General features: G+C 41.2%; 2 protein-coding genes, 1 long non-coding RNA gene and 5 pseudogenes across 3 annotated transcripts; 1 reads left to right on the forward strand and 7 right to left on the reverse strand.

Moving 5' to 3' along the window:
• Positions 1–2051: 2051 nt before the first annotated feature.
• Positions 2052–18107, reverse strand: LOC105057679 (S-formylglutathione hydrolase). The gene is made up of 7 exons (XM_010940364.3): positions 17891–18107; positions 16263–16380; positions 14861–14908; positions 13482–13678; positions 13275–13373; positions 13118–13183; positions 2052–2500 (listed from the first exon to the last, which is right to left on the reverse strand). The coding sequence occupies exons 1-7, from the start codon at positions 18029–18031 to the stop codon at positions 2324–2326; spliced, it is 846 nt and encodes a 281-aa protein (XP_010938666.1). The 5' UTR covers positions 18032–18107; the 3' UTR covers positions 2052–2323.
• Positions 6055–7456, forward strand: LOC140853701 (uncharacterized; annotated as a pseudogene).
• Positions 18108–20830: 2723 nt separating the features above from the next.
• LOC105057745 (uncharacterized) lies at positions 20831–69340 on the reverse strand (annotated as a pseudogene).
• On the reverse strand, positions 50134–51100 carry LOC109506594 (thaumatin-like protein 1b; annotated as a pseudogene).
• Positions 65788–67822, reverse strand: LOC109506593 (thaumatin-like protein 1). Its single transcript, XM_073248699.1, has 3 exons — positions 67715–67822; positions 67499–67651; positions 65788–67263 (listed from the first exon to the last, which is right to left on the reverse strand). The coding sequence occupies exons 1-3, from the start codon at positions 67820–67822 to the stop codon at positions 66823–66825; spliced, it is 702 nt and encodes a 233-aa protein (XP_073104800.1). The 3' UTR covers positions 65788–66822.
• A 24330-nt stretch (positions 69341–93670) lies between the features above and the next one.
• LOC105057680 (uncharacterized) lies at positions 93671–123151 on the reverse strand (annotated as a pseudogene).
• LOC109504789 (uncharacterized) lies at positions 99269–100221 on the reverse strand. Its single transcript, XR_012136656.1, has 3 exons — positions 100080–100221; positions 99850–99924; positions 99269–99704 (listed from the first exon to the last, which is right to left on the reverse strand). It is a non-coding gene; the product is annotated as an uncharacterized lncRNA (long non-coding RNA).
• Positions 123152–126460: 3309 nt separating the features above from the next.
• On the reverse strand, positions 126461–136032 carry LOC109506592 (DNA replication ATP-dependent helicase/nuclease JHS1-like; annotated as a pseudogene).
• Between the last annotated feature and the right edge of the window lie 8147 nt (positions 136033–144179).

Consider the following 144179-nt stretch of genomic DNA (forward strand, 5'->3'; position numbering starts at 1 on the left):
TGGTGGGAAAAAAATCAAAAAAGAGCAAAGAGTGGAAGAAGTGAAAGAAAGAAGAAAACATAACCTGAAAGCTAAGAGATGCCCTAGAAACCATAATGACACAAGGAAGAAGGGGATTCCTAAACCCCTGAAGCTCTTAACACTCGCAGAGCAACTCTCGGTTGCAGGAGAATAATGGACAAAATGGTAGAAGATTCAAAAAAAGAAAAACAACCTCATATATATAGGACCCTTCAACAGTCGAGATAAACTCAGCCAAATTGAAGTTGTCCTAGATTTTGACACATAGCAACATTCAGATCGACTATTGTTCGGACTTTTTGATGCACCTACCGCCTGATCGAGACACGTCAATGCTATCCGCGTATGCGGTCAGAAGCTAATAACGATTGGACACGTGGCAGTAACCGACTAGTCAAAATCAAATCGATCGAATTTTCAGCCACTAAATCGAGTGCAGCATTAATAACCATCCCTTCAACTAGACGTGCTGATGATGATTGCATGACCATCGAAATAACTAGAGACTCCATAGTTTTCGAGAGTATCATTAATACTTGCAGTCGAATTGATCGCAGAACCTGGGCTTAAAATAACACATGATAACTCCCATTGTCTAACGTATCAGGCCACGTATCAAATCACATGACGGGCCAATGTATGGGTCGGTGACAGATGATGGACCGTTAAAACCAAGCCGCCAAAGGAAGTTCGATTCGACTATAGCTTCAACGGATCTCAACACCCGACTTTCTACCAGTGCCAAGAAACAAATATTCGACTATTAACCAACAAGCCGACTGACTGTCGATAACATTCGATTGACTTTCCTGACAGATACGACATAATGACTTGATCAACCGCATAACCGCTGACCAGTCGATATATCGAAGTTTCCGACCGATGGCCAGTCGGAATATCAATAGCACTGACATACGGTCAGTGCACCATATTTACCGATATAAAGTCGACGTATCAAAAACTACCAGCGCATAAAGCATGTAACGACTACATACCATGACTATCAATGGACATTAACTGTCCATCCCACGATCACATAGTACCGAAATAAGCGAGACCCACATGTCCAACCGTTACAAACGATTATCCACAATTCATCTATAAAAAAAAGATAAATGAACAATATTGATAAAACAATTATGGACTGAAATTCTCTCACTTCTTATTTTCTACTTACTGTTTGATCACTCTCCACTTACTTGAGCATTTTCTACTTACTGTTTGACCACTCCCCACTTAAACATCAGAGGATCCCTACCAGACATAACTTCGGCCAGTGAAGACTTTATTTTACAGATACTCTTCTCCGACAATGAACGCAATAGAGAATTGACCGGATAAAATCCCCTGACATAGAATAAAAACAAAAATTAAATACTAGCGATGCTGCTGGAACAGAAGTAAATTCGCAGCAGGAAAGGATCTGAATTCTTCCCCCTTTTGGTTCAACCGTTGGCTCTGCCACACCCATCTCTGATGATTGTGAAGTCCTAGTGATGAGCTGGGCTACCTGGTGAGATCGATTATACACCAATAGCCTTCCGCCATGTTATCTTCATCACTGCTGGCTGAACGAATCTATCCATAGCCTCTGCTATCTTTCTCTGTACCACTTCTCTTCTTCTAACTCCTCTCTGAACTCTTTCTACCCGCAACTCTTTAATTTTTTTCCATAAATAATGGGTGGTCTTTTGACCTCCTTTAACTTCCAAAAAACAAAAAAAAAAAAAACAAAACAGTACAAAGATACTGCATAGGTTAGCAGTGATAACATCTCAACTCGTTATAACAAGAGATAACTGTGAGTAACGGCAACACTGGACTGTCTCCCGTGCCATAGAATAAAACAAAAGCTTTTAAAACTGATAAGCATATCTGCGTTCCAAAATTATTATTAGTCGAACTAACTCGAATCATACGACCATTATAACATGACAGCATGAACCCTTGTATTCAAGGTGACCGCAGATCTGGTCCTGTTGACGGCCATTATTTTTTAACATTTCCATATTGTCTCAGCAGAATAAGAATTTAAGGAACAAATTAGCCTGCTTTAACACAAGCAGATACAGAGCTCGGTTGAAAAACTTCCTCAATTTGCACTCTGATACATGTCCTAAACACACAGAAAGAAGAGAATACAGCAAACTAATACAAGATAGAACTTCAGGTTCATGGTAACTAGATAATTAGAAAAAGGGTAGTCATCAAACAAATAAGACAGATCACCACGACTACATCCTCCACATTCCCACAAGGGATTGTAAGGTATAGGGAGAACTTTGTGATTATGGACTGATGGTCATTTAAGAGCTTGGGCATGGTGGTGAATGTGATCGTCAATGAAGGTTGCGATGAAGTAGTACGAATGGTCATAGCCAGGTTGCAGTCGGAGAATCAGTGGAGCATTTACGCTCTTGCAGGCCTCCTCAAAGTTGCGGGGCAGAAGCTGATCATGTAGGAATTTGTCATCCTCCCCCTTTCCACCATGAAAAAACATTGTCATCAATTGGAGAGGCATAAGGCAATTATAATGCAGAACAAGACGTTTATAGTTCATACAGTCAATTTTTACAGAATCAGCGAGAGGAAAAGAATGTGGTCAAGTAATCACAAGTTCAATTGTAGTATCTCTTATCATTTTCATCATAGGTGATGAGCTAAAGCATCAGCACAAAAGACATGAGATTTGCTCTATAATGAAGAAATCTCACCTGATTTCAGCTGGGTTTCCTATCCTAGTCATCAAAAAGAAGAAGCACAGTTGAAACCATTGCGATGAATTATACTTAAAAAGATCAATTGCAAGAAAAAGAGAAGAATTTGACGGTGGATACTGTGGATCTCTTTGGCTGTTTAAAATATTATATGCTGCATTTCCATGTTTGTACTTGCAAAGGACACCAGTTAAATAGCCAAGTTCACTTCTACCCAGTGAGTGGCTTCTTTTCTCCTTTTCCTTACAAGCAACTTGGCAGCTTTTGATGCACGTTCCTTATTCCTTGAACCTCTTGGTAATCATGCTCACCTTTGATTTGGTCTATGACAAGGTTTGACTTACCACTGTAGGAATGTATTAGTACAGTAGATACCATGGTACGTCCCTATGTCAACTTAAAATTTGTCATACTGGGAGCTACGACACAGTATGCACCATGCTATAGGCCTCATATAGGGTGGTATGTTTGATGGTAGTTTGCCAAGTAACCCACAACGCCCTGTACTGACCATAATGTACCACACCAGACCTACTGGTAAGGTAGCGAGGTTCAGATTTGTATATGATTCGAACTAATCTATACCAGTCCAGACCAAGTGGAACCATTTGGTATCACTCAGCACCAATTTGTACTGCCTGGTTCTGGGCAGCACCATGGCTAGGAGTAAGAATGAAGTGTTGGAAGCCTGTCTCAATATGAGATGCATACCCTAGCAAACCCAACAGGTAATGTCCCGGTACGGTTCCTGATACCAGCTTTGCGCTATGAATTCACTAATTTATCTAGTCTTGTGGTTCCTTATTCTTTCTACCTTTTGCTTGATCCCCTTTCACTTATGCACCATTTTGTATTTCCTCCCTTCGCCTTATTTTCTGATCAACCATCCATTATTCAAGACATTTTAAGTTTAAAATTTTCATCCCTACATATTAATGCTCCTTTCCAAGTTGTTCCAGTGTTGTTGGTTTATACTCTTCGCAACTTTAATTGTTTCTTTGAGTTTCACATGCATTAGAAGCTTTCTTCTTACAATAAAGCAGCCAAAGGCCATCAGATTGGACACTAAACATGTTTGACAAGCTTCAGACTTTAGCAAACAAACTAGGGATCTCATGCTCCCCTTTAAGTATTTTCCAATCAGCTATGAGTTAGGCTGCATACCTGCACCTAGACATCCAGCATTGAAATGTAAACTATGAAGGAAATAGCTGGCTACACCTTCAAGTAATTTAGCGGTAGTGGTATCATTTAGTGTGGCACCTGGACCCGGACCCACTAACCAGGGCCCAAGTCCCTCGTGCGTTACTGCTTATGGCGGTGTGGGGGAAATAAGAATCAGGAGAAGGAAGGCATGTCTTATTAACCGTGCATTCTCTATCTCCTCATGTGCGGCCATGGTAAACGAAAAAAAATTGGAGAGGGTGCAGGATGGGGGAACGCGCATATCTTTGTCGCGTGACATGGAGAAGGGGCAGGCAGAACACATAGCTTTTGCCACACATGATGCTGAGAGAGAGGGGTGCATTTTTTTCGCACACCCAAGACTCCATACTCCCATTTCTCCATAGCTCTCTCTCTGTCCCCCTCTCATGCTCTCTAGCAAATCTCTCTCGCTCCCTCGTCCCATTTCTCTCCCACATATCTCTCACATCTCCCTTCTTCCTCTCTAAGCTTGCCCCTAAGGGGCTTCACTGTGCCATCTCGTGCTCCCATCTTGTGACAAGACATAAGATAAGGTTAGTAATCTATTCCCCTATAGAAAATTAGAAATTGATCAAAACTTTAATAGTTTTAAAAATTTTAGAAATTATTTTGAATATTAGCATGCCGCTGAATAGACCCATGTGCATGTGTGATTTTGGATTTTAGGTTTCAAAGCGGCTGTGTGACTGGATTAAACTTATCTTGATTCTTGATAACTACCAGATAAGTGATTTAACACTTCTTGGTGTATTTTTAAAATAATTTAATAATCTTTGCATCAGTCAAATTGAATGGTCAAGCATGCCCGCAAATAAATTAGTTTGATATATGATTTATTCTAATACTGATTTTTGAAAATATGGCTAGACAACTCACATAAATATTCTTTAAATATTTAGCATGGCTATGATCTCTTCTGACGCCGCCAATGGAGATTGTACGTTGGTCCTGTTGACTTATAATATAAAAAACTAGTTTTGATACTGTACCACTGATGAATAGAATAGTGGTTATCTGAGAGCCCATTATCTGTTATCTGTTACTAAGACTAGTTATTTATTACCGACCCATGACACTGGGTTACATGGCCATAGCCAATTCTAAATCTAGTATTAGTTTGTAAAAAATATGCTCTTGAAAAGAAAAGGATTTATTATAAGAATTGAATGCCGCTCGATCAATTATATGAATTTAGTTTTATTATGAATCAACATGCTTTGACCCTCCTTGAAGTATTTTAGCACTGGGCTAGTGTAGCTCATTATTTTTCTATCTTTTCCACTATTGTAGATGCTGAAATGTGAATGCTTATGAAACTCTGGGAGAATGTGCTCGCTAGATGTAAAGACTAGATACTATAGTTATCTTTGCTAACTAGTTTTGTGCATAACTCTAGATCTGAAAATTATCATCTGACTTTTGTTAATATTATCTGCATGTGTTTTGGCTTTTGTTATCCCAGGATTATATGATAATGGATAAAAGGATGATGGTATGTAATTATATCAACTCTCAAGGATTGAAAATAATCTAGTTAAAATTTTTATGGAATAAATTACATTTGTTATTCAGGAAGCCTTGCATGTCTATGGGTCTACCTTGCAGGCTTGCGGTATCTATTACGCTCTGATTCGAGGCGTGACAGATTAAGTGGTATCAGAGCCTAGATTTAAGATTACTAGAGATAGTGATGGACCATGATTGAAATACTGATATGAAAGTTTAGGATCTAGGATCTTTAGGACTCATTGGCAAGATTCAGAGTTGGATAGAACTTAAGTTATGAGGCGTCTCTCTCTATGTTTGCTTTCTTATTAATAATCTTGTGTTATCATATCTAAATTTTATTGTAATGTTTGCTTTACTTTTCATTGAAATTAAGAATGCCATCCCGTCATGCCCGTAGCCGAACAGTAAGTTGTTAGGAGGTTCTCAGGGTGAAGCTCCTCGTGAATCAATAGCTGAGAACATGCAGGATCAAGAGCATTTAAATCAAAATGTGAATCTTGGTGTTCAACGAGAAGCGACAATTGATCAGCCAGTTACAAATCAACCAATCCTGGACCAGCCAATAGTTTCACCAAGAAACATAGCTGAGAATTCGGAATGAATGCTTGAACTAATTCAGGAGGTTGTGGGGTTGGTGCATCAACAAAGAGAGTTACCTCAGTAGCCTTTGCACTCACTGCTACAGAATCCTAGCCTCCGATCATAGAAAGAGTATAATAAAGTTTAGAAAAATTGCCCCTACAGCCTTTAAGGGTACTACTAATCCCCAGGAGGCTGAGACTTGGATAGATGAGATGGAGAAAGCCTTTAGGGCAATGGAGTGTACTGATGAGGAGAAAGTCAGATTTGCTACTTATATACTTCAAGATGGAACTCATCATCGGTGGAAATCAATAGAACATACACTAACCTTTGGTTATGGACCTGTTAGCTGGCAGAGATTCTATAGTGCTTTCTATTCTAAGTATTTCCTTTCGAGTTGATTAAGAGAGTTGGAACAGGAATTTCTTAACTTGTCTTATAGGGGAATGATCGTGGATGAATTTGAGATTGAATTTGATAGACTATCTCGATTTGCTCCTACCTTAGTCATAGATAATAAGTTTAAAATGAGGAGGTTTGAAGAAGAATTGAGACCATACATTCGAAGGAGCCTGATTACAGTACATTCGGCAACTTACAATAAACTAGTGGATAGAGGCAAGGACTTTGGAAATTATTTGGAAAGAAACTCAAAATATAAAAGGAGGAAAATAAAAGAAGTAGAGATTTTGAAACTCGCAGTGGTCAGTATGGACAGAATTTTAAAGGACCTATAATATTTCAAGCAGCTAAGAGTTCGGTACACTCATCTAGTACTTATGCTAAGTTTCCTCGACAAGGAAAAGAGGGATCTTATGGTAGGACCTATCAGCAAGATAAGCCTAAATATGCAGTATGTAGAGGTATACATAAGGCTGAAAATTGCAGAAGGATATCTGGAGCATGTTTTAAATGGGGACAATGGGGTCATAAAATAGTTGAGTGCCCTCAAAACATTCTAGAGTCCGTCAATACAGAGACCCTAGGCTACATGAACTCAACCAGTTCAGGATTCTACCGCTCAAACTCCTGTTGCTTGGGCTCCAATAGCTTCGACACCCTTCCAAAGGCAACAAAGGGGGGAAAGACCGTGCACCCAAGGCCATGTCTATAAACTGACCCAGTAAGATACACAGGCATCCAACACTGTGGTATCAGATATATTATTAGTTACATCTACTTATGTGTTATTTAATTCTGATGCCACTCATTCTTTTGCATCTTCTATGTTTGTGCGAAAATATAATCTGCCTTGCATGCCACTAGAGTAAGATTTATGTGTTAGCACTCCTATTGGGAATGAAGTGATCTCTAATCAGATCTATAAGTCTTGTTTAGTTTAGATAGAGGATAGAAAGATGATGGCTGATTTGATAGTTATAGACATCCTTGATTTTGATATAATCTTGGGTATGGACCGATTGTCATCACATTATGCCCCTATGGATTGTCACAAGACGTGGATAATTTTCCGAATCCCTAGAGATACGGAGTTCAACTTCATTTGTAGTGGTGCCTATACTTCTCCTCGGATTGTTTCCACCATGCAAATTAGGCGGTTACTCAAGAAGGGGTGCACGGCATATCTGGCTACAATGGTTGACACCAAACAGTAGGATCAGAAATTAGAAGATATTCCTATAGTAAATAAATATTCTAATATTTTTTCAGAAGATCTTCCTAGGTTGCCTCCAAATAGGGAGATCGAGTTTGCAATTGACTTGATTCCCAATTCGGCACCAATTTCTAAAGCTCCTTATAGAATGGCCTCGGCTGAAATGAAAGAATTAAAAGAGTAGTTGCAAGACCTTCTTGATAAAGGTTTTATTAGATCTAGTATCTTCCCTTAGGGAGCTCCACTATTTTTTTTTTAGAAAAAGGATGGCAATATAAGGCTATGCATTAATTATCGGGAATTAAATAAAGTAACTATGAAAAACAAATATCCTCTGCCTAGAATTGATGATCTATTTGATCAGTTGAAGAGGGCTTAGGTGTTTTCCAAAATAGACCTCCATTTCAGATACCATCAATTGAAAATCAAGGCAGAAGATGTATCCAAAACTGCTTTCCATACAAGGTAAGGGCACTATGAATTTTTGGCCGTGCCTTTTGGGTTATCTAATGCTCCAGTAGCTTTTATGGACTTAATGAAAAGGGTGTTCGAGCCCTTTTTAGATAAATTTGTGGTGGTCTTTATTGATGATATTCTAGTTTACTCTAAAAGTTAGGCTGAGCATGAGCAACATTTGAGGATTGTACTAGAAACCCTGAGATAGAAATAGTTATTTGGCAAATTGATGAAGTGTGAGTTTTGGATGGATAGTGTCATCTTCTTAGGACATAATATCCAAGAATGGAATTTTTGTAGACCCGAAGAAGATAGAGGCAGTAGCGAACTGGAGCAGGCCAAATAATGTTTCTGAAGTTTGCAATTTCTTGAGATTAGCTAGATAGTACAAATGATTTGTCGAAAATTTCTCTTGTATTGCTGCACCTTTGACTCGATTAACTCATAAAGGAATTAAATTTGAATGGTCAGAAGAATGTGAGCGGAACTTTCGAGAGCTAAAATAGCGTCTGGTATCGGCTCCTATTCTTAACCTTTGTTCTGGTGGTGGAGGTTTCACTATTTATAGTAATGCTTCAAAACGAGGTTTAGGGTGTGTATTGATGCAAAATCACAAGATAATTGCATATGCCTCTCAACAATTGAAATCTTATGAAAAAATTTATCCTACCCGTAATCTTAAGCTTGCAGCAGTGGTGTTTGCATTAAAAATTTGGAGACATTTTTGTATGGTGAGTCTTGTGAAGTATATACTAATCATAAAAGTTTGAAATACATTTTGCTCAGAAAGAACTTAATATGAGATAGAGAAGGTGGTTAGAGTTGCTCAAGGATTATGATTTGTCCATGCATTAATATCCAGGAAAAGGGAATGTGGTCACTGATGCACTGAGTAGAAAATCTTCAAGTAATATATCTGCTTTAATGATGTCTCAAGGGCATATTCTAGAAGACTTCAAAAAAATGAAGATTGAAATATGTTTACCTAGTTTCAAGGTACAATTTGCTCATCTACAGGTCCAACCTACTATACTTGAGAGGATTAAATTTGCTCAAATAAATGATCCTTAGCTATAGAAGACCAAGAGTGATATTGAGTCGGGCTCCCGAATGGAGTTTAAAATTTATGAAGATGGATCATTGTGATTTAATAACAGAATTTATGTTCCTAATAACCCTCAATTAAAAAGAGAAATTATGGAGGAAGCCCAGCTCCATTGCACGGGATATACAGTATATCCTAGAAGCACTAAAATGTATAAAGATTTGAAGAGTACATTTTGGTGGAAAGAGAAATTGCTTAGTTTGTAGCACAGTGTTTTACTCGTCAGCAAGTTAAAATTGAACATCAAGAACTAAGAGGATTATTGCAACCCCTTCCAATTCCTGAATGGAAATGGAAACATATTACAATGAATTTTGTTTCTGGATTGCCACGGATTCCCAAAGGTTATGATGGCATATGGGTAATAGTAGATAAATTAACAAAATCCGCTCACTTTTTGGCAATTAAATCCGGAATGACATTAGAGAAATTTGCAAAGCTTTACATCGAACAAATTGTAAGGTTACATGGGGTTCCTATATCAATTGTATCAAATAGGGATACATGATTGATGGCACACTTTTGGATAGCCTGCATAAAGCTCTAGGGACCACCCTTAGTTTCAGTATAGCTTTTCACCCTCAGACGAATGGTCAATCAGAAAGAACTATTCAGACTCTAGAAGATATGTTGAGAGCTTGTGCCATTGAATGGTTATTGGGACCGTCACTTGCTCTTGATTAAATTTGCTTATAATAATAGTTACCAAGTAAGCATACAAATGGCCCCTTATGAAGCTCTTTATAGAAGAAAACAAGTTAAAATTGAACATCAAGGACTAGGAGGATTATTGCAACCCCTTCCAATTCTTGAATGGAAATGGAAACATATTACAATGAATTTTGTTCCTGGATTGCCACGGATTCCCACAGGTAATAGTAGATAAATTAACAAAATCCGCTCACTTTTTGGCAATTAAATATGGAATGACATTAGAAAAATTTGCAGAACTTTACATTGAACAAATTGTAAGGTTACATGGGGTTCCTATATCAATTGTATCAAATAGGGACACACGATAAATGGCACACTTTTAGGTAGCCTGCATAAAGCTCTACGGACCACCCTTAGTTTCAATATAGCTTTTCACCTTTAGATAGATGGTCAATCAGAAAGAACTATTCAGACTCTAGGAGATATATTGAGAGCTTGTGCCATTGATAATGAAAGGTTATTGGGACTGTCACTTGCCCTTAATTAAATTTGCTTATAATAATAGTTACCAAGCATATAGATGGCCCCTTACGAAGCTTTTTGTAGAAGAAAATGTAGATCTCCAATATGTTGGGATGATGTGGTGAGAAAAAACTCATGGATCTTGAAATTGTACAGCACACAATAGAAAAAATTCAATTGATCAGAGAATGCCTTCGGGCATCTCAAAGCAGGTAGAAGAGTTGCGCAGACAACACAAGAAGAGAGCTAGAATTTCAAGTAGCAAATCCTGTTTTCTTAAGGGTGTCTCCTATAAAAGGGATGATGTGATTTAGAATCTGTGGGAAACTAAGTCCACGATATGTGGGCCCTTTCGGATTCTGAAAAGGATTGAAGCTGCAGTATATCGACTTGCACTTCCATCTTCACTCTTTGGAATCCATGATGTATTTCATGTTTCCATGCTGCGAAAATATATTTCAGCTGAAAGTCGTGGTAGAATTGATGCCCCTACAGTTTCAACAAGATTTGTCTTATGATGAACAACCGGTGTGTATAGTTGACAAGAAAGAATAAATTTTGAGAAGACGTACCATACCATATATAAAGGTTCAATGGAATAATCATATCGAACGTGAAGCTACTTGGGAACTGGAGAGTGAAATGAGGGACAAATACCCGCATCTTTTTCTAAATGAAGGTATGTTAAATTTTGAGAACAAAATTTCATTAAGGGGAGGATGTAACACCTGGACCCGAACCCACTAACCAGGGCCCAAGTCCCTCGCATGTTACCGCTTAAGGCGGTGTGGGGGAAATAAGAATTGAGAGAAGGGAGGTGCATGTCTTATTAATGCACACACACTCTCTCTCCTCGTGTGCGGCCATGGCAAATGAAAAAATGGAGAGGGAGCAGAATGGGGGAACATGCGACATTTTGTCGTGTGACGTGGAGAAGGGACAGGCAAAGCCCGTAGCTTTTGCCACACATGATGCTGAGAGAGACAGATGCATTTTTCCGCACACCCAAGACTCCATACTCCCGTTTCTCCATTGCTCTCTCTCTCTCTCCATCTCATGCTCTCCAGCGAATCTCTCTTGCTCCCTTGCCCCATTTCTCTCCCACCTCTCTCACATCTCTCTTCTTCCTCTCTAAGCTTGCCCTTGACGGGCTTCACTGTGCCATCTCGTGCTCCCATCTTATGACAAGACATAAGGTAAAGTTAGTAATCTTTTCCCCTATAGAAAATTAGAAATTGATTAGATCTTTGATAGTTTTAGAAATTCTAGAATTATTTTGAATATTAGCATGCCGCTGAATAGACCCATGTGCATGTGTGATTTTGGATTTTAGGTTTCAAAGCAGCTGTGTGACTAGATTAAACTTATCTTGATTCTTGATAACTGCAAGGTAAGTGACTTAATGCTTCTTGGTGTATTTTTAAAATAATTTAATAATCTTTGCATCAGTCAAATTGAATGGTCAAGCATGCTGCAAATAAATTAGTTTGATATATGATTTATTATGACACTGACTTTAGAAAATATGGCTGGGCAACTCGCATAAATATTCTTTAAATATTTAGCATGGCTATGATCTGTTCTGATCCCGCCAACGGGGATTGTACGTTGATCCTGTCGACTTGGAATCCGAGAAACTAGTTTCGACACCGTATTATCAGTGAATAGAATAGTGGTTATTTGAGGGCCCTTATCTATTATCTGTTACCAGTACTAGTTATTTATTACTGACCCATGACACTGGGTTACATGGCCATAGCCCATTTTAGATCTAGTATTAGTTTGTGAAAAGTATGCTCTTAAAAAGAAAAGGATTTATTATAAGAATTGAATGCCGCCTGATCAATTATATGAATTTAGTTTTGTTATGAATCAATATGCTTTGACCCACCTTGAAGTATTCTGGCACTTACTGGGCTAGTGTAGCTCATTATTTTTTTATCTTTTCTTCTATTGCAGATGCTGAAATGTGAATGCTTATGGAACTATGGGGGAGCGAGCTAGCTAGATGTAAAAACTAGATAGCATAGTTATCTTTATTAACTGGTTTTCCATGTAACTCTAGATCTGAAAATTATCATCTGACTTTTGTTTAATATTATCTGGACATGTTTTGGTATGTAATTATATGATAATGGATAAAAGGATGATGGTATGTAATTATATCAGCTCTCGAGGATTGAGAATAATCTAGTTAAAATTATTATGGAATAAATTGGATTTGTTATTCAGGAAGCCTTGCATGTCTGTGGGGTCCACCTTGCAGGCATGCGGCGCCGATTACACTCTATTTTGGGGCATGACATTTAGTCAAACGATCAGCAACCTTTTTAAGCTTACAAGAATCCAATCTAGTCTAGTAACAATATTCCTTTCTAATTAATGAATAACAGATGAATTAAAGATTTGATTTCTAAATCTGGTTTTTTAAATAATTTTACACTTTATCTATATCTCTAAAAAATTGTAAGACTATTAGTAAGGTTAAGTGGAAAAATAAGTATATCTCCAAACTTCGAAGATTCATACGTATTATCAAAATATGAATCAACAAGATCAGCCTTTGACTCCAATAACCCCAAATTTACAAGCAACAAGTACTGAGGTATCTAAATGTTACAAACAAGAGTTTTGAATAGGCAAACTTAATTATCATCTATTCATGTTGAGTCAAATGTCCAAACTATTCCATTAAAAATCAGTGAAAAAAAAAAAAAAATCATGTCCTACCTGATCAATTAGGATTGGAACTGAAATTTTGTTGCACTTTCTAATCAGGCAGGTGGCATCATATTGCTGCAAATGATAAATTTAAAACTTTTTTTAGAAAGATTATATCAGCAAATCTACAGATAATCATATGAGAATCATATCATGGAAAGCTTACCTCCCAGTCTGATTTATTGCTGCCCAAATAGTTTGAGAAAGCCTTCTGACCCCAAGGGCAGTTCATGGGATTGGTAATTGGTGAAAAAGCAGATACTGACTGAAAATCATGAAGTATATAAGAACAATTCTTATTCAAAGATTCAGAAAGAACAATTTGTAACATACAGTAGCATTTTTTTAACAAGAAAATCAACTCAACAAGTACCTTGTACTTGCCAGGGTTTTTCAAGTAGATCGTCAACGCTCCATGGCCACCCATTGAATGCCCAGAAATGGATACCCGTGACATGTCGAGCTGCTCAAAATTTTCGCTTAAAACTTTTGGTAACTCCTTGACAACATAGTCATACATACGCCAATTTTTCCATTTCTGCTCAGTGGCATTTAGATAGAATCCAGCTCCTGGTCATGAAAAAAGGAAGTTACAATGACATAAACGGTCAAAAGACTTCGTTATCAAAAGGTTAAAATATGGCCCTCAAGGAAATATGAAAAAATATGTTAATCTAATTCTTCCCAGACTAAAGCAATAACAATTAAGCTTTGCCTGAAATGATCGCAAAAACCACAAAAGAACAAAGCTCATAGTTTTTATTTGAAACAACAAACAGTTGGACAACCAAAGAACCAGATATCTAAAGCTAGAATATAAGAGCACTATCAAATCTTCTATCCAATATCCACCTATTAAGATGGTTTCAAATATCACACACAATAAATACTTACCGAAAATAATATGACATTTTAACAGCATAAGTTCAGAATATTTGATGTTATAATTAATTAACCCAAAAACATTATGAAGCATCCCATAACTGCCCGTCAAAACACTGAAAGTTCGCTAACCTTTCCTTTATTTTTCTTTTCTTCTTTTTTTTTAACTGAAATTCCTATAGAAGCTGACAAATTGGAAATTTGACAGGCCTGACCAAAGCCAGTTTTCAAACCTTGCACATGATTAAACAACAGGATTCACATAAAGCTTCTTTTAGGACAACCAATGTATTAAATCTTTTTACCATATGTGACCACATCTTTTTTGGTCCTTCACTTCATAGTAAAACAGATATTACTACGATCTGTATTTACTTAAAACTGACTGTATTTGCTCTTAACATGTGCCATATCATAATTTAAGATGTTCAAATCACTATATTAATAAATTAAACAGAATCAACAGGTTTGAATCATAATTTACAATACTAAATGATAAAAATGTTCCATGCATGTGCACTTTTGGGATTTTCAAAACAGTGAAAGATTAAATGAAAGAGACCCTAAATATGATAAATAGTCTGCAGCTCAAGGAAAGCATCATATGCTGTAAGGGAACAATTAATTTCAAACATGTTTATTTTGCACAGAAAATGCAACTTAGATAAACTTTATGAAACTAAAAAAAAAAAATACAACCATATTAGAAGACTTCTAATGGAACTTATTTCACAATATTTTGGTTTGCACACATCATTATCACATGAACGTCAGCCTACAAAAGAATGAACGTCCATTGGCAAATTGAGTGATATGAAAGATCATACTAAAAATTAAAGATCTAAGATGTGCTATTGCTTCCACTCATACCTACACCAAAGTCCCAGCTGTCTGCCTCTCCTTCAATATTTAGCCCTCCTGCATGGAACAAAAGCATAAGATATAATCAGCAAGACACTGATTCAAAAAAACATTGCTAAATAGAACATTATGCAAAAAATACATGTTGACAACCAATAACTATGGAGTCAGGGAGGGAGGGGGGTGTACAGGGTAGGGAGGGAAGGGGGGATAAAGATTAAAAGAAAGAATCACAACTAATTATGATAAAAAGAATAAGATGTTAGCCAAAATTATGCATCAACTAAAAATTGCACGTGCTTCTAGCATGTAAGATGGTATTAGGCTTTCATTTGATACCTTCTGGCTTGTTAAGGAATTTATATGAAAAGAATGTCATAGACTATGAACATATAGTGTCAAGGATGTTTTATGCATTTTGCTTGAAAAGCAATTCATTTCCACTGAAATACAACTTTTCTGAATATAGGATCCTGATTTGTGAACAGAACAAATTTAGCTAAACTATTTTAGGGGAAATCTAAGATCTATACAAATCCATCATTCTTTCTATCAAGGATCAATGCATGTAAAAGCAAAATCAGATCAAATCTGCCCTTACTAAAACCAACATCTTTCAAAACATCTCGTTTCTTATTTTGAACTTTTTATCAAATTTGATACATACATGTTATGTAAAAATCATTTCATATATTAAATTTTCTAGACAGTAAAAGAAAAAATTCTTGTAAATTAAGCATGCACTAGGACTTACACATAGTAATATCTATTTAACATGATTCAAAAATCTATTTTTGATCTTCAATTTTCAGATTTCCCAGCACGATAAATTGAAGGTGAAAAAATAGGGGTGCTTGCAAAAGAAACACTAGACCTCACTAATTTCGGTTTGCACTAACAAATTTAATATAGTTCACACATGCTTGGGTAGTTGAAGAAATTGATATCCTTTCACCCCCTTTCCCCCTCCAAACATGAAGGTTGTAATTTGCAATTTTTGCTTAAACGAATACAGCGATGAACCAATATGTAATTAATGTTTTCTCTCATTTTTTGTTTAGTGTAAGACTGTTGTGTAATATGAGGTTTAAAATTCTAATTTCACAACATACATGAATATGGCATAAACTTTCCTTTAATCAGTTTTCCATGGAAATTGTAATACACCACAAATCAGTCTCAAACGATCTTATTGAAATTTTTACAAATCAAATACTGATTCAATGGCACAAAGATGCAGCATGCCTTGTCACTTATATTTATTGGCCCAATGCCATCTAACAATCAGTACTGGTCAGCTACACAATAAAGGAATAATAAATATTGATTGCAGAAAATAAGCAAGAAATAGAAAATGCCATTACTTAATCTGGAGATGCCATGTGGTGTTTCCACCTTGCTATCGACTTACTTGGAGATGTATCTGGAGCAACTAAAGCAATACCATCACTGGAAGCTGCACGCTGGGCTCCAGATTTAGTGATAAAATTCTCATCTGTACATGTAAGGCCAGAGAGCCAAAAGATAACCTGCAAAGATATTTATGACATTAGTCAAATCCATCTTTAATGATTCTTTGGTTGAATAGCAGCTCAACTGGAAACAGTATTATAAGCAGCAAACTATGTTATGATATACGTACAATACAAGCTATACTTCGCGAAGTGATTCGGTGTTTTCTTTTAAAAAAAAATCAACAAGAAGAATGTTAAAAATGCTTTTGAAACGTATGCACCCACATATGTATGGTTAACATATGTGGTCATACAGCACTTGGACCAAAAAGGCAAACTACTTAGCATCATATGGCTGCATATATGGACTGCTTCTTATCATACCATTGGATATGTCAAGTGTGAACTTGCTTAGCATTTTGCAGCCACATATACAGCCTACTCTTATTTGGGCCCATGCAAGTAAAGTGGGTTTAAGCTGATGGTTATGCTTGATGTACATTTCGGGTGGGCTTGAAAAGGGGATTGATAATATAAAAATATTGATTATATTATAATTATTGCTATTAGATAGTGGATACTAAGAAATAAGCACTAATTGTTAGTTATTGTTGTTACTAAATTGTTATCATCCATCCAAAAAACTTATATTATTGTTGTTGTTACTATTATATTTGCCATCCACTACACTTTATCTTTAAATAGTTAGAGAATAGTAACCGCATATGCAACCCCTATACCGCATGTGCACTATGCAGACCCTTGACCACCACATACCACAGCCGCCTTTTAAATCACTGGTTAAAAACCTTTCTAGGGTAGAAGTCAGTTGAGTCTCTTCAGGTCCTCATGCAAATCACTCTTGGTATTCTTATTATCTAAATTCTCATAATTTATTTCAAGATGTGAAGCAAATGAAGCGGCAAGACTCTGAGAACCAGCTCTTGAAATGGTGAGATAAGAATGGTTCAATTTGTCGAAATCATATCAGGATCCAGCAAATCCTAATATTACATGCCAGACAACAAAAAGTCTACCAAAATCATTCTTCCATGCTGTTTGCTGAGCTCTAGACGACACATCACTTAGATTTAACAAGCCCTATTACATTACTCTAGGTTCAGCTCCCTCCTCATTTTCTTGCCACCCAATGCTTCATCAAAACACTACCATATAATACAAAGAATCCAAAATTCTTTCCTTTTCCTGTTAAAGAAGTTGAAATCCAGGTCACGAGTGAAGCGCAACAGAAGATACTACAATCTATCCACCAATTATTAGGTGCTAAGCACAAAATTTTCTCATATATATATATATATATATATATATATATATATATATATATATATATATATATATATATATATGAAAACAAGCAGGCGATCAAAAAATTGCCGTATTCGAAATAGATTTAAAACATCGGATTAGTATCAGCAATACATATCGCGTTCCCGAGATTCGATTCAGTGACCGATCTACCTTTACTCTCTGAAATCCAGATCCCAAATGTTCGAAACAAAGAAGGATGGAATAAAATTATAACAAAAGCTGGAAAAAATATTGGGGTAATCGACGAGATACTTACCGGAATTTTTTGGGAGGGGGGAGAAAGGGGGAAGTAGATGGAGAAGATCATGGAGCAGCCCAGTGTCGGGCTGAAGTGCTTATAACGCTTGTTGTATCCGCCGAACATCTTCGAACTGCTGATCTCCGTCGGCTTCTCCATCTCTCTATTCCGATCAAGAATAATGGAAACAGAAGTGGAGTGAAGAGGAGTGAAGGATGGGGATAAAAAGGCTCGGGGAGTGATATCGGTCACCACCCGGTGAGAATAGGCCTTTGCAACAGGTTGGGAGAGATCCTCGCCCTATACCCATCACCAATAATAACGCATATTTAAATGATGATTGTTATTTGATTTTTTTTTTTTTCCAATACTTTTTTCAGAATGCTAACAAGAATGGCAGTGCTTATTTGACATTTGCATCGTCCAAAATAGAAAATTCGGATTTTGATACCAATTTTTTTCTCCAGAAATATTTATGCAATCGGAAGAATTAATTTTTATTGGGTGACCTATGATTTTAATAAATGAATTTTGCATAAAAACTTGTTAACTATTTGTAAAAAAAAAATATAATTTATTTTTTCATACATTCTAAAGTATGAACATTAACCTAACATCTCATTTAGATTTAGAGAAAAGAATACCCCTGGATCCCTGAATATATATTGAGATGCCGGACAACTATTCATCTATTGTAAAAATAAATAATTAAAGATATTTAATTTTAATAATAATATTTTTATTCTTCTCTTATTATCCATTATTTTTATATAATACAATTATAGCAATCATCATTGAAATATTAAATAATTTTATATTATACAAAATTTCTCGCAATGCCACATGTCAATCAAATGCAGCAATTTGGTTTAGGAGGTCAAGAAAAAAACTCTCAATTTTTTAGATTTCATCATGAATTAATCGATGAGGATAATATTTTAATATAAAATATTATCATTATTATCAATTAAATTCTCGTAACATGAGGTTTGAGTGCTAATAATATTTAGGTACAGGTCAATAACAATTTCAACAGACCATTCTAATGAAAATAGCAATTCTACGATGACTAAATACAGCGTCACTTGGGTAGTCGTCCATGAAAACATTGTGTAGTATGAGGACATGAATGCATGCACTGTTCTTTGAAGGCATTAGCTCGTGGCCTTTTCCTGCTACTGCTGTAATTTCTATGTTACCCTTTTAGGGAGTTTTTGTTCGCAACTAAAATTAGAATAAAAATTAAAATTAAAATTAAAATTAAAATGATTTGAAATCGAAATTAAAATGATCAAATCCCTCGAAGCGTTTGGTTTATAATCAGAATCGGAATCGAAATCAGAATAAAAAATTGAATCCATAGAGGAGAGTAAGGATTGAGTTCTATATAAATTGAACCATTCCCATTCCACTCCGAAATCGGAATTGGAATGAGACTCCTCCGAACTAAAGGATTGGAATGGAAGTCACGCATTCCGATTCTAATTCCAGACCCCCACTCTCTCCAACCAAACACCCCCTTAGTATCGAAAACATGCTGGAGTGCAATTAGCAACTCCCATCCTCAAATATTTGTTCCAAAAATGGCCTCCTGCTACTAGTCCTTGATCCGTTTATCTTAACATTATGAATTATGAATATTGGATACCAAAAATTTGATATCATTTTGTTGATGCTAAACAACTATTTGGATGGTCAGACTCAAAATCTTATAGGATTCATGGATTGGATCAATACAATCATCAAAAAATATTGCATTAGAGATTGGATTAAGTCTATGTTTACAACCATTCAAGACTATCTTTTATATTAGTAAGCCTGAATTTCATAGGGAACAAGTCTTTTTTTTTTTTTTTTTTCTCTATGGGATTCGGACCATCCTCCTGCAAAGACCTTTAAGTATCGAGAATATAAATCTATTCCAGACTTCTTTTTTCTAATTGTACTAGTTTAAATCATGAATCCTATAAAATTTTGGATCTAGATATCCAAACAAACACTAAAAAGAATAGAAAGCTAAAATAATATTTGCCAAAGTTCAAAATTCAGAAGTGAATTCCATGAACCATCGGTAATCATTATGTAATGGCGATATCCACTTCGAACAAGCAAGGCAATCTGCAATGAGATTTCACTCATGGAAATTGTGGAATTAGACCATATTGCTTGAAACACATACGTCATGTATCTGGTTTATTATCTGCCATGTTCCAGAGAGCTGTTCTACTAATTTCAGACCTCACCATTTGATAGGGGACCTCGCCCTCTCAAATCTAGTAGAGAGAGAGAGAGAGAGACTTACTCTCTAACAAATAGTGACAAATGAAAAAGCTGAACAAATTTAACCAGCCTACAAATTCTCAACTCTGACTACCATTTGAAGTCGGAAAAATCTGAACACTTCGATCAAAATAGTACCGAATGACCATTGTTATTTTTTCCTTGCAAGTGCATCGTCTTAGAACTGAAAAGAACTATATAAAAGGTCAAAAGAACTGAAATGGCATTCATTTGGACCTGTATGTTGGAGGATAGGTGTATGGGCCTCACGAAAGCAATGCTGCCCCGCCCTATGTCCACCGTCATACAAGGAAGGAGGGCCAGTCCACTATTTTCTGTGTACCATTCATGTCTGTTAAATTTTGAGGATTTTTCTTTTCTTGATAGATTGGAAGGGATTCAATTCAAGAAGGGGAATTTCAACATACAGCACAGATTGAATCAAACTAGCAGAACTAGAGGTGTTACCAATCCGGGATTGAAATGAAAGCCTCCTGCAGAATGGAATCCCCTACTCTTGCCTAAAATGACAAAAAGTGGGACCATAAGAAACAATTTTCAGTGATAACTTTAAGAAAACATCAAATTTCTGTTATTAACTAGGCTATTTTTCTCAATCAAAAAAAAAAAGGAAAAAAAATCAGCTGTTGATGAGTTTCTTAATTTAGAAACAAGATAATTGCCGTCTCCTTTTCCATTTTTTTTTTGTGGTAAAGAGAAGTACTGTTGATTCATTGAAGGAAAGATACAACTACAAGTACACATAGTATCTGTACCACATGAGAATAGCAAGCAGCCCAAAACGATAAACAAATTACAAGCCCAACATAAAGAGGAAACAAACTTAAGCCCTAGAAGCAAGGATGGGGATTGGCAAAACACCTCAATCACCCCATCCATCAGTTGTGAAAAGTCATCAGGTTCCACTACACTGCATAAGAAATAAACCTGATGGTGCAAAAAGAAAAGTTGAGCTCAGCATAAAATAATCCCCAACATCCCTGAAGCATATATGATCCTGCTTAGAACATCAAGGATAGTATCAGTGAACCCATCCAGTATATGTTTATTCTGCATACCATTCTGTATAGTATCACCCATCACCAGAGAATCCTGAATGAAGTGCCATTGTCTGCTGTACAGTCTAGACCACCAGAATAATTGCCAGAGTAATAAACCAGTAGATGCTAGTAACACCATCCAATGAAACTGAGAACCATTACTGACAATTTAGAGTTGCTTCCCAATTACCAACACAAACCCAGCTGAGTCTGTCTCCCCGAACACCATATCATAATACAGTGAAAAGGAAAAGGCACTCAAGGCAATAATGCAAACAACAACTTGCAGAGATGTCAGGTAGATCAGGTGCCCATCTCTTATCTTGGCATCCCCCTTCGTCACTCAACCTTTAGATTGGCAGACTGGAATTTTCTTGTTGAAAAAGTTGATAAGAAACTTGGTGGCTGGAAATGGAATACTCCCACACTGGCAGGCAGGTTGACCCTCATTAATTCCGTGCTTAGATTAATCCCTGTCTACCGGATGTCTATTCTCCAAGTCACCACGATCATCATTCAGAGAATTGATCGAATCTGCCGAAGTTTCCTTTGGTCGGACCAGGAGAAGGTGAGCAAATGTAAATACCTTGCCAGCTGGGATATGATTTGGTAGATTTGCCGGCCAAAAAATCTTTGAGGCCTTGGTGTCCCCAACCTATTTATTTTAAACCAATTGCTGCTGATGAAATGGTGGTGGAAATAATTCAATGATCACGGCAAACCTTGGAGCAACTTAATTTGGCAAATATACTGCCGTAGGCAGTCACCAATCTTGTCGTCACCTCATCTCAAATGCACCGCCACACCATTTTGGAAAGGGATACTTAATTTGCAGGATCTGTTCCAAAAAAGTTGTATCGCAAAAATTGGCAATGGACAACAGACTTCCTTCTGGCATGATGTGTGGACAGGAAATGAGCCCTTGAGAACCTTTCTTCCAAATTTGTTTATCATGTCTCACAAGCCCTCTCAGACATTAGCGAAGTTTGTTCAACACCCAAACAAGATAGATCCATTCAGAAGGCCCATGACCACCGCAGCATTGCTAGAATGTCATACTTCAAACCTTCAGCCTGTCCGAAAGTAACGACACCAGAGTCTGGAAATCGAATGCCTCTGCAACCTTGAAGTTGTAATAATCTTTTTGTCACATGGCGGCATCATCTCTCCACTCGGTAAAGCCTTCTGGAAACTCCCTGTTCCTGAGAAAACAAAGATCTTTGGATGGCTCTGCTTCAACAATAAAATACTGACTGCTGATAATCTAAAAAAAAAAGGCATCACTGGCCCAAATGCATGTCCTCTCTGCTCGTCCTTTGGGGAGTCAGTGGACCATTCAATCCTGGAATGTGCCTACTCCAAAGCAATCTGGGCTCTCATTTTACAGAACTTCCCAGTTCCTCCCACTCCCAGCACATATCTTGACTTATGGACTAAATGGGTGCCTTCTCTTGCATTAAAGGGCTTAAGCAGGGCAATAGGTGCAATAGTATTAGTCACCTGCTGGTGCATTCGGAAGGAACGGAACAAGCGGGTGTTTTGCTTTGAAGCAAAATCACCGAAACTGTTAGCAAAACAGGCTGCTTCCTTGTTCTTTGAATGGTCCTCTTCACGTAGCGAAGGAAGCTTTATCATCTTCTCTATGCGAAGCACGGCCATTTAAGCATTCAGGTGTAAGGAGTTGAAGATGGTGCCATTGCTGAGTAAATTCCGTGGGAGTCATACTCTAAAGACCCTAGTTCTTGTTACGTAACTGCTTTGAAGTAGCCACCCATGCAGCCTCTCCTAAAAGCAAGGGCGGAAAACCCACTCACACAATCTAATACCCGTATGTCAGCCTTTTACAAACAGTCCATATCTTTCTCCTCATTGTAAATAGCACCCTTGTTCAATCTATAACTGAATTTCAATAATAACAATGTGGGAGGCCCACCTCCTTCATTATGTTTCAAAAAAAAAAAAAAAAAACCAACTTGCAGAGATGACCAAATGCTCCCACCACAACAAGCATTATTCCTTCTGAAACACAATATGGACTCATAATATAGCATCCATGTGCAGCATTGGCTCACCAAGAACATCATAGCCGATATGCAGCAACCCAACAGAGAACTTACATATTTGTTGGACTCCGACTAGAAATCCTTGAGCTCCCAAAGTCGAACCATATAAATGACAACAATTCTGCTGACTTAATAGACAGCCTTGATTATCCTGTGAAAGGGTTAGGAACAAAGGCAGCCACTGTATATGAGAGTAGTCTGTAAGGAAAGCATACTTGATCAAAATTATTTGTGATAGAACTTGATATCTGGCTGATGAAACAGCAGGATATAAGAGTGTTATCAACAAAAAGATGATGCAATTTAAACATAGCCAACAATAAACATAGAATAAGCTGATGACAGATATGAACTGAGATCCATATGCCTTGAGAAAAATTAGCAGAGGAAAGAAAGCCTAAAAGTCCAGAGTTTCAGCCTGAGCAAGAAGATAATCTGTGACAAGGCCCTTGTAGTGTTCCGATTACAGAGTGCCGAGCCATAAACACAAATAATAATAGGATAAGCACCAGCATAATGAACATTGATCAGCATGGAAACATGAGAGAGATCAATGCTTTCTTAAAAAAATACCACCTGAAGACAATCAGCCTGTAACAGGGCATTTTAGAGCAAAAGGTTACATATCACTCATGTCATAGGTACAGTCAGCAATCAAAGCCTGACGGGCCATAAAGTCTGCTACCTGGTTACATTCCCGGCAAATATGAGAAACCCTAACCGATGGCCTTGATGATAGCCAGTACCTTATGTCATTAAGTAGAGGAGAATGGGTGCGATCAGAAGAGAAAGAAAAGTTAACCAGTGAATCGCTGTTAAAGAATCTCCTTCCAACCAAATATTATGTAGGTGAAGTTCATTAACAGCCATTTTAATTCCCAACCAAGCAGCTGTTAGCTCCACTAGAGGCACAGAAGAAGATTTGATTGCTTTGCCTTGTGCCTTAACTAAAGTTCCAGTATGGTCTCGAATAACAAAACCCACAGTTGACTTGTTTCCTTGAACAGCTGCATGAAAATTTATTTTTAGAACTCCAAGGGCAAGAGGTTGCCAATAGACCAGTTGCGAAGTGTTTAAGGAGGAAGAACCACCCCAGCTCCCTGACAGAGATATCAAAGGGTTCGACTTAAAGGAACCTGGCACAAAAGCCAGAGCATCTTGAATCAACTGTGCCGGCAGCATTACAACATATGCTGAAATAATCTCTCATTATGAGCTACCCAGATCTGCCACACAATGCAAGCCAGAAAAGCTCTCCATCCTGATTCTGCCTAGAGAAAGATGTGCACAAGCTCCGGCAAAGATCAAGGAATAGCAGAGAGACTGCCAAAATTTTTTAGCAAACTCCAGCAGCTTAGGTCAAACGAACAAGAGTGCAAAACATGATTAGCATCTTCGACTATAGAATGACATAAATCACAATGAATTTGATCATGTGGTAATATAGCTCTATTAACTAAAAGGCTCTTACAAGGCAACCGATCCCACGACAGCCTCTAAATAATAGCACCACCACTGCACCCTACCTTATAATCAGAATATTTAACTGCATGATTTCAATTATCAACCACCACACCTGCTGGTTGGTATGTTACACAACTCTTTAGTGATCCAAATGGGAAGACATGGTGCTTTTCTGCATGCTTGTGTATCCCACACAAGGTCATATGTATAAAGAAAATAAAAGCATCCGGACATTGCAGCATCATACATTTAGATGGTAAAATCAAGGTTGAGTGGTCAAAGGGAGAAATTCTCTCAACGCACAATTTTTTTATATTTAAAAAGAGGAATTTACTAGTGGAGAAATTCAAGAAGAAAGGAATATATTTCACGAGGTCTTTTTTTTTTCCTTTCTATAGGATTCGGGCTGTGGCCCACTTCAACACCAGTCCGAGATACTTATGAATATAGATCTAACTCAATCTATTTTACAGGCAGAGCTGAAAAATGCATGCACAGGAGTCAAGCTGCAAATGCAAGGATGCAAAGTCAAGTATCCCTCAACCAAAGGCAACTCATTCAATAAGCGGAGAATGAGAAGGCAACGTCCTATTAGCAGTGGATTGTCCCAAAATGAATGAGTACAAGACTATTTATAGACTATGCAGAAGTTATTTTCCCTCTTCTATCACCTTCTATATTAATTATTTACCCACCAATACTACACTTCATATCTTTTTCATCTATCCTCTAGTCTCTTCATCTACCCATGGCATTTTCTGTGCCACATCATTAGACACATCGTATGTCAAGCCATCAATTTTTTTCAGCTAGTACAAACTCTTGTATCAGATCATCTCTTGCTCTCTCCTACTTTCATGAAAATTCTCAGTTTGGTGTACAAGCCCAACTGTACAGGCATCCTTATGCTTAAAGGCCTTAACAGATGGTGTACCACTATGCATTTCACGATTTTTTTTTTTTTTGAGGTAAGATGTGAGTTTTCAGTGCACCAAATTTCAAAAATAACCAATTTCTACCTGACCAGAATTTCATCCTTTGAAATATCAGCTCTATGATTGTATGTAAATAATCTTTCTAGTGTCATAGGCACAAGCAAAAGCTTTGTGAGGTTGCAGAATTTTGTATGGGTAGATTAAGATCCTTACATGGTAGATGAAGATTCTGAAGTAGTTCCACCGGCCTTCCTTCATCATTTAATATATTGTAAGTAGAAGCAGCATTTCTCTGTTAAACAAATTGGAAATTAAGGTAAATAAAATAATCACTTGAAAGCTGCATCGAATAATAATGAAGAAACAAAATAATAAAATAATCATCATAATTCACAACAAGAATCCATATTTCTGGTGATTTTGACTGCAACAACAGCAAAAACAGGGGCTGCTAGAAAAATTTAAAACATTTGAATACTAATCAATACCAAATCGTTGCTTCCAATTTCATTCCTGTAGACCGTATGAAGCGACGGAGCTCAGGGCTCACTGGCTCAATGTGCCTTCCACAGCCAAGAATCAGAATCTCTGAAATAAACGCTAAACAAATGTAATGAAAAAGATCAAAAGAAAAGAAAAAAAACATAAGCCAAGAAAATTGAAATAATAAAGAATCAATAGATGAAAAGATGTGCATGGCACAGATTATACAAAATGCAGACATTAAAATGAGAAGAAAAATTGCAAACCAGTTCCATCAAGAAACAAAATTTCATTAATATTTTTAAAAAGCTACATTATAAGATTTCAGTTACTGAGTCTAGAAATCAATTTGTCATCTTACTATAAAAGAAAAGGCATATAATACATTTCTGATTAATTAACAAGGTCATCAAGCACAGAATGTATTTCTACTGAAGAACATATCAGCAACAACTAGAGGAAGGAAGATATAGAATCACTTCTCTTCTCTAGAGAAACTCCTTTCAATAGCTTTCATCAGAATATTAGTTTAACGTCGTGCTCACCCGTTTACCCTTTCTAGAAAAGCTAGATCCCGGTACATAAGGCCAATTGCAGATGCAAGTAGATGCAGCTCCTATAGAACATATTTGAAGAACAATTACTTAAATAGCTGGCCCATTATGATATCCTAATTCATGCACGGATTCTACATAAAAATTCTGAAAATACATAAAACATAAAAAGAACCTAAAATATGAAAGTCCATAAACATGGTTGTTTTTCATAATTGTTTATTCAATATTACAGATAAGCCACCCAGTACTTAAATAGTAGATTGCATCTTAGAAAGCATCTGGTGTTATCGTGTTGTCTAGTTCATTTCCCTAATATAGTGACAGTGTTATTATATGAATACTAAAATGACAAAGTTGACCTTCTCATTCTACTTAGGATTCTAGTACTAGTTGGTTAATAATTTTATGGTTGCTAACTAGAGGATTTTTGCTTTATCTTTTCAATGTTTCGTTTATTGTCCCTAAAATGTTGGTTCGAACTTTTACTTGAGTATAGTTCACACACATCCCTGTAAATAGATCAGCACATTCACATTTCTCACCTGCATGATATAGCAAATGACATATTCACGCACATATAGATGGTACCGTAGATCTTATTTTTCTTTTTTAGAGAGAATAATCCCCCCCCCTCAAAAAAAAAAAAAGAAAAGAAAAAAAAGAAAAAAAGAAACCATGAAGAACCCAATCAGCTTCTGGTTGAAACAATAACATGACCATCTAGAAATCAGTCAATTGCAGGACAACATAATAAAGGGAAAATGCTTGCAGAACAAATACCTGGAACTGGCCACAGAATTTGAAATATGGATAGACTGCACTTGTTCCCATTAAAAAAAAAAAAACAAGTATTAATAACTTGTTAAAATGACTTAATTTTTTTTAAGTCAGACATATTGAACAACCAAATTCCAGTCTCTGTCTAAAAATAGTAGAATAAATGGCAGCAGAAGAAACATATATATGAAATTAGCTAGAAGGTCAAGAACTAGGACACGAGAATGCAGATAACTACATGATTAATAAAATCAAGTAAGAAATTATAATATCTTTCTGCTCGAAGAATAAATGATATTAAGTTCCATCATGACCAGACCAACTTCCAACTTAGCAAGAACAAGTAAGTTCCTGTCTTGTGAACCATGTAGTCACATGACAGATGGATAATGTAACAAACCACATGGCCAGAAATCGCCTCTTAAACAATATAATATATAAACATCTTTCTTTTTTGATGATAATAGATAAGCAACTTTCCAACCTACCTTTCAGCAGTAATCTCTGAAAAAAATTTTAGGGCTCATGCTTGTTCTTTACAATAAGCAAGCTCCCCTCATACTCTACATCATTAACTGTAAATCCTGTGTCAGAATACCTAGAAAAAGGAACAGATTCAGAAAAGAATATTTAATCTGGCAAAGAGATACTGAAGTAGCAGATAGAGTGATCAAATTCTTCAAAATCAAATATTTACTGTCTCTACATATATTGTTCCCATGGAAGGCTTGATTTGAAACAACATTGGCAAGTCTTGATCAAACATCATCATTGCTAATAGAAAGCTCAATTGACTCGCAACAACTTAGAAACATCAAGTAATTATAATTAAAATTGCATGATCTCACCTTTCACCTAAAAAATCTTAACTTTCTCATTACGCTAAATTTACCAAATACAATAAAAAATCACTTACTATAAAATGTCACTGAAATTTACAGAAAACTAACTAGATCATCAGACGGTAAGGTTAAATTCACTCACAAGAAGAAATAGAATGGTCAAGAAGGTATGATTAAGCTTTCCTCTTTTCTCCGTTGACCTAAAAATCATCACTTTCTCTTAAACCCTCATGTTACAGTTCCATAAATGGATCATAATCTCTCACTGAAATTAATATCAAAAATATTTGAAGAGAAAAAAGAAAAGCAAGGATCATCAGAATGTAATGATATGGGACAAAATACGGTTGGAAGCGAAGTTGCCCTCAGGCACGCTGTGGATGAGATCTATCTGATCATAAAGAGAAAACGTGCGCCTGCCTGATCATGATCAAACGAAAGTTTAGAACAAGAACAACGTTCCTTTAACAATTAAATCTAAAACAGAAACAATTAATCCCAAAAATAACTCAAACAACTGAAAAAAAACAAAAAGAAGAAGAAGATAACGGACGATGAGACGGTAAAGTCGAAACCTGAGCGAAGGGAGGGTTTGATTGGAGGGTTTAAGGTTTCTTTCCGAAGCGTCTTCACGAGATAATTATTTTATTATGATAATTATTATTACGTTATTGCTGGATGTGGGTGTAATTGTGTAAATAGGGAGGTCATTGGTGTGGGTACGGTGCTTCTTGTTGAAGCGCTGATCTATTTAGTCCCACATCGCCGGTTTACAAAATGTTATAATGCTCTAAGAGATAGAAGTCTCGCTACCTCCATCGCCGAGCTCAGTAACGAGAGCCTGTAACCCAAGTGGGGGCAATGGGTGGTTCGGACGCTGGGTTACGCCTTTGGGTCTGGGTGTAATGGGGGCGTATGGCTGGCTCGCCCGTTCCAAGTTGGGTGGTGAGATGTGCGGCTCGGGCTAAGGCCTGAGTCGTGCCTTTCCTAAAGTGGAGGGGACCGCGTGAGGCTGGCTTCACAGAGCAGCGAACACCTCCCGCTCTCAACGGTGGGAGGATAACGGGCCGCCGCACCATGCACCCTTTACGGCCCACGGGCATACCATTAGCGAACAACCACCTTTTTTTTTCCTCTCTTTCTTTCTTCTTCTTCTTTGTTGGATGGCTCAGCCTCCCATTCTCTCTTTAAAAAATAAATTTAAAAAAAAATTCCCAGCTTCATCCCCGGCTCTGAACATTTTGGATTGGGTCAATGTCATGCTGAATCCTGACCCGATCGGATGAGCCAAATCCAGTCCACCAACGGGTTAAACTGGGCTCAAAATCATGACCCAAGGGGTAATTAGGCTGGGTCTGTCCCGGTCTCAATCCTATTCTGTTTGTGTGATGTTTGTTGCAGCCAATCCCTCCATCGTCGGTGTCGCGCATCTATAAGAAAAGTCCTCACAGACCGAAGATACCTCCGGCGGGGACCCTCCGACGGTCAAGTCAGAGAGAAAACTAGGCAACAATGAAAAATCAGGGGCTCAACAGGAGAGAGAGAGAGAACTAGAGAGAGAGCTCAAGAGCTAAGAGGCGCTTCAGAGAGCTTGAGGAAGCTTGCTCAGAATTTAGAACTTATCAATACTGTTGCCTTGCCCCATTTTATAGTAGAACGCGATATGGTCCCGCCATTAATGGTGCAGACAACTGAGGAGTTGTCAAATCGTCGGAGGCTGTCACATCACCGTGGGTTGTCAAGTCACTGGGATTGATCCATGTCTTTGACAGGACAATGCCCTAGGGCGGCCATACCGGATGTCCTTGATAGGACAACTGCCATAGCGGTTGTACGGCGTTTGGGTGGGCTGGCTGACTATAGGTCGGTATTCGGCTGTCGAGACATCGGGTGATGACTCGGAGACACCATCGGCTGGTCCGGTGCCTTGCGGAAGTCGGACGTCGGCTGCCACCCCCGATAGTGGGTCAGTGATTTGGGCTCGACCGCTTGGTCGGTCGGGAAACAATATGAGTCTGTTCGGCCGACATACCTTCGGTCGGATATCGTCGAAAGCCATTGCCAGCAGTCATCGTCGGAATCGTCGGTCGGTAGAGTCGGGCGATGGTCTGACCGGTCCGAGGGTAAGTCGGCGTACAAAGGTTGGTCGATATATCCCAACAGTTGCCCCCCCCACTCCTGAATCGGATGACATATTGGCCAACGCTTCCACGTGAAGCGAAAATTTAGTGCAGGGGCAAAATGGTAATTTTAAAACTTTTTCAAAATTACTATTTTACAGCGAAATTATTAATTAATCTCATTAATTAATACTAATTAAACCTACACTAGGATCTAAATATGATACAACAGCATGCATTTAAATTTGAAATTCAAATTTGAATCAGTAAACCTTTTACAGTACTGTGTTCAGAACACATCACCTTTTGCGGGTAGTCGATCACCACAATCTGATCACCGTCGGGGGGCTCTGATCATCACGTCGCAACCACACAAATGTCTGGCCTCTGCGGATCGTCCACACGAAGCTCCCGTCTGATCAGCTCCTCACGAATGCTAGTTTGTGATTTCATCCTTTTGATGGCAGATGTTGATCGAACTCCTTCGATCGATGTGTGCCGACTTCTCGGATGCTTCGGATCGTCTACACAGTTGCTTGAGAGGCTGATGGATCTCTCCCTAAAATTTGGTGGACTCACGACACTCGTGGCATACCAATCTCACTTCCCGAACCCTAGGTAGAAACCCTAGGGTACACACCAAAAACCCTGTGCCCAATTTTCTCTCTTTTCTTTCTTTTTCTCTCGGAAGGTTTTGGACCTTCACCTTGCGCAGAAGCCTTCCTTACGCCCCAAAGTTTCTCTCTTAAAATTTCTACGCACGTCCCACCTTTCTCCTCTTTTTAAAACAACGTCAAACGTGTCTTATCCGCGTGAGAGGATAAAGACAAGAGGTTACATATTTGAATTCAAATCAAATTTGAATTCAAACGAAAACCAACTTATCCCTATCCTTTTGGGCGTGAGAAGAGAAGGGGCGTGGCTCTTTGTGCGTGGAAAATGTTTCACGAGAAACCTTTTCTCGTGTAAGTAATGTGGCGCACAAAATGGATAAGGATGAAAGGGCAAGTGATAAGTTATCCATTCAAATTCAAACCATGTTTGAATTTGAATGGCTAACTAATTATTTTATCCATCCATATGGCACACAAATGAGGGCGTGGGGAAAGGTTTTGCGTGAGAAAAATTTCATGAGAAGTTTCTTCTCGTGAATTCAAATGGGTGCAAGGAAGTTGGGTGTCGCAGGGAATTTAAAACAAGGTGGTTTGATTTAAATTGAGCCAACCTAGTTTAAAATAGGTTAAGTACAATTAGACCAGATTAAACCCAACATAATTAGGCTTAATTAGGCTCAATAAAATCTTAATCAAATCAGGAATTAACTAAACCTAACCCCTGATCAAATCAGGGACTAAACCACTTTAGCGATTAGGTCAACATTTAACCTAATCGGGTCAATCCAAACTGAATCCAATTCAATTGGACTTGATCCAAAAATAATTACTCAATCAAATTAAATTAATTAATAATTAAATCACTAATTAAACCTCTCATAAATATTGAGTTCAAATCCAATGGACAATCAGGCATCAGAGACCATCGATATGAAACCCTGATCAAAGAGTTCAAATTTCAAATTCAAAATTTGAAATTCAAAATTTTGACTCCGGTACCCAAAATGTGTGGAACTCATGATTAGAGAATCCTAATTCTCAATCATAGAGTCTCAGATAGATAAGACTCATAAACAGCCATCAGATCAGAAAGGAACCTCTAATGTGTGTGACCCCGCAGGTTCGAACCTAAACCGGTAGCACAGGAACCAATTCCTGTACTAATCGAAGTGACCATCTAGCAATGGTACCCGATGACCGGATAGATCGAATAATCACAATCACAACATTCAGAACCTACGTGAATATGGTTACCGTATAATTCATCCCTTTTGACCCTTGTGTTTAGGACGACTCAGGGTTAAACTGTCAACCCTGATGATATCATCCGAATCGTGCTCAACTCAATTAGTCCTGTGACTCCTCACTAGGACTACCCTGGTCAAAGTTTTGCTAAATTGAAATACGACTGTACACAGCTCCTAAACTGGAGTGGTCAATCCCATCTTGACACACGCACCGACAAGTCAAGTACTTGACTACACCCAGCAACCTTCCGTCACTGAATTAGAAATTCAGGTAGTCCAGTACCTAAGTGCAGTGAGTTGCTTGCAAGTCACCGTAGCAGTCTCAGGTTGGAGGGACATTTATACCCATATCCCATCGGAGCAAATCTTGACAGCAGAAATAGCTCCGGAGTTGGTCACATTCAGTGCAGATGTACCATTACATCTCACCTGTATGCCATACCAGTGTCTCCACACTCTTTGGTTATGAGGACAACCAACCCATATGGCACACAATGACCTATGCTCGATAAACGTTGTCGTCCTTGATAACAACGTATCATTTGGTCGCGAACATGTTTAAGGACTAAGCGACAAATCCTCCTTTGTCGAGTCTAAATAGTCCTAAGGACTTCACCACAACACAGGAGTTCATTAGAAGATGAAATATTTATGATGAAAAAATATCAAAATAATTTTTATTTATTTATAATTCATGTACTAATACAAAAGGAGCACAACCGTCAACAGGCTGACGATTGGCTTTGGGACACTATTCCCAACACCATGTGGGCGACGGCTTCGGGCGAAAGGAGTGGTTTCCCATCACGTCATGCTCCAACTCCGATGATCATACCAATGAGCGATCCGATGTCAGATGACTCCTTGGGAACGCAAACCGCCGTCTCCTTGGGAACACGAACTGCCATCAGTTAACGAATTCCGCGATGCGATTTTTTCGCCACGTGTCAGGAGGCTATTGGGCTGGAACCGTTCACGTGGATGGAGGCGATGTGGCTTGATCTGGTGGCAGGTGCGTCGAACCGTCGGACCGAGGAAGGGCCCAGGCGCTGCCACATGTCGGCATTCGGGAAGCCCTCGTCCGACGTGCTTTCATCTCGACCATTGAAGGGCCTTATATATATGCGGCCACTTACATCCAAAACTTCACTTTTACTGCAAATCTACTCCTGGCGCTGAGGCTCTGTCGAGTTGTCCCCCAGTCCCAGATAGTTGTCTCCGTCCTCTGCCTTTGAAAGCTCCTTTCGAAGTTTTCTTTTCTGTGCCTGTTTCCTTGCCTCCTTTCTTCTTTGCTATTTTTCTCTTTGTTCTTCTTCCTGGGGCTAGCGTTATGGCTAGGACCTCTCCTCGAGGAAGTCAGTCAAAAAACCCGACCGACGATTCTCGATCGACCCCGGAGGTGGAGGCTTCTTCACTTTCGGGGCAGAACATCCAACGGCTCAGGTAGCAATACAGTATCCCGAAGCAGTTCGAACTCTTCGCCCCTGGGACCGAGGGTCGGGTTAACAACCCGCCTCTGAGCCAGATGGCCTTCTATGTCGAGGACCTTCGGGCAGGTCTTCGCTTCCCGATTTCGGAGTTTGTCCGGAACATTTTAGATTATTACGAGCTTTGTCCGGCGTAACTGATGCCGAACTCAGTCTAGTTAACAATCAGTTTTGCTCTATTGTATCAGCTTTTGCCGACCTTTCTCCGTATTTCTTTCTTTCAGACATTCTTCATCCTTTGACCCCACCCGAAAGCTCGAAGGTGGTGGTTCTTCAATTTTCGAAAGGGTCTTTCGTTTATCATCGATCTTCCATCATCGATCTACGGGTGGAAGAACCAACTTTTCTTTGCTTCTTCTTCGCTTCCTTGGGGATTCCTTTCTCGCTGGGGCGTCCCTCGGACTCGATCGAATGAAAATAGTCGGGTGGAGGATAGAGACCGAGAGGACTTTCTCCGACTGAAGGATGTGTCGGTGCCGAAGCAGAGGGAGCTCGTTATCGAGCAAGCTCTGTACGACATCGGTCTGAGTTCGGTTTCTCATTTAGGTACATCTCCGTCTGTCGGTCATTTTTTATCTTTTTTATCCATCTTTGGACTTGTGCTGACCCTTTGTTGAAATTGCAAGGATACCGCCGAGAGTGAGGCTGACAGACGCCGACATTCGGCAACATGCGGCGAGGAAGAGACCGGCGCCCGGGGCCAGACCATCGCGGCCTCCTAAGAGGCCTCAGATATCATCGCCGACCGACATTGCGACGGCGGCAGCGTAGCCCGACACCGAACGTGCGTTAGGTTATGAGCCGGTCATCGCTCTGTCGGCACCGACGGTGCCACCTGAGGTGCCATCTGAGGAAGGGGCGGCTGAGGGGGCAGCCGAAGGAGCGTTGGCCCCCTACCCACTGAAGAGGTTCGGGCCGAAGCACGTGAGCCCGAACGACCTGCGGCGGCTCCCGTCGCACCCTTAGGAGGAACTCAGTCAAGTTCGAGCTTCCCATCCCTCTCCGATCTTCGAGCCTGGGCGACAGGTCGGGGGAAGGCTCCGATGGCACCGGCGGACGACTCGAGGTCGGCGGGCCATGTCGCACCGTCTGACGTTCGGGTCCCCGAGGGAGCGTCGGCCCTGGCCAACAACAACTTGGCCAAGAGGTTGTGTCAGGCAACTGTTCTCCCGATCGATCGGGAGCTCTTGAGGGGTCGACCGGTGTCCGACATGCTTTCTTCCTTTTACCCGACCATGATCCAAGTGAACTCTTCTTTCTTTTCTCTCCTCTTCATTGTTATTTTTATCGTTTCATTTTTCTGACGATCGACCTTCTATTTGCAGCTGATCTATAATATGTCTGAGCTGGAGGTCGGGTACCGAAGGTTCGATGATGTCCGGACAGCCTGGAAGAATAGGGCCGAGATCATCGAAGCTGAGAAGGCGATGCTGGTGGACCAACTGAAGTTGTCGGTTGACCGTGAGGCTAGGCTCGAGGAGGAGATCTCCCGACTCACCAACGGCCTAGCTGCCTCGGAGGTCGAACTTCAGTCGGCTCGCGAGCAAATCCAGTGCAAGACCCGCTGCGTTCACCGACTGTGGTGGGAGCGGGATGGCTGCGTCAGGGAGCTCGAGGCCAAGCATGAACGCTTCACGTTAGCCTGGAGAACCTGGCCAAGGCCGAGGAGAACCTGTCTCCGCCAAAGCTGACGCCGACATAGTGAAGGCGGAGGCAGAGCCGGCCAAGGAGGTACTGAGTCTGGCGGTGGAGGACTTCGATGGCTCAGATGAGTACCAGGAGGAGCTCCTCGAGAGCGGCTTCGCCTCCTATCGGGTGGGGTACGAGGATGCCCGGGATGTGATTCAGAGTCTGCACCCAGAGCTTGACTTGAGCGGCATCGTCCCTCTAGGGTCGGAGGACCAAGCCACAGAGGAAGAGGCCGACCCACTACCGATGGAACGAGTTGCCGAGGATGAGGTGGCTCCAACCCCCGGTCCCTTCCTGACCCGAGCGGGCACGTCGGTTGCTCTCGAACTCCACCCGGTGCAAGAAGTCGACTCCAACGAATAGTCGGAGTATCTGCCCGTTATCTTTGTATTTCCATTTTCTGTTTAGTCTTTGATATTTGTAATCCGACTTCATCCCAATTTTGTAATCGGGCTTCGATCCAATTTTGTAAGTCATTTTAATTTAACAAAATCAAAGACTTTTCACACTTTTTCCCACATGCGGTTGAATATGTTTGATCGTCCGAGCCATCTCCGAGTGCATAGGTTGTAGCTCCGACATTTCTCACTAGGACGTTCGGTAGGCTCTAGCGTAGTCGATCAAGGTAGTCAGTAGCGTGCGCCATGCCAAAGACAGTGCAAGCCCCGATCGCAGGCCGGCATCCTGACCATCATACAGATAGCGTAGGATTCGATGGTCGAGAGCCGTACCAATTGTAGGTCGAATGTCCGCCGCTCGGACCTTGGTCGGGCGTGTACATCAGGTTGAGTGTCGACCGATCACCGAACGTAGCTCGTTGGACAGGATAACGATGATAAGTCGAATATCCATTGTTCGATCCTTGGTCGGGCATGCACGTCAGGACGTATAATAAACGGTGGCAAGCCGAATATCCTCTGATCAGTCGTGACCAAGTCGGTTCGTCGCAAGTCGAATATCCATTGCCCAGACCTTGGTCGGGTGGGTACGTCGCGGCGAATGATAAACGATGGCAAACCGAATATCCTTCGACTGGTCGTAACCGAATCGACATGTCGTAAGTCGAATACCCGTTGCCCGAACCTTGGTCGGATAGGTACGTCGTGGTTGTCTTGACGTTTTGCTCTTCTTAGTCGGAGCTAAGTCGACAAGTTAGCCAGCTGCGTTGCTCGAGAGTCAACTGTGGAAGGAGTGCGGCTTTAACTTAGAGAGGTTTCATCGTCAGCGCTGGCCTTCCGTTAATGTAGACTGAACCGTAAGAGTCATGTGTCGGCGATCGAGTCGTAGATTCGGCGATCAAGTCGTCGATCGAGTCGTAAACTCGACGTAGAGTCGGCAATCAAATCGTAGATTCCCAACGAGATGTGGGGCTCAAGTCGGGACGTCGAGGCTCGTACTTTTGGCGAGGGCCGACCCTCGACAGAGAGCCAAACTTTTGTAGACTCTGGAGTTTTGAAATTGTATTGTATTCCGAGCAAGAGGGGCATATAGAATTCATTGATAATACAATTTCAGGTTGTCAGCATTCCAAGTCCGGAGAATGGCCATCCCTTCCAAGGTTTCAAGTCGGTAGGCGCCCGGCCTGCAGGTGTCTGCAATCTTGTAGGGTCCTTCCCAGTTCGGGGACAGTTTTTCTTGATCCTGAGGCTTCGAGACTTCCGCCTTCCTTAGAACTAGGTCTCCGGATCTGAAGGACTTTGGCTTAACTTTAGTATTGTAGTACCGGGCCACTATTTATCGATAGGAAGCCATGAGGAGTTGATCCTCGCATCGGAGCTCGGGTAGGAGGTCCAAGTCAGCTCTCCGACACTCGAAATTATCCGATTCACGATATTGCTAAACTCTAATCGATGGTAGCCTGATCTCTAGTGAGATCATTGCCTCCGTCCCGTAGGCCAGGTTGAAAGGAGATTCTTCGGTCGGGGCCCGGAGTGTCGTTCGGTATGCCCATAGGATCAAGTGCAACTCTTCGACCCAGAGGCCTCTGACTTCATTCAGTCGAGTCTTCAACCCATGCAGAATGATCCGATTGGTTACTTTGACTTTCCCGTTGGACTGTGGATGGCCGACCGAGGTCAGCTTATGCGTGATATGAAATCTCGCACAAAATTTTCTGAAATCATTGTTGTCGAACTGTCACCCATTGTCGGTGATGATGGTGTGCGGTAGTCCGAACCTAAAGATGATGGACTTCTAGACAAAGTCTTCCATCTTACGCTCGGTAATTTATGCTAGAGGTTCAGCCTCCACCCACTTGGTGAAGTAGTCGATCGCGATAACTATAAACTTACTTTGGCCAGACGCCGGAGGGAAAGGGTTGAGTATATCGACCCCCCATTGGGCGAAGGGCCATGGGGCGACAATGAAAGTCAGTTGGTTGGCGGACTAATGTTGTAAGTTGGCATACTTCTGACACGGCTCACACCTCTAAACCAAGTCAGCCGCATCTTTCTTCATGGTGGGCCAGTAGTAACCTTGCTGCAGGACTTTGTAGGCCAAAGATTTGCCTCCCAGGTGACTTCCGCAAATCTCCTCATGCACCTCTCTGAGTGCGTAGTCCGCATCCGTCGGTCCCAGGCACCGTAGCAAGGGAAGGGAGAACGACCTTTTGTAGAGTCGCCCGTCCATCATTACATACTGGGAGGCTGCCCATCGGAGTCGCTTGGCTTCCACGGGATCTTCGGGGCTGGTTCCATCAATCAGGTACTGAATGATCGGATCCATCCAGCTTGGCTCAATCGTCAGTTGGAGTACCTCCTCAGCCTTGTCGACGCTCGATTGCTCGAGACTCTCCACGAGTGTCTGGCCCAAAGTGCCATAGGTAGATGTCGCAAGCTTGGAGAGTGCATCGGCCCGAGCATTCTCCGACCTGAAAATGTGGAAGATCTCGAAATACTTGAGGTGTGCCATGAGATCTCTCACATTTCGAAGATATTTCATCATGGTCGGGTCCAGTGCTTCGAATTTACATTTGACTTGCCCCACAATCAGCTGGGAGTCGGAGAAGACTCTGAGGCTGTCGATCCTGAGCTCCTTCACCACTCTCAAGCTGACGAGAAGCGCTTCATACTCGGCTTGATTATTGAAAGTTTTGAAGTTGAATCAGAGGGCGTACTCGGTAACCACTCCCTCTGAGTTGGTGAGCAGGAACCTAGCCCCGCTCCCTTGGGCATTGGAAGCTCCATCTATATGTAACACCCAGGTTGATCCAGGGTTAAATTCAGAAGTCGCAGCTTCTTTGGAGCTCCCACCTTCTGACATTTGGTCGGCTATCGGGCATTCCGCAATAAAGTCAGCCAAGACTTGGGCTTTCAAAGCAGATCGTGGTCGGTACTGAATGTCAAACTCGCTCAGCCTCACCGTCCATTTTGCCAGTCGTCCTGATGTGTCGGGGTGGTGGAGGATTGCCTTCAGGGGCTGGTCGGTGAGGACCACGATGACGTGTGCCTGAAAATATGGATGGAGTCGTTGCGCGGATATGACCAAGGCAAATATCATCTTTTCCGCCCTTGAGTACCGAGTTTCAGCCCTGCAGAGCACTTTGCTGGTATAATATACGGGCTGGTGAGTTCAGCTCTCGTTCTCCCAGACGAGCACCAAACTAACAGCCTCTGAGGCGGTGGCCAAATAAAGGTATAATGTTTCTCCGACCTCTGGCTTTGCAAGCAGGGGCGAAGAGGTTAGGTACTTCTTCAAATCTTCAAAGGCTTGCCGGCACTCATTCGGCCAAGAAAAGTCCTTCGTCTTCCTCAGGGTTTTGAAGAACGGAAGGCATCTCTCAGCCGATCGAGAGATAAATCGACTGAGCACGATGATCTTTCCATTGAGTTGCTGCACCTCTTTTTTAGTGTTCAGGTGCCGCATGTCGATGATCGCCTTTATCTTCTCGGGGTTGGCCTCGATTCTGCGTTGAAAAATGAAGAACCCAAGGAACTTTCCCGAAGGCACCCCGAAGGCACACTTAATCGGAATTTGCTTCATTCGATGTCGTCGAAGAGTGCGAAAGGTTTCTTCCAAGTCTTGGACATGATTTGAAGCCTGTGCGCTCTTCACCAGCATGTCGTCTACATACACCTCCATGTTTCGTCCGATTTGATCTTTGAAGACCTTATTGACGAGGCGTTGGTAGGTGGCTCTGACATTCTTCAGACCGAAGGGCATCACTCTGTAGCAGTAAAGGCCCTTGGCAGTCACAAAGGCCGTATGCTCTTCGTCCTCGGGTGCCATCCGGATTTGGTTATATCCAACAAAGGCATCCATGAAGCTGAGTAGTCGGTGATCGGATGTTGCATCCACCAGTTGGTCGATCTTCGACAGTGAAAAGATGTCCTTCGGACAGGTCCGATTCAAGTCGGTGTAGTCGATATAGATTTTTCACTTCCCGTTGGCTTTCTTCACCATGATGACATTAGCGAGCCAGTCGGGATATGTGATTTTTCTGATGAAGCCCACCTCAAGTAACTTGTCCACTTCCTCGTCGATGGCCTTCTGTCTTTCGGAGGCGAAAGTCCATTTCTTCTATCTCACCGGCTTCGCGCTAGGGGCGATGTTGAGTCGGTGAGTCATCATTTTCGAAGGTATGCCAGACATGTCCATTGCCGACCAAGCGAATATGTCGGCATTAGCCTTTAGCAGCTCTATCAGCTGCCGTCGCTCCGGGTCGGACAACTGCGACCCGACCCAGACTATCTGTTCAGAATTCTTTGTCATCGGGATGGAAATCAGCTGTTCAGCCGGTTCACCCCGCTCCTCCTCTTCCCGTTGGTCCTGCTTATCGGCCGTCAGGGAGTCCTTCGATTCTTCGCATTGGGTAGAGATTTGAAAGCACCGCCGAGCGAGTTGTTGATCCTCGCATATTTCTCCGATCCCATTTTTAGTCAGAAACCGACCAGCAAGTGGTATGTCGAGACTATCGCCCTGAGGGTGTTTAGTCCGGATCTTTCAAGTATGGTGTTGTAGGCCGAGGGTACTTGGACGACCGTGAATGTCATGTGGATGGTGCTTTATCGTGGTTCGGTCCCAGCTGTCACAGAAAGAATAATTTCTCCTTCCACCACGACGGCTTCCCCGACGAAACCCACTAGGGGCGTAGAGACTCTCCTGAGTCGGTCGGTCGACAGTTACATTCAGAAGAAGATCGAGTAAAATAAAATATTAGTGGAGCTTCCATTATCAACAAGAATCTTTTTTACATCATAGTTCGCTATCGTCGTCGAGACAATAACAGTGTCATCATGGGGAGTTTGGATTCCCCGAACATCCTCATCTATGAAGATGATTACATTATCCTGGCGCGGCCTCTTCGTCGACTCCTCTTCAGCAGTCGTCCCCCGATCCAGTCGTTTGAAGATCATGTTGATGACCCCAGCCGTAGGCTGATTATTCGCTGCCTCTTCAGTCGGTTGGGGTTGTCGGTCGGGAAGGGGCCAAGCCGGCAGGTCCCTTTGGTACTTTTCGAGATACCCTCATCGTATGAGGACCTCTATTTCATCCCTGTGTTGGATGCATTGCTCGGTGGTGTGACCGTGGCCCCGATGGAACCGGCAGTATCTTCTCCGATCAAGGCCCTTTGCCTTCAGAGGCGGGGGCCGTCGCAGGTATTCTGCTCCTTCAATCTCCATCAGGATCTGCGCACGGAGAGCAGAGAGAGGAGTGTAGGAGTCATACCTGTGATGCGTCGGTCTCGAACTCCGGCGTCGGGACGATCTCGGACTCCATCATCGGGGCAAGTCCCGTTTATCAATCGGGGGCCTGCTGGGTTCAGCAGAATGCTTGATTCTTCTTCCACTTCTCCTTCTGGCCCACGTCTTCGGTTAGGCACCGGTCGGAAGCTCTTTCGTCTGCACGTATGTATTTGTACGTGTGCTCCAGCAATTCGGCATACGTCTGGAGGAGGGTCTTGTCCAAGGAATATGTGAACCGGGACCCCCTTAGCCCCCTCTTCATGGCCGAAATTGCCATGTCTTCATTGAGGTCCCGGATCTCAAGTGTGGCCGCGTTGAATCGGGCCACAAAGTGTCGGAGCGTCTCGTTTTCTCCCTGTTTGAGGGAGAAAAGACTGTCTGAGGTTCGTGGTGGTTTCTGGCTGGTGCTGAAATGGGTCACGAAAGAATGCTCGAGCTGTCCGAAGGAGTGGATACTCCGTGAGCGGATGTCAGAATACCAGGCCCTAGCAGCTTTACGAAGCGTGGCGGGGAAGCCGATGCAAAGGAGGGCATCGGTTGCTCCCTGAATTATCATGAGAGCCTTGTAGCTCTCCAGATGGTCAACTGGGTCGATGGAGCCATCGTAAGGCTCCACGTGAGGCATCTTGAACCGACTAGGGATCGGTTCGTCTAGGACAAATCGGGAGAGAGGTTGGGTGATCCGAAAGTCGACGTCGTTCGAAGACTTATGACCATCCGTCTGGAGTTGGGCAAGCCGACGGTCGATTTCTTCGAATTTACGTTCGTAGTCGTCCAACTGTCGGTGTTGTGAAACCCCAGGAGTCGAACCTCCCGACGAACTTGAGAGTAAGGCGGACGGTGTCCGCGGTCGCTTCTCCTTCCTCGCCAGCTCCAGCTGGGAAGGAGAAGGATGCTGAGATCGGTGGGTGTCGTGCCGTGGCCGCCTCGCCCCTTCTCGATGGGAGTGCTGAGACGGCTGCTCTTGAGGAGGAGACGGAAGTTGATGCAGACGTTGGTAGCTGCTTTTGGACGGCATAGGGTGCACCGTCGGTTGTTCCGCCGGTGGTTGCGGCAACTGAGTCTGTTGCTATTGGAGGTTTTTGACCGCATCTGTCAGGACGGTCATTTGCCTCACGATCGTCGTGATCTGCGCCTCCGTGGTTACCACCGGATGTGGAGAGCTGAGCTCCGCCATGGACGGTGAAGGAGGGGCCTCTTCTCGGTGGAAAGAGCACCTCGCCGATCCGGTAGCTCTCGATCGCTGAGCCCTGATTTTCGTCATCTCGAGAGGTTTTTTTTTTTAAGCTCTGTGGAGCTCGCTGGCTCACCTCTATCGAATCGTCCTTCCTAGCACACCAAAATCTATTGCGGCCAATCCCCCCGTCGCCCGATCACCGGTGTCGCGCACCTGCAAGAAAAGTCCTCACAGACCGGAGATACCTCCGGTAGGGACCCTCCGATGGTCAAGTCAGAGAGGAGACTAGGCAACAGTGAAAAAGGACTCAACGGGAGAGAGAGAGAGAGAGCTAGAGAGAGAGCTCAAGAGCTAAGAGACGCTTCAGAGAGCTTGAGAAAGCTTGCTCAGAACTTATAACTTACCAATACTGTTGCCTTGCCTCGTTTTATAGTAGAACGCGGTATGGTCTTGCCATTAATGGTGCAGACAACTGGAGAGTTGTCAAATCATCGGGGTCTGTCAAATCGTCATGGGTTGTCAAGTCACTGGGATTGATCCATGTCCTTGGCAGGACAATGCTCCAGGATGACCATACCGGATGTCCTTGACAGGACAACCGCCCATAGCGGTTGTACGACGTTTGGATGGGCTGGCCGACTATAGGTCGATATTCGACTGTCGAGACGTCGGGTGATGACCCGGGGACACCATCGGCTGGTCCGGTGCCTTGCGAAAGTCGGACGTCGGCTGCCACCCCCGACAGTGGGTCAGTGATTTGGGCTCGACCGCTTGGTTGGTCGAAAAACAGTATGAGTCTGTTCGGCCGACATATCTTCGATCGGATATTGTCGAAAGCCATTGCCGGTAGTCATCGTCAGAATCGTCCGTCGGTTCGATCGGTAGAGTCGGGCGACAGTCGAATCGGTCCAAGGGTAAGTCGGCGTACAGGGGTCGGTCGGTATATCCCAACAATGTTCAATTCCAAAGCCAACAAGGACATAGTTGGAAATTATCATCCCATATATCAGCACAGTCGCAGCAAATTCAATAATATTCTATGATCCGTTTGGTTGAGATATGTCAAATTACATGATAATCTAATAATTTCTGAGATTATTTATCTGAGAAAATAATTATAAAAAAATAATTTTTATTATATTTGGTTGGTAGAAAAATTACTCCTGAAAATAATATTAAAAAAAGATTATTATGTTTGGATGGATGCAAATCTACATAGGAATATAACCAACTTTACAAATATATCTTTGAATATAAAATAATTTTTTAATATTAGAATAGTATTGTCATCTCGAATTAGTTTTTATATAAAGACTATAATCACATAGTCCTTTAAATAATATCATCTCCACCTTAATTTTTTTACAAAAGTTCTTTATAAAATGAGTTTAGAAAGACATCAGAACAAATTCAATAATTATATATGCAGCTTTATTGTACGTATTTTTATCAAGTATGGATTACTGTCACTTAGAAATTTATCAAATACTAACCTCCCATAGTATTTATTTTATCTTCTCTTTCCGAAAAATAAGTATGAGATCCATCAATTCTTTTACTATCTCCTTCTTTTCTTTTTCATATCAAATATGGTAATCTAACATGGAAATCATTTTTCATACCAAATTATCCTCAACTAAACGACCCTAGGAGTGAAATCCGTTGTTTTACTGGAAGATGGCAGCCCATTTTGCTATCTTCTAGTTCTCCTTTAAAAACCAATGCATCATGTCAAACTCTCTTGCACATCTTAAGTAGTGCAGTTACATGATTGATTATGACTCATTCGACCCTTAGTCGATGTGTGCCTGATCCGACCTCTGGTCGGTCAGTCTTTGATTCGACCCTTGGTCGGCTTTTTACTTAAATCTTGAAAGAAAAAGGTTTGGCTCGACCTTTAATCAGAGAGTTTGCTGATCGATCTTCAGTCGCATCCGATCCCTACACGACTTCATATCGAAATAATCTCTGGTCAGCATAATAACTGTGAGTCGATTAGTCTTTCGAATTAATCCATCTAATCAAGTTTTGGTCAGAAAACTATCAGTCCCAACTCTTAGTCGGCACGCCACACTCTCTGATCTCTCTTCGGAAGTAGATTGATCAGGCTCAGATTCAAAAGACAAACGTCAACTGGCCATAGCTGTCAATACTATCTGGGTGTGACCGCCTGCTCCTGAGAATCTTTCAGCATAACCATCTGATCCTGAGAATCACAATCAAATAACCACACCAAATTCGGCCAGTCTGTCTTCTAAGAATGGTTATACAGCTGTCTTCTTTATAAATACTCAAATCCTGAAGATTCAGGTAAGTAATCCATCTTAAAGAGCTAAAATTCTATTTCTCTATTTGCATATTTTGACATGAGCATCGGAGGATCCTCATCGTAGCACAATCCTTCAGTCCGAACTTTTTTGCAGGTTGCTCCAGTGCTTTGTTTCTTTGTCTTCAGACATCAATAAAAAATAAGCAGCAACAATATTAATAAATCTAATATTTGCATCCCCATATATCATGCATTCAAATTTTAGCCAATTACTAATATTATCATTAACTTCATCAAAATGAAAAAAGCCATACAGATAAAGGCTTTTTTTTTTGCCATCGTATCATTAGAAAGCTATAGTTTTGACGACATAAAGCTAAAGCAGAATTTATCACATCAACCAACATAAAATTAAAACTTCCCATTCAACAAACCCAGTGTCAAAGATAGTTGGGTCACAAAAAATATAATAAGCATTCGGGAGTTTATCGAGAATACTTTCGAACAAAGTAACAACTGCATATAAGACTTTATGGGGCAATAGAACTTATACGAAGACGAAGTCATTGATGCTGCTCGAATATCTTTTCCGTCAGTCTATAATTACAATTTACAATCACTTGTGACCTGCAACCAGGAAAGGACAAAGTCAGATGTGCTCTTATTGTCTTCGAAGAGCACCTTGATTTTTCAATCCCAACTCCAAGAATTTTTGATGGGGAGGACCTCACAAGCTCTCAGGTGAGTTGGAGATCAAGTCCGTAGGGAGTATCTTTTTATAACGTACCTCACCCATCAAAGGTAGTATCTGAATCAGTCGTAAAAACTGAAAGATGGACATTATCCATGATGGTTGTGTAGAGGTTAATTTTATCATAATAACCATCAAGTATATCCTCAATTTAATGGAGGCTTATCTTTAATCAGAGTCTAGATGGATAAAATCAACCAAAATAAATTCTGATGCATGTTATTGTGGGCCACATCCAGATGGGACTTAATCAGATAAATTCCAACATTCTCCTACTTGGCTTAACCTAACATAAGCATCTTCATTTTAATTATTTTAAATATTTCAAAAATTTTTAATAAAATTTTTTTGGGATCTAAAATTAAAAAACTGACGTGGATCTATTTTTAAAAATTTAATTACTCTATTGGATATATACTACATACTTGATTACAAAATAATCATCAGTATGAATTATGATGGTAAATGCATTATCAATCAATACACGACCTTCCATGCATCACAACATTAATGACATCTCATAATCAAGTTCTTTATGTAGAATTTTACTTTATGAATAGACAAAAATTTATGCATATTTCTTGATCATTTTTATATTATATGGTAAATAGCTGATCAGCATAAAATAAAATAAGTTAAATTTATTATAAAATCTAATATGATGACTTTATACATAATATTTAATATATATTATAAAATAAGTTATATCCATATGATCCACATGATCCTTCAAAATTCTGAGAATGAGTCCTTTAGTCAACAGATTTATAAATATTATTAGCTCTATATAATATATTCCATAAACATTGTGTCCTTTATTCTCTCACAAAGAGCCAAGTATTTAATACCAATATACCTGTTGGTACTTATACTCTTCGTACTATAAAAGAATCTTACTTTAAAATTATTATCATAATATATCTTTATCGGTATAGATGGCAATTTTCCATACGACCCATTGACACGGACACGACATGACACGTACTTGGCGGATTCGGATTTGGAATAAATAGGTTCAGGTCATAAACATATTGATACTTTTATGACACAATAAATTCGTATTTTAAACGGATTGATCCGTATAACCCATTTTGATCTATTTTGATCCATTTAACTAAATGGGTTAAAATAGGTTAACAGATTACAAGACACGTTTAAACATATTTAACACATTTATTTTAAGATTACTTGAGAGCAAATGAGAAAAATTAAAAAATTATAACTCTAACCTAAAACAAATAATGATGGAATTCAGAGCTATGAATTAGCATAGCAAGTAACTAAATTATTTTTATATTATTTTAATTTTTTGACTAAATTTTTATTATTTTAGTTAAATTTTGTAAATAAGTCAAATAGTTAAATGGGTCATTAGACGGGTAGTATACCCATTTAATCCGCCAACACGATTATTAATCATGTCAGATGGGTCGTGTCGTGTCAATCTGTATATATTCATATTGTATTCATGTTCCACATGTTGATCCGTTTAATTAAACGGATCGTGATCGGATTGAACTAATCTGTGCTATACCCCTAGGTCGACACGACCCGTGAATATGAATTGCTAATCCTATTTATCGGTCTATTAATAGAGTCAACAACTCTAAATCCTATGATAAAGTTTAACAACCATATAGTTTGTGAGGAAGTCTCATATAAGCTGTGTACTCTACTTTCATAGTGGATACAGTGAACAAGACCTTATTTTACATATATTCATAATATAATACTTTCTGTAAGTAGGAAGATATTTCGATGATAGATTTTTTACTGTTGGTGCATCTAATAAAGTTCGAATTTTAATAATCTATTACTTTATGATGATTAGACTGACTGTATGTAAATCTAGAAAATATTTCTTTCCCACTTAAAACTAACTATCCTGGCATATCAGATATTTGATTGGAATTGCACAGGTAATAATATTCTTTTATAAGAGATTTATGTGCATATGTTTGTGTGTGTAGGCGCGTGTGAGAGAGAGATTCTCTATATATGTAGGCAGTTTACTCGAGAATGCAAAGCCAATAGGAGTCCATTGAGCTCATCAAACGTGTCCTTCCCTATCTTATGGTAGATCTCGCCTCCTCATCAGACATCTTTCAGTTTAGGATTTTTTTTTTTATGAAAAAGGGAAGCAATGAATCGGCACGTGACTTTTATTCAGATGGATATGTACAATGAAAAAGATATACAAAAATAGAGTACAGAGTAAAATATTAAAGAGGACATGCTCCTCCAAGCAAAAGCATTGAAGTTATAGCAACAGTCAAAATAATAGGGATATGCTCGTCTACATGTGACAAGAAAGTGTGATAAACTGGAGTTGCACTTGAACAATCTTCCTTACTTCTCTTTTATCCATGATTTTTAGCTCTATGAAAGAATAGGACTGCAGGAAAATCATGGGCTGGTAGTTCCACTAGATCCTGAGGATCTTAGGAGTAATCTCTGCAATTTAGTCCATAGAGCCTCATGCCCAACATACCTCTTTGAAGTGTAAAGATTCTCTTATATCTTGAATCTATGGAGTATTCTTTGGAGGACTGAATACATGATATGCTTTTTTCTTATAAAGATCCTATTATTTCTTTCCAACCACACTTCTCAATGTAAAGCAACAATGAGTTAATCCACCGCTCTTCTGGTTGTAGCATTGAAAATCTTCCTTCTCCAACTAAAGCAATAATATTTCAATTCAAGATCAGTACTGCTTTTTTAAACTTTCAAACATCTCGAAGTGAGAGTTCCATTCCAAGACACAGAATTGTAGTGATCGAGGTCTCATTTGTTCTTTCATTTGAGGCTGGTCTCTTTGCCCAAGTTGCTCGGTTCTCCGTGACAAAGACATATGTACGAAGTCACAACATTTTGAAGACTGCAATGTTGGGTCTGGCATCTCATGTCTAAGCATAATCAAAGCATAACATAAGTTCTCCACATTACAAAGCCACAATCTTCAAGACCATTAAGCAAAATATTTTAACCAGCTAGATAAGTTGTTGGGGCAATCTCTAAGCATAACCAAAACTGATACCAACCGCTTAACAAGGTATCCAAGAATGGTCATTAAGTTTTCCCAAAAACTAAAAAAAGAAAAAGAAAAAACAAACGAGAAAGCCTATAAAGCAAACAGTGATATAATTGCTGAGCTACAGGGCTACCGAGAAGTACTACCCAACTAATTGCTCAGCCTGCGAGCTGCTAGAAACTACATCTAAGCTAGCAACCGTGAGGCATCCTACCTGAAAACTTGAATGATGTAATAGCCAACTGATTCTTTGAGATATTCCAAATATTACAATTATGTATGGACTAATCAAATATTTATCATTCTTTGTAATTCATGAATAACTCATTCATGACACTCTTGAAAGTTCTTGATTTAAGATAGATATATCTTAACTTTTATTCACCCAGCCAAGTATAACAACTCAAAAAACCTCATTCGAAAAAGCTGACTTATATCTATATTCTAGTGTAAGCCAAAACCTCATCCAAAAAGGTTAGCAAATACTTACAGATCTTTTTGTTCCTTGACCTTCTAAAGATATCCAAGAACAAATTCAATCAAATTTAGTCACAATTACAGTGATTGGTGCATGGGCAACCTCAAAAGATCAAGTGTTGCAACATGTTATACACGAACAATGGAGCCAGCCTCTTCTGATATCTTTTGTAATGATCATCTCATCCAAAAGACTAGTCAGAAGATATATCTTGGATTTCTTGGTCCTGTACAAACATTCAAGATCTTTTCAACGCACAACCAAAGTGAGACTACATGGCTGGATGTGCACTTGAAAAGCCTTTACTGGGAAACAACCAAACTTCCAACAAGCCTGCATCCCAGAAATTAAAGTCACTTTGCAAAGGTCAAATTACCATTTCTACCTGATGGGCATAACAAATATTTCCAAGTAGGTTAGAAATCAAAAATGAATAGAAAGAAAAATAATACAGTTACAGATTGACCACATTGATTAATACAATTGCAGGATTATTGCCTCTTAACAAAATGGGATTTTTGGCTAAGGAAAAAAATGTAAACAATTTTTTTTTTTTTTTTTTGCAGATACATGGATTATGATACAGTCATCTGGGAGCACTTCTTCAGCACCTTCAACTGATGGACATCTTTACCTGATATTTGAATAATACCATCTTGCTCGTCCACCTTCTCTATCAGTAGCCTCAGCAACAAAATGAGAGGGTTTTGCAGGACCCGCCCATGATCAGCTTTTTCTATTCCACAAAAAGAATCACAGCAACCTCCGAGCATGTCAAATAAGAACAGAAATGGACATCATAACAGAATATGTGCATGACACTTGCATTTAAGTGAGAAATCAAGATGTAAACAGATTTTAGCAGCATCAGCTTTTATAATATGATCAAAATTTACATGTGACAACAAAAAGATAATCTTGCTAGTTTTCTTTTACAAGTACCCTCATTTAGCATTGTCAATGTAGTATCAAAATTTGCTAGTTTTCACTAGATCGTACAAAAGATAATAAAATGCAATCCTTGTCCCTTCCCTGCATGAACAATACCACATGTGATGTAAGAAATTGGATGAGCCAGGCTGGTGGCACTCAGAAACAAAAAGATTTGGATTTGGGTCATAACATCAAGTTGAAAGCTAAAATCACGATGTTAAATGAAAACAGTCTTATCTTGCATTCTCAACCAGTAGGAATGGGAAAAAGAATGATCCAACCTACAATAGACAACTTCAACACAAGCACATTCCATTCAAGTGCAAAAGGCATGCCTCAAACTTGACGACAAAACAGTCGATGACCATCCAATCTCATCATGACACAAATATTGAACACAGTCGATGGGCATTTTATGCTCTAAATTCACTGTTAACACATAACAATCAATTAACTGAAGTAACCAGTTGGTAGTTGTCGGAAAACTTTGGAAAATATAACAATCAACAAGACCCAATGCATCAAAAATTATCTTACAAGTTCCAAACTGTAACCTGGTAGTGCTGGGGCAGAAGGTGATGAGGTAATTGGCATTGTGGCAGGTGAAGGTAGAGGAGGCATTGCTGTAGGCATAGTTGTACGTGCGGGGCAGGCATTCTTGAAGAACTGAGAATATGATGAGGGCTTGCATGTGTTGGGGTTCTCGTAGCCGCCGTTGTAGCAGTACTGCAGTGACCCGAATGCATCGCATGCGCTTTTGCACGAGAAATTATTTGACTCATTCTATCGTAGGCAAAATATTTTGTGGGTTTTAATTGGCTCCTTTTCACCTCACAGCCGATTATGATCAATCATAATTAGCAATTAATGAAGAATTAACTGGTTTGTGAACTTTTTATTGGCTTTGCCTATAGTAGAATGAGTCTACTTAATAATTTCTTCTTTTGCATGCTACACTCTCACTCTCCCGTCGGCACTCACAAACACCACCTTCAGGTCCGACGGACAAACGCCGTTCAAGTCCATCAGACACCCCGTCATGGTGCAATTCCTGCCAGGGGAGGTGGCCCCTTATGGCGCCACCAGTATCGGCACATTGTAGCCATCAACAAGATTGATGTCATAGAAGTCCATTCCCCCGCTTCCATCAAGCGTGAACTCGGCCAGAGTCGCCGGGGGACAGCACTGGCGCTGGAGCACTCTATAGTTTCGGAGCCATAGTTGCCGGTGCCGCAAGTGAACTTGTCGGTCGTAGAGTTGGTGGAGCATAAGGTGCGGCCCCAAAAATGGCCGGATCACTTGGCCGGCACATTCAGGCTCTGTAGAGCGAACGCCATCGTCTCCAGCTCCCCCATGCCCACTCCTGACAGCAACCCCGGCCATCGATGTACTCACAGTTATTCGTCCGCATGAACATTGCCACTAAACCCCCTGAAACATGAAGAACAACTCATCTTTAACTATAAATCCCAAAAACAAAGGAACAAAGAGGAAAAAATCCAAGTATTAGTAACTTGTTAAAATGACTTTTTTTTTAAAAGCCAGACATATTGAACTACCAAATTCCAGCCACTGTCTAAAAATAGTAGAATAAATGGCAGCTGAGGAAACATACATATGGAATTAGCTAGAAGGTCAAGAACCAAGACACAAGAACCAACATAACTACATGATTAATAAAATCAGATAAGAAATTATAATATCTTGCTACTCAAAGAATAAATGATATTAAATTCCATCATGAGCAGATCAACTTCCAACTTAGCAAGAACAAGCAAATTCCTGTCTTGTGAACTATGTAGTCACATGACAGATGGATAATGTAACAAACCACATGGCCAGAAATCACCTCTTAAACAATATAATAGATAAACATCTTTCTTTTTTTGATGATAATAGATAAGCAATTCTCCAACCTACCTTTCAGCAGTAATCTCTGAAAAAAATTTTGGGGCTCATGACATAACCTTGTTCTCTACAATAAGCAAGCTCCCCTCATACTCTGCACCATTAACTGTAAATCCTGTGTCAGAATACCTAGAAAAAGGAACAGATTAGAAAAGAATATTTAATCTGGCAAAGAAATACTGAAGTAGCAGATAGAGTGATCAAATTCTTCAAAATCAAATATTTACTGTCTCTACATATATTGTTCCCATGGAAGGCTTGATTTGAAACAACACTGGCAAGTCTTGCTCTAACATCATCATTGCTATTAGAAAGCTCAATTGACTCGCAACAACTTAGAAACATCAAGTAATTATAATTAAAATTTCATGATCTCACCTTTCACCTAAAAATCTTAACTTTCTCATTACCCTAAATTTACCAAATACAATAAAAAATCACTAACTATAAAATGTCACTGAAATTTACAGAAAATTAACTAGATCATCAGACGGTCAGGCTAAATTCACTCACAAGAAGAAATAGAATGGTCAAGAAGCTATGATTAAGATTTCCTCTTTTCTCCGTTAACCTAAAAATCATCACTTTCTCTTAAACCCTAATGTTACCATTCCATAAATGTATCATAATCTCTCACTGAAATTAATATCAAAAATATTTGAAGAGAAAAAAGAAAAGCAAGGATCATCAGAATATAATGATATGGGACAAAATACCGTTGGAAGCGAAGTTGACGTTTATTATTACGTTATTGCTGGATGTGGGTGTAATTGTGTAAATAGGGAGGTCATTGGTGTGGGTACGGTGCCTCTTGTTGAAGCGCTGATCTATTTAGTCCCACATCGCCGGTTTACAAAATGTTATAATGCTCTAAGAGATAGAAGTCTCACAGTCTCGATCGCCGAGCTCAGTAACGAGAGCCTATAACCCGAGTGGGGGCAGTTGGTGGTTCGGACGCTAGGTTACGCCTTTGTGTCTGGGTGTATTTGGGGCGTATGGCTGGCTCGCCCGTTCCAAGTTGGGTGGTGAGATGTGCGGCTCGGGCGAAGGCCTGAGTCGTGCCTTCCCTAAAGTGGAGGGGACCGCGTGAGGCTGGCTTCACAGAGCAGCGAACACCTCCCGCTCTCAACGGTGGGAGGATAACGGGCCGCCGCACCATGCACCCTTTACGGCCCACGGGCATACCATTAGCGAACAACCACCCTTTTTTTTTTTTTTTTCCTCTCTTTTTTTTCTTTCTTTCTTTCTTTTCTTCATCTTCTTCTTCTTCTTTTTTGGGTGATGGGGGGAGGGGGACGGGGACTTTTGGATGGCACGGCCTTCACTCTGATGTATATACCTATTCAATAAATTGGGTGGCTCAGCCTCCCCTTCCCTCCTTAAAAAATAAATTAGAAAAAAAAGTTTGCAAGCTTCATCCCCAGCTCTGGACATTTTGGATTGGGTCAATGTCACGCTGAATCCTGACCCGGTCGGATGAGGCAAATCCAGTCTGCCAACGAGTTAAGCTGGGCCCAAAATCATGACCCAGAGGGTAATTAGGCTGGGACTGTCTCCGTCTCAATCCTATTTGTTAGTGTGATGTTCAATTCCAAAGCCAACAATGGACATAGTTACAAATTATCATCCCACACGTTAGCACAGCCACAGCAAATTCAATATTTTAAGAGTGAAATCCCTTCTTTTATTGGAAGATAGCACCTGTTGGTGCAGAATTCCGCCGAAGCCGGAGTTGCTGGAGTCGAGAAGACCGCGGCCGCCGTCGGGACCTGCAAGGAAAGTCTAAATCGGAGTTGGAGGTGCTCCGGCAAGATCCTCCGACACTCAAGTCAGTATTCTACTTCAACAGAAATAGAGTGCTCAAGCGGAAATTTTGGCAGAGTTTTGAGATAGAGTTTAAAGCTTAGAGAAGAACGTATCTGGGGATCCTTATTTATAGACGGAGAGCGTAACTGACTGACAGCGACGTCTGTAACCATCTGGTAGTGGGCCGTTCAGAGCCGTGCGGAGTTTGTTACGGAGAGTAGTGGCGTCAGGGATCGTTCAGGATCATGCGGAGTTTGTTAAGGAGAGTGGAGTGGTGTCCGCTGTCGTGACTTGCCAGAGAGTGGAGCAGGGTAGCAGCCCTCGTCGTGGCTTGTCAGAGAGTGGTGGAGCCGTGTGGAATCCATTGCAGAGAGTGAAGTAAGGTAGTGGCCCTTGTCGTGGCTTGCCAGAGAATTCGGATCCGTCGGCTGAAGCTCGGCTGGGACGCCTGATGGAGCAGAATGACTCTTCACCTCGTCGTTCTAGGAGAAGCTCGGATGTTTCGAGGTCGCTGACGAGTCTACTGTTGTCGGACACTTCGGGCGCTGAAGCTTTAGGCGGGAGTCACCTGCTGTAGGATCTCAGATGGAGATTTTCTGTTGGCGAAGTCCGGAGAAGTATGATTGCTAGAGAAGTCCGTTTGGGATTTATATGATGTGGAAGCTCATCCGAAGATCGTCCGTCGGGGAAGTCCGATTTTATGGGGAGCCTGGTAGGAGATCAGCCGGCGATGGACTTCGGATAGTGCTGGGGAGGCTCGGCAGACATCGAAGGCGATCGGCTATCACAGGGACCCAGCTGCTGGAGCTCATCCGTTGTAGAAGCTCGTCCGGAATCTATCCGCTGGAGAAGTCCGGACGGGATCCGGTCCCTGCAGAAGTTCGTCCGGAATTCATCCGCTGTGGGAGTTCGGACGGGATCCGATTCTCGCGAGAGGTCGAAAGGGGGCAGCTTATTGTAGGAGCTCGGGCGAGGACCAGTTGTCGTGGAAGCTCGGAGTAGTGTCCCGGCTGGTGGAGCTTGTCCCATTGTAGAAGTTCGTCCAGAGCCCACTCGCTACGGAGTAGCTCGGCTGAAGTCTACCTGTAACAGAAGTTCGAAAAAAATTTGTTCATAGTAGAGGCTCGAATGGAATTTGCTTACAGTAGATGTTTGGGATAGACAGCCCGCTGTAGGAGTTCGGAGTAGACCGTTCGTAGTAGAAGTTCGGCTCTCGCGGGAGCTCGATTAGGATCCGAGAGGCGGTTGACCATCGTAGAAACTTGGATGGAGTCTGGTTACTGTAGAAATCTCGTTGTCGGGGAAGCTCGGATGCTAATGAAGTCCGGAAGAAGTTCGGAGTAGGGTTGTCTACGGCCGCAAGAAGTCCGAAAGAAATTCGGGGAATGGTTGGCTGCTGTAGAAGGTCGGCTGATAGTGAGGCCCAGAGGGCCTTTGGGGCGGCCCGGTGGGTGAATGCGGAAGTTTATTGTCGGAGAAGTCCGAACGATCGAGGGGGTTTGGAGAGACGCCACACACAAGGTCGGGAGCTGGAAGAGCCCTGGAAGGATCGGTCTTTTACAAACTTCGGCCGGGGGGGTATTTTATACCCAACACCAGTCCCCCTACTTTCGAGTTCGATTTTCGAAATAAAATAAGTACATAAAAATTCTTACGGCCGAAGTTGCTCCCCTCGACTTCCGCACTCGGCGATTGTCAAATATTTTGACGTTCGGCATGCTAGTACTGGAGCCTTTTCGGAAAAGATTTCTTCTTTTTGGAATTTCCATCGGGGCGTGGCTCTAGGTACGGCGTAATAATGACTTTGTCAGCTGCCTGCCATTTCCAACAGTCTGTTAAGGTGAGTGGGACACGCATCGAATGCAGACCGGTCAGAAGAGATCCACAATCATTATTGCGCCGGATCCCGGGGTCTTTTTAAACACGTTCTCCTCCTTCAGGGGTTTCACTTTGCTTGAGAGAATCCCTCGGTTCTCCTCCTCTTTTTCGAGAGCTCCAGCTTCCTCTAGAATCCTTCTCGGCCTTAGGCGTCTTCCGGGTCGACCTCCATTGCCCTTGCCATCTCCCTGCACTCTTGGGGCCAATCTAGGTTAGTTCCAAAATTTTCTGTCATTTTTTTATCCTTTCTTCTTCGTATTCTATTTGTTTAGCTTTCTCGAGGGCCTGTTTACTATTTTTCTCAATTTTTTGAGATTTTTGTGGCTTCCATTTGATCCAAAATGTCTTCCGATATCTCCTCTTCTAGCAATTCTAGGAGTTCGTCAGCCCCAGTTCTCCAAAGTACTGGTACCGTAGACGAACTCGTAGCTAAAACCGAACCTTGTCTGGCCTTTGCGTCGGACACCATCTCCGGCTCCTTGACTCCGGATGAACTCTCGCTGATAAGAATTTAGTATGGAGTTCCTCCGGAGTACGAGCTGGAGCTTCTCGGGCCAACTGTCCGGGCTAGCACCCCTCCTCCCGGCCGCTTCTGCTTGTACCAGGAGGCCTTCCATGCTGGACTCTGGCTTCCACTACCGTCCTTTGTGGTCGCCCTCTTTCATTTTCTGAACATTTTTCTAGTTTCCGTTGTGCCGAACTCCTTTAGGTTTTTGATAGGGTTTCTTTCTCTTTGCAGTTTAGCTGAAGTTTGGCCGACTCTTTCTTTGTTTAGGAATTTCTACAACTTCAAGCGCCATCCCTCGGCAAAGGATTGGTGGTACTTCTCCCCCCAGTTTGGTAGAAAGGGGTTGCTGAAAGGTGCCCCCTCTTCTGTCCATAACTGAAAGGAGAGGTTCTTCTATGTTCGATGTCCGACCTTGGAGCTAGGATTACCCCCTTGGGGCTCTCTGAGGGATTCCGTCCGCCGGGCTTCTAGCCTGAAAAGGGACGATCTCGAAGCCTCCAAAAAGCTCGAGGCCTATCGAGCCCCCCTCCTCCTCGAACTTCTGAAGGAACAACTTTTGTTCAACGTCGGCCTAAGCCCCCTTAACCCTGTCGGTACCTTTTTTTTTTTTTTTTTTGCTTCTCCTTCTTCTTATTCCATCTCGAAGCCATGTTGATTTTCTTTTATCGCAGACATGGATGCGAGCGTGGTTCGGAGGTTGGCCCAGGGTCTTAAGACCCATAAGAGAAAAGATGCCTCGACTTCGGGGTCGGTGAAGAAAGCCAGGACAGAAGGGACAAGCTCGGCCGCGCCTGCTCCGGTGTCCGTCACCGTCGAAGCCCTTTCCGACGCCGAACCTGAAGTCCCCCGAGCCCTTTCACGGAGCCCTCCGATCGAGGATCCCCTTTCAGAGGTTCGTCCCGAGAGAGCACCTGGGGCCGAAGGGAGGAGGAGAAAGAAGACCCTGGCCCGGAGGAGCCGCAGTCGTAGGGCTGCCGTCGAGGGGGCCGGTGGCTCTGAGGAAGACCTGGGAAAAAATTCCTTCAATAACAGAGACTTAATAAAGAGGCTGGTCGAAGGATGCATTCTGCCCGAGGTCGTCGAGAGGATCATCCTTGCTGATCCAGAGCTGCGGGTCTGAGACTTTCTGGGATCTTTCCTCGAAGTAGGTTAACTCATCTTTTTCCTCCTTCCTGCTTCTTTAATTTATTCTTCAGCCCTTATGTCGACTCCTCGACCTTTCTTGCAGATTGGGCACCAGCTCGTCGCCAACATCGAGGCGGCGAAGATCGCCAAGAGGGAGGCAGCTCGGGCAGAAGAAGGTTGCCTAGCCGCGGCCGCTCGCCTTAAGGAGAAGATCGTCGAGGTCCTAAGCCTCCAGGAGGCACTGGAAAAGGAGGGACAAACCTCGTCCGATTTGAGAACCATCTTGGAGGAGGAGAGAGGGAAGGCTGAGGCCGAGGTCTCCGCATTGAGGGCATAGGTTTCCGAGTGGAAGGAGCAGGCTTTCGAGTTGAAGGAGCAGGTTTCCAAGCTGAAAGCGCGTATTCCGTCTCAGGTCTCGGAGACAAGGGCTCGAGCAGTGGAGGAGTTCAAAGCCTCCTCCGAGATGGAGGATCTAAAGGTCCAGATCGGCCAGGATGCCTTCATCAAGGGGTTCGAGCTCTGTCAAGAGAAGGTGGCTGGGAGGTTTTTCGAATTGGATCTCGACTTCCTGAACGAGGCGTCCGATGATGAAGCCGGACCATCCGAAATCGCTGCCCGTCCTTCTCCAGTTGGGACCTCATCGACCGCTGTGGCCGCTGCTGACGATCTTCAGGGGACGCCGACCCCCTCTACTTCTGCCCCAGAGATCCGGAACCTCTAGCTTTGTATTTTTCTTTTGTGATGATTTTTTTCTCATTCTCTTGTACTTGAAATTTATTTGATCAATGGAACTGGATTCTTCTTTACGGAGGGTTCCCCCCTTTTTCTTTTTTGTATTCTTTTCATCTTCTCGCATTAATTTGAGTCACGGCGCTCTTGTCTTCCAACGACAGTGTCCTGCCGAAGCTCTTCCCCTGTCGGAGGGTATTCTCCTGAAGTCAATGATACAAGACCTCCAAAGAGAAGTTCGTCAGCTGACAAGAAAATCCAAGAAGCTGGAAGACGAACTTCACCGGCTAAGGGAGAGCCTTTCAGAGGCCACTGCGGAGGCTACTCATTTTCGAGACCTCCACAAGAAAAGTTTCATGGAATACACCCGAAGGAAAGCCGACTTCATGACGGAGCTTGAGGAACTCCGGAAACGTGCCAGTGACCGATCTTGGACTCAAGCTTCCAAGATTAGATCCCTTGAAGTCAAGTTGGCGGCCACACGGGAGAAGATCGGCCAGCTGGAAGGGAGCTCGTCCTGACACACAATCCAGACTGACCGCGACCAAGACTGATCGAAGAAGTTCTCCGACCTTCAAAAGCAGCTACAGGATGTCGAGACGAATTATGACGCCTACCGAGTCGGCTGGAGCAAACAAGTAGAGGACTATTGAAAAAGGCTCCAGACAGCGACTGACAAAGTTGCCCGCCTTCAGAGGTGGCTGTCTGAGAGAGTCCAGCCTATCCCTGCACCAGGTTATGACGAGCTTTGCTCCTTGAGGGAAACTATGGTGGAACTGTCTGTGGCCCTTGGGCGGGAGGAAGCCGAATTACGACGGCTGAAAGTTTAGCTGGTCCACGAGCAGCAGGCAGTCAAGGATGCCGAGGCGGAGTCCGAGGTCTTGAGAAGAAGGCTTCGAGAGTCAGAGGATAAGAGCCGACGGTTCCACCGGATGTACCAGGATATGCTGCTGAAAAAGATGAAACTAGAAGAGGAAGTCGAAAATTTAAGGCGATCCATAGTAAGAGCCGGAACTGAGAGCTCGAAGTCGAAAGAAACTGAGCTTTCTTAGAGCCTCTTCTTCTTCTTCTTCTTCTTTTCTTTTTGTTTTTGGCCTTTAAGGCTTTGTAACGTGTACTTCACCAACGAAATAAAAATGAAATTGTCTATTATCTTGTCCATTCTGGTATTAAATGGTTGTTTACCAAACTCCATTTGTCTTCTGTCTTGTTCGATGTCGAAGTTGTCTGAAGGTTCCTGGCCGTCGCCGTGTCGATTCGCCCTTAGGGACTGAAGATTTTCGCCAAGGGTATTCTCTCTCATCGAGATGAGGTCCCTGGTGCCTTTGATGTAGTTCGTTTTTCACCTATCGTCGGTGTAGTTCGTCGCTTTTTCTTTTCGTCCCCCCTTTTTTTCTGTGTTCGAGTGAGGGTCTTCCCTCTGCTCTTGACGGGATCGTGAGAGTGTAGAGGAGTCGTTGAGGAAGCTTTCTTCCTTGTCAATCAATCGAGTCTCTGTTTGCATCGGGACGAGATCCTCTCCTTACTCCCGACAGTCGGTTTCAGCTCGTGTTAGGACGAGGTTCTCCTCCTGTTCCTAACAAGGCTGTGGGGGCACATAAGGGCCGTTGTGAGTGCCTCTCCTCCCATCCGGTCTTTAGAAAATCGGACCTTCGACTTTGCTCATATTAGGACGAGGTTCTCCTCCTGTTCTTAACAAGGCTGTGGGGGCACATAAGGGCCATTGTAAGAGCCTCTCCCCCCATCCGATCTTTAAAAAATCGGACCTTCGACTTTGCTCATGTTAGGATGAGGTTCTCCTCCTGTTCCTAACAAGGCTGTGGGGGCACATAAGGGCCGTTGTAAGGGCCTCTCCCCCCATCCGGTCTTTAAGAAATCGAGCCTTCAACTTTGCTCATGTTAGGACGAGGTTCTCCTCCTATTCCTAACGTGCTTAATTCTGTTTATATGGGGGAGTTATCTCCTGTCGTTATAATCTCATACCAAAAGAAAAAATGCACGAATATGAAAAAAAAAATTATTTAGGGCAAAGTTGTTGATAATACATTCGTAGATTTTTCGAACCCTATAGCCGCGGAAGGTCTGCTCCCCGTCGGGATCCCCCTGAGATGGAGTTGATAATCCCAATTGGAGGCCGATCTTCAGACTGCTCCTCCCTCCTTGGCGGTTCCGACTGCAGCAGGGCCCTAGGCCGATCTTCTCTTCCTTCAGGTCGGCGTCGAATGAATCTGTCGAGCCGACCTCGTCTAATGAGCTCCTCGATCTCGTCTCGGAGCCGAATACACTCCTTCGTGTCGTGGCCGTGGTCACGATGATAGAGGCAGAATTTGTTTGGGTTGCACTTCCCGAGATGCGAGCGCATCCTCTCCGATCTTGGAAGCTGCTCTCTAACCTCCATCAGCACTTGAGCTTTCGATGGGTTGAGAGGGGCGTAGCTGTGGAATCTTCTGAGAGGAGAGTCTCGTCGAACTCGACGGTCCGGACTTCTCTTCTTACGAGCTCGGGGAGGAGTCCGGACGCGCCTATGTCCGAGAGGAGTTCGAGAATGTGGCCGAGCTTCACTTGACCTTTTTTCAACTGCGAGCTTGCTCGAGTCTCCCGTCTGCCGCTCTCTCGTGGTCTCCTTGTCCTTCATCTTGAAGGCTTCTTCTGCTCGGGCATATCCTTCGGCCCGATCCAACAAATCGGCAAAATTTCTGGGATACTTCTTTTCCAAGGAGAACAGAAGGTCATTCTTTTGAAGGCTGCCTTTCAGAGCGGCCATCACGACCGATTGGTCCAAGTTCCGGACCTCCAACGCAGCGACGTTGAAACGGTTGACGTAAGCCCGGATGGATTCTCCATCCCTTTGCTTGATGTTGATGAGGGACTCCGAACCTCTCCAGAGATGCCGGCTGCTAACAAAATGAGCCACAAACTGGTGGCTCATCTGGTCAAAAGAAAAGATGGTACTTGGCTTCAATACCGAGTACCAGTTCCTTGCTGCTCCCTTCAGGGTGGATGGGAAAGCTCGGTACAGAATGGCATCTGGCGCGCCATGGAGCAGCATCATTGTCTGGAAGGCCTCCAGGTGGTCAATCGGGTCCAAGGTCCCGTCATAGCTTTCGAATTGGGGAAGCTTGAAGTTTGGCGGGATCGATTCCTGCATGATCATTTGAGAGAAGGGAGGGTCAGTACAGATGTCCTCACCATAAGCAGGGGGAGCGTGGTGGAGTTCTTCGATCCATCGGTTCATCTCCTGGAGCCTTCGATCCAGGAAGTCCTCTCGACTGCGGGTCTCGAGGGTCTTCGGACAGAATGGAGGTAGAGATCCTCCGGGAGTAGAATCGTGATCGGACTGAGGGCTCTCCACCCTCGGATTTGTCTTTCCGGGAAAGACGGGGCGACTGGCCCAAGTGGCCCGTCCTACTGCCGGATTTTGGAATTCCGGCGACGTTCTCTCCAACCACACTGACGCCTGTGGCTGTTGTTGCTGTTGCATGGCCTGCACGCTTCAATGAGGCCTCTGACCCACTGAACCAGCAGGTCGAATTGCTCCGCACCGACCGCCATTGCCGGAGGAGGAGGAGGAGCCTGAGAAACTGGAGGTGAGGCCGGAGCCTGAGATCTGGCCGTGGATCGCCTGATGGATGCTTTGCGGGGAGGCATCGGGTGAAGATCTAGTAGAAGGAGAAGAGGATGTCGGAGAAGATGACCGGAATCAGTCCCGTTGAGCACTCCTTTAAGAATAAGGGTACTGCGAAGACACAACCCTTCCTCTAGCGTCAATTCTGTTGGTGCAGAATTTTGCCAAAGTCGGAGTTGCTGTTGTCGAGAAGACCGCGGCCGCCGTCGGGACCTGCAACGGAAGTCTATATCGGAGTTGGGGGTGCTCCGGCAAGACTCTCCGACGCTCAAGTCAGTACTCTGCTTCAACAGAAATGGAGTGCTCAAGCAAAAATTTTGGCAGAGCTTCGAGATAGAGTTTAGAGCTTAGAGAAGAACGTATCTGGAGATCCTTATTTATAGACGGAGAGCGTAACTGACTGACAGCGATGTCTGCAACCGTTTGATAGTGGCGTCAGGGGTCGTTCAGGACCGTGCGGAGTTTGTTAAGGAGAGTGAAGTGGTGTCCACTATTGTAACTTGCCAGAGAGTGGAGTAGGATAGCGGCTCTCGTCGTGGCTTGTCAGAGAGTGGTGGAGCCGCGTGGAATCCGTTGTAGAGAGTGGAGTAAGGTAGTGGCCCTTGTCGTGGCTTGCCAGAGAATTCGGATCCGTCGGCTGAAGCTCGGCTGGGATGCCTGATGGAGCAGAATGACACTTCACCTCATCGTTCTAGGAGAAGTTCGGATGTTTCGAGGTCGCTGACGAGTCTACTCTTGTCGGACACTTCCAACGCTGACGTTTCAGACGGGAGTCACCTGCTGTAGGAGCTCGGATGGAGATTTTCTGTTGGCGAAGTCTAGGAAAGTCCGATCACTAGAGAAGTCCGTCTGAGATTTATCTGATGTGGAAGCTCATCTGAAGATCGTCCGTCGGGAAAGTCCAATTTATGGGGAGCCTGGTAGGAGGTCGGCCGGTGATGGACTTCAGATAGCGCTGGGGAGGCTCGGCAGACATCGGAGGCGATCGGCTATCGCAGGGACCCAGCTGCTGGAGCTCGTCCGTCGTAGAAGCTCGTCCGGAATCCATCTGCTGGAGAAGTTCGGACGGGGTCCGGTCCCTGTAGAAGTTCGTCCGAAATTCATCCACTGTGGGAGTTCGGACGGGATCCGATTCTCGTGAGAGGTTGAAAGGGGGCCGCTTATTGTAGGAGCTTGGGCGAGGATCAGTTGTCGTGGAAGCTCGGAGTAGTGTCCCGACTGGTGGAGCTTGTCCCGTTGTAGAAGTTCGTCCAGAGCCCACTCGCTACGGAGTAGCTCGGCTGAAGTCTATCTGTAACAGAAGTTCGGAAGAAATTCATTCATAGTAGAGGCTCGAATGAAATTTGCTTACAGTAGATGTTTGGGATAGACAGCCCGCTGCAGGAGTTCGGAGTAGACCGTTCGTAGTAGAAGTTCGGCTCTCGCTAGAGCTCGATTAGGATCCGGGAGGCGGTCGACCGCCGTAAAAATTTGGATGGAGTCTGGTTATTGTAGAAATCTCATTGTCGGGGAAGCTCGGATGCTAATGAAGTCCGAAAGAAGTTCAGAGTAGGGTTGTCCACGGCCGCAAGAAGTCCGGAAGAGATTCGGGGAATGGTTGGCTACTGTAGAAGGTCGGCTGACAGTGAGGCCCAGAGGGCTTTTGGGGCGGCCCGGTGGATGAATGCGAAAGTTCATTGTCGGAGAAGTCCGGACGGTCGAGGGGGTTCGGAGAGATGCCACACACAAGGTCGGGAGCCGGAAGAGCCCTGGAAGGATCGGTCTTTTACAAACTTCGGCTGGGGGGGGGGTATTTTATACCCAACATAAATAGATTTCAGTATCAGAAATTCAAAACTCCCACACGTTTCTCGCGGTCCACGGTACTATTTCGTGGATCGGAGCGCGATCCGACGGCATGGGTGGCTCCCGATCTTAATCGGACGGTCTGGGACGTGATTTGGGTTGATTAAGGAGTCCTAATCACGATCTAAGTCGTGATTAAGGTCTATAAAAGCCCTGTGACGAAACAGAGAAGTTAAGGGGTTCGGGTTTCTCACCGTACAGCGCCGTACGAACTCGAGAAGAGAGAGAGAGGTGGAAGCGTTGCTGTGAGGGAAGGAGCAGGGCTCCTGGACAGCGGTCGCCAGGCTCTTCAGGGGTTCAGGGGGGTCTTCAAGAGAGAGAGAGCTTTTGTGAGGGGAACTTCAGGTGAGAGAGAATTGGGTGTACAAGGGTTGAGGGTGAGGTCTCCTCTTGTAAAATTTCTTTTTCATAGTGAAGTTTGCATGTCCCGTGGAGGCGAGCCTTTTTGTGGCCGATCCACGTATTTTGATTGTTTTCTTTTTTATTTTGTTTCTTCTTTCTTCCTGCTGCATCGCGTGGTACTGAAAGGATCTTGGGAGGTGGTGTCCTGGCCAGACATCCACCCAACAAAAATTTTTGTCCACCATCTCTGGTGGAGAAAAAACATACTGATTTATCTGATGGAACCATATAGTCTAATTAATAACATAATAAGCATTTAATATAGTTCAATTTTTTTTTAAATTTTCTATGATTAAAATATCATTTCTCTCTTTTTACTATATTTTACTTATACTTGTATGTCATAGATAATAACAGAACATCATAACAATTAGCAAGATGTCATAGAAAATAATAGTGTCTCATAATAATGATATAACATCGTATGATATTTTATGAATAATTATCAGAAAGTAATGTTACTGACATAGGACATTATACTAAGTACAGGATGTTATAAATATTGTTCGAAATATTATAGGATTCATAAGAACTCATATAAGATGTCAGGAAGTAATAATAATCTTTTTTCTTTGCTCTATGACATCTTGAATAATATCTATGACTTTCTGTATATTTATATGATATCCTGTTATGTTATTATGACTTCCTGTATCTTTCATTAAAAAAATTTAAAAAAAAAATTAAACTGTATTAAATACTTATCTTATTATTAATTGTGTTGCATGATTCAATCCAATGAAGCAATGCATTTTTTTTTTCATGGAGAATGGTGGACAAAGAATTTCTCATCTTGCACGGTAAACTCAATCACCTGTATGAAGACATTAAACATCTTGGTGGGCTTAAAAACTGTTCTAGCAGTCGGACCATCAGATCACCGTATCGCAAACCCACAATTGATAGGACTTAAAGACCATCCCCATGCGATCACCATCCATCAAAGTGCGATTCCACGTCAATTTCAAAGAGGACTTGTCCAACCAATTTAATTTTCCTGTAACAAGTCAAAGAGAACCATAGCAATCGAGGTCTGGTTTGTTCTTTCATTTGAGGCTAATCTCTTTGCCAAAAGTTGCTAGGTTCTTTATGACAAAGATACATGTATAAAGTCACAACATTTTGAAAGAAATTGCCACGACTGCAATGTTGGGTTGGGCATCTCATCTCTAAGCATAATCAAAGCATTATATATGTTCTTCACATTACAAAGCCACAATCTTCAAGGCCATTTAGCAAAACATTTTAATGAGCTAAATAAGTTGTTGGGGCAATCTCTAAGCATAACCAAAACTGATACCAACAGCTTAACAAGCTATCCAAGAATGGTCATTAAGTTTTCCCAAAAAATAAAAAAAGCAAAAAAAAAAAAAAAGAAAGCCGATAAAACAAACAGTCATATAATTGCTGAGCCACAGGGCTACCAAGAACTACCACCCAGCTAATTGCTCAGCATGCGAGCTGCCAGGAACTACATCTTAGCTAGCGACTGTGAGGCAACGTAACTGGAAACTTGAATGATGTAATAGCCAACTGATTCTTTGAGATATTCCAAATATTACAACTATGTATGAACTAATCAAATATTTATCATTCTTTTGCAATTCAGGAATAACTCATTCACGACACTGCTGAAAGTCATTGATTTAAGATAGATATATCTTAACTTCTATTCACCTAGCAAAGTATAACAACTCAAAACCTCATTCGAAAAAGCTGACTTATATCTATATTCTAATACAAGCCCAAACCTCATTCAAAAAGACTAGCAAATACTTATTCTTTTTGTTCCTCGGCTTTCTAAAGATATCCAAGAACAAATCCAATCAAATTTGGTCACAATTACAGTGATTGGTGCATGGGCAACCACCAAAGAACAAGTATTGCAACATGTTATACACGAACCACGGAACCAACCTCTTCAGATATCTTTTGTAATGATCATCTCATCCAAAAGATTAGCCAGAAGTTATATCTTGGATTTCTTGGTCCTTGCAAACATCCAAGATCTTTTCAGTGCACAACCAAAGTGAGACCACACGGCTAGATGTGCACTTGAAAAGCCTTTACTGGGAAACAACCAAACTTCCAACAAGACTGCATCCCAGAAATTAAAGTCACTTTGCAAAGGCCAAATTACCATTTCTACATGATGGGCATGACCAATATTTCCAAGTAGGTTAGAAATCAAACATGAATAGAAAGAAAAATAATACAATTACAGATTGACCACATTGATTAATACAATTGCAGGATTATTGCCTCTTAACAAAATGGGATTTCCGCCTAAGGAAAAAAATGTAAACATTTTTTTTTGCAGATACATGGATTACGATACAGTCATCTGGGAGCACTTCTTCAGCACCTTCAAGTGATGGACATCTTTACCTGATATTTGAATAATGCCATCTTGCCCGTCCACCTTCTCTATCAGTAGCCTCAGCAACGGAACTCTTGAGAGGGTTTTGCAGGACCCGACCATGATCAGCTTTTTCTATTCCACAAAAAGAATCACAGCAACCTCCAAGCATGTCAAATAAGCACAGAAATGGACATCATAACAGAATATGTGCATGACACTTGCATTTAAGTGAGAAATCAAGATGTAAACAGATTTTAGCAGCATCAGCATTTACAATATGATCAAAATTTACACGTGACAACAAAAAGATAATCTTGCTAGTTTTCTTTTACAAGTACCCTCATTTAGCATTGTCAATGTAGTATCAAAATTTGCTAGTTTTCACTAGATCGTACAAAAGATAATAAAATGCAATCCTTGTCCCTTCCCTGCATGAACAATACCACATGTGATGTAAGAAATTGGATAAGCCAGGCTGGTGGCACTCAGAAACAAAAAGATTTGGGTCATAACATCAAGTTGAAAGCTAAAATCACCATGTTAAATGAAAACAGTCTTATCTTGCATTCTCAACCAGTAGGAATGGGAAAAAGAATGATCCAACCTACAATAGACACCATGTTAAATGAAAACAGTCTTATCTTGCATTCTCAACCAGTAGGAATGGGAAAAAGAATGATCCAACCTACAATAGACAACTTCAACACAAGCACATTCCATTCAAGTGAAAAAGGCATGCCTCAAACTAGACGACAAAACAGTCGGTGACCATCCAATCTTATCATGACACAAATATTGAACACAGTCGATGGGCATTTTATGCTTTAAATTCACTGTTAACACATAAACAATCAATTAACTGAAGTAACCAGTTGGTAGTTGTCAGAAAAATTTGGTAAATATAACAATCTACAACACCCGATGCTTCAAAAATTATCTTACGATTTCCAAATTGTAACCTGGTAGTGCTGGGGCAGAAGGTGATGAGGTAATTGGCATTGTGGTAGGTGAAGGTAGAGGAGGCATCGTCGTAGGCGTAGCTGTACACGCGAGGGCAGGCGTTCTTGAAGAACTGAGAATATGACAAAGGCTTGCATGTGTTGGGGTTCCCGTAGGCGCCACTGTAGCAGTACTGCAGCGACCCGAATGCGTCGCATGCGCTTTTGCACGAGAAATTATTAGGTAGACTCATTCTATCGTAGGCAAAGTATTTTGTAAGTTTTAATTGGCTCCTTTTCCCCTCACAGCCAATCACGATTAATCATAATTAGCAATTAATGAAGAATTCACTGATATGTGAACTTTTTATTGGCTTTACCTATAGTAGAATGAGTCTACCTAACAATTTCTTCTTTTGCATGCTACACTCTCGCTCCCCTGTCGGCACTCACAAGCACCACCTTTAGGTCCGACGAACAAATGCCGTTCAAGTCCACCAGACACCCCATCGTGGTGCAATTCCTGCCAGGGGAGGTGGCCCCTTATGATGCCACCAGTATCGGCACATTGTAGCCATCAACGAGATTGATGTCATAGAAGTCCATTCCCCTGCTATCATCGAAGGTGAACTCGGCCAGATTCACTGGAGGGCGGCACCATCGCTGGAGCACTCTATGGTTTTGGAGCCATAGTTTTCGGTGCTGCAGGTGAATTTGTCAGTTGTGGAGTTGGTGGAGCATAAGGTGCAGCCCCAGAAATGATCGAATCACTTGGCTGGCACATTCAGGCTCCATAGGGCGAACCCCATCATCTCCAGCTCCCCCATGTCCGCTCCCGACAGCAACCCCGTACTCACGGTTATTCATCCACATGAACATCGTGGCTAAACCCCCTGAAACAAGAAGAACAACTCACCTTTAACTATAAATCCCAAAAACAAAGAAAAAACGAGGAAAAAATCCAAGTATCAGTAACTTGTTAAAATGACTTTTTTTTTTTTTAGGCCAGACATATTGAACCACCAAATTCCGGCCACTGTCTAAAAATAGTAGAATAAATGGCAGCTAAAGAAACATACATATGGAATTAGCTAGAAGGTCAAGAACTAAGAAACAGAAACCAAGAGAACTACATGATTAATAAAATCAAATAAGAAATTATAATATCTTGCTACTCGAAGAATAAATGATATTAAATTCCATCATGAGCAGACCAACTTCCAACTTAGCAAGAACAAGCAAATTCCTGTCTTGTGAACTATGTAGTCACATGACAGATGGATAATGTAACAAACCACATGGCCAGAAATCACCTCTTAAACAATATAATAGATAAACATCATTCTTTTTTTGATGATAATAGACAAGCAACTTTCCAACCTACCTTTCAGCAGTAATCTCTGAAAAAAATTTCAGGGCTCATGACATAACCTTGTTCTCTACAATAAGCAAGCTCCCCTCATACTCTACACCATTAACTGTAAATCCTGTGTCAGAATACCTAGAAAAGGGAACAGATTCAGAAAAGAATATTTAATCTGGCAAAGAGATACTGAAGTAGCAGATAAAGTGATCAAATTCTTCAAAATCAAATATTTACCGTTTCTACATATATTGTTCCCATGGAAGGCTTCATTTGAAACAACATTTGCAAGTGTTGATCAAACATCATCATTACTATTAGAAAGCTCAATTGACTCGCAACAACTTAGAAACATCAAGAAATTATAATTAAAATTTCATGATCTCACCTTTTACCTAAAATCTTAACTTTCTCATAACCCTAAATTTACCAAATAGAAAATTAACTAGATCATCAGACGGTCAGGCTAAATTCACTCACAAGAAGAAATAGAATGGTCAAGAAGCTATGATTAAGCTTTCCTCTTTTCTCCGTTAACCTAAAAATCATCACTTTCTCTTAAACCCTATAATGTTACAATTCCATAAATGTATCATAATCTCTCACTGAAATTAATATCAAAAATATTTGAAGAGAAAAAAGAAAAGCAAGGATCATCAGAATATAATGATATGGGATAAAATACCGTTGGAAGCGAAGTTGACGTTCAAGCACACTGTCGATGAGATCTATCTGATCATAAAGAGAAAATGTGCGCCTGATCATGATCAAATGAAAGTTTAGAACAAGAGCAACGTTCCTTTAACAATTAAATCTAAAATAGAAACAATTAATCCCAAAAATAACTCAAACAACTAAAAAAAATAGAAAGAAGAAGAAGATAACAGATGATGAGATGGTAAAGTCGAAACCTGAGCGAAGGGAGGGTTTGATTGAAGGGTTTTAGGGGTTCTTTTCGAAGCATCTTCATGAGATAATTATTTTATTATTATAATTATTGTTATGCTATTATTGGATGTGGGTGTAAATAGAGAGGTCATTGGTGTGGGTACAGTGCTTCTTGTTGAAGCGCCGCTCTATTTAGTCCCACATCGCCGCTTTAAAAATATTATAATGCTTTAAGAGAGGGAAGTCTCGCGCCTTCTATCTTCTACATTGGCAACGTGAACTTGTAACTCGAGTTGGGGTGGTGGTTGGGTCGAACGCCCAGGGCATACCATTAGCGGATAGTAAAAAAAATATTTTTTTACTATATTTGATTAGTAAAAAAATTATTTTAAAAAATAATATTAAAAAAAAGGGCATATCACTAGCGGACAGTGAAAAAATTTTTTTTTTTACTATATTTGATTGATGAAAAAATTACTTCAAAAAATAATATTAAAAAAAAATTATTATGTTTGGATAGAGGTTGTTGGTGCAAAAATTCGTTTGCGCCGGAGAAGCTGGAGTCGAGGGAGTCGCGGTCGCCGCCGGGATCTGCAAAGGAAGTCTAAACCGAAGGTGGGGTTGCTCCGGCAAGACCCTCCGATGCTCAAGTCAGTTCTCTGCCTCAACAAGAATGGAGTGCTCGAACGAAGAATTTAGCAGAGTTTTGAGAAAAAAAATTAGAGCTCATAGAATGACGTATCTGGGGTTTCCCTTTTATAGATGGAGAGGGCAACAGATTGATAGCAACGCTTGTAACCGTCTCGTAGTGGGCCGCCCAGAGTCAGGCGGAGTTTGCGGCGAAGAGTAGTGGAGTGGAGCAGGATCGTGGCCGTTATTGTGGCCTACCAGGGAGTAGTGGAGCTGCGCGGGATCCGTCATAGGAAGTGGAGCAGTGCTGTGACCGTTACTGCGGCCTGTCAGGGAGTGATAGAGCAGCGTAGGGTTCGCCGCAGGGAGTGGAGCAGTGTTGTCCGTTACTGTAGCCTGCCAGGGGGTCCAGACTGGGCGGCCAAAGTTCGGTTAAAGTCGGTAGCGAGGTTCAGTACCCGTAGGAGTTTGGGCGAGGTCTTCCCGCAGTCGGAATAGAAGACGGAGCCTGGCTTCCGTAGGAGTCCGGACGAAGTCTACTTGCGGTTGAAGTTGTCGACGGAGTCCGGCTCCCGTAGGAGTCCGGACGAAGTCTGTCTGCAGCCGTTGGAGTCGAGGATGAAGCCCGGCTCCCGTAGGAGTCCGGGCGGAGTCTTCCTGCAATTAAAGTCACAGGCGAAGTCCGGCTCCCGTAGGAGTCCGGACAAGGCTTACCGGCAGTTGATGTTGAGGACGGAGTCCGGCTCCCGTAGGAGTTCGGGCGGAGTCTACTTGCAGTTGAAGTTGTCGGCGGAGTCCGGCTCTCGTAGGAGTCCGGACGAAGTCTGTCTGCAGCCGTTGGAGTCGAGGACGAAGCCCGGCTCCCGTAGGAGTCCGGGCGGAGTCTTCCTGCAATTAAAGTCACAGGCGAAGTCCGGCTCCCGTAGGAGTCCGGACAAGGCTTATCGGCAGTTGATGTTGAGAACGGAGTCCGGCTCCCGTAGGAGTTCGGGCGGAGTCTACTTGCGGTTGAAGTTGTCAGCGGAGTCCGGCTCCCGTAGGAGTTCGGGCGGAGTCTACTTGCGGTTGAAGTTGTCAGCGGAGTCCGGCTCCCGTAGGAGTCCGAACGAAGTCTGTCCGCAGCCGTTGGAGTCGAGGACGAAGCCCGGCTCCCGTAGGAGTCCGGGCGGAGTCTTCCTGCAATTAAAGTCACAGGCGAAGTCCGGCTCCCGTAGGAGTCCGGACAAGGCTTACCGGCAGTTGATGTTGAGGACGGAGTCCGGCTCCCGTAGGAGTTCGGGCGGAGTCTACTTGCGGTTGAAGTTGTCGTCGGAGTCCGGCTCCCGTAGGAGTCCGGGCGGAGTCCCCCTTGAGGTTGGAGTCGTGGGCGGAGTCCGGCTCCCGTGGGAGTCCAGGCGGAGTCCTCTTGGAGCTGAAGTCGCGGGCAGAGCCCGGCTCCCGTAGGAGTCCGGGCGGAGTCCCCCGCAATCAAAGTCAGATGCGAAGTCCGGCTCCAGTAGGAGTCCGGACTGATCTTACCGGCAGTCGAAGTTGGCGACGGAGTCCGGCTCCCGTAGGAGTCCGGGCGGAGTCCTCTTTGAGGTTGGAGTCGTGGGCGGAGTCCGGCTCCCGTGGGAGTCCGGGCGGAGTACCCTGCAATCAAAGTCAGATGCGAAGTCCGGCTCCCGTAGGAGTCCGGACTGATCTTACCGGCAGTCGAAGTTGGCGACGGAGCCCGGATCCCATGGGAGTCCGAGCGGAGCCCCCCTTTGAGGTTGGAGTCGTGGGCGGAGTCCGGGTCCCGTGGGAGTCCGGGCGGAGTCCTCTTGGAGCTGAAGTCGCGGGCGGAGCCCGGCTCCCGTAGGAGTCCGGGCGGAGTACCCTGCAATCAAAGTTAGATGCGAAGTCCGGCTCCCGTAGGAGTCCGGACTGATCTTACCGGCAGTTGAAGTTGGCGACGGAGCCCGGCTCCCGTGGGAGTCCGAGCGGAGTCCTCTTTGAGGTTGGAGTCGTGGGCGGAGTCCGGCTCCCGTGGGAGTCCGGGCGGAGTCCTCTTGGAGCTGAAGTCACGGGCGGAGCCCGGCTCCCGTAGGAGTCCGGGCGGAGTACCCTGCAATCAAAGTTAGATGCGAAGTCCGGCTCCCATAGGAGTCCGGACTGATCTTACCGGCAGTCAAAGTTGGCGACGAAGCCCGGCTCCCGTGGGAGTCCGGGCGGAGTCCTCTTTGAGGTTGGAGTCGTGGGCGGAGTCCGGCTCCCGTGGGAGTTCGGGCGGAGTCCTCTTGGAGCTGAAGTCACGGGCGGAGCCCGGCTCCCGTAGGAGTCCGGGCGGAGTACCCTGCAATTAAAGTTAGATGCGAAGTCTGGCTCCCATAGGAGTCCGGACTGATCTTACCGGCAGTCGAAGTTGGCGACGGAGCCCGGCTCCCGTGGGAGTCCGGGCGGAGTTGTTCTGTAGTCGATGTTGGCGACGGAGCCCGGTTCCCGTAGGAGCCCGGGCGGAGTTGTCTTCTTGCTGAAAACTTCGGCTGAGGGTATTTTATACCCAACACCAGTCCCCCTACTTCCGAGTTTGAATTTCGAATGAAGAAAGTACAGAGAGACTGGCACAACCGAAGTTGTCCCCTCGAATCTTGCGCACGACTGCCTCCAGATATTTTGGCATTAAATATGCGCGTGCTGGAGTCTTTTCGAATCGGAGCGATACGAAGGGACTCTTCGAAATTTCCGCAGGTACATTGGCCCAGGTACGGCGCAATAATAGTCCTGCCAACCGTCAGCCGCTTTCAGCCGCCTACCATGGTGAGTGGGACACGTGTCGAGCGCGGGCTGGCCTGGAGGGATTCGCGATCATTATAGCGCCGGATCCCAGGATCTATTTAAACCCGCGCTCCCGCTTTTGGGGCCCTTACCCTGCTTCAGAATTTTAACAGTGTCTGCCTTCTCTTCGAGAGCCCTGATTCAGTTGATATCTTCTCGAGCCGTAGGCGCCCTCCAAATCGTCCCTGTCTTCGTCCCTCTGGTCCCTCAGAGCGATCTAGGTTAGTTCCAGCACCTTCACCTTTCTTTCCGCCGCTTAGGGACCTCTTTTTTGCCATTATTTTTTGGTGTTCCCCCCAGTCGGTTTCCTGTGACCCCTCGCCCCTCATCCTGTCCATCTTCTTCGAGATCTTTGGAGCCCATATTCGAAGCTACTCAAAATATCGTCCGGCTCTTCCGCTCCCTGCAGTTCCAGGAGTTCTTCCGCCTCAAACCCCCAAGTCCCCTGCTCTGTAGACGAATCCGCGTCTGGGGCTGGGCTCCGCCCGATTTTTGCACCGGGCGCCATTCCATGTTCCCTGACTCCGGAGGAACTCCTTCTGATAAGGGTTCAGTATGGAGTTCCTCCGGAGTACGATCTGGAGCTGTCTAGCCCTTCTGACCGAGCTAGCACTCCTCCGTCCGGTCGTTTTTGTCTATATCAGGAGGAGTTCTGTGCCGGGCTCCGGCTTCCACTTCCTTCCTTTGTAGTTGCCCTCTTCCGCTTCCTAGACATCTCCTTGGCTTCTGTGGCCCCGAATTCTTTTAGGTTTTTGATAGGATTTCTCTCCCTCTGCCATGTAGTCGAGGTCCAACCGTCTCTCTCCCTATTTAGGCACTTCTATACTTTCAAGCGCCATCCTTCGGCGAAGGACTGGTGGTACTTCTCCCTCCAGTTCGACAAGAAGGGGTTGCTGAAAGGTGCCCCTTCTTCAATCCATAATTGAAAGGAGAAATACCTCTTCGTCCACTGCCCGACCTTGAGGCTGGGACTGCCCCCTTGGGGCTCTCTGAGGGATTCTGTCCGTCGGGCCCCCAGCTTGGGGGAGGATGACCTTCAGGCTGCCCGGAAGCTTCTTGCCTACTCCGCTCCTTCCCTTCCCAATCTTCTGAGGGAGCAATTTTTGTTCAACATCGGCCTGAGCCCCCAGGATCCCGCGAGTATTTCATCCTTTCCTTTATCTTCTTTTTTCCTGCCTTTCTTCTTTTTCTTTCTCTCTCTTTTCCCCTCCTTTTTTTTCTCCCTTTTTTTTTTCGATTTCTGACTCTTGATTGATTGGTTTGCTTCTTTTTCTTCTTTCTTTTTCTCTCCCTTCTTTTTTTTTTTTTTTTTTTAAGGAATGGATGCCGAAGCAGCGCGGATGCTTGCCAGGGGCCTCAGGGCCCACAAGAGAAAGGGCGTCGCGACCTCCGGATCGGCGAAAAGGGCCAGGGCGGAGGAGTCGAGCTTGGCCGCACCCGCCCAGGCGGCCCCAGCGATTGACATTTCCTCGGATGCCGAGGCAACGGCTCCCCGGGCCTCCTCGAGGAGTCCGCCGACTGGGGCCCCTGCTTCAGGGGTCCGCTCCACGGAGGCGCCCGTGGCCGAGAGGGGGAAGAGGAAGAAATCGGTGGCCCGCATGGTGAGTAGCCGCCGAACTGCCACCGACGAGTCCCTATGCTCCGAAGAGGGGCCGGAGAATCCCTTCAATGACAGGGATTTGATCAGGCGGTTGATCGACGGCTGTATTTTGCCCGACGTCGTCGAGAGGATCGACCGCGTCGATCTCGAGCAGCGGGCCTGGGACTCTTTGGGGTCCTTCCTTGAGGTAAGCAAATCTTTATTCACCTGGCTATTCGGTCTTTGTTCTGATCCCCCAGCCGCCCCTGCAGATTGGGCACCAGCTTCTCGCCAATATCGAGGCGGTGAACCGTGCGAGGAGGGACATCCTCCAGGTGGAGAAGCACTGTCGGGCCGAGGTTGCTCGCCTCCAAGCAAAGACGGCCGAAGTAGCCGCCCTCCAAGAGGCCCTGGAAAGAGAGAAACAAGCCCGGGAGGAGGAGAGGCAGACCTTGGAGGAATCGACGAGAAAGGCGGAGGCCGAGGTCGCCAATTTGATTGAGCAGACTTCAGTCCTGGTCTCGAAGGCCAGGACTCTTGCAGTGGAGGAGTTCAAGGCCTCCGCGGAGATGAGGGACCTGAACGTCCAATTCGGCCAGGAGGCGTTCATCAAGGGGTTTGAGCTCTGCCAAGAGAAGGTGGCCAGAAAATTTTCGGAGCTCGACCTCAGCTTCCTAGGCGAGGAGTCTGAAGACGAGGTCGGTCCCTCGCAAGTCGCTACTGCTGTTGCAGCTCCATTGCCGGGGACGCCGAGTTCTCCAACCCCCGCCCCCGAGGTCTGAGACCTCCGGCCTTGTATTTATTTCATCGCAATTTTTCTTTTTTTTTTTGTCTTCAAGAATCATCCAATCAATAAAGCTGAATTTCTTATCGCGGATGGCTTCTCCTCCTTCCCCTTCTTCTCTTTGTTTTTCCTCCTGCGATGAGTCGTGCTTTGACGCCTTTGCCTTCCGATGGCAGTGTCCTGCAGAAGTACTTCCCCTGCCCCTGGGGATCCCGCTGAAATTGACGATCCAGCGGCTGAAGAAGGAGGTCCTTCACTTGACAAAGAAGTCGAAGAAGATGGAAGGCGAGCTTCGCAGATTGAGAGAAGGTCATTCTGAAGCCATCGCGGAAGCCACCCACTTTCGGAATCTCCACGTGAAGGGGATCATGGAGTATAGCCAGAGGAAGGTGGATTTCACGAAGGAGCTCGAGGAATGCAATAAGAGCGCCAGCGATCGAATTTGGGCTCAGGCCGCCAAGATTAGCGCCCTCAAGGTAGATCTGGCAGTCGCGATGAGGAAGATCGGCCATCTGGAAGGAAGTTCATCCCGGCTCTTGGCCCGGGGCGACGACGACCAACAGTGGTCGAAGAAGGTCTCCGACCTTCAGCGGCAGCTTCAGGACGCCGAGGTAAGCCACGACGTGCATCGGGCCAGCAGGCGCAGGCAGGTGGAGGAATATAAAGGGAGGCTTAGGGCGGCGACCGACGAAGTCGCCCGTCTCCAGAGGCAGCTGGCCAGCAGGGCTCAGCTTACCTCCGCCCGGGATTCTGATGAGCTCCAGTCCCTAAGAGGAACCGTTGAAGGGATTTCTGTCGCCCTTGGGGACAAGACGGCTGAGCTGCAACAACTGAAGATTCAACTGGCATACAAGCAGCGGGCCGTCGCGGATGCGGAGGCGGAATCCGAGGTCTTGAGGAAGAGGCGTCGAGAGGCGGAGGCCGAGAGCCAGCGACTTCATCGGGCGCTCCAGGATGCGCTGCAGAAGAGGGGGGAGCTAGAAGAAGAAATTGAGAATCTGAGGCAGCACTGGATGAGGGATGGAGCAGGTAACTCCAGATCGGAGGGAGCAGAGCCTCCTTAGAGCTCTTTTCGTCCTTCCGTCTTTTCATGTATATGCTTTCCTCTTTGTTGTTTTATTCCGCTTTTGTCATTTTACTTTTCTTTCCTTGGCCTTCCGGGCTTTGTAGTGTGTATTTTGGAAATGGAATGAAAAGGGTATTTTGTGTTACCTCGTCCGCGCGTTGTACTAAATTGTCGTTCGCCGAACTTTTCTTGTCGCTCGACTTGTCTGATGTAGACGTCGTTGGGAGGCGCCCAGTCGTCGATGCGTTAGCTTGCCTTTCTCGTCATGCATGGCCGCAAGCCCGAGCTTGGCCGTCCGGACTCCGCATTACTTTGGAGATGTCGCTATCTTCCTAACCTGTGTCGGGAGTCTTTTTAGAGGTCGAGGGTGTTTGATAGGAACTCCCCGTCTCCATCGGGACGAAGTCCTTCAGGTCTTTGGTGCGGTTCGTCCTTCATCTGTTTCTACCGTAGCTCGTCGCCCTTCCTTTTTAATTTTTCTCCTCTCCGAGTGAGGGCCCTCCCCTCGCTTTTTACGGGGTTGCATAGGAGCGAGGAGGTGCCGCTGGGGGGCTTTTTCCTTTCCCCCGATCTTGTTGGGCGGTCGGGTCTCGCCATCATCAGGACGAGGTTCTTCTCCCGTTCCCGCGGGGCACGTAAGGGCCATTGCCAGAGCGGGCGGAGTCCCCCTCGCTGCAGAAGTCGTGGGTGGAGCCCGGCTCCCGTAGGAGTCCGGGTGGAGTCGTCCTTGGTGTTGTGGGCGGAGCCCGGCTCTCGTAGGAGTCCAGACATAGTCTTCCTTAGCATCGTGGATGGAGCCCGGCTCCCGTAGGAGTCCGGACGGAGTCTTCCTTGGCGTCGTGGACGGAGCCCGGCTCCCGTAGGAGTCCGGGCCTTCTACTTTGCTCAAGCCAGGGCGAGGTTCTCCTTCCATTCCCGACTTGGCCGTGGGGGCGCGTTAGGGCGCTGTAAGGCCTCTCCCCCCATCCGGTCTAAAAGAACCGGGCCTTTGGCTTTGCTCATGTTAGGATGAGGTTCTCCTCCTGTTCCTGACATGGCTATGGGGGCACATTAGGGCGTTGTAAGGCCTCTCCCCCCATCCGGTCTAAAAGAATCGGGCCTTTGACTTTGCTCATGTCAGGACGAATTTCTCCTCCTGTTCCTGACATGGCTGTGGGGGCATATTAGGGCGCTGTAAGGCCTCTCCCCCCATCCGATCTAAAAGAACCGGGCCTTTGACTTTGCTCATGTCAGGACGAGGTTCTCCTCCTGTTCCTGACATGGCTGTGGGGGCACATTAGGGCGCTGTAAGGCCTCTCCCCCCATCCAGTCTAAAAGAACCGGGCCTTTGACTTTGCTCATGTCAGGATGAGGTTCTCCTCCTGTTCCTGACATGGCTGTGGGGACACATTAGGGTGTTGTAAGGCCTCTCCCCCCATCCAATTTCGAGATAGTCGGACTTTCATTTTAGGTATGTTAGGATGGGATTCTCCCCCCGCTCCTAACATAACTTTGTTTCAGGCGTTTGGAGGGGTCATATCCAGTCATGACAAATTCATGCCAGATGGGAAGAGTACATCAAGTAGAAAGAAATTTAGATTCAAGGTGAAATCGTAAGTGATACATTTACAGATTTTTTGAGTTCCACGGTTGCGGGAGGTCTGCTCCTCCTTGAGGCCCTCCGATGATGGAGTCGATGGTCCCGATGGGGGACCGGTCCCCGGATTGCTCCTCTCTTTTTGGCGGTTCAGGCTGCGGAAGGGCCCTTGGCCGATCTCCTCTACCCTCAGGCCTGTGTCGGATGAACCTGTCGAGTCGACCTCGCCGAATGAGCTCCTCGATCTCGTCCCGGAGCTGGATGCATTCCCCTGTGTCGTAGCCGTGGTCGCGGTGGTAGAGGCAGAACTTGTTGGGGTTGCGCTTTCCGGGGTGTGTGCGCATCCTCTCCGGCCTAGGGAGCTGCTCCCTAACCTCCATCAGTACCTGGGCCTTCGAGGCGTTGAGGGGGGCGTAGTTGCGGAATCTCCCTGGTGGGGAACCCCGTCGAACCCCGCGATCCGGACTTCTCTGCCTGTGCACCCGGGGTGGAGTATGGGCGCGCTTGTGCCCAGGAGGGGATCGAGAACGCGGCCGGGCTTCCCTTGGCCTTTTTTCAATTACGGGCTTACTCGAGCCTCCCGCTTGCCGCTCCCTCGCTGTCTCTTCATCCTTCGTTTTGAAGGCTTCTTCCGCTCGGGCGTATCCTTCAGCCCGAGCTAGCAAATCAGCAAAATTCCTGGGGTACTTCTTCTCCAGGGAGAACAAAAGGTCATTCTTCTGAAGGCCACCCTTCAGGACGGCCATTGCAACTGATTGGTCCAAGTTTCGGACCTCTAGCACCGCGACGTTGAAACGGTTGATGTAGGCCCGAATGGACTCTCCTTCCCTCTGTTTGATATTGATGAGGGACTCCGAACCCTTCCGGGGGCGCCGGCTGCTGACAAAATAGGCCACAAATTGGTGGCTCATTTGATCGAAGGAAAAGATGGTACCCGATTTCAAAGCCGAGTACCAATTCCTCACCGCTCCCTTCAAGGTGGACGGGAAGGCCCGGCATAGAATGGCGTCAGGAGCGCCGTGAAGCAGCATCATCATCCGGAAGGCCTCCAGATGATCAACCGGGTCCGAAGTCCCGTCGTAGCTTTCGAACTGGGGGAGCTTGAAGTTTGGCGGGATCGGTTCCTGCATGATCATTTGAGAGAAGGGAGGGTCAGTGCAAATATCCTCACCATAAGCAGGGGGAGCATGGCGGAGCTCTTCGATCCGCCGGTTCATCTCCTGGAGCCTCCGGTCCAAGAAATCCTCCCGACTTCAAGTCTCGAGGGTCCTCTGGCAGAATGGGGGCAGGGATCTTCCAGGGGTGGAGTCGTGGTCCGATTGAGGGCTCTCCACCCTCGGGTTCGTTTTCTCAGGAAGGATGGGGCGGCTGGCCCAAGTGGCCCGCCCCGCCGTCGGATTCTGGTGTTCCAGGGATGCCCTTTCCGGGCGTACTGATGCCTGCGGCTGCTGCTGCTGCATAGCCTGCACAGCTTCTGTGAGGCCTCTGACCTGCTGCGCTAGCAGGTCAAACTGCTCCGCGCCGACTGCCGCCGCCGGAGGAGGAGGAGGAGGAGGAGGTTGAGAAACAGGAGGAGAGGCCGGAGCCTGAGATCTGGCCGCGGAGGTCGTGGACCGTCGTGTGGACGCCTTGCGGGGAGGCATCGAGTAAGGATCCCATGAGGGAAACAAGGAATGGATGTCGGAGGAGACGATCGAAGGCGGCTCCATTGAGCGCTCCTTTAAGAATAAGGGTGCTGCAAAGACACGCCCCTTCCTCTAGCGCCAATCCTGTTGGTGCAAAAATGCGCTTGCGCCGGAGAAGCTGGAGTCGAGGGAGTCGCGGTCGCCGTCAGGACCTGCAAAGGAAGTCTAAACCGGAGGTGGGGTTGCTCTGGCAAGACCCTCCGACGCTCAAGTCAGTTCTCTGCCTCAACAAGAATGGAGTGCTCGAACGGAGAATTTAGCAGAGTTTTGAGAAAAAAAATTAGAGCTCATAGAATGACGTATCTGGGGTTTCCCTTTTATAGACGGAGAGGGCAACAGATTGATAGCGACGCCTGTAACCGTCTCGTAGTGGGCCGTCCAGAGTCAGGCGGAGTTTGCGGCGAAGAGTAGTGGAGTGGACCCGTGGCTATCACCGGGGCGTGCCACGTGGAGTCTGCCGCGGGGAGTGGAGCGGCGTCTGTTGTCGCGACTTGCCAGCGGATGGGAGAATCGCGTGGCATCCGTCGCAGGAAGTGGAGCAGGATCGTGGCCGTTATTGTGGCCTACCAGGGAGTAGTGGAGCTGCGTGGGATCCGTCATAGGAAGTGGAGCAGTGCTGTGATCGTTACTGCGGCCTGTCAGGGAGTGATGGAGCTGCGTAGGGTTCGCCGCAGGGAGTGGAGCAGTGTTGTCCGTTACTGTAGCCTACCAGTGGGTCCAGACTGGTCGGCCAAAGTTTGGTTAAAGTCGGTAGCGAGGTTCAGTACCCGTAGGAGTTTGGGCGAGGTCTTCTCGCAGTCGGAATAGAAGACGGAGTCTGGCTTCCGTAGGAGTCCGAACGAAGTCTACTTGCGGTTGAAGTTATCGACGGAGTCCGGCTCCCGTAGGAGTCCGGACGAAGTCTGTCTGCAGCCGTTGGAGTCGAGGACGAAGCCCGACTCCCGTAGGAGTCCGGGCGGAGTCTTCCTGCAATTAAAGTCACAGGCGAAGTCCGGCTCCCGTAGGAGTCCGGACAAGGCTTACCGGCAGTTGATGTTGAGGATGAAGTCCGGCTCCCATAGGAGTTCGGACAGAGTCTACTTGCGATTGAAGTTGTCGACGGAGTCCGGGCGGAGTCCTCCTTGAGGTTGGAGTCGTGGGCGGAGTCCGGCTCCCGTGGAGTCCGGGCGGAGTCCTCTTGGAGCTGAAGTCGCGGGCGAAGCCCGGCTCCCGTAGGAGTCCGGGCGGAGTCCCCCGCAATCAAAGTCAGATGCGAAGTCCGGCTCCCGTAGGAGTCCGGACTGATCTTACCAGCAGTCGAAGTTGGCGACGGAGCCCGGCTCCCGTGGGAGTCCGGGTGGAGTCCTCTTTGAGGTTGGAGTCGTGGGCGGAGTCCGGCTCCCGTGGGAGTCCGGGTGGAGTACCCTGCAATCAAAGTCAGATGCGAAGTCCGGCTTCCGTAGGAGTCCGGACTGATCTTACCGGTAGTCGAAGTTGGCGACGGAGCCCGGATCCCGTGGGAGTCCGGGCGGAGCCCCCCTTTGAGGTTGGAGTCGTGGGCGGAGTCCGGCTCCGGTGGGAGTCCGGGCGGAGTCCTCTTGGAGCTGAAGTCGCGGGCGGAGCCCGGCTCCCGTAGGAGTCTGGGCGGAGTACCCTGCAATCAAAGTTAGATGCGAAGTCCGGCTCCCATAGGAGTCCGGACTGATCTTACCGGCAGTCGAAGTTGGCGATGGAGTCCGGCTCCCGTGGCAGTCCGGGCGGAGTCCTCTTTGAGGTTGGAGTCGTGGGCGGAGTCCGGCTCCCGTGGGAGTCCGGGCGGAGTCCTCTTGGAGCTGAAGTCGCGGGCGAAGCCCGGCTCCCGTAGGAGTCCGGGCGGAGTACCCTGCAATCAAAGTTAGATGCGAAGTCCGGCTCCCGTAGGAGTCCGGACTGATCTTACCGGCAGTCAAAGTTGGCGACGGAGCCCGGCTCCCGTGGGAGTCAGGGCGGAGTCCTCTTTGAGGTTGAAGTCGTGGGCGGAGTCCGGCTCCCGTGGGAGTCCGGGCGGAGTCCTCTTGGAGCTGAAGTCGCAGGCGGAGCCCGGCTCCCGTAGGAGTCCGGGCGGAGTACCCTGCAATCAAAGTTAGATGCGAAGTCCGACTCCCGTAGGAGTCCGGACTGATCTTACCGGCAGTCGAAGTTGGCGATGGAGCCCGGCTCCCGTGGGAGTCCAGGCGGAGTTGTTCTGTAGTCGATGTTGGCGACGGAGCCCGGTTCCCGTAGGAGCCCGGGCGGAGTTGTCTTCTTGCTGAGAACTTCGGCTGAGGGTATTTTATACCCAACAGAGGTAAATCTACATAGAAATATGATCAAATTTATAAAGATATCTTTGAATATAAAATAATTTTTAATATTAGTATAGCATTGTCATCTCAAATTAATTTTTATATAATGATTATAATCACATAGTTTTTTATATAATATCATCTCCATCTTAATCTTTTTACAAAAATTCTTTATGGAATGAATTTGAAAAGTCATCAGAACAAATTCAATAATTACATACACAGTTTTATTATAGGTATTTTTATCAAGTATAGACCACCGTCACATAAAAATTTATCAATTATCAACTCTTTATAGCATTTGTTTTACCTTCTTTCTCCAAAAAAATAAGTATGGGATCCATCATTTTTTTTACAACAAAATAGATTATTAGCGATGAAACATTTTCGTCACTAATAACAGATTTTCATCGCTAACAGATATCAGCGATAAAAATTTCATCGCTAATATTTAGTCATCAATAATCGAATCATTTATAATATTTTACGGCAGAAAAAAAAATTCATCGCTAATAAAAAATATTTATGATTAATATTTTTCATCATTAAAAATAAAAGATAAAAAAATTTAATTGTAAAAAAAAATATTTGCGATGAATTATACCATCGCTAATAAATAAAAAAATTAATAGCGATAAAAAAATTTTCATCGCTATTAATTCTAAAAGTTTTAGCGACTAAAAATTTATGTCACAAAAAATATAATTTAATAAAAAAAATTTAGAAAATAAAATTGAATAATATTAGTGACGAAGAGTTACGTCGTAAATATTTTAATTTTTGATGAAAATTTATGTCATTAATAATTATTTACGATAAAAAAATTTTCATCGCTATTAATTATATATTTATTAAAAAATTAAATTATGTTAGTAAAATATTTTTGACGATGAATCTTTCATCGAAAATAATTCCATCGCTAATAATTTATTTATTTTTTAAAAAATTTATGAATATATATTTTTAATTTATATGTATGTATAATATTTTTTATAAATTAAAAAATAAAAATAAAAAATTTACATAATAAATTGATAAATAAATTTTATTATTTTATTATATTAAATTAAAATTATAAGAGGTTTGAAAAAAAAGTACATCGATAAGCCATCAAATATCGACATGTGGTGAACGAGCTGGGGACGGAGAGCGCTCGATGGAGCTCGGACCGATGATGGAGTTCGGATCGGCCTGCTGGCCTCATTAGCTGTATTATCTGCTCCATCTGCGCCATGCACTCCATCATCTGAATCTGGAGCTGCTGATACTTATCGACGCGTGCAGCCAACTCTTGAGCTCGCTGCTCAGCCTGGTGTCGATCCTCGACAGTCTGTCTCTGCACCTCCGTCAGCCGAACCTCGCACGCAAAGTGGATGTCAGCCCTAGATGAGCGTGAGGATGAGGTAGAACATGACGCCAATTGAAGAGCGTCATGGGGACATAATTACGGCATATGATGCCCAACTCAGTCTGCCATGACTCATACCATCTCCTAATGGGTCTGGTGTATTCGACTGGTATCTCGATCCGAAGATGCTGTCCCGGATGCTCGCATCTCCAACGCTCTAGAGCGAGATTCTTTGATGGACCTCACCCTCGCCTAACTATCGATGAAGACTGGCTTGAAACAACAATAAATAAATCATTAGTATGATCTAAATAAAAGAATCAAATTTTATTATATAAAAAATATAATAATACTACTGGGACTCACCTCACTGGGACCTACCAGTGCAGGACCCTCTGACAGTGGAGCCGATGCGGCAACGGAGATCGATGAAGGTGCCTCAACCTCTGAGGTAGACTGTGAATGCGAACGTCGTCGTCTATCTTCTGGTGCCATATCTGCAATAATTGAGATATAAATAAATATAATGTTGAATAATAATAACAGAAATCAAATAACATTCTAATGAATATAATTATATCGCATACCATTATTGTAAGAGAAGATTGAACGAAAAATATTGATCTACTCATCAATATTCGTATCTTCCTCGATGTGTAGTTCCTCTTTCGAATCACAGTAATCGATATATACGTCATCTTCTATCTCATCATCATTTATGAACTGATCGTCGCCCTTCGACTCATCAAGATTAAATACAAAATCAGCTTCAACTTCATTGGATGGCAGATCAATCCTATTCAAAGGTGCTGTTATAAGTTCATCAACCAAAAGCTCAGTTAATATTTGCTCTTCTTGTTGAAAAGTTTCCTCTTCATATAAATCTGAATTTTCATCCATCTCTAATCGGGTTGGTATATTATATACGCCTCTACGTATTATTTTTTGTACAACATGCCAATTACCTCGATACTTTAGATCCTTCAAATATATTACTTGTTTCGCTTGAGTTGCTAATATATACGACTCATTTTGATATCATGTTCGTGCAAAATTTACACTGATAAATTATGAATCGATATGAATACTGATCTTTTTATTACTAATATCCCACCATTCACACTGAAACAAAAATACAGAATTACTAGACCCATATTTCAGTTCTATGATATCTACCAGTACACCATAATAATCAATCTCTTCTTCTCCTTCATATCCTGTTGTAGTAATCCCACTATTCTGGATCCATCATTGCATCTCAAGCTCTCTTGTGTGAAATCTCATTCCTCCAATGATACAGGATGCGTAGTGACTAACCCTTCAATTGGGACCACATGCTAAATCGTGCAACTTATCGGTCGCACCTACTTTTTTATTGAAATACTTATGTTTCATCTACATCATAACATAAAAAATTATATTGATTTAAATAATATTATTTATAAGTAAATAAATAATGTATCCCTAATGCAACTTACAAGATCACCAAATTATTTTATAAATTTTTTCTTATATCGATTATCGATATCCATATTATTCTCTCTACATAGTATACTCTTGTGCTCACTGCAAGAAGTTACGATTTTAAATTTTACATCGATATGAAAAATTTACTTAAAATATTAAACAGTATGATAAGATGGTACTTACTCAATAAAATCTTTAATTTTTTCATAATTATTTAGAACGTAAAAGTATGCCTTGGATAGCTTATTCACATCCATAAATTCATATCCCCTTGCACCAATAGGTCGAACTGTTTGTTTAAATATAGACAACATCGGTTCATTGTCATCCCATTCACGATCTACGTTACGATCTGTATGATTAAATCTTATTTTGATATCGTTAAGATACATCGAGCAGAATGTGATACACTCGATAGCTACATATGCTTCCGTTATAGATCCTTCAAGCCTTGCTTTATTGCGCACATATTTTTTTAAGATACACAAGAATCTGTAAATAAAAATAAATTTAAATTTTAAAAATATATTTACATCTTATAATTGATATAATAAAATACGTATAATTTTTTTATCTTTCAATAGGATACATCCATCGATAATGTACCGATCCGATCAAAAGAGCTTCCTTTGAAAAATGAACAGTCAGATGCACCATAACATCAAAAAATGATGGTGAAAATATTTTTTCTAACTTACAAAGAATGAGTACGATATCCTTCTCTGATCTTTTAAGTAAGTTAATCTTCAATTTTCGACAACACAGTTCTCGGAAGAACACTCCCAGCTCCATCAATGCAGTTTGAACATCAACACCCAAATAGCCATGCATGACCACAGCAAGCAAACATTGCATCATCATATGGGAGTCATGATTTTTAATGCCAGAGATATTGCCATTATTACTTCCAACACACCATGATACGTTTGAAGCGTATGCATCAGGAAACTTTACGGTTTTGAACCATCCATAGAAATTCTTCTTTTCCTCACCAAACAGCGAATAACATCCAGGTGGCATAAAAAATCTCTCACTTCGACGAACTAAATGCAACTCCAGTTGGATTTTTATTTTCTGCAAATTAAGACGAGCTTTTGTACCATCTTTTATTTTTTCTGAGATGTTCAATACAGTACCGATGATATTATCACAAATATTCTTTTCAATATGCATTACATCCAGATTATGATGAAGTAGTAGCTGCTTCCAATACGGTAGTTCGAAAAGGATGCTTTGCTTCATCCAATTCAGCTCAGCTTCAGTATGCTTCTGCTTGCGAGTATCCAATATTTTTTCAAATTGAATATTTTCAATGACTTCAAGTTGTTCTAAAATTTTTGCTCCACTTAACTCCTTAGGTGACGAACGTCGGTCGGACTTACCATCAAAATATTGGTTATAACGGGTCTTCCAAAAATGATTAGCAGGAAGAAACCGTCGATGACCCATGAAATATATTTTCTATCCATATTTTAAATGTAAGAAAGATGTATCCCTATTGCATATCAGACATGCAAGATATCCTTTGGTGCTCCATCCAGATAAGTTTCTATATGCAGAAAAATTATTTATGATCCAGAGAATCGAAGCATGCAACTTAAAATTACTTCGACTTATAGAATCATATGTCTGTTCTCTATTTTTTTATAGCTCCTTCAGATCATCGATTAAAGATCGTAGATATACATCAATTTCATTACCTGGTACTTTCGGATCCGAAATCAATAGTGACATAAAAATAAATGGTTCTTTCATGCACTTCCAAGGTGACACATTATATACAACTAACATCACAGGCCACATGCTGTAAGAGGTACTCAGATTATCAAAGAGATTAAATCCATCTGTCGCTAGACTAAGTCGGATATTACGCAGGTCACTTCGTAAAGTGTGGATGCTTTACATCGAAGTCTTTCCATACTAAAGAGTCGGTCGGGTGGCTAAGTATATTCTCCTCTGGAACCCACTGCTTATAATGCCATCTCATTTTTTCAACTGTCCTTGTGGATATATACAACCTTTGAAGTCTTGGAATCAATGAAAAATATCTCAAAATTTTTTGAGGTATCTTCTTTGCTTTCCTATTATCGATTTTGTATCTAGGCTCACCGTATTTCGAACATTCAGTTGCTTGTTCGTTATCCTTACAAAATAATATACAGTCATTTTTGCAGGTATGTATAGGAATATAGCAAAGTCTCATTTTCTGCATGTATATTTTTGCTTCAGAATATGATTTCGAAAGTCTCTCTTCATCGGAAAGAGCTACTTAAATAAATGTTAAAATTTGATCAAATGACTTCTGACTCCATCGGTTCACGATTTTAATATGAAGTAATTTTATCAAAAATTCTAACTTGAAAAATTTTGTACAATTTAGATAAAGTGGCTCTCGTGCATCCCTTATAAGCTTTGCAAACTGTTCATAAGTTCCTTCTACCTCAAGTTGGATATTATATTTATGATCAGAATTACTTTCAGATGCAGTAGTACTCATGCGTATATTTGAACAAGTATCTTGATGTAAATCATCTAATAATTCTCCTATACCACTATGTTTGACAGGTCCAGCAGCATCACTATCATCTTCAATATCATCATCATCGCGCACCACTTCATTCGGATCACCCTCTCCATGCCATATCCAATAAGTATACTTCTTATCCATACCATATTGTAGCAGATACTCCTCAACAAGTGTTATGTGACGATATACTATATTGACACATCTCTTACATGGACACTTTATCCGATTAGCATTGTTAGCCTTATGCCGTGCAAACTCCATAAAATCTCGAATTTCTTTTCGATATTCAGGCAAAAAAATATCTCTAGCATTCATCCAATTTTTGTTGATATCCATCTAATAACAAACACAAAATTATTAATTACCAAAAAAAAGTTCAGTGGTATTTTGGATCCCGATCCAAATTTCGGACTGAATCGCGATCTGAATTCCAACCAAAATCTCGATTCAAATCCAGATCCAGATCACTTTATATAAAACAACACATATTAAAAAATACAGACTGAACAGTAACACAAAAAATATCTTTCCATCAATTTAATGAAGTAAAAATGCATGATCCTATCCATTTCAAATCATGACTAACAGGTGTGGCCCTATCCCTTTCAGAAAAGTAATAATCTTATTAGTATTATTAGTGAATATTTCATCTCATTTTTATAAAAATTTCGACAGCATCTCTCCATGGTTCTCCAAGTATACGATGTGAATATGGTGTCTACGCACCCTATCTACCATATACCCAGAGAATAATGGACAGATAACTATTAAATACCACATAATGAAATAAAATATCAACTATTAACAATAATAATATTATTACTTTTCTAAAAAATTTGAATACGAAATATTCAAGATTCGATCTCAATGAAGATCGACTCTTGAACGAGAATCTACGGCTCAATACAATTTAACTACCATCTTTGAATATGCATTCGAAGATAGATTTCTAATTTATCAAAAAAAAATAACTTCGTATTGAAATTTCTTCATCAGAAATTTCAATAGAGTTTTCTCTAAAATAAAAATATTTTTTATATTTATAATTTTAACGGCATACAAAATAACACATAAAATAATTAAATTGTAACAAGTAACAGCAATGTACATTGTGTTAGTGAAAAAAATAATTAATCAAATAATTAAATAATTTCAGCAGTAACATTAAAAAATAATATGTAGTAAATATAATTAATTAAATAATATGCATCTCTCCATCTCCGCTGCTCATAATGCCATCCCCGCAGGCTCCGGCCCACGTCGCCGGCCCAGCCGGACCCCTTTCGGCCCAACCCGGCCCCATCCTCATCGGCCCCGATCCACATCGCCAGCCCGGTCCGACCCGACCTCATCCCCGTCAGCCCCGGCCCCATCCCCGTCGGCTCGACCCAGCCCCATACCCTCGACCCCGGCCCCGGCCCCATCAAGTCTCGGCCAGGCCCCTTTCGGCCCAACTTGACCCCATCCCCGCCTGCCCCGGCCCCATCCCCGTCAGCTCGGCCCGACCCCTTTCGGCTCGACCCAGCCTCATCCCCGTTGGCCCCGGCCCCATCCCGACCGGCTCAGCCCAGCACCATCCCCGCCAACCCGGCCCCATCCCCGCCGGCCCGGCCCCATCCCCGTCGGCCACAACCCGACCCGGACCCATCTCCGCAGGCCCCGACCCAATCCGAAACTGACTCGGCCCAGACCCGACCCGACCTGACCCGCCCCAGCTCGGCCCAGCCCAACCCGACCTGGCTCGGCCCGACCCGACCCATCGGACCCGCCTGGCCCCATCCCCATCCCCACCAGCCCCCTCCACGCCGACCCGACCCGGCCCAGCCAGCCCGACTCGGCCTAGCCTGCCTCATCCATGCCGGCCCGGCCCCATCCCCGCCGGCCATGGTCCGACCCGGACCCATCCCCGCAGGCCCCAACCGAACTCGGACCCGACCCGGCCCAGTCCAGCCAAGCCCGGCCCAGCCCCGTCCACGTCGGCCCGAACCGACCCACCCGTCCACCACGGCCCGACCCGGCCCACCCATCCTCGTCCCCGTCCTTATCGGCCCCGACCCCGTCCACGCCTGCCTAACCCAGCCCGACCCGGCCCACCCGTCCACGTCGGCCCGACCTAGCCTCGGCACCATCCACGCCGGCCCGATGGCCAGATAAAAGACCAAAAAAAATAAAAATGATTACCGATGGCGAACGCAGGCGCTATCGGCCGAGCCCCGTCCCTGCCGGCCCAGCCTGGCACCATCCCTATCGGCATCTCCCCCATCCCCGACGGCCCACCGGTGGCCCGAGAACACCAAAAAAAAAAGCTTACGTTATCAACGGACGGCGACTGCGACGACGATGACGATGACAACGACGATGGAGGACGGCGACGGTGGTGAATGCGGCGGTCGGGAGAGGGGGCAGAGCAGAGAGGGGGATGCGGGGGGGAGTGCGCAAAACCGAAGTGGAGGGGGCATCGGAGAAGAAAATGGGTTTCAGATGGGACTTGATGGGACGCGACATATTAATAACGAAAATTTTTATCGCTAGTAATAAATTTTCATCGCTAATAATTTCAAAAAAAATAATTTACGATGAAATAAAAAATTTTCGTCGCTAATAACATTATTAACGACGAAAATAATTTTCGTCGCTAATAGTTTTCGTCAAAAAAAAATTCCTGCTGAAAAAATATTCCCCCCCAAAAAATATTATTTGTGATAAGAACAAAAATTTTGTCGCTAATAATTTTTTTAACGATAAAAATTTTTCGTCGCTAATAGTTTCCACCAAAATATTTCTCGATAAAAAAGTTTTTTCAATAAAAAAGTTATTTACGATGAAAATTTTTCATCGTTAATTAATTTATTAGCGATGGAGAAGTTGGTTCGTCGTTAATAATTACTGAAAAAAATTCTTTTTTTTAAAAAAATTTATGATAAAAAAAGCATGAGCAATGTGATGCTTCGATAAAAAAATAATATATATATATACAGATATATATATAATATATATAAAAATTTATATATTTAAAAATTTATATAATATATAAAATAATCTAGAATCTCATTCAAAAGACTTATCAGATCCTACTAAATTGATGTGTAGATATATTTATATATATTATATATAAATATAAGTGTATGACTATTGTGGCATTACAAGAAATAATTAACTTGTTTATTAAAGTGGATACACAATCATTGCTTCTACAAAAGGCATAGCTTTGTTTATAAATTTATTGTAAATTACTAATTTGCTAAAAGTTGCATGCAATTATTGAAATATTTTTAGTACAAATAACTCTACTCGCTAGAGATAAAATATTCAATTTAAAATAAATCATAATTTAAGTCAATTATTGATAAGAATCATAAAGGGTTCAATTCACATTATTATACCAAAAAATCTAACAATGTGGAGGACTCTTCTCCTTGTACTATATTAGTATTCATTTTTTTTATAGAGAAGTAACATCATATTTATTTTTGTAAATATACAACTCGCCTCACCTCAACTCAACTAAGCTATGATCCCAAACTCATTAGGATCGAGTATATAAATCTTTTTTCTTCATTTCACTTGGTTTAGAGACATTAAATATCAATTCTTTTCTTACCACTTCATCTATATATTGTTTGGTGTACCTTCTTCTTTTTATATATAAATCACTTATTTATACGGATGCATATATACTTTGGCCTATATTCTATATATCTGAAGTATCTAAAATCATCGTTCTCTAAACTTTATCTTAATTGATGTTATCTTTATTTTTTACGAACAACTTCATTTTAATTTTATTTTTTTTCTTATATTACTACATATTCATCTTAATATTCTACATACTTTTTTCATATACATATTATTTTTTAAAAACTATCTAATATTTATTTTTATAAATATAAAAAAATTTAACTATAATATATCTAAACATCCTTCAATAGGAAAGTTTTTTAAAATTTTTAAAATTTTTCATCGTAAAAAAAGGCATTAGCAATGGACTTCATATTTTCCATCGCTAATAATCTAGTTTTTAATATTTTAAATTTTTTATTTTTTAAATATTAACGACGAAATGTATTCGTTATAAATAAGCAATGATTTTGCAATAGATATTTCACTTAGCATCGCAAATAATGAATTATTTAAGACAAAAAATTTTCATCATAAATTATCTTTTATTTTAAATTTTTAAAATAGATCTATTAGCGATGAAAAAAATTGCTTCCATCACAAATGTGCTTGATAATTTACGATAAAACTTTTTTGCATCACTAATAGTGTCGTTTTTGAAAATTAAATTTCTTTTATTTTTCACATATTAGCGATGGAAAATATTCGTCATAAATAATCAATGATTTTGTGATGGAACATAAAAGTTCCATCGTAAATAATAGATTATTTACAATATAATTTTTTGTCACAAATATTCTATAATTTTTAAATTTTTTATTTTTTTTCATTATTTATGATGAAAATTTTTTATTGTAAATAATCTATTATTTGCGATGGAACTTTAGTTTTTCATCGTAAATAGTTTGGTTATCTACGACGTATTTTTTTCGTCGCAAATAATCTTTAATTTTTAAATTTTTAAATTTTTAATTTTTTTTTAAATATTAACGATGAAATTTTCATCATTAATAAGTTTTATTTGTGATATAACTAAAATTTTTGTCGTAAATAATTAAATTATTTACGACTGAAAATTTACATCATAAATAATCTATAATATTCGATATTTTTTTTTATTTTTCTTCAAATATTAGTGACGAAAATTTTTAATCGTAAATAACAGTTATTTGCAACAAAAAAGTATTTTTCATTGTAAAAATTTGAATTATTTACAACGAAAATATTTTCATCGCTAATATTTAGATATTTAAAATTTAAATAATATTTTATTATTTACAATGAAAAAAATCATCAGAAATAACTTTTATTTACGATAAAATTTTATTTTTTGTCGCTAATATTTTTTATTGACGATAAAATTATTAAAGCATCATAAATATTTTTTTTTTATCGATGAAAATTTTGATACATCGCAAATAGACTTATTGGCGATGGAAAAATTTCCGTCGTAAAAAAAATCATCATAAAAAGATCATTTTGTTGTAGTGACTAAATATAGAGTCACTTGAGTATCATGCACGCCAGCCACACATGGAAACATTGTGTGGTAGGAGGACACGAATGCGTGCACCATTCTTCGAAGGCATTAGCGTCATCATTGATGGCCTTCGTGGCCTTTTCGTGCTGCTGCTGTAGTTTCCATATAACCTTTTCAGTATCGAAAACATGCTGCAGTGCAATCAGCAACCCCCATCCTCAAATATTTGTTCCAAAATGGCCTCCTACTACTAGTCCTTGATCCATTTATCTTAGCATTATGAATTATGAATATTGGATATCAAAAATTTGATATCATTTTGTTGATGCTAAACATCAGCTGGGATGGTTAGACTCAAAATCTTAGAGAATTCATGGATTGGATCAGTACGATCATCAAAAAATATTGCATTAAAGGTTGGATTAAGCCTATATTTACAACCATTCAAGACTATCTTTTATATTAGTTAGCTCAAATTTCATAAAAAATAAGTCATTTTTTTTTTCTATAGAATTCGGATCAGTCTACTACAAAGACTTTTAAATATTGAGAATATAAATCTAGTTCAGACTTCTTTTTTTTAGTTATACTAGTCATCCTATGAAATTTTGGATCCGGATATCCAAACAAACCCTAAAAAGAATAGAAAGTTAAAATAATATTTGCCAAAGTTCAAAATTCAAAAGTGAATTCCATGAACCATCGGTAATCATTATGTAATGGCGATATCCACTTCGAACAAGCAAGGCAATCTGCAATGAGATTTCACTCATGGAAATTGTGGAATTAGACCATATTGCTTGAAACACATACGTCACGTATCTGGTTTATTATCTGCCATGATCCAGAGAGCTGTTCTACTAATTTCAGACCTCACCGTTTGATAGGGTACCTCGCCCTCTCAAATATAGTAGAGAGAGAGAGAGAGAGAGAGAGAGAGAGAGAGAGAGAGAGAGAGAGAGTGAGTTACTCTCTAACAAATAGTGACAAATGAAAGAGCTGAACAAATTTAACCAGCCTACAAATTCTCAACTCTGACTACCATTTGAAGTCGGAAAAATCTGAAGACTTCGATCAAAATAGCACCAAATGACCATTGTTATTTTTTCCTTGCAAGTGCATCCTCTTAGAACTGAAAAGAACTATATAAAAGGTAAAAAGAACTGAAATGGCATTCATTTGGACCTGTATGTTGGAGGATAGGTGTATGGGCCTGACGAAAGCAATGCTGGCCCGCCCTATGTCCACTGTCATACAAGGAAGGAGGGCCAGTCCACTATTTTCTGTGTACCATTCATTTCTGTTAAGTTTTGAGGATTTTTCTTTTCTTGATAGATTGGAAGGGATTCAATTCAAGAAGGGGAATTTCAACATACAGCACAGATTGAATCAAACTCGCAGAACTAGAGGTGTTACTAATCCGGGATTGAAATGAAAGCCTCCTGCAGAATGGAATCCCCTACTCTTGCCTAAAATGACAAAAAGTGGTACCATAAGAAACAATTTTCAGTGATAACTTCAAGAAACATCAAATTTCTGTTATTAACTAGGCTATTTTTCTCTATCAAAAAAAAAAAAAACGAAAAAAAAATCAGCTGGCGATGAGTTTCTTAATTTAGAAACAAGATAATTGCCCTCTCTTTTTCCTTTTTTTTTTTTTTTCTTGGTAAAGAGAAGTACTGTTGATTCATTGAAGGCAAGATACAACTACAAGTACACATAGTATCTGTACCACATACTAAAGAACAGCAAGCAGCCCAAAACGATAAACAAATTACAAGCCCAACATAAAGAGGAAACAAACTTAAGCGCTAGAAGCAAGGATGGGGATTGGCAAAACACCTCAATCACCCCATCCATCAGTTGTGAAAAGTCATCAGGTTCCACCACACTGCATAAGAAATAAACCTGATGGTGCAAAAAGAAAAGTTGAGCTCAGTATAAAATAATCCCCAACATCCCTGAAGCATATATGATCCTGCTTAGAACATCAAGGATAGTATCAGTGAACCGATCCAGTATATGTTTATTCTGCATACCATTCTGTATAGTATCACCCATCACCAGAGAATCCTGAATGAAGTGCCATTGTCTGCTGTACAGTCTAGACCACCAGAATAATTGCCAGAGTAATAAACCAGTAGATGCTAGTAACACCATCCAATGAAACTGAGAACCATTACTGACAATTTAGAGTTGCTTCCCAATTATCAACACAAAACCAGCTGAGTCTGTCTCCCCGAACACCATATCGTAATACAGTGAAAAGGAAAAGGCACTCAAGGCAATAATGCAAACAACAACTTGCAGAGATGTCAGGTAGATCAGGTGCCCATTTCTTATCTTGGCATCCCCCTTCGTCACTCAACCTTAAGATTGGCAGACTGGAATTTTCTTGTTGGAAAAGTTGATAAGAAACTTGATGGCTGGAAACGGAATACTCTCACACCGGCAGGCAGGTTGACCCTCACTAATTCCATGCTTATATTAATCCCTGTCTACTGGATGTCTATTCTCCGAGTCCCCACGATCATCATTCAGAGAATTGATCGAATCTGCCGAAGTTTCCTTTGGTCAGACCAGAAGAAGGCGAGCAAATGTAAATACCTTGCCAGCTGGGATATGATATGCCGGCCAAAAAATCTTGGAGGCCTTGGTGTCCCCAACCTATTTATTTTAAACCAATCGCTGCTGATGAAATGGTGGTGGAAATTATTCAATGATCATGGCAAACCTTGAAGCAACTTAATTTGGCAAATATACTGCCATAGGCGGTCACCAATCTTATCGTCACCTCATCTCAAATGCACCGCCTCACCATTTTGGAAAGGGATACTTAAAAAAATAACACAAATAATAACAGGATAAGCGCCAGCATAATGAACATTGATCAGCATGAAAACATGAGAGAGATCAATGCTTTCTTAAAAAAATACCACCTGAAGACAATCAGCCTGTAACAGGGCATTTTAGAGCAAAAGGTAACATATCACTCATGTCATAGGTACAGTCAGCAATCAAAGCCTGACAGGCCATAAAGTCTGCTACCTGGTTACATTCCCGGCAGATATGAGAAACCCTAACCGATCGCCTTGACGATAGCCAGTATCTTATGCTATTAAGTAGAGGAGAATGGGTGTGATTAGAAGAGAGAGAAAAGTTAACCAGTGAATCGCTGTTAAAGAATCCCCTTCCAACCAAAAATTATGTAGGTGAAGTTCATTAACAGCCATTTTAATTCCCAACCAAGCAGCTGTTAGCTCCGCTAGAGGCACAGAAGAAGATTTGATTGCTTTGCCTTGTGCCTTAACTAAAGTTCCAGTATGGTCTCGAATAACAAAACCCACAGTTGACTTGTTTCCTTGAACAGCTGCATGAAAATTTATTTTTAGAACTCCAAGGGCAAGAGGTTGCCAATAGACCAGTGGCGAAGTGTTTAAGGAGGAAGAACCACCCCAGCTCCCTGACAGAGATATCAAAGGGTTCGACTTAAAGGAACCTGGCACAAAAGCCAGGGCATCTTGAATCAACTGTGCCGGCTGTATTACAGCATATGCTGAAATAATCTCTCATTATGAGCTACCCAGATCTGCCACACAATGCAAGCCAGAAAAGCTCTCCATCCCAATTCTGCCTAGAGCAAGATGTGCACAAGCTCCGGCAAAGATCAAGGAATAGCAGAGAGACTGCCAAAAATTTTTAGCAAACTCCAGCAGCTTAGGTCAAACGAACAAGAGTGCAAAACATGATTAGCATCTTCGACTATAGAATGACATAAATCACAATGAATTTGATCATGTGGTAATATACCTCTATTAACTAAAAGGCTCTTGCAAGGCAACCGATCCCACGACAGCCTCTAAATAATAGCACCACCATTGCACCCTACCTTATAATCAGAATATTTAACTGCATGATTTCAATTATCAACCACCACACCTGCTGGTTGGTATGTTACACAACTCTTTAGTGATCCAAATGGGAAGACATGGTGCTTTTCTGCATGCTTGTGTATCCCACACAAGGTCATATGTATAAAGAAAATAAAAGCATCCGGACATTGCAGCATCATACATTTAGATGGTAAAATCAAGATTGAGTGGTCAAAGGGAGAAATTCTCCCAACGCACAATTTTTTTATATTTAAAAAGAGGAATTTACTAGTGGAGAAATTCAAGAAGAAAGGAATATATTTCACGAGGTCTTTTTTTTTTTTTTTTCGTTTCTATAGGATTCGGGCTGTGGCCCACTTGAACACCAGTCCGAGATACTTATGAATATAGATCTAACTCAATCTATTTTACAGGCAGAGCTGAAAAATGCATGCACAGGAGTCAAGCTGCAAATGCAAGGATGCAAAGTCAAGTATCCCTCAACCAAAGGCAACTCATTCGATAGGTGGAGAATGAGAAGGCAATGTCCTATTAGCAGTGGATTGTCCCAAAATGAATGAGTACAAGACTATTTATAGACGATGCAGAAGTTATTTTCCCTCTTCTATCACCTTCTATATTAATTATTTACCCACCAATACTACACTTCATATCTTTTTCATCTACCCTCTAGTCTCTTCATCTACCCAAGGCATTTTCTATGCCACATCATTAGACACATCGTATGTCAAGCCATCAAATTTTTTCAGCTAGTACACACTCTTGTATCAGATCATCTCTTGCTCTCTCCTACTTTCACGAAAATTCTCAGTTTGGTGTACGAGCCCAACTGTGCAGGCATCCTTATGCTTAAAGGCCTTAACAGATGGTGTACCACTATGCATTTCACGATTTTTTCTTTTTTTTTGAGGTAAGATGTGAGTTTTCAGTGCACCAAATTTCAAAAATAACCAATTTCTACCTGACCAGAATTTCATCCTTTGAAATATCGGCTCTATGATTGTATGTAAATAATCTTTCTAGTGTCATAGGCATAAGCAAAAGCTTTGTGAGGTTGCAGAATTTTATATGGGTAGATTAAGATCCTTACATGGTAGATGAAGATTCTGAAGTAGTTCCATAGGGAACAAGTGCAGCAGCCACCGGCCTTCCTTCATCATTTAATATATTGTAAGTACAAGCAGCATTTCTCTGTTAAACAAATTGGAAATTAAGGTAAATACAACAATCACTTGAAAGCTGCATCGAATAATAATGAAGAAACAAAATAATAAAATAATCATCATAATTCACAACAAGAATCCATATTTCTGGTGATTTTGACTGCAACAACAGCAAAAACAGGGGCTGCTAGAAAAATTTAAAACATTTGAATACTAATCAATACCAAATCATTGCTTCCAATTTTATTCCTGTAGACCGTATGAAGCGACAGAGCTCAGGGCTCACTGGCTCAATGTGCCTTCCACAGCCAAGAATCAGAATCTCTGAAATAAACGCTAAACAACTGTAATGAAAAAGATCAAAAGAAAAGAAAAAAAACATAAGCCAAGAAAATTGAAATAATAAAGAATCAATAGATGAAAAGATGTGCATGGCACAGATTAGACAAAATGCAGACATTAAAATGAGAAGAAAAATTGCAAACCAGTTCCATGAAGAAACAAAATTTCATTAATATTTTTAAAAAGCTACATTATAAGATTTCAGTTACTGAGTCTAGAAATCAATTTGTCATCTTACTATAAAAAAAAAGGCATATAATACATTTCTGATTAATTAACAAGTCCATCAAGCACAGAATGTATTTCTACTGAAGAACATATCAGCAACAACTAGAGGAAGGAAGATATAGAATCACTTCTCTTCTCTAGAGAAACTCCTTTCAATAGCTTTCATCAGAATATTAGTTTAACGTTGTGCTCACCCTTTTACCCTTTCTAGAAAAGCTAGATCCCGGTACATAAGGCCAATTGCAGATGCAAGTAGATGCAGCTCCTATAGAACATATTTGAAGAACAATAACTTAAATAGCTGGCCCATTATGATATCCTAATTCATGCACAAATTCTACATAAAAATTCTGAAAATACATAAAACATAAAAAGAACCTAAAATATGAAAGTCCATAAACATGGTTGTTTTTCATAATTGTTTATTCAATATTACAGATAAGCCACCCGGTACTTAAATAGTAGATTGCATCTTAGAAAGCATCTGGTGTTATCATGTTGTCTAGTTCATTTCCCTAATATAGTGACAGTGTTATTATATGAATACTAAAATGACAAAGTTGACCTTCTCATTCTACTTAGGATTCTAGTACTAGTTGGTTAATAATTTTATGGTTGCTAACTAGAGGATTTTTGCTTTATCTTTTCAATGTTTCATTTATTGTCCCTAAAATGTTGGTTCGAACTTTTACTTGAGTATAGTTCACACACATCCCTGTAAATATATCAGCACATTCACATTTCTCACCTGCATGATATAGCAAATGACATATTCACGCACATATAGATGGTACCATAGATCTTATTTTTCTTTTTTAGAGAGAATAATCCCCCCCCTCAAAAAAAAAAAAGAAAAAAAAAAAAAAAAAAAAAGAAACCATGAAGAACCCAATCAGCTTCTGGTTGAAACAATAACATGACCATCTAGAAATCAGTCAATTGCAGGACAACATAATAAAGGGAAAATGCTTGCAGAACAAATACCTGGAACTGGCCACAGAATTTGAAATATGGATAGACTGCACTTGTTCCCATTAAAAAAAAAAAAACAAGTATCAATAACTTGTTAAAATGACTTAATTTTTTTTAAGTCAGACATATTGAACTACCAAATTCCAGTCTCTGTCTAAAAATAGTAGAATAAATGGCAGCAGAAGAAACATATATATGGAATTAGCTAGAAGGTCAAGAACTAGGACACGAGAATGCAGATAACTACATGATTAATAAAATCAAGTAAGAAATTATAATTTCTTTCTGCTCGAAGAATAAATAATATTAAGTTCCATCATGACCAGACCAACTTCCAACTTAGCAAGAACAAGTAAGTTCCTGTCTTGTGAACCATGTAGTCACATGACAGATGGATAATGTAACAAACCACATGGCCAGAAATCACCTCTTAAACAATATAATAGATAAACATCTTTCTTTTTTGATGATAATAGATAAGCAACTTTCCAACCTACCTTTCAGCAGTAATCTGTGAAAAAAATTTTAGGGCTCATGCTTGTTCTTTACAATAAGCAAGCTCCCCTCATACTCTACATCATTAACTGTAAATCCTGTGTCAGAATACCTAGAAAAAGGAACAGATTCAGAAAAGAATATTTAATCTGGCAAAGAGATACTGAAGTAGCAGATAGAGTGATCAAATTCTTCAAAATCAAATATTTACTGTCTCTACATATATTGTTCCCATGGAAGGCTTGATTTGAAACAACATTGGCAAGTCTTGATCAAACATCATCATTGCTAATAGAAAGCTCAATTGACTCGCAACAACTTAGAAACATCAAGTAATTATAATTAAAATTGCATGATCTCACCTTTCACCTAAAAATCTTAACTTTCTCATTACGCTAAATTTACCAAATACAATAAAAAATCACTTACTATAAAATGTCACTGAAATTTACAGAAAACTAACTAGATCATCAGACGGTAAGGCTAAATTCACTCACAAGAAGAAATAGAATGGTCAAGAAGGTATGATTAAGCTTTTCTCTTTTCTCCGTTGACCTAAAAATCATCACTTTCTCTTAAACCCTCATGTTACAATTCCATAAATGGATCATAATCTCTCACTGAAATTAATATCAAAAATATTTGAAGAGAAAAAAGAAAAGCAAGAATCATCAGAATGTAATGATATGGGACAAAATACCGTTGGAAGCGAAGTTGCCCTCAGGCACGCTGTCGATGAGATCTATCTGATCATAAAGAGAAAACGTGCGCCTGCCTGATCATGATCAAACGAAAGTTTAGAACAAGAACAACGTTCCCTTAACAATTAAATCTAAAACAGAAACAATTAATCCCAAAAATAACTCAAACAACTGAAAAAAAACAAAAAGAAGAAGAAGATAACAGACGATGAGACGGTAAAGTCGAAACCTGAGCGAAGGGAGGGTTTGATTGGAGGGTTTAAGGTTTCTTTCCGAAGCGTCTTCACGAGATAATTATTATTACGTTATTGCTGGATGTGGGTGTAATTGTGTAAATAGGGAGGTCATTGGTGTGGGTACGGTGCTTCTTGTTGAAGCGCTGATCTATTTAGTCCCACATCGCCGGTTTAAAAATGTTATAATGCTTTAAGGGATAGAAGTCTCGCAGCCTCGATCGCCGAGCTCAGTAACGAGAGCCTGTAACCCGAGTGGGGGCATTGGGTGGTTTGGACGCTGGGTTACGCCTTTGGGTCTGGGTGTAATTGGGGCGTATGGCTAGCTCGCCCGTCCCAAGTTGGGTGGTGAGATGTGCGGCTCGGGCGAAGGCCTGAGTTTGCGCCTCTCCTAAAGTGGAGGAGACCGCGTGAGGCTGGCTTCACAGAGCAGCGAATACCTCCCGCTCTCAACGGTGGGAGGATAACGGGCCGCCGCACCATGTACCCTTTACGGCCCACTGGCATACCATTAACGAACAACCACCCTTTTTTTGTTTTTTTTCCTTTTTTGTTTTTTTTTTTTTTTTTTGATGGCTCAGCCTCCTTAAAAAATAAATTTTAAAAAAAATTTGCAAGCTTCATCCCCGGCTCTGAACATTTTGGATTGGGTCAATGTCACGCTGAATCCTGATTCGATCGGATGAGCCAAATCCAGTCTGCCAATGGATTAAACTGGGCTCAAAATCATGACCCAAGGGGTAACCTTTTTTTTTTGGATGGCTCAGCCTACATTCTCTCCTTAAAAAATAAATTTAAAAAAAAATTTGCAAGCTTCATCCCCGGCTCTGAATATTTTGGATTGGGTCAATGTCACGCTGAATCCTGATCCGATCGGATGAGCCAAATCCAGTCTGCCAATGGATTAAACTGGGCTCAAAATCATGACCCAAGGGGTAACCACTCTCAACGATGGGAGGATAACGGGCCACCACACCATGCACCCTTTACGGCCCACTGGCATACCATTAGCAAACAACCACCCTCTTTTTGTTTTTTCCCCTCTTTTTTTTTTCTTTCTTTTTTCTTCTTTTTCTTTTTTGTTGGGTGGCTCAGCCTCCCATTCCCTCCTTAAAAAATAAATTAAAAAAAAAATTTGCAAGCCTCATCCCCGGCTCTGAACATTTTGGATTGGGTCAATGTCACGCTGAATCCTGACCCGATCGGATAAGCCAAATCCAGTCTGCCAATGGGTTAAACTGGGCTCAAAATCATGACCCAAGGGGTAATTAGACCGGTCTGTCCCAGTCTCAATCCTATTCTGTTAGTGTGATGTTCAATTCGAAAGCCAACAAGGACATTGTTGCAAATTATCATCCCACGTATCAGCACAATCGCAGCAAATTCAATAATATTCTATGATTTGTTTGGTTAGGGTATGTCGAATTACATGATAATCTAATAATTTCTGAGATTATTTATCTGAAAAAATAATTGCAAGAAAAAATAATTTTTACTATATTTGGTTGGTAGAAAAATTACTCCTGAAAATAACATTGAAAAAAAATTATTATATTTGGATGGACGTAAATCTACGTAGGAATATAACCAAATTTACAAATATATTTTTGAATATAAAATAATTTTTAATATTAGAATAGCATTGTCATCTCGAATTAGTTTTTATATAATGACTATAATCACATAGTCCTTTACATAATACCATCTCCACCTTAATTTTTTTACAAAAGTTCTTTATGGAATGAGTTTAGAAAGATATCAGAACAAATTCAATAATTATATATGCAGCTTTATTGTGGATATTTTTGTTAAGTATGGATTACTGTCACTCAGAAATTTATCAAATACTAATCTCCCATAGTATTTATTTTATCTTCTCTCTCCGAAAAATAAGTATAAGATCCATCAATTCTTTTACTATCTCTTTCTTTCCGCATCCGTGATTGCATATTTTCTCTCTTCAATCAGTATATAGCTTTTTTTTTCTAAAACTCCAGCTGTTGGTACATTAACTGATGCAGACATTGGTAGTGGTACTTTTAGTGAGACTTCTGAGCCATGTAGAAAAGCAGATATTTTTTAGATAATAAAAATTTTTGTTTATCAAAATAAATTTATTATCTTGTACATAATACTAGTTCTAATAAATAACTTATTTCATATTTATAATGTTGTAGGATTTTGATACATTTGAAAGTTTTGAATTTGTGACTACTGCACAGAAGTCTGAACTGAAATTATACTTAGGTGAGCCAAGAGTTGATAGGAAGTCTAATTTAGACATCCTTGAATTTTAAAAAGCTAATCATTTTCGATATCCTCGTATTTCTCTCATGGCACGTGATATTTTAACTATTCCAATATCTACAGTTGCTTTTGAATATGCTTTTAGTATTGATGGGCGGGTACTTGATAAATATTGCATTTCACTTAAACTAGATGTCGTTGAGGTCATGATTTGTACTCGAGATTGGATATTTGAAAAGAAAGGTATATAATTTAATCATTGTATTGCTATTATATTTTTGAATGAGTTTATTATTAACTATTATAATCTTTCAATGTAGATGTTTTGAAACCCGAGGTAGATGAGATTGTACAAGATATCATGAACTTCAGTTCCATCAATGAAGCCCAATCAACTCAAGGCTTGGCCAATATTGATCCCAACCCATAATGAGATGAATCATGGTTATGCATTCTTTTTTGGATTGTGTTGTTCATATTTTTCAGACATATTATCTTATTATGTTGTGTTTTGTTTGGAACTTCTTTTGGATTTTTGTTTGAGTAAGAACAATGGATGTTGTTATGCTATCTTTATTTCAAATTTTAGGTACTTGTTTGGGTTTTAAGCAATTTTGAAATTGTTTTAAAGTTTATGCGGAGGCTATGAGGATTTTGGATATATTATATATATTTGATAACTCAACTAATTCTAACTGTAACAATCTTGGATGGCCTTCTTATATAGGCAACCGATTGTAGTCATTTTGATTTAGCTATGGATTACTTATTAGATCTGAGCCTCTCCAGTTAATTGCTGACACTCATATAATCTTGTCATTTAAGCCGCTACTATCTATTTAATTTTAATATATTGTTGGTGATGGAATTTGGTTTAGAGTTGATGTTGTATCCTATTTGAATCTTCTATATATGTTATTGTTGCAGCGTTGCTATCTTCTTTGTCATCACTGGGTTGTAATTTGAGAATATGTTCGGAATTCTGATATTATTTACAGTAACATGTTAACTTAATATTTTGATATATGTATTTTATGTTCTATAATACGATATTGCAGGTTTCATATTTTCATGCATGATATGAGATTGAACTTAAAAATACTATGATTACTTACTTGGTTGGCAAGCTTTTTTTTTTTTTTTTAGTTGAGCCAGTTTTCTCCTCATGCTTTATGTTATTTAAAGTGATCATACGTTAAATAGTGGCAGCATTTATTCTCCTTTAAGGATAATGTGTTTCTAGACTTTCAGTTTGAAATGGTATATTTTGTCTTGAATTGAACATACTGTCTATTTGTGAATTATGATGTTTGTCTTGTTCATGTTTTTGGATATATATATGTATTGCGGAGGCTATGATGATTTATGGATATATGTTTGATAACTCAACTATTTCTAACGGCAACAATCTTGGATGGCCTTCTTCTATAGGCAATCGATTGTGGTTATTTTGATTTGTTGGATGGATGTCTGGCCAGGACACCACCTCCCAAGATCCTTTCAGTACCACGCGATGCAGCAGGAAGAAAGAAGAAACAAAATAAAAGGAAAAACAATCAAAATACGTGGATCAGCCACAAAAGGGCTCGCCTCCACGGGGCATGCAAACTTCACTATGAAAAGAAAATTTTACAAGAGGAGACCTCACCCTCAACCCTTGTACACCCAATTCTCTCTCACATGAAGTTCCCCTCACAAAAGCTCTCTCTCTCTTGGAGACCCCCCTGAACCCCTGAAGAGCCTGGCGACCGCTGTCCAGGAGCCTCCTGCTCCTTCTCTCACAGCGCCTCACGCCTCTCTCTCTCTCCTCTCGGTTCGTACGGCGGCGAGAAACCAAAAAACCACACCTCTCTGTTACCTCACAGCCTTTTTATAGGTTTAAACAGGCTTTAAACCTTGATTAGAGAAGGATTAGGAATCCTAAACAAAGCCAAAAACCCCTCCGGACCGTTGGATCAAGACCGGGAGCGTCCTCGACCCTTAGATCGCGCTCCGATCCACGAAATAGGGCCGTGGACCGCGAGAAACGCGTGGGAAACGCCCACGCGGTCCACAGACCGCTCCGTGGACCACCCGGTCCACGGTGGACCGGGGATGGGCCAGCAGGCCGCTGGGTCGCGCGTCCCGCGCGGGACTGGGCCTGGGTCGCGCGTCCCGCGCGGGCCTGGGCCTGGGACGCGCGTCCCGCGCAGGCCTGGGTCGCGCGTCCCGCGCGGGCCTGGGTCCCGCGTCCCACGCGGGCCTGGGACGCGCGTCCCGCGCGCCGCCGCCTGCGGCCGCGCTGCTGCCGTCCGCCGCCGGTAGCCGGCAGTCCTCCGCCGCCTCGATTTTCGTGCCGACTTCAAAAAAGCTCGTATCTCCTCCATCCGAGCTCCGATTCAGATGATCTTGGTCTCGTTGGACTCCGTTTTTCGCCGCGAACCTCGCTGTGGGCTCAATGTGGGCTGAATCTCGAGGCGTCAAATCCTAACAATCTCCACCTCGACTCGATATTCGGCCTCCTCCAAACTCCGAGAGCTTCTGGATCTCCTCGCCCCCATGCCCTGGGGCAATCGCCTGCTGATCATGGATGGGCAAACATGGGAGTCGAGCCAGGCTGCTCGATCCCATCTCCGTCGTATGCTGTGCTCCTCCTGACCTGAGACCTGCTCGGGGCATCATCCTGCGGCAATAGGAATCTTACCTTGCGACGTCGCCTCTCGTCCTCCCGAGTCTCCTGTCTCGTGCCCGATCCGCCTCCTGGAGCTCCACCTCGCTCTGGGCTCCACCTGGCTCCCGATGCTCCACCTCGCACTGGGCTTCCTGCCAGGTAATAATGTCCTCTGCTCCCCTTCTTCCCCTCCAGCACAATCCTATCGCCGCGTAGCACCCTCAGGATTCCTCCACCAGCTACCGTCCTGTAGCCTCTCGAATCCAGTCTGCTAAGTGAGATAAGATTCCGCCTGAAATCGGGTATGTATCGGACCTCCCCCAATCTCCTCACTGCACCGTCATGTGTCCTCCAGCTGACCGTCCCAATGCCTCTGATCGCACAGCTCGATCCATTCGGCAGATATACAGTGCTCTCACTGTTCTCCAGGGAGTCAAACTGCTCCTCTCTGCAACACACATGATAGGGGCATGCAGAATCTAATATCCACTGCTGGGAAGAAGTAGATACCTCGTCAGATATCTCCAGGACATCTCCATCTGAATCGCTGCCGGCCGTCGCTACAGCAGCCACCGTCCGATTTTTCAGTTGAGGGCAATCTCTGGCTAGATGCCCCAACTCCTCACACCGGTAACACCTGGTTTTGCTCAAGTCCCTCCTGGACTTAGACCGCCCTCGTTGCGATCTCCTGTCGCTCCGTCTACCGCCTCCTGCACCTCCAGAAGTCACCAAAGCTGAGCTATCGACATCTGAGCTCGAAGCTGGGTTCTCCCTCCTGAGAACCTCGTTCTGGAGTATCGCCGCGGTGACCTCGTCCATCTTGATAGTGCTCTTCCCCACTAGAAGAGCAGTCACCAAGGACTCGTACGAAGAAGGAAGCGACGCCAGCAAAACCAGCGCCCTGGTCTTCTCCTCAACGTTCTCGCCAACACTGAGAAGGTCGGTGAGGATCTTCTGGAAGTGGCACAGATGCTCCTGCACGCTCTGTCCCTCAGTCATCCGCAGTTGGTAAAACTGCCTCCAGAGGAAAAGAGTGTTGGTGAGAGACTTCGCCATGTACAACTCCTCGAGCTTCGACCACAGCACCGTCGGGGAAGTCTCGCTCAGCACATGGATCACCACCTCATCCGTCAGGTACATACGGATGGTACTCACCGCCTGCATCTGTAGCCGTTTCCAATCCTGCACCTCCATGGTGGTCGGTTTCTCATCGCACAAGAGAGCTTCGATCAACCCCTGTTGGATGAGCACGTCCTTCACCCTTGCCTGCCACAAGGAGAAATTGCTCTTACCATCAAACTTGTTGATCTCCATCCTGATTGTTCCTGTTTTCTCCATCTTCAGTCTTGCTCACCACCACTGCAATCTGCGTCCTTGTACCGCCTTGCTCTGATACCACTTGTTGGATGGATGTCTGGCCAGGACACCACCTCCCAAGATCCTTTCAGTACCACGCGATGCAGCAGGAAGAAAGAAGAAACAAAATAAAAGGAAAAACAATCAAAATACGTGGATCAGCCACAAAAGGGCTCGCCTCCACGGGGCATGCAAACTTCACTATGAAAAGAAAATTTTACAAGAGGAGACCTCACCCTCAACCCTTGTACACCCAATTCTCTCTCACATGAAGTTCCCCTCACAAAAGCTCTCTCTCTCTTGGAGACCCCCCTGAACCCCTGAAGAGCCTGGCGACCGCTGTCCAGGAGCCTCCTGCTCCTTCTCTCACAGCGCCTCACGCCTCTCTCTCTCTCCTCTCGGTTCGTACGGCGGCGAGAAACCGAAAAACCACACCTCTCTGTTACCTCACAGCCTTTTTATAGGTTTAAACAGGCTTTAAACCTTGATTAGAGAAGGATTAGGAATCCTAAACAAAGCCAAAAACCCCTCCGGACCGTTGGATCAAGACCGGGAGCGTCCTCGACCCTTAGATCGCGCTCCGATCCACGAAATAGGGCCGTGGACCGCGAGAAACGCGTGGGAAACACCCACGCGGTCCACAGACCGCTCCGTGGACCACCCGGTCCACGGTGGACCGGGGATGGGCCAGCAGGCCGCTGGGTCGCGCGTCCCGCGCGGGCCTGGGCCTGGGTCGCGCGTCCCGCGCGGGCCTGGGCCTGGGACGCGCGTCCCGCGCGGGCCTGGGTCCCGCGTCCCACGCGGGCCTGGGACGCGCGTCCCGCGCGCCGCCGCCTGCGGCCGCGCTGCTGCCGTCCGCCGCCGGTCGCCGGCAGTCCTCCGCCGCCTCGATTTTCGTGCCGACTTCAAAAAAGCTCGTATCTCCTCCATCCGAGCTCCGATTCAGGTGATCTTGGTCTCGTTGGACTCCGTTTTTCGTCGCGAACCTCGCTGTGGGCTCAATGTGGGCTGAATCTCGAGGCGTCAAATCCTAACATGATTTAGCCGTGGATTAATTATCACTTTATCAAATCTGAGCCTTGTCTTCTTTTCTAGATATGCATAGATCTTTCTTTTCCATTCTTTGCTATTTTGATATTTTTCAGATGCAGCAACCTTATTATCATTCTTGAGATGGATGAGAATGTGGACTAGCAGATTCATATGTTTGAAGTTGTGCCACATGTTTGTATCCTTCACTTTTTCTCTATCAATATTTTGTATTCAATCGAACATTACTAAAATATAAATTTTTCATGTAGGAATCAGGATGAGCAAGCTTTAAGGTAATATTTTGCTCGTCTGCTCATTTTTCTTTCTTCATGACCTTAGTTCTCTATTACCTCGTATATTTCTAGATCTCTCTGATATTTCTAATTTGCTGTTTCATAGGGTTTAAGATGTCACTTGACTTCCTCACATGACCTATTCAATTTTGAGTTCTGGGTAGGTCAACTTCTGATTATCAGTCATATTTCATCGAATGACATGTTGAGCATTGAACTAAACATCTGACTTATGTGCAGGTAACTGAAGAGTACCAGGCTATGAATGTTTCTGTAGAATAGTTAAAAAAAGGTTCTTCCAGTAGATAAGGTATGAACGAAAGAAAAAAAAAAAAAAAAAAAGAAAAACTCACACTGTTATTATACTACGTGGAGAACATGCATAAATTAAATGGGTTGCAAAACACATCTCATGTCTTGTTAACAAACAGAACTTGTGCTCTCACCTTGTTCTTGAAGAAGGCAGCATCTAAACAGGAATTCTCTCTTGAATATTTGCATATTTTTTTTTCCTAAGCTGTTATTAAGGGGCATTAACTCTTGAGCATCGAACAGTTACATATATTGATTGATGCTTTAATTAGATAATTCTGAAAGGATGTGCAACCATCACCTGATTTGGAAAGGATGGTTAAAAGCCTTCTGATTTTAATTCTTTTAACATCTAAAATCTTAACTTTGCAGGTTGTACACGATGGAGTTGATCCAAGGTTGCAAACCTTTTTTTACTGGTAATCTTTCTGCACATCATTTTAATTCTTGCTGAAGCTTTGTAGCAGATCTTTCTTTGCACGGATACATGGTATAAATTCAATGAATTTCTTTTAACTAGAAATGTGAATCTTATTGCTAGCTCAAAGTTTAAGAGGTATATAAGATCAAAAAATCTTGTTCAGAATGCAAGTCATGTGCATCCACATGTTTTGGAGTCACAATCACCAGAAGCAACCCAAGAAGGTTCTCATGAAGATTATCTGTAAAAGGAAAATGGCGCATGTTCCTCTTATAGACCCATTGCCTATCCAACAGATGCTGCACTTCTGAATGGTTATAATGATATGCATCTCATTTATTATGGATATGCATTTAGTTATTTCTCACTCATAATCTGAATATTTATTTATGAACCAGACAATGGCTCTTATAAAGAAGAAAAGCTCCAGAAGGCATCGTTCAGTGAAACCCATTTGATGTCTGTAAGGCATAAATCTGAAAGCTTTGGTTCAGAGAATCATTATGCGGTAGAGTGTATAGAACCTGACTCATCTAGCCCTGATACCATAGGTGTTTGTGCTGCTACAGCTCAAGCCTCTATCAGTAATGATTTTGCTCATCCTGGATCTAGAAGCAATCTTGTACCTCCAACTGTGTTGCAATTTGCGAAGACCCAAAAACTATCTGTTGAACGAACTGATCCCAGAAAATGGGTTTCTAATCCTTGTATATTGTGCATGCTTGAGAAGTTATTTTAGTAATCTTTATGTAATGTGCAACAGTAATCCTTGTATATTGTGCATGCTTGAGAAGCTATTTTAGTAATCCTTATGTAATGTGCAATACTGACATTTTGTTTATCTATTAAACAAGTTAAACGGGTTGGATCGGATCGGTTAAACAGATTAGCTGTTTAATAAACAGGTTAAATGATAAACGGATTAAACGGATTAGATCGGGTCGGATAAACAGGTTAACTGTTTAATAAACAGGTTAAATGATAAACGGGTTAAACGGGTTGGGTCGGGTCAGATAAACAGGCTAACTATTTAATAAACAGGTTAAATGGGTTGGATCAGATGACCTATTTATTAAATGAGTCAGGTTCAGATTTGAAAATCTGACCTGTTTAATAAACAGGTCGGGTTCAGGTTTGATGTTTTCTGATCCGACCCGTATCTAACCTGACCCGACCCAATTGCCACCCCTATAGAAAAAAGCCTTTATATGATAAATACTTTGTCAAGGTTTAATTGCCAAACACCCCTAAACTAAATTAACTCAACATGATCTGGTACAGTCAATTGTCAAAAGGGTTTAATTGAATATAGCCTTTATCAAGGGCCTAAATGCAAGATTTCCTATTTAAAAATAAATAGATCTATGCCGGATTTCAGATCTGGTTAGGACCCAAAACCCGAATCCGTTAGGCCCATCTCCTTCCTCCATTCTCTTCCTTCCCCGATTGTCGATGGAGAGGAGCTCACGTTTTCTCCATCGATATTATCTACTTTCCTAAGTCCCCCACCACAATTCAGAAAAAAAGAAAGAAAGAAAAAAAAAATCCCCACCGGCACCAGCCAAATGCGCTTCTCTTTCTCTCTGTCACAAAAGAAACACAACACACTCAACCCCACATCTACCGTCCAAATAGTCCACATCATTGATCCACGACATCCCACCCATAGCCCGTGCGGACTCGGTTCGTCTCCGCCCAACGGTTGCTGGGCTCAAAACTCAAATTAAAATGAAAAAGAAATAAAAGGTCGGGGGTGGGGCAGAGAGAGGGGAGACAGGAGAGAGAGAGTAGGAGGGGGCAGAGAGAGGGAGAGCAGGAAAACAAACGAAAGTGCATCGCAGACTCGTTGCAATGGTTTTTTTCTCTGGAGGGCTCGCTGGAGAGAGGAGGGAGGGGAGAAGAAACTTAGAGGGAAAAATTGTAAATTTCTTCGACTTCTGGGGTGAGGCTCAAGGTTTCTTCGCTCGTCCCCTTCTTGCTGAATCTAGCATTAGGTCTTTTCTTTCTCCTCTTCCGCGTGGCGTCATGGCAGCGCATAAGAGAGCTGTGAGGGTGTGATCCGGGAACATGATTCGATCTCACCAGCGGCGTCACCGTCCCCGTCTGGCAGAGCTTCGACCATCCCGCATCTGGGCGCTGCCCTTCGAGCTCGACCGCATGCACATCCATGTTTTTTCGCTGCATTTTTTTACCGTTTTTCCATCCTCAGGAGTTTCGATCGGGTGGGAGGCTTGAAGCAAATGGAGGTTCTCCCGAAACTCTTCCAATCCTCCCATGGTCCCACTCCATGCGGTTTCACTCCACATGGCAAAATATTTTTTATCCACATGGCAAACGGAGATAACCCAATACAGTTCCTTCATTTTATAATATATATATATGATTATTTTATTATTATAATTATTGTTACGTTATTACTGGATGTGGGTGGAAATAGAGAGGTCATCGGCGTGGGCACAGTTCTTCTTGTTAAAGCGCCACTCTATTTAGTCCCACATCGTCGCTTTAAAAGATATTATAATGCTTTAAGAGAGGGAAATCTCACACCCTCGATCGTTGAGCTCAGCACGAGAGCTTGTAACTCGATGGGGGTAATAAGAGAGTCGAATGCTGGGTTGCGCCTTTGGGTTTAGGTGCCATTGGTGCAGTTGGGGCTTATAGCTGGGCGACCCGGGCACAGGCCTTTCCTACAGTTGTGGGGACCGCATGAGGCTGGCTTCACAGAACTACGGCCCACGGGCATACCATTAGCGGATAACCATTTTTTTTTCCCATCTTTTCTTTTTTTCTTTCTTTCTTTCTTTTTTTTTCTTTTTTTTTTCCTATTTGTTAGTGTGATCATTAGCACAGTCGCAGCAAATTCAATAATATTCTACGGTCTGTTTGGTTAGAGTACGTCAGATTATATAGTAATCTGATAATTTTTAAAATCAATTATCTGAAAAAATGATTGTAAAAAAAAATATTTTTTTACTATATTAGGTTGGTAAAAAAGTTATTTTGAAAAATGATATTAGAAAAAGATTATTACATTTAGATGGAGATAAATCTACATAGAAATATGGTCAAATTTATAAATATATCTTTGAATATAAAATAATTTTTAATATTAAGATAGCATTGTCATCTCGAATTAGTTTTTATATAATGATTATAATCACATAGCCCTTTACATAATACTATCTCCATCTTAATTTTTTTATAAAAAATTTTTATAGAATAAATTTAGAAAGACATCAGAACAAATTCAATAATTACATATGCAATTTTATTGTGGATATTTTTATCAAGTATGGATCACCGTGATATGAAAATTTATCAATTACCAATTCTTCATAGTATTTGTTTTATCTTCTCTCTCTGAAAAATAAGCATGGGATCTATCAATTTTTTTACCATCTCATTCTTTTCTTTTTCATACCAAATATGATCTTCATGAGTCTCATAATCCACCAGTGACACTTAGCAGTATGTAGTGACAACCCAGTAGAATTAAAGATGATGAATCTTTAGATGCAGTTAACGCATGATACAGTCCCTCTATTGTGAGTTCCGACCAGATGGCAGGTCGTGGATGAATCGTCAAACATCAACATCGGTCATATGATAGATTCAATCAGCTCGAGTCCATTTGTGATTCTATAAAAATTCTTTTTCATCAATCACACTACTATGATCATAGACTTAAGGACTCAGCCTCTTAAATTTCATAGGACTACTCCCTTCTGCTAGGATCGATAGATCTCATCTTGATGTATACCTCACTCCTACAGTGGATCAACTATCGCCAACATCCACTACAAGGACTTATTGAGACCCATATTGATGTATCAGTCAAACTTCAGCAGCCTTACTGCAAGCAGTAGTGTCATCTCAGGTCAAAAGATCAGTCATACAACTACAGCATCGAGAAAGTCACTAACGAGTGAGCAGACATCCATGTGACTTCTCATGTTGGTCACGTTCAGTGCTAGTTGTTCTCTAACAACCATCTGCACTTTCGCTCCAGTGTCTCTACACTGCAAACTCGAGACCCATCTTTCCGAAGGAAGTGATCTGTGCACTGATCTATCCGGATCAATCACCATTTTCATGATGATCCTATGATCAAGAGCTGTAACACCCGGTCTGTTGGGCCTTAAACCCAAAAGCCCAAAAAATAAACATTTGAAGAAGACTCCTACAGGGAGTCTTCTTCCACCATCGATGACTCCTAATTGGAGTCGGAAAAGCCCACCAGGGAGGAGTAAAACTCCTCCCCTCCGACTCTATTTAAGGGGGGGATCTTTCCCCCTTCCTCCAACCGAAAAGTCTCGAAGCAAAACGACGAGGATCGCTGAAAATTGCTCACGAAAGCCATCACTGTGCTCGCCGTAATTCCTCGCTGGAGAGGTCATCGAAGTTTGAGGTAAGCCGCAATCTCTCTTCCTCTCTTCTCTCCCTTCCTTTCCTTATCGGTGTGCACGATCGTCGGTGACCAGAGTCATCGGATTTTGCCTAGGAAGATAGCCTCTGTTCCATCCCTTTTTTCTTGATTTTCCGACATCGGTGGTCACCGCCAACCACCAATTTTGGGTTTCTCTGGGTCGTTCTGTCGACACCTCCTGCCACCGACCACCGTCGTGCTAGCTGCGGCCCTGGACGGTTGGTCAAAAGGGGGGGACCATTCGATCCCCTGTTTTGCCAAAGAAGACCACAGGAAGAAGAAGGAAGAAAAAGAAAAGAAAAAAACAAGAAAAAAAAAAGAGAGAGACTCTCTCTCTTCGGTCTAAACCATTGCTTTCTCTCTCTGAAATTGGACTTTTTCTCTCTAAAATTTTCTCTCTCCTTTTTTTCTCTCTAAGAAGACTTATAGATCCCATATTAGGCCATCTTTTCTCCTTCTAGGGATCTATGACCCTGAATCGATTCAATGCTTGGGTGGTCTATCGAACTGGTCACCCAATCAATCACTTTCTATTATTATTTAATTTATAAAATAAAAATTGATCTTGATTTAATATTTTAAATAGGATTATCTAATTTATTTAAGAAAGATTAAAGATCTAGGATGATTGAGGTAAGTGGATCTTACGCTCTTTGTTTATTTTTAAATTTTCATGATTTTTATGCATTTGATCTTTTATTGATGAAGTCATATTTTTCATAAAATAAGGATCAGCATATGTGATATGAAAAAGCATGTTTTATTATGAGCATTGATTTCACGAATATGTCTTATGAAAATAGCATGGTTATGAAGTATGAATTTTATGGTTTTACCACCTATGTATATGTATGTTTTAAGAAAAAGATATAATGATTTCAAAGGCTCTCAGATAGCTATGAACGAATCCCTTTGGGAAGGTCGACATCTGGAGCTAGCATCCATAAGAACACAGGCCCTGCCAGCGGGTATAAAATTGGCATACAAAATATTAACTTATCGATTAAGAACACTGGCCCTGTCACGGATATAAAGTGACCATAGCATGAATATCTGTGAGCAAGATTTGAAAATATGATATGGAAACATGATAAGAATGATTTTCAAAATATGTTTAAAAAATTTCATGATTTTTGCATGCATAATTGGTTTATCACTTGTTTTATTATATACTCCATGAAATATTTTATTTTATATTATTTATTAATTTTAAAATATAATATTATCATAAAAAATTTATGCTGGATCCGATAAGAAAGTGTAGGTTATACTTACTGGGCTAGTGTAGCTCATATTCTTTTTGTTTTCTTTTTGTTTGAACAGAGGAATAAGGTTAGGACCGGCAAAAAAAAATTAGATTTGGAGATCTGCGATGCAAGCTTGAAAATTTTGTAGATGAAGTTTAGATATATGATGATCATGAACTTATAGTAAATAATTATGGATTTTGAGATATAAATTTATATTTGATTTTGGATTTAGATGCTCTAAACCAATATTAGTTTAATTATTTGATAAATAATGAAATTGAATCTTTTTTTTGATGGATTTTAGATGATTATGATGGATTGGCTTCGTGTTATCATGGGCTCCATCCCTCGATAGCATGGCCATATTATGTCCTGGATTTGGAGCGTGACATTTGATGGTATCAGAGCAATAGGTTTGATCATGGGTAGATTTAAAAGTCTAAAAATGGGTAGATAGATAAATTGAAATGGGTAGATAGATCTCGTTTAGCTTGGTCATATTTAATTGAATAAGAATAGATAAATTTCTTTTTAAAGTTCCTGTTGCTCATTTAAGGAAGTTAATTAATGCTAGTATTTTTAGGTGGCGATGAGCAACAGAGAGAATGAAGTCTTGACAAATCCTGTCAATAGAAAGAGAGGAGCAAAAAAAACTACGATGAGAGATGCTAACCAGTCGGCTGAGCATGCTCCTAATGCACCAGCCACTCAGGCTGATATTGCTGGAGTATGACAAGCGGTGGCTCAACTTATTCAGCAACAGCAGCAGACACAAGCTACTCCTCAATCTGCACCATCTTTAGAGTCATATTATGAGAGGTTTAGAAGGCTTAATCCACCATTGTTTGAGGGTGGACCTAACCCTCTAGTTGTAGAGACATGGACTCGAGAGATGGAAAAGATATTTGATGCCTTGCAGTATCCTGAGAACGTGAAGGTCAGATTAGCCATGCCTATGTTAAAAGAGAATGCTGAGTTTAAATTGCTGTCCCCGTCAGCCCGCCCCAACCCCGTCCGTGCCTGCCCGACCCCGTCCGTGCCGGCTCGACCCGGCCCACCCGTCCACCCCGGCCCGACCCAGCCCACCCATCCCCGTCCCCATCCCCATGCCCGTCGGCCCCGGCCCCTGCCCCATCCACGCCGGCCCGATCGGGCCCTGACACCATCCACACCGGCCCGGTGGCCCGACAAAAGAACAAAAAAAAATAAAGATGGATTACCGACGGTGGACGCAGGTGTCGCAAGCCCGGCCCGACCCAACCCAGCCTGGCCCGGCCCGGCCCCATCCCCGGAGGCCCCGACCCGACCCAGAACCGACCCGGCCCGGACCCGACCCAACCCGGCCCGACCCACCGGCTCTACTCGGCCCCGACCCCATCCCCGCCTGCCTGCCCTGGCCTCATCTCCGCCGACCTGACCCCATCCGTGACGGCCCGACCCGACCCGACCCACCCATCCCCATCCCCGTGCCCGCCGGCCCCGGCCCACCCGTCCCCGTGCCCGCCGGCCTCAGCCCCGTCCATGTCAGCCTGACCCGACCCACCCATCCACGCCGACCCGACCGGGCCACTGGGCCGGTGTGGGCCTCGGCACCATCCACACCGGCCCAATGGCCCGACAAAAGAACAAAAAAAAAATAAAAATGGATTACCGACGGCGGATGCAGGCACCGCCGGCCTGGCCCCGTCCCCACCGGCATCTCCCCCATCCCCGATGGCCCATCGATGGCCTGAGAACCCCCTCAAAAAAAAAACAAAGAAAGCTTACCTTATCGGTGGACGCGACTGCGACGGTGACGGCAATCGAGGATGGCGACGGTCGGGAGAGGGGGCAGAGCATAGAAGGAGACGCCGGGGGGGAGCATGCGAAAGCACAGTAGGAGGGGGCATCAGAGAAGAAAATAGGTTTCAGATGGGACCTGACGGGACGCGATGTATTAGCGATAAAAATTTTCGTCGCTAATAAAAATTTTTGTCGCTAATAATTTAAACAAAAAAATACTATAATAAAAAAAAAAATTCGTCGCTAATAATATTATTGACAACGTAACTATTTTTTATCGCTAATAGTTTCCGTCAAAAAAAAAATTCACCGAAAAATTATTCTCCCCCCAAAATATTATTTGCGACGAAACCATAAATATCATCGCTAATAAATTTTTAATGACAGAAAGTTTCCATCGTTAATAGTTCCCACCAAAATATTTCTCAGTAAAAAAGTTTTTCCAACAAAAAAGTTATTTACGATGATAAATTTTTGTCGTTAATTACGTTATTAGCGACGAAAATTTTTTTCATTGCTAATAATTACTGAAAAAAGAAATTCTCATTTTTTTAAAAAATTTATGTTAAATTTCTTTTTTTTTCTTTTTAAAATATTGTTGTAATTTCAAAAGGTTCTGATGGCCGACAGATACGAGGATATTTAAAAGTTTTGAAGAATAATATTAAAGCATACAGCTTGAGATCTCCAAATTTTACGTTATAGATAAAATGGAGATGGATAGAATAAAGTAATTATAAATGTAAAACTCTTTTTCCAGCATCCAGCCTTGCTGTTCATGAATGTCGGCAACAGAAGATAATTTTCAGATATTGTTGTCCTTCTGGGATAATGATGCTGCCGTCTTCCATAACATAGCTCCACCTTAATCGACCACGCCTACTATTAACTAAAATCTTATCAGGGATAGTGTTGTTTAGCTTGGCTGCTTGATCTGTTGTTTATGCTTAATGTAGGCATTTTTCTAGACTTTAGAACCATGAATTAGACAAGAAACCAGATCATCAGTTTTGGATTTTTCAACTTAAAATTTTGATTAGATCCCTAGTATTTTAAATTGTGTATAATCGGATGCATGTGGGTTGGATGATCCCATCTAGGCCTTGAAGTGACCAGCATGTGCTTGTGGCTTGCAACTTTGAATCCAATTAAGCATTTATTTAGATAGTTAGGCCTAAAATTCTATGAGATGCATGAGCCAACCACCAAATATACAGAATTATAAATTGAGCTTGGCCTATTTTACCATTGTCTGGGACTGATATTTGAGTTCCATAATATTTTGGATCCACCCATTCAAAAAGATCCTAAATTGGAATCAATTAAGTCTTTGTTAAAAAAATAAAAAAAAAATTAATATTTTTTTAATTTTATTTTTTTATATTACTACATATTCATCTTAATATTCTACATATTTTTCTTATGCACATATTTTTTTAAAAAACTATCTAATATTTATTTTTATAAATATAGAAAAATTTATTATAATATATCTAAACATCCTTTAATAGAAATTTTTTTTAAAATTTTTAAAATATTAGCGATAAAATTTTTCATCATTAAAAAAGCCATTAGTGATGAAAATCTTTGATTCGATCGCTAATAGTCTATTTTTTAAAATTTTAAATTTTTTTATTTTTCAAATATTGACGATGAAAGGTATATGTTGTAAATAAGCAACGATTTTACGATGGTTATTCGATTTAGCATCACAAATAGTAGATTATTTGTGATGAAATATTTTCACTGTAAATTATCTTTTATTTTTAAATTTTTAAAACAGATTTATTAGCGACAAAAAAACTTTCTTCCACCGCAAATGCGCTTAATGATTTACAACGAAAATTTTTTACGTCCATAATATTGTCAATTTTAAAATTTAAAATTTTTTTATTTTTTACATATTAGTGATAAAAAATATTCATCATAAATAAACAGTAATTTTTTGATGGAAAATAAAATTTCTGTCATAAATAGTTGATTATTTATGATGTAAAGTTTTCATCATAAATAGTATGTAATTTTTAATTTTTTAATTTTTTTTAATTATTTACGATGAATGTAATTTATCGTAAATAATCAATTATTGACGACGTAACATTTTTATTAGTCGCAAATAGCTTACCTTTTGAATTTTGATTTTTTTTTATTTTTTACATATTAGTGATGAAAATTTTTATCATAAATGATCATTGTTTGACGACGAAAAAATTATTTTTCATCGCAAATATTTATGTTATCTACGACGTATTTCAATTCGTCACAAATAATTTTTAATTTTTTAATTTTTTTAATTTTTTTAAATATTAACGATAAAAAATTTTATCATTAATAAGGGTTATTTATGATGAAAATATTATTTTTATCATAAATAATTAAATTATTTATGATGAAAAGTTACATCCCAAATAATCTATAATATTCGATATTTTAATTTTTTTATTTCTCTTCAAATATCAGTAACGAAAATTTTTAGTCGTAAATATAGGTTATTTACGATGGAAAAATATTTTTCATCATAAAAATTTAAATTATTTATGACGAAAATATTTTTATCACTGATATTTAAATATTTAAAATTTAAATAATATTTTATTATTTACGATAAAAAAATCATCGAAAATAATCCTTTATTTACGACGAAAATCTATTTTTTATCGCTAATATTCTTTTTTTGAACAAAAAAATAAAATCATCATAAATATTTTTTTATCAACAAAAAATATATTACGTTGCAAATAATTTTATTTGTGATGGAAAGATTTCCGTCGTAAAAAATATTGTCACATAAAGACCATTTTCTTGTAGCGTCATCTTGAACTATAAATCTCAAGAACAAAGAAAGAAAAGGAAAAAATCTAAGTATTAGTAATTTGTTAAAATGACTTTTTTTTATTTATTTATTTAGGCCAAACATATTGAACTACCAAATTCCAGCCACCGTCTAAAAATAGTAGAATAAATGGCAGCTGAAGAAACATACATATGGAATTAGCTAGAAGGTCAAGAACTAGGACACAAGAACCCAGATAACTACATGATTAATAAAATCAAATAAGAAATATCATTGAAATTTACAGAAGATTAACTAGATCATCAGACGGTAAGGCTAAATTCACTCACAAGAAGAAATAGAATGGTCAAGAAGCTATGATTAAGCTTTCCTCTTTTCTCCATTAACCTAAAAATCATCACTTTGTCTTAAACCCTACAATGTTACAATTCCATAAATGGATCATAATCTCTCATTGAAATTAATATCAAAAATATTTGAAGAGAAAAAAGAAAAGCAAGGACCATCAGAATGTAATGATATGGGATAAAATACCGTCGGAAGCGAAGTTGACGTTCAGGCACGCTGTCGATGAGATCTATGTGATCATAAAGAGAAAACATGTGCCTGATCATGATCAAACGAAAGTTTAGAACAAGAACAACATTCCTTTAACAATTAAGTCTAAAACAGAATCAATTAATTCCAAAAATAACTCAAACAACTAAAAAAAATAGAAAGAAGAAGAAGATAACAGATGATGAGACGGTAAAGTCGAAACCTGAGCGAAAGGACGGTTTGATTGGAGGGTTTTAGGGGTTCTTTTCGAAGCATCTTCACGAGATAATTATTTTATTATTATAATTATTGTTATGTTATTACTGGATGTGGGTGTAAATAGAGAGGTCATTGGCGTGGGTACAGTGCTTCTTGTTGAAGCGCCGCTCTATTTAGTCCCGCATCGCCGCTTTAAAAGATATTATAATGCTTTAAGAGAGGGAAGTCTTAAGCCCTTGACCGTCGAGCTCAGCAACGAGAGCTTGTAACCCGAGTGGGAGCAGTGGGTGGGTTGGACGCTGGGTTGCGCCTCAACGGTGAAAGGATCACGGGCCGCCGCACCATGCACCCTCTACCATTTGCAGACAACAACCTTTTTTTTTCCATCTTTTCTTTTTTTTCTTTTTTTTTCCTTTTTTTTTCCTTTTTTTCTTTTTTTTTCTATTTCCCATCTTATCTTTTCTTTTCTTTTTTTTTTTTTTCTTTTTTTTTTTCCTATTTGTTAGTGTAATCAATAGCACAATCGCAGCAAATTCAATAATATTCTACCGTCTGTTTGGTTAGAGTATGTCAGATTATATGGTAATCTGCTAATTTCTTAAATCATTTATATGAAAAAATGATTGTAGAGAAAAATATTTTTTTACTGTAATCAAAAAATTATTTTGAAAAATGACATTGAAAAAAGATTATTACGTTTAGATGGAGATAAATTTACATAGAAATATGGTCAAATTTACAAATATACTTTTGAATATAAAATAATTTTTAATATTAGGATAGCATTGTCATCTCAAATTAGTTTTTATATAATGATTATAATCACATAGTCCTCTACATAATATCATCTCCATCTTAATTTTTTTACAAAAGTTCTTTATGAAATGAATTTGAAAAGACATCAAAACAATTCAATAATTACATATGCAATTTTATTATGGATATTTTTATGAAGTATGGATCACCGTCGTACAAAAATTTATTAATTACCAATCTTTCATAGTATTTATTTTATCTTTTCTCTTTGAAAAATAAGCATCGGATCCATCAATTTTTTTACTATCTCATTCTTTCCTTTTTTATACCAAAAATAATAATCTGATATTAGAATCATTTTTTTCATACTAGATTATCCTCAATCAAATGCCCCTTGGAGTGAAATCCGTTGTTTTATTGGAAGATGGCAGCCCATTTTGCTATCTTCCAGTTCTCCTTTAAAAACCAATGCATCATGTCAAACTCCTTGTTTTATCAGCTGGAATTAGCTGCGCCAGAAGTTATTGTCAGTATTAAATAACGAGAAAGAAAAAAAATAAACTCTATCAAAATGGCAAGGCCTACATCCTTCCTGCTGTGATCAAAGAAAATGAAAGCAGCAGCTCCCAGCTCAACTAGGATCAACAAGAAAGAATACTGTTTGGGTTAAAGGATCCACAATATTCAGTGTAACCAAACTAGATTGCAGTGTACGGTGTATACAGCAAAGTAAAGCAAATATACAGAACATGACAAGCAAGATCCTTGTTCCAAATGGCAATATGTGAGGAAAGAAATTACATAACAGATTGCAAAAAATTAATGACATTCTTATTCATTAGAACTGGTACACTTAACAAATTATAGTTGACAGGACGGAAAGCAAATACATACTTTGAAATTTGATGGCCTTTGAAATACAAAGAAGAAGAAGAAGAAGAAGAAGAAATCTTTTAGCATTTCAGCTAACGAAAGAAACTCATGAACGAAGAGCATGGAGACACCGCAAGAGAAACAAGGAAGTGATAATAATTAAAAAAAAACAGCTACAAAATAAAAGATATAATTAAAATCAGTTTCAAGAATCAAGGATACAAAAGATAGGCAGCATCCATTCATTGTTAGTACTCCAATACAACCGGAGCAAGATATGACACAGAGAATAACTCCAATACCGATGGATAAGTTAATGAACCTGCAAAACCATCATATTGTTGGTAAAGCTAGAAGAGTCCTATTAATAACTTATAGTGACAGAATATACGGATAAAGAAAAAAATTCTGCCAAAACTGCACTTTCTACATGTTGTATATGCAGTATCATAATTAAAACGAAACATATTTACAAATGTTGTCCAAAACTTCAAAAAATAGTGGTGAAATAATTCAACCGACTCTCGATCCCGACTCTACATCAGCCAAATAAATATATTACACCGACTCACAATTGATTGACCGATCGACAGTCGGCTATTATCAACCAATAAAGGATAACTCGATTAACCTCCGACCGAAGACAATCGACATATCAGAGTAATCAATCGATGCTTATTCGGATCTGCAGGACTACCAACCTACTACTATTACCAACATATAGTCGGCTTATCTTCTCAACATACCTAACTATTATAAATGATTATCGATTACCCGTCACGGTCATTAGTAGACATAAACAATCCATTAACTCCATGATTATGGTTCGATAATTTAGCACCATAAAAGCGGGATCACGTGCTTGACAGTTACATCAGAATCATGTATAAAAAAAAATAAATAAATAAACAATACGAGAAAAGATAATTCTGGGCTAATATCCTGCCATTTCAATTACTCATTATCTGCTGTTCACCAACTTTTCGCTGACTTAAGCATCGAAGGTCCCCATCGGATACAATTTCTATCTGTGAGGACTTTGTTTTGCAGATACTCTTCACCGATGACAGACGACAGGAGATTGACCGCAACAGATTAGCGCACTAGAAAGGGGAATACTATGATCAATCATGCCGAAAATCAGAGCTCAACACTCGACTGGATCGGTGAGACAGTCTTTCCATCAGAAAGATGTTATTCCCCCACCTCCAGTGGCAAAGCTCAGTTTTTCGTGTCTTGTGGTCACCACAGACGCACAGATTACTGCACTCATGCAGCAAATGAAGATTTTGACGGAGGCTGTCCAAAGCCTCCAGCAGCAGTAGCTGTCGATAGAGCAGTCGGTGGTTCAGTCAGTGCCATCTAGGCATAGTCGCCATCCACCATGATGCTCACCCTCCTCATATCCAAAGCGGTGACTGTCTCAGCATTCTCATTGATAGACAGCCACGATCTCGACACTCCCACCATGCCACCCATCATTCACGGTGTTCTTCCTCTCCTTCTCGTGCACACAGTATCAGGAAGGAAAAACGACTGCAGACTCCTTCTTCTTCTCCCTCTTCAAGTTCTTCAGGGGGTTCTACCTTTAGAGTTTTCCAGCAATGACGGCTTGATGACTACGAATGCATGTTCAAGGAGATCGACTGCTGACTCGTCCAACTTCAGATGGAAGTTCGAAAGTCCTCCAACGACTACGACTTCCACACTGCCCAGTCTCTCTCTTAGCGCATCCTGAATGAACCGATTCTTTTTCGGTTCAAGATGCCACAGATGGAGCCATACGACGGCTCCACCAATCTGATCGACCATCTGGAGAGCTATAAGACTTTCATAATGATCTAGGATGCAACCGACGCCCTCTTATGCATCAACTTTCCAGTAACTATTCGAAAAGCTGCTCGAGCCTGATATTCTGGACTCCAGTCGAGGAGCATTAACTCTTTTGAGCAGCTCGAGCATTCTTTTGTGGCCCACGTCAGCACTAGTCGAAGGCCGTCACGAACATCAAATAGTCTCTTCTCCATCAAGCAAGATGAGACAAAGACGTTAAGAGACTTTGTGGCTCGTTTCAATAAAGCCACACTTGAAGTCAGGGACCTCAATGAAGATATAGCCATATCGGCCATAAAGAGGAGTCTGAGGAGATCGATATTCACCTACTCTCTTGATAAGACTCTCTCTCAGATCTATGCTGAACTTTTAGAGCATGTGTATAAGCATATTCGTGCGGATAAAGCTGCTTCTGACCGACACCAGACAGATAGAAAAGATCAGAATAAGAAACAAAAGAAAAGTGAAGCTCCGACCAAATCGAATAGGCCGACTATTAATAAGCGAGTTTCGCCTCGACGACGGAGTCCGAAGCCGAATAATTATAATAGGTATGACTCCTATGCTCTCCTTTCTGCTCTCCGTGCGCAGATCTTGATGGAGATCAAAGAAGATGAGTACTTACGACACCCCCCACCAATGAAAGAGCCATCGAGGAGCCGAGACAGGAAGAAGTACTATCGGTTCCATCATGATCAAAGTCACGATACCGAACAATGTATCCAACTCAGGGACGAAATAGAGGCCCTGATTTAATGAGGCTATCTCGAAAAGTTTCGACGAGATCATCCGACTCAATCTCCCACCGACCAACAATCTTAACCACAAATTGAGGAGATACTCAACAATCAACCAACGGCGAAAGTAATCAACATGATCTCTGGACGACAGAAGAACTGGAGGGCAACTTCCGAAGAAGAGTCGGTGAAGAAACGACGACTCAACAATGTAATTACCTTTTCGAAAGATGATATTCAGAGAATATAAACTCCCCATGATGATGCTGTCGTTGTTTCGGCAACGATAGCAAATTATGATATAAAAAAAAAATTAGTGGATAATGGAAGCTCGACGGATGTTTTATTTTACTCGATTTTTTTCAAATGTGACTACCGACTGATCGACTCAGGAGAGTCTTGACGTCATTAGTCGGCTTCACTGGAGATGCGGTTACTGTGGAAGGAGAAATCACTCTTCCATTAATTGCAGAAACTGAACCACAATAGAGTACTGTTCTCATGACATTCATAGTTTTTCAAATTTTCTCGACTTATAATGCCATACTCGGACGATCTGGATTTAATGCTCTGAGAGCAATAGTCTCGACTTATCATCTACTAGTTCGATTTCCGACAAAAAATAGAGTCGGAAAGATGCATGGAGATCAACAATTTATTCGATGCTGCTTCCTAATTTTCATACAAAATAATCAACCTAAAATTTGTTTTATCATCATGTCAACCTCCCTTGTTTTATCAGCTGGAATTAGCTGCGCCAGAAGTTATTGTCAGTATTAAATAATAAGAAAAAGAAAATAAACTCTATCAAAATGGCAAGGCCTACATCCTTCCTGCTGTGATCAAAGAAAACGAAAGCAGCAGCTCCCAGCTCAACTAGGATCAACAAGATCAACAAGAAAGAATACTGTTTGGGTTAAAGGATCCACAATATTCAATGTAACCAAACTAGATTGCAGTATACGGTGTATACAGCAAAGTAAAGCAAATATACAGAACATGACAAGCAAGATCCTTGTTCCAAATGGCAATATGTGAGGAAAGAAATTACATAACAGATTGCAAAAAATTAATGACATTCTTATTCATTAGAACTGGTACACTAAACAAATTATAGTTGACAAGAAGGAAAGCAAATACATACTTTGAAATTTGATGGCCTTTGAAATACAAAGAAGAAGAAGAAATCTTTTAGCATTTCAGCTAATGAAAGAAACTCACGAACGAAGAGCATGGAGACACCGCAAGAGAAACAAAGAAGTGATAATAATTAAAAAAAACAGATACAAAATAAAAGATATAATTAAAATCAGTTTCAAGAATCAAGGATACAAAAGATAGGCAGCATCCATTCATTGTTAGTACTCCAATACAACCGGAGCAAGATATGACACAGAGAATAACTCCAATACCGATGGATTAGTTAATGAACCTGCAAAACCATTATATTGTTGGTAAAACTAGAAGAGTTCTATTAATAACTTATAGTGACAGAATATACGGATAAAGGAAAAAATTCCACCAAAGCTGCACTTTCTACATGTTGTATATGCAGTATCATAATTAGAACCAAACATATTTACAAATGTTGTCCAAAACTTCAAAAAGTAGGGAAAAAAAAAAAAGCTGAGAAATGTCCTTGATCTGATTCAGCTTTCAAACTCTCACTGTGGCATCAGAGAACCTGGAACTTGCACTAGCAGAGCAGATAGTATCATTTTTGGAATTCTGTTTAAGGAATCTAGGTCGTAGATCCAGTAAGGAGCTTTCAGAATAGGTCCAGTAAGGGACTTGCTAAGAAGGATTATTCAAGCAAAAGATAATATGAGTGATTTGTTGTCTAGATGGTGGCAAATATTTTGCTTCCTCAACTGAGTCACTAAATGATAGCTAATATATATATATATATATATATATATTCTGTAAAGGAGTATTAAAGTGTTGTCAACTCAGCTTCTTAAATAAGCTTTGTTGTGCTATCTAGAGTTGCTATATTCTTTTACATTTATTGTCACAAATTTAAAATTATTTATTCATTTTTTTTAGTTAGGAACTCAAAGATTGTTTGTTTATTGATATTTGTAGTCCACCAAAAATACATATTAACTTCTATTTAATAAATATATGACGCTTTCTCCTCATATATTAGATGTGAAATTATTCTTTCTTATTCACTGTTGCATCTGAACAATTAAAAATAGAACAACAACATCTGAAAAACTTATTTTCACACATCCAGCCCCACGCGCGATGCACGGGTCTTTGACTAGTTCTTCAAATTTGCTTCTACAAAAAGCACTTGGGTGCAACATAATGCACTATTAGATAAGCTATTGTTTAAAGGATGTGGCATTGCACTCAGTATTCTTTGACAAGCATTGTACGGTTCATATTTCTGTTATCAGAAACACATTAGACAATCATGGATGAACCTTTATACTCTGCTAACTTGATCGAATGCTTATGAAGGTATTAATTAATATTAGCTTGAATTGTTGCTAGAATAAGAAACGAAATCTAATATTAATATTAATAATCTAGTATTTGCATCCCCATATATCAGGCATTCACATTTTGGCCAATTGCTAATATTATTATTAACTTCATCAAAATGAAAAAAGCCATATAGATAAAGGCTTTTTTTTTTTTTTTCCCATCATATCATTAGAAAGCTATAGTTTTGACAACATAAAGCTAAAGCAGAATTTATCACGTCAACAAACATAAAATTAAAGCTTCCCATTCAACAAACCCAGCATCAAAGATAGTTGAGTCACAAGAAACATACCAAGCATTCGGGAGTCTATCAAGAATACTTTCGGGCGAAATAACAACTGCATATAAGACTTTATGGGGCAATAAAACTTATATAAAGACGAAGTCATTGATACCATTCAAATATCTTTTCTGTCAGTCTGTCGAATCAGTCTGTAATCACAGTCTATAATCACTTACGACCGCAATCAGAAAAAAACAAAGTCGGATGTGCTCTTGTTGTCGTCGAGGAGCACCTTGATTTTCCAATCCCAACTCCAAGAATTTTCAATGAGAAGGACCTCACAAGCTCTCGGATGAGTTGGAGACCAAGTTCGTAGGGAGTATCTTTTTATAATGTGCCTCGGTAAAGACTAAAAGATAGACGTTATCCATGATGGTTATGTACAGTCATCTGAGAGCACTTCTTCAGCACCTTCAAGTGATGGACATCTTTACCTAATGTTTGAATTATGCCACCTTGCTCGTCCACCTTCTCTATCAGTAGCCTCAGCAACGGAGCTCTTGCAGGACCCAACCATGATCAGCTTTTTCAATTCCGCAAAAAGAATCAAAGCAACATCCGAGCATGTCAAATAGGCACAGAAATGCAAATCATAACAGAATATGTGCATGACACTTGCATTTTAAGTGAGAAATCAAGATGTAAACAGTCTTCAGCAGCATCAATTTTTACAATATGATCAAAATTTACATGTGACAAAAAGATAATCTTGCTAGTTTTCTTTTACAAGTACCCTCATTTAGCATTGTCAATGAAGTATCGAAATTACTAACAGTCCAGTCTCTACCCATCATCTTGGTTGTGAAATTAACAAATGTTGGAAAACATTCAAAATCAGAGTAGTTGAAAATAAATTATTAAAAAAAAAAAAAAAAAAGCGGGGAATGAGCAGAGTAGATTGGGTTGCCAGGAAATCTGATGGTTCCACCAACCTTTGCACGTGTGAGGGCAACATTGATCCTGTGCCAATCTCCAAGGCAAGGAGGAAGTGCAGGCTCTCAAGTTTTCACTGGATCGTACAAAAGATAATAATATGCAATCCTTGTCCCTTCCCTGCTCGAACAATACCATATGTGATGTAAGAAATTGGAGAGCCAGGCCAGTGGCACTCAGAAACAAAAAGATTTGGGTCATAACATCAAGTTGAAAGCTAAAATCATCAAATGACCATGTTAAATGAAAACAATCTTATCTTGCATTCTCAACTAGTGGGAATGGGCAAAAGAATGATCCAACCTATAATAGACAACTTCAACACAAGCACGTTCCACTCAAGTGAAAAAGGCATGCCTCAAACCAGACAACAAAACAGTCGGTGACCATCCAATCTTAACATGACACATATTGAACACAGTCGATGGGTACTTTATGCTTTAAATTCACTGTTAACACATAAACAATCAATTAACTGAAGTAACCAGTTGGTAGTTGTCAGAAAACTTTGGAAAATATAACAATTTACAAGACCCAATGCATCAAAAATTATCTTACAAGTTCCAAACTGTAACCTGGTATTTGTCAATTGTCTGAACCCCAACAAAAGCACCAACAACTTGTCAAATGAGATGGACCTGAGAGTTGTAAGGGGTAATGATACCAATTTCATCTCCAATGATGCCTATCTTCAATAATTCTCTCGTGATCTGTAAAATAACACAAATGAATAAATTAATTTCAAGCCAAATTCACTAAATATCAAGAAAGACAGATAGATATAAAAGTTAAGTTTCGTACCTCTGAAATAATAAATGCTTCTGTAAGGTTGTTCACAGTATTGTGTTCTTTTGCCTCCAAAGCAGGCAACCAATCTGAAGGATTTCATTTCGATATCAAGCTTTATTTACCAGATATATGGTAATCAAAAATGAAAACAAAATTCCTACCAACCTGTGTTGATAAAGACAACAGATCTCTTTAGATCCAAAATCTGCATGGTTTAAGAACAACAGCTGGTTGAACAAAAGCAACGTTCAAGGTATAATATTTCATGAATCAAAGCAAAATGAAGCATGTTACGTCAAGCTTGATAAAGGCCAAACATAGGATGACAACAGTAAACGGCATCCAATATGCATACTAACACATCGTGATATACAGTCAACAGATGATGCAACTTCCACGTTGGATACCAAGTAAATATTCAGTAAAAACTTGGAGGTATGTTCTGGATCCATAAAGCAAAGTCCAAAGAAATGCAATAAACATGAAGGAAAAATTCCATTCCAGGACTGTGGTTTAAAAGGCCTTTAAGTTGGAAGGATCATTTTTGCTGTTTACAGATTTTCTTAAGGAAAGACTAGGCAAGCCTGATCGCTTCCACTAAGAAAATTAAAGAAGAAAAACAAATATAATGTTGCAATAGCAGTACAAGAGGCGAGAAAGAAATAAACATCATCGAACCACAGTTGAGACTTGAGAGACTTGACTAGTCCAATCTTTAACCAAGCTAAAATTGGAACATAGCACTTCTGGAGCAGCAGAAAAATTTTCTTGGAAGATTCAGCCATTTTTTCAACCAAATGGACCAGCAAATGATGGAAGCCCGTGAATCCCAACAGACTTTCCATTTCATTTTTTTTCACAACAGCACTTCTCCAAGAGGTCTGGAGCGTCATAACATTGATGGGAAGATCAGTTATCTGAATTCCTTGAACGAAAAAGTTGCATATGGAATCATTCACCCTTTGTATGATTCTCTTAATAGTTGTGTAAATTATGTACATATGATGCCTAGTGTGGTAATTAATGATTACCAGACATAAATCATGCATGTGCAAATATTTGCTAAGTTCCATAATGTTATCTTTCTATCCACACCAGAATTTTCTCCTCATATGTCTGCATATGATATCTTTGCCCTAATGGCATGCTGATTTGCAAATTGTGTTCATGCCACCATTTGCATTTAAAGTGAAGCCATTATTTGTTGGAGAGTGGGAATTTAAAAGAAAATTCATTTAAAAAAAAAAAAAAACCGTTTTTCAGCTGTACCTGTTAATTATTAACCAAGTGATATCTTTCCACCCTTTGTATCATCATAGTTTTGCATAATAATGATCTCATAATCCTTTTAATATCTTAACATAATCATGCCCAACAATTAAGCTCTTTCTCATTACCATCTTACCAATTAAATCATAACGCAAAATCAGTCCCCCTTCTACATATATAACAAATATCCTCTTCATCAAGAAAGCCAAACAATTACTAGACAGTTTCCTCTCTTAAAGCATTATAAGCATTCATCAAAACTCTTCTTGAATCAGCCTCCTGTGCATCTGAAGATTAGCGTATCTCCTATTGTATCCATCAAATCAAGGGTGAGACATTAAGACAGTTCCCACACACCAGAAAAGAATGGTGTGAAAAATTATCAAAAGCTACAGAACTAGCACTCTTTGATGTCAAAATATATGCAAATTATATGAAAAAGGTACTGTGATATGCTTTTTGCTTGCATTTTTCCAGTGGGACGTTAATGCGTTCGGAACACTCAACATTATACCAGAACCATCCAAACAAATATAATGCCCAAGGACATATAAGGAACTGAAGGTAATAGATACCACATACATTCTTTTTAACAGGCACGTAGCCAAGCTAGGTCCAGATGGGGAGCAAGTATGACGTGCACCAGAGTCTTCTTTTCGGCTCATGATTTAAACCCCAACTCAACTCATTTGCTAACCGCAGTCAGATTCAAGAAAATTTTTAGACCCAATATGTCATGTGGGCCAAGACAGTGTTCAGTGTCTTGTTTTGTCTTTGATGGCAAAAATGATCACAGTCCAACCTCTTCGTGTAGAAGTCATGCATGGAAACAACTGAGAGATAGAATCTCCCATTGAAATTGTTGGGGTGTCCATGTCCTTGACCAAATACGAGTAGAGAGCATGGATCTCTGTACATGTCCAAAAACAGTGGAGCACAAAGCAATAAAAGCCTAAAGGGCACTAAAAAAGATCAAGAACCTTGGGCCCATTTCTCAACTATAGAGTACTAGAGCAACTTCTCTACAAGAGGATACTTGAAAAACATCATGTGTATGCACCTGAGACAAAGTACCCGTTACTCCAATGGAGCTTCTTCTTAGGCTTCATCCTGTAAATAATACTTAGGGATAGCAATTGGATGGGTCAGGTTGGACTTGGGCCAGCTCGAACAGGGATTAGGTCAAAAAACCTCTCAACCTATTTATAATCAGATTGAAAAAATATAGACTCATACCGAGGCATTTATTTTATACAAACCCACACCCACCCAACAACCCATTTAAATCTTCCCACATCAATAATACATACAACTAAAAGGGAAAATAAAACATGACATTCAGCAAATCCAGATTTGGCTTCAAATATATCATCATAAATTCATGATCACCGCAAATATAAAAATTTAGGATCTATGAAGGTCATAAACTAATTAAGGATAAAACTGGCTCAATGCAAACTGATATCCTAAAATCCTGTGGCGCATGCCGTCCGTCATTCTCTATAACTTTTATAAATGAACCAAATCATATGAAAAAATTGGAAAACTAGTGATCGTGTGAGGTCCGAGAGCAAGTGGGTTCCTGATGGATCAACATGGTGACCCATCAAGTCACAGGCTAAACCCAAACTAATCCACTTATCATCAGGTTGATTTGGGGTTGACCCAGAAGCAATCCGATCACAAAAAGCCCCTACCAACCCATTTAATTCACGTGGGTATGCATGCGTTGGTAGGTCCTGGTCAGATTTTGTGACACTTTACCATCCTTTAGCCCAACAATGTCCATGATGTAAGTGTGGCAAGATAATTTTCTGGAGTTCCTTGCTTCACCCTTAAAAATATCTTGATGGTCACCTAGACCTTCAATTATAGCTAGATCTTGTACTTTACTTATGCCTCTCTCGTAGACTATTGGAGATCAGTCAGTGCTCAACCAATGACTTTTTGTCTCTTGTAGATTTCTTCATTTAAGCAAGGTAATATCTCTCACTTCAATGAAAAAGACAACTGTTGAGAAAGCCTCACCTTTGCAAAAATTGATTGACACCATTGCCCCATCTCCAAATAAGATGTAAGCTTTGGCGCTGCCATTTGTTCGCTACATAGTCGATACTTTAGTGTATTGCAAACATTCATGACTCCATCAGATGTTGATCATTAGAGTACTAAATAGCAACCAATATCCTTTTTTGTTCAAGTGAACAAAACATATTCAGAGAAACTCTCATTTTCGCATGTCAGTACCCATTACCTCCACAATATATCACTTCATAGCATCTAATCTACTAATTAGCTCAAACTTTTCTTGAAGAGATACTCTTTTTTACCCAAAAAAAGGTTAACCAAGTTCAATCTGCTTTCATTTACAGAATGAAAGAAAATAAAAAGGAAAGAGAGAAAAACAAAAGATGAAAAAAGAAAGAGGATAGAAAAAAAACAAAGACAAAGAATATACAGGAGGGAGGTTACTTGGAAAACATGATAAATAGAGCAAATAACTTCTAGGAAGAAACCATGTAATCCAGTCCACAAGCAGAAAACATATACAGCACGTGTCACTTCACACTTTCATAAAGAGAACCTTTTTAAAAGAAAGAAGAATTGGAAGAGGAGAAAGGAGAGCATGCTTAAAAAGAGTAGGGATGGAGAATCAGGGGCACACACTAGCCTTCCCTTTATATAGTAGATGTATGACAAGCCCCCTAATAAAAGAGAGAGAGCATCAACAGCCAATAGTCTAATACTTGCAAGGGTGCCATTGTGCCAACTCATTGAATTCATAAAGTCACTAGCAACTGGATATCAATGACCATGGTTTGATCCCACCATCAACTTGATTTAAGTCAGGCTTAACTCTGTCCTAGTTTCAGAAAAAATTAATGAAAAAAAGCTCCTCTAGAACAAAATTGATTACCTCTAAATTTGTTGTCACCTTATGTAGGCAGCAAATACGCAATAAGATCTAAAGAGCAATACTTTAGTGTCATTAATATGTACTAGAAATAAGGTTTTAAATCCCATGGGATGAAGGTGTCCTAGACCTCCTGGTTTCTCCATAGAATAGGATGCCCTGCTATCTCAGCCCGTCCCAGTAACAGCCTGGGTTATACATCCTAATAGATATCCTTCTTCTCTCTCTTTCCTTCCTTTCTTTTTTTGTTCTTTCTTTCCTTCTTTTCTTTCTTTTCCTACCTTTCTTTCCTTTTGTTCTTCCTTCCCCTTGTTTTTCTTTTTTTTTCTTTTTCTTTCCTTTCACTTTTTTCCTTTTCTTCATGTTTCCTTCCTTTCCTTCTTTTCTCTTTCTTTTTCTCAACCCACGTGGATAGGTTTCGAAGTTTCGAACCTGTCCCTATCTTGTTTTCTCATAGAAACAGAATAGGACCACTGGGATGCCCCCTGTCCTACCAAAATGTAAAACCTTGGCTAAAGATATGATTCGGCTCTACTTTAGGCTGCTCAAGTGATAATTTGACTAGTTTGATCCACAAGGAAATTAAATTGAGACGACACTTGACATAGATTCTGATTAGCATTGAAGTTTTTTATGTACATTAGCATTAAAGTTTTTTATGTATGACTACGGATATTACCGGTTGTTGTGATCAATTTTCTGTCATGTTTAAATGCCATTTCCATAAGAGCATGATGGGTAAAAACCCTAAAAGGCTTGACTTGTAAATTTCAAATCTGACTTTATTTCATGAAAGAGGCCATTAAATTGGTAAGCCCATACCATCAATCTTGCAACATCTTTCCCTCCAACAGTATTTTATTGAAATTCGTATCCATTAAAAAATCAACTTATAATATAGGAAAAAAATATTTGAAAATGAAGAACTATGAGAAACATTGGCAGATTTGGAGCTCTTGAGAACCATAAATTCTTATTTTGAACATTTCTTGCATGGATGAAGCATGTCTTAGACTATAACTCCATACCAGAAACAGAACCAAAATTGATTTTCATAGTTTATAATTTCATATGAGAACCAGAAAAAAAGTTGATTTTACCTCCTTTAGCCACAATGTGATGGTTCCTATGCTAGAAAACTTGAGCTTGGCACTTGCTATCTCAGATGAACCGCAGCATAATCTGTCCCCATAAATTAGTGCATTTGACAGTTCCATTATACCAGCACACATGCGATACTGAAAGCAAGAGGACCTAGCTCATTAACTACTCTAGATTTTGATATCAAGCATGAAGCATCAAGTCATCTTTAATATAAAGAAACGGGAAACATAATTTGGAGGAACCTGGCACTGCAAGGATGAAATTGCCTCAGGACATGCTTCTGATAACCAGCAAAATAAACTAATGCCCATTCCATTCTCCCAAGCCTCTGTACTCTAGGAAGACAGAAAGCAACATCCATTCAGCTAAAAAATTCAAGAAAAGTTTGTAAAAGTATATAGCATGAAAAGTGGAATGAACCTGAACAAGTGGAGGAAGCTGGTAATGGTCCCCAACTAGAACAAATGTTGAGGCAAGCATCAAGGGTCCTAACGATACCTGAATGACAAAAGGCAATAATATGGGAAGTTAATAGGAGACATGAACTGCTATTCAGTATTACGGTTTTGAATCTTCTATCAAACTTTTTTTCATGGGTCATAAGCAGTATATCATAGCACAATCAAAACTTACATGACAAAATATTTGAAAAAATAAAGTACATCATATTGAACTTAAGGGTTTGTCATCATTACACAAAAAAATCAGTATATAGTTAGTGCCTCTATACCATAAAAGGGAAATTCATCAAGACATCAACAACATCAAGCAATCAAAAGACACTCACAGTGTAAGCCAAATCTCTATTTTTTGTATTTCATATCAATGATTTCTTAAATCAGAAAATTTAAAAATAAATTGAATGGTGGAAACCAGAATGGCTGCAAAAATATGGTGAACAAGTTCCAACATTGCAAATGACAGCTTTGAATGTAAAGAGACTTTGATAGAACAATATTTTTATACGATAGAACATTAGTATCCCAAGAATCTGAAATCCCACAAAAATGATTAAATTGCTAAATAATGTATATTATTAAAAAAAAATCCCAAGTTCATGGTTGTTCACAAGGATGTCAAACAATCCAAGCTGCCCAGGTTAGGCTCAAGCTGCTCTAGTTTTGCTCAATCTCAACTAAAATATAAGCTTCATTAGGCTAGGTTTGAGAATAATCGAGCTGAGCCTGAACTTGAATCTCTGACTCAAAATTAATTTCAAGATGAGCCTAAGAATTGCTTGATGAGGCTCAACTCGATAGGACCTGGAAGTGGAGTAAATATTCGTTGCAATAGTGATACCACGTCAAATTTATCACAACCCAATGAGAATGCTTGCATTTCATTGATTGCCGTGTATTTCACCGATTCCCATGATGATATCCCACACTGCCCCACCGATTCCCGACTTTTGATAAGCTTGTTACAAGTTTGACGTGGTATCACCGTTGCAACGAATATTTACTCCCTAGAAATAGGCATACAATAAGGGTTTCAATATGGTGCTTCTAACCTTCCTACAGGTCCATGATATCGACCATAGATTCAAGAATGGTCTAACATGGATGACCAGATAACTGAAGGTACAAATTATTAGAATTGAATATTTTGTAATTAAATCAAAATATATATCTCTTCCCTATCCCTCCCCCCCCCCTCTCTCCAGCCTTCATCTATGCCAATTTCCATCCTTAGAATCTCAATCAGCAATAAGAAAGGGTCATGTAGCAGCAGCAACAGCAATGATGGTGTAGCCATGGACTAAGCCAGATAAGTGTAGGCATGATTTCATGGTATAAGGAAGCAACTATGGAACCAATTCATAGGGGAGATCCAGGAGACCTAGAAGAAGCCGACATTTGGCTTGGTGATCAGTGATGAGAAAGGGGCAGGTGGCAGCTACCACCACGACAGCAACGGTCATAGTCAGAGCCTAATAGGTGAAAGAAGCGTAATTCCATGCTTTGAGGAAGCAGCCGTGAGGCAGTTCGCAGCGAAGATTTAGGAACTCCGGAAGAAGACCCATGTCTAGCTCAGCACCTTTGACTCCGTCGAGGATGCCGCCTGCACCCACTATGCCACTGCCTCCACCTCCGTAGCCCCAATGCCAAGACCAATAACCCCCTCAGTCCTAACTTCCCCTTCCCTTTAGCCCCTCATTTCCCCTCCAACACCCCCATTGCCATTGTCGGATTCCCCTTCCACCACCACAATCATAATCTAGCCTCTCCTCCCAAACTTCTTCCACTGCAACATGGAGTTCTTCAATGAGCCTTGGCCATCAGCATTACCTCCGATGTCTGGTGAACTAGCTGCCACCCAACTATGAGAGTATTATTGGGGCCAAACGTAGAACTTGGTGTGATGCTCCAAACCTCAGAGGAACAAAGAGGCCAGCACGAGAAGAAAGCCAGAAAGATGACAACAGCAATAGCTTAGTCGACTCACCCTTAGACTGGGTTGATTAAGCTGAAGGTAGGTCGACCCAGTCTCAATGTAATACCCCAGTCTTGTATAGAATTTTCGGATTACGTATGGTTTTTTTTGTGTTAGCTTAAGTTTCTAAGATTGACCTTAAGAGCCACTTAATCTCAATTATAAACCACTTTAAATTAAACTTACTTTGCGAAAATTTGTTGAAGCCATTTTGGCACAATTTGTGACTGTCTGCCGTTACGAATCCTGAAAATTTTTTAAGTCTGAAAACTAGCATTTATGTGGAAGATTATATAAAATATATATTTTCTTAAAATCAAAATTGATGTTAATTGATCCTTGAATGTTAGTGAATCACAAAATAATTTTTCGTGAATTTTTGAGACTCTTTAACCTATTTGTTCTGAAGAATGAAAGTTTTAAAAGTTTCGGGTTTGAAAAAATTTGAACTAAAATCCAAGTTTTGACTTCTTATTTTTAAGGATTTTAATTTTTTTAATATTTTTATTGATTCCAAATAAAGAGATATTTTTTTATTTACATTTATGTTTTAAAGTTAATGGAGAGTAAAATAAAGAAAACTTAGTCGACTCAATCCAGATGTGAGTCGACTAAGTGGCACACTGAATCATAAGATTGAGTCGATCTAGTTCGTTGGCTGAAGTTGCATGGGGTTTCTGCTTTGGTTTAGGATCGGATTTAATCCTAAGGATTTAAGACTTTGGTTGGAGAGATTCTAAGGGGGCTAATCTTATTTTTGGGCTAGAATTAAGTCCAAAGAGATGTATGCATATAAGACATGAGTGTACATGAACTCCAAAAGTACATCGCATCAGGTTAGCCATTTGAGAGTTTTCTTTAAGCATCAGGTTTGACCCATTTTGTACAGTATTTATACATTGTAATTAGGTCAAGGAATAAAACAATGAATGAAATTTGCTCTTTCTCCCAAACCCCAGCTCTCTCCTCTCTTTCTTCTTCTCTTGCTCGCCCTAGGGCATCAACGATCTCCAGATTCCAATCCAAGATTAATCTCTGGTGTCTCCACACGATCAGGTTTTTCGTAACACCAGACTCACCCCAGCCAAGCTTGTGGGAGAGGGAGGAGGCAGTAATGCACCGAAGCTCATCCAATTACCACATTCACGGGAGAGATCTTCCAAGTAACCTCATCTCCCCCATCATCTCGGCTCTGCTTGATCAGCTGGATCAAGAATAAAGAAATAGGAATAGCGTAAAAGAAATCAAAAAAAAGAGAGGAAAACGAATGGGATCGTGGTAAATGAATGCGAGAGGATCTCACCATTCCAGGGGAGAACTTGAAGCGCTTGAGAGAGACCGATTTGGAAATCTCCGGGGTGATCTGGGACGAGCTCTCCTCGCCACAGGGTGGCGGCGGATCGGCAGGGGGAGGCGAGCTCTGGGGAGGGTTAGGGTTGGAATCTGGTTGAGGGTTTAAAGGGATCGACGGGTTGGAATTAGAGGAGGAGGAGGTGGCGGCGGCGGCGGCCTGGGAGTGGCGCTCGAAGAAGTGCTGGATGCTGGAAGGCTGGGAGGTTTGGTGGTTCTGGTTGGGCTTTCCGTTGAGGAGGAGGAGGAGCCAGGGGAGGTGGGACTCCCGGTTAGGGTGTTGGAACTCGGAAGAAATAAATCGAAGTGGTGAAGGGGTATTTTCCCGCGCAAGCGGATCACGTGAGTTTTGGGGCGGATTAGAGGTCGGCAAAGAAATATCACGTGACCGAATTGGGCCTGCGCTTTCAAACTTGCGCCGCTAAAACCGAAAGGAGGAGTGATTCACTGCGGGGTAGGAGCCAGTTACACGAGTATTAATCCGACTAGACGAATGTGTCATATACGGAGGAACTTAGTCAAAGACTTCCCGACGTTAAGAAGTGCGACCGTTCTGATGTTACGATTATGGCTATACCCAATTTGAAGATATTCGTTGCGGCTGAGTATTTGCACTGATTTTCGAGTAAGGTCTGTTTTTTAATAAATTTTGAAATTGATGCCATTTATGCAATAAAGATCCACTTGGACCCTTGGTGGATCCATTTGATTGAAATATATTAGATTATGAGATAATATGATAATTTTTAAAAATTATTTATTTTAAAAAATAATTATGAAAAAAATATTATTTATTATATTTGATTGATGGAAAAATTATTTCAAAAAAATGACATTAGAAAAAAATTATTACGTTTTATTGTAGGTAAATCCATATGGGAATATGATCTCCTTCAATATAAAAAAAAAAAATTTAATACTAGAATAGCATTGTCATCTCCAATTAATTTTTATATAATAACATAATCATATAGTTTTTTTTGCATAATATCATTTTCATCTTAATTTTTTTACCAAAGCTCTTTATTGGATGAATTTAGAAAGACCTTAGAACAAATTTAATGATTACATATGTAGTTTTATTGAAAATATTTTTGTCAAGTATGGATTACCATCACTTGAAAATTTATCAAATATCAACCCCTCTATGATATTTAGTTTATCTTCTTTATTTAAAAAATAAATATGGGCCTTCTAATTTTTTTACTATATCTATTTTCTATTTTTCATACCAAATGCGGTAATCTAATATGAGATTCATTTTTTCATGCCAGATTATTTCCAACCAAATGGATCAAAAATTATTAGATGGTTCAGATCGTCTCGATTACTCCAACTACGATAAATCTTAAGTTTTTTTTTTTCTTGAAAGATCATAAAGGGCAGATAATTCAATCAACTTCCATGATAATTAGAACATATCTTGCTAAACCACCCATAAGAACCATATTCTGACTTTTTTCTGATGAATATCCAACAATAGGTTCCATTAAATGAATAATATATCCAAATCCTAAAAATAATAAAATTTTAGAATAGGTATGAGTGATCAAATACAATAAAACCGCTCAATAAGAACTTATATCTAGAGCTAACATAATATAATCTAATTGAAACATTATAGAATAAGCTAAACTTTTTTTAATGTCTCTTTGAGCAAAAAAAAAAAGTAGCTTATGGTGATCCTGTTACTGTAAAAAAATACACTACACGCCTAATTAGGTGAAATTTTTGAATTAGATCGTATTTTGAAATCCGATGGTGTTTTTGGTAGTAATCCAAGGAGTTAGTTCACTTTTGGACATCTACGTTTTCTTTGCTCTTCTTTTTTGGATACATTTGACATGACGCTAGAATCTTGTTCAGAGATATTTTTGTCGGTATTGATCCAAATTTAAATGCCCAAGTAAAATTTGGAGCATCATGCACTGATTTGATGACCAAACGGCGAGCTACTTGGGAAGATCCGATTCTCCCTATTATATAACCGCTGCTAGTTGGAGCCGTATCCACCGACCGGTACAGCTTACCCAATTCTCTCAGATCCATTTTTCTTTGAGCCGCATCCACCAAATTACTTGAGTTATATTCATGGTCTTGATCTCAGATCCACTGCTATTGCATTGATTGATCTGGTGGCATCAAGTCCATGGAAAATGTCAGACACAATAATCCATTCGAGCTAGCCCAGGGGTTAAGCATCAACCTGACTTCAAAATATTCAACCCATATTGGGATCAAATAAGGTTGAGTCCATAATTTAGGTCAAGCACTCAACAATCCTTTTATAATTAAAAATTCAACGATCAATATTTATGCACAAAATCATTGAAAATTTTCAAAGAAAATTAAAGGGATATCAACGATTTCCATTCAAATAAAACTTTTTAAGTTTGGTCAAAATGAGCAATTTAATATATCAATTTACAGACTATAATTCAAAAATAAATAATCGATAGATTTTAGATAAGAATTTACCAAACCAAATAACGAATGAGAGGAAGGGAGAGGGGGCTTGTTTTACGTGATTCAGGTTTTTAATTTGGTTAAATTGGATTGGAGTAGGTTGGGCAATTTTTCTTTTTTTTTGGCTGACCAAGTAACCTGGATGACTTAACAGGCCAAGATTGGGGTGGGGTAGAAATTATAGAATCTGAACCAAACTCGATCTTTAAAACAGGTCTAATTTTTTATCCCAATCCACCCGTCTTAAAAGGCAGATCAGTTTTATAGCCCAAAAAAAAAAAAAAAAAACAAAACAAAACAGAGCAACCGGGAAGAAGACTCCCGGTAGGAGTCTTCTTCTCCGGCGAAACCCATGGAAATTAGGACTCCTAGGACCCCTCGGAGTCCTAGGATTCTCTATAAGAAGACCCCTTCCCCTTTAGACTGAAGATCGACCTCCTCCCTCTCTCTTTCTCTCCGTTTTTCTCAAATCGAAGCCGCGGATATCGTTCGGATTCTCGCCGTGTTTTCTCGCCGGCGAGGTCACCGGAGGTTAAGGTAAGTTTCCCCTCTTCTTCTCCTCTTTCTTTTTCTTCCTCCCCGTGCAATTGTGCGCGACTGTCGGCGACAAAAGTTGCCGATTTTCGATCCGGAAAGGGACCTCTGTTTTTGGGTCTCTTTTCCTTGAAGTTTCCGGCGCCGGCGATTGGAATTGATCGCCGGCCACCCTCCTCCGTGACCGGGGGAGTGATTCCCGTCGGTTGCCGGCCTCCGCCGCGGCGGCCGTGGCCCGAACGGCCGGTCAAGGCCGGAGAACCCCCACCGTCCCCTGTTCGGCCTGGAAGGAACCAAGGAAAAAAAAAGAAGAAGAAGAAGAAGAAAAAGAAAAGAAAAAGAAAAATAAAAGAAGAAAAAGAAGAAAAAGAAAAAAAAAAGAAAAGGAAAGAAAAAAAAAAAAAGAAGAAAAAGAAAAGAAGAAAAAAAAATAATAATAATAAAAATAAATAAATAAATATATATATATATGTATATATATATATAAGTAAGTAAATAAATAAATAAAAAATTAAAATTGATGAGAGAGAGAGTTTCTCTCTCTTCTTTCAGACTGAACCCTGATTTTCTCTCTCTGGAATTGGACTTTCTCTCTCTACTTTCTCTCTCTAGAATTTTCTCTCTCTAGCCTGTTTCTCTCTCTTGATGGATTTCTCTCTCTCTAAAGTTATCCTTCTAAGATTAGCGTAGTGGAAGGCTTCATCTGATGATTCTGATCGAGTTTAGAGACGAGTCTGATTTTAAGCGAGATTTTAATTTTGGGATTTGTTAGATTTAATTTTGAATTAAATTAATATAAAAATATAATTTTGGATAATAGGCGTGGAAGAATCTACTAGAAGTTAGTCGATCCATTCGTTCAGTGCTCCGTAAAAGGTAAGTAATGAATCATCTTCTCGAGATATTCCATATTTATTCTGAAAATAAATAATTATTCTCTGAAATTATGCATGATTTATGAAATTATGTTTTGTAAGAAAAATGCTTTTGAAATGTTATGGTATATCGATTTATTCACCTGTTTAATGAAAGATTATGATATATATTGTGGTACAAAGTGTTTTGATACAGATCGGATTTATGCTCTCAGCCTAACTATGTTTTGTGGACCCTGCCAGTGAGGGTTGTGCGCTGGTATTTCTGGACCCTACCAGTGGGGGTTGTGCGCTGGTATTCTGTGGACCCCGCCAATGGGGGTTAAACGTTGGTCATAGTCGAGGCTGTTGAGTTTCGAGTGTTTTGAATCGAATCGGATTTATTATATGTGAATATTTGAAAATATTAGATTTGCATTAAATCAGCATGAAATATATTTTTATGTTTAATTGCAGCATTATTCTTGAAAATTTTATAATATTTGAAATATCTGGTAGAGATACTTGTTACTTACTGGGCTGTCTAGCTCATTACCTTTCTTTCTATTTTTCAGATTCAGATAATTAGTTTCGAGCGTGGGAAGAAATTTTGGGACAGAGCTTTTAGATGCGAGATTTAGCATTGTCAACTTCATTGAACTTAGATCTATTGTTTTATTGTTAGTAAAAATTTTATTGGATGTAAGACATTTGATTTAATTACTTGAATTACAGTTGAATAATAATTATTTGAAATTATTCCGCTGCGATGCATTGATATCGTGATGAGATGCCTTGCATGCTTATGGAGAGAGTTCTTCATGAGTATGCGGCGGTTGCCGCGACCCTCGATCCACAAATCTCGGGTCGGGGGCGTGACAATTAATATGGTATCAGAGCATAAGTGGATAAATTATGACACATAGAATTTGACATAGTATGAGTGTAAGTGGGTAAACATTAGGAATATTGGGACGTTAGAATATGAGCATCATAATAACCCATCCTAACAAATAGATCAATGAATCTAATAAGGTTTTACTACCACAAGGTTACCATGCCTCCCCGTAGAATGACAAGAACTACTCAAGGAATTGCAAGAGAGACATCACAACCACGGGATGGTAGCACTCCCCATCTGACCAGTGGCACCCCTCAGGAGGAGGGAGTTGTAGATCCTAATGGGAGTACTTCGAGAGCACGTCAAGAACCAGATATGGCTCAGTTAATGCAGATCCTAATCAGGATGGTACAAGCGCAACAACAAATGCAGCAGCAAATGTTTGAACAACAGCAGATACAACGAGATACACAACAACATCAGCATCCACCACCACAACATGGAGAGCAACCAGTACAACGGAACAACATTTCAGAATTTAAAAAGCTTGCTCCTCCAGCTTTCAAGGAAACTACCGAACCTTTGGAGGCTGATAACTGGATAATGAAGATGGAGAAGGCTTTCGCTGTCCAAGAGTGTCTTGATGAAGAAAAGATTCGATATGCAGCTTATTTACTACAAGGAGAAGCATACAACTGGTGTCAGCGACTACAGTGCAAGCATGAACAAGACGGCGAAATACTTACCTGGGAAAGGTTTCGGATTGCATTTTATGATCAGTATTTTCCTCGGAGTATAAGGATCCAGAAAGAGCAAGAGTTTATTTATTTGAAGCAAAAGGGTATGAGTGTGACTGAATATGAAGCAAAATTTACAGAGTTAGCAAAATTTGCTCCGAGATTAGTGGATGGTGAGCAAGAACGTGTTCATAAGTTTGAGATGGGACTGAGAACTGAGATTCGAAAACAAGTGGTTCCATATGAATTGACAACTTATGCAGATGTGGTAAACAAAGCACTGATAATTGAAAGGGAAGTCAATGCAGAACGCATGGAAAGGGAAAGAAGGCAAAGAAAGAGAGCAAGATCAAATGATATACAAGGGCAGAATAATAAAAATATCAAAAGATCAGCCAAGGGAACAGTAGACAATAAGACTCAACAGATTGATGGTGAGCCGTGCTCCAGATGTGGCAAAAATCATGCAGACAAAGATTGCTATTGGAATACCGGTGCTTGTTTCAAATGTGGTCAGAAGGATCATAAAATTGCTAGCTGCCCGCTAAATACTGAAAATCAAGCTGGCAAAAGAACCCATGAAGGACAACATAAGGGTGGCGGACAGATTTTTAAAACCTAGGGAAGAGTTTATGCGCTTACTCAACAGAATCTACAGGCTTCCAATACAATGATGACAGGTATGAAAAATTTCGAGGACGAAATTTCTTTTTAGGGGTGAAGAATGTTATAGCCCAAAAAAAAAACAAAAACAAAACAGAGCAACCGGGAAGAAGACTCCCGGTAGGAGTCTTCTTCTCCGGCGAAACCCATAGAAATTAGGACTCCTAGGACCCCTCGGAGTCCTAGGGTTCTCTATAAGAAGACCCCTTCCCCTTTAGACTGAAGATCGACCTCCTCCCTTTCTCTTTCTCTTCGTTTTTCTCAAATCGAAGCCGCGGATATCGTTCGGGTTCTCACCGTGTTTTCTCGCCGGCGAGGTCACCGGAGGTTAAGGTAAGTTTTCCCTCTTCTTCTCCTCTTTCTTTTTCTTCCTCCCCGTGCAATTGTGCGCGACTGTCGGCGACAAAAGTCGCCGATTTCCGATCGGGAAAGGGACCTCTGTTTTTGGGTCTCTTTTCCTTGAAGTTTCCGGCGCCGGCGATCGGAATTGATCGCCGGCCACCCTCCTCCGTGACCGGGGGAGTGATTCCCGTCGGCCGCCGGCCTCCGCCGCGGCGGCCGTGGCCCGAACGGCCGGTCAAGGCCGGAGAACCCCCACCGTCCCCTGTTCGGCCTGGAAGGAACCAAGGAAAAGAAGAAGAAGAAGAAGAAGAAAAAGAAAAGAAAAAGAAAAAGAAAAGAGGAAAAAGAAGAAAAAGAAAAAGAAAAAGAAAAGAAAAGGAAAGAAAAAAAAAAGAAAAAGAAGAAAAAGAAAAGAAGAAAAAATAATAATAATAATAAAAATAAATAAATATATATATATATATATATATATATGTATATATATATATATAAGTAAGTAAATAAATAAATAAAAAAATAAATAAAAAATTGAAATTGATGAGAGAGAGAGTTTCTCTCTCTTCTCTCTCT

Source organism: Elaeis guineensis, chromosome 14 (assembly GCF_000442705.2).
Source record: "Elaeis guineensis isolate ETL-2024a chromosome 14, EG11, whole genome shotgun sequence".
Classification (NCBI taxonomy): domain Eukaryota; kingdom Viridiplantae; phylum Streptophyta; class Magnoliopsida; order Arecales; family Arecaceae; genus Elaeis; species Elaeis guineensis.

What these genes read in the sequence shown, in the direction of transcription:
- LOC105057679 (XM_010940364.3), bottom strand. Translation starts at nt 18,031, where the DNA reads ATGGAGAAGCCGACGGAGATCAGCAGTTCGAAGATGTTCGGCGGATAC. An exon ending in TGCTCCAGATACATCTCCAA is followed by an intron (nt 14,909 to 16,262) that starts GTAAGTCGATAG and finishes TGTTCCATGCAG; the next exon opens with GAGGGCTAAATATTGAAGGA. An exon ending in GCAATAAATCAGACTGGGAG is followed by an intron (nt 13,184 to 13,274) that starts GTAAGCTTTCCA and finishes TATCATTTGCAG; the next exon opens with CAATATGATGCCACCTGCCT.
- LOC109506593 (XM_073248699.1), bottom strand. Translation starts at nt 67,822, where the DNA reads ATGTTCATGTGGATGAATAACCGTGAGTACGGGGTTGCTGTCGGGAGC. An exon ending in AGCCTGAATGTGCCAGCCAA is followed by an intron (nt 67,652 to 67,714) that starts GTGATTCGATCA and finishes TGACAAATTCAC; the next exon opens with CTGCAGCACCGAAAACTATG. An exon ending in GCTACAATGTGCCGATACTG is followed by an intron (nt 67,264 to 67,498) that starts GTGGCATCATAA and finishes TAATTATGATTA; the next exon opens with ATCGTGATTGGCTGTGAGGG.